The 144,179-nt window shown below is 42.2% G+C and overlaps 2 protein-coding genes, 1 long non-coding RNA gene and 1 pseudogene across 3 annotated transcripts; 2 read left to right on the top strand and 2 right to left on the bottom strand.

The window, feature by feature from the left end:
- Positions 1-18,816: 18,816 nt before the first annotated feature.
- On the bottom strand, positions 18,817-26,408 carry LOC112844220 (uncharacterized). The gene is made up of 2 exons (XM_025904089.1): positions 26,305-26,408; positions 18,817-26,023 (listed from the first exon to the last, which is right to left on the bottom strand). The coding sequence occupies exon 2, from the start codon at positions 24,117-24,119 to the stop codon at positions 19,341-19,343; it is 4,779 nt and encodes a 1,592-aa protein (XP_025759874.1). The 5' UTR covers positions 24,120-26,023; positions 26,305-26,408; the 3' UTR covers positions 18,817-19,340.
- A 9,764-nt stretch (positions 26,409-36,172) lies between these two features.
- On the bottom strand, positions 36,173-38,243 carry LOC106097428 (general transcription factor II-I repeat domain-containing protein 2-like; annotated as a pseudogene).
- A 16,344-nt stretch (positions 38,244-54,587) lies between these two features.
- On the top strand, positions 54,588-94,955 carry LOC106097450 (NLR family CARD domain-containing protein 3). The gene is made up of 11 exons (XM_025903928.1): positions 54,588-54,699; positions 59,345-59,448; positions 60,074-61,404; positions 63,688-63,861; positions 71,872-72,045; positions 72,883-73,050; positions 84,308-84,481; positions 90,890-90,991; positions 92,823-93,064; positions 93,166-93,183; positions 94,516-94,955. Exons 1-11 carry the CDS (start codon positions 54,588-54,590, stop codon positions 94,953-94,955), a joined length of 3,039 nt encoding a protein of 1,012 aa, XP_025759713.1.
- Positions 94,956-108,645: 13,690 nt separating this feature from the next.
- LOC112844152 (uncharacterized) lies at positions 108,646-116,523 on the top strand. The gene is made up of 3 exons (XR_003216791.1): positions 108,646-108,697; positions 114,929-115,102; positions 116,370-116,523. It is a non-coding gene; the product is annotated as an uncharacterized LOC112844152 (long non-coding RNA).
- The last annotated feature ends 27,656 nt before the right edge of the window (positions 116,524-144,179 follow it).

Below are 144,179 nucleotides of genomic sequence, written 5' to 3'. Positions count from 1 at the left end.
ATGCGGCAGTTTGCTGATTTCCGCCTGGTGACTTTCATGTTTATCAGCCTAGGAGTTTACATACTTTCTCCCTGCTGAAGACAATTAACAAGAGCTTATTCATGTGCTCTAATTCCCTTTTTTTTGTCTTTGTTTTTTTGTGTGTGTGTCTATTTTTGTCCTAGATGGCCTTGCGCAGCAGGTAGGGGCGAACTCTATGTCTGAGTTGGTCTTTGCTCAAGCAGTCCAGAAATGGCTCAGATATGCTCCAGATCGTACGGGTGGCGCGCAGGACGCACATCATCCATCCCCATCCCGGAGTAAATAATAAAAAGTGACGTGAAACATAGAAATGTAAATAGGAAACTTTGTCTTTTAATAAAGTATTTTGCAAATGATACATGTCTATTGACCTTTTTTGTTTTTTTCAATAAAAAGCAACTGTGCGAAAGAGGTGGAAAATCAACACCATAGCTCAACAGTGTTTCAATATCAGAATCTGACATTGTTTCAATGTCAACAGTGTTAGAAAATATAACGTCGAATCAATGTCAGGTTTCAACATTGATTCAACATCAAAACCTGACGTTGTTTCAACGTTAAAAATGGGTGCAAGAGTGACGTTGGGTCAACGTCACACTTCAACGTTGATTCAATGACGTCGCCTGATATTGACTCAACATTGTTTCAATGTTTCCTTGCTATCTTGGTATGGTTACCTGTCCTCTTGCCAGCATTTTTCTTGCTTTTGATGATCACCTGACGATAAGTGACCTCCTCAGGATCTGAAAATAGAGAGATTGATGGAGTGACTGCAGACAGTGTTCATTCATATCTGATATCTCCAGACTGACTCATACACATACACCAGGCTGCTCTGTGAGGATTTTCAGTCCTCATAATTTATTATTTAATTTTTTTTACGTTTTACACTTTCAGGTTTTTGGGGTTTTTTTAGAGTCTTGAATTCTTTGGTCGGGCAAAATTTCATCTTTGTAAGAAGAATAGAAGAAGGATCGATGAGTGCAAGAGGAACTGACCTGAAAGATAGGATCATGGCTAAAATTGAAACATAGATCTTCCGTAGCCAGTTACCAACACTACGTGAAGTACCCTCAGAAGATCTGCTAGATGATGTGAATGCAGCAGTACGGACGATACCTACCACCACCATTATCAAGACTAACAAGCTGATCTACACTACGGCAGCACTGATCAGTGAGATATTTGGCTACAAGTTGAACAGCCACAAGGGGCAGTGCCCTCCATGGCGAAGGAGACTACGCAGAGAGAGGTTAGCCAATTATCCGAGCTGCAGAAAGGTGCAATCTTGGAACCGATTGCGGCCTTGGAACCTGCCAAGCAAAGACTCGTGGCCTTGGCTAGCTGCTTGAAGAGATACACCAGAGAGATAGAAGGCAGGAGAACAAACCAGCTGTTCTCCACAGAACCAGCCAAGGTGTACTCTCAGTGGCAAGGGAACAATATGAGAACAGCACCACCAAGGCTGGAGACTGAGGAATACTGGAAGAGCATATGGGAGAAGGAAACAACCCATAACAGCAATGCTCAGTGGATCTAAGAGCAGACCACAGCAACCTCCCTGAACAGGTTCCAGTAACCATCACAGTGGCAGACATCCAAGAAACGATCTCTACCATCAAGTGCAGGATCCACCAAGGAGATGCTCTGTCCCCACTTCTTTGATTAAAACAAACAGTAATTGAAAGAAATAGAAATAGAAAGAAAATAAATAAATAAATAATAAATAATAAATAGAAAGAAAACTGTCTGGACTTCTTTAAGTTGCTTGAAGACGTTTTACCTCTTATCCGAGAAGCTAAGAGGTGAAGCTCCTTAGACTACGATGACCTTGATGACTGAGAACCTTCACAGACATTTCTAGGTCAATTTTAGAGTTTTTGCGCAGTGGCGTTAGCGACCGGAAAAATGCAGAAGGGCGAGAGTGGAACAAAGGCTAAAAGGCTGTCCAATTTCAAAGTCACTGACTTCCGGCCTACCCTGCCTTCGAAGGACCCGCCCTACGTGGACTGGGTAGGTCGGGTCCTTCAAAGCCACTGACTTCTGGCCTACCCTGCCTTCGAACGACCCGCCCTACCCCTACGTGGACCGGGTAGGTCGGGTCCTTCAAAGCATGCTACCGCTTAATTTGGACAAAGCCATAGAGAAAAGCTACAAACACCAGGGGATTTGACAGGCAAATGGGAACCATGAAGAGGCCGCTAGGCAAACTGCAACCACCAAGTACCTGCAGAAGGTCAGGTCAGCTGAACGGTAAGAACAAGATCCGGGCTTTAAACACCTACGCCCTGCCCGTGATCAGGTCCCCTGCTGGGATAATAAGCTGGCCAAAGGAGGAGCTAGAAGCCACTGACATCAAGACGAGGAAGCTCCTGACCATGCATGGAGGGTTTCACCCCAAATCCAGCACCCGGAGGTTGTATGCTAAGCAGAAGGAAGGAGGCCAGGGACTGGTGAGTATCAGTACCACAGTCCAGGAGGAGACAACGAACATCCATCAGGAAGATGGTCCCAACCCACCACCTACCCAGTGAATACCTCAGGCAGCAGAAACCCAAGAAAGAGGAGAGATCGTGTAAGGACAACCCCCTGCACATATGTACCCACTGGCAGATAGAGCAGGTGGCTGATATCCAGAAGTCCTACCGGTGGCTGGACAAAGCTGGACTGAAAGACAGCACAGAGGCACTAATCATGGCAGCACAGGAATAAGCTCTGAGTACAAGATCCATGGAGGCATGGGTCTACCACACCAGGCAAGACCCCAGGTGCAGGCTGTGTAAAGATGCCCCTGATGTCACGGCTGCGAGGCAAGCCATGTGGGAATTAGTAAAGGACCCGAGATGCAGGCACTGCTGATGTGAGACAGCTTTATTGAGGAGGATGACATACAACAAAAAGCGAGGGTGGAGAGAACAGAACTGACAAAACCTAAACTGGCAAAACTAAGAATAAAACAAACCTGAAACCTTGAGACACAAATGGACATGCAGGGAGACATAGACAGATGCAGGGGAACCATACAGACGAACCAGCAATGCACCCCAGAAAACAAGGCTTAAATACACACAGGGCAATCAGGGAATGGGAGAAAGGAGGCAGACACAGCTCGGGGAAATCAGAGCTGACGAGACTGAGGGAAGTAAAACAGAATACAATAACCTGAGACACTGACCTTCAAAATAAAACAGGAACTCACACATGCAAAAACAGACTAAGAAACACAGACTTAGGACACTAAACTAAGGAAGAACAGAACCAAAAAACCAAAGAGCTAGAAAACCAGAACCAAAATACATCACAATAATAGAAAACACAAAACGATGGGTCAAAAGACCCAGGACCATGACACCTGAGACAATAAACAGTGACAAAGCAGATCAGGAGGCCGGCAGTGAAGCTAGCGGCGGAAATGAAGCAGATCAGGAGATCAGCCACAAAGCCAGGGGCGGCGAAGACGCCCAGCCGATGGCAGCAGGTATGGAGGCCACTGGCTGAGACAAAGCACATGGCTAGTGCAGTTCTCCTGAACCACCAGCTGGCAAAACATGACGCTTGAGTGGTTCTCCTGAACCCCCAGCTGGTAAAACATGATGCTGGAGCGGTTCTCCTGAACCCCCAGGTGGCGAGACGGAAACAGAGCCAGCAGGTGTGGAGACCTCTGACTGGGATGAAGCAGACCGTAGCTGCACAGGACACACAGCTGGCTCAGAGTGCAGTGGCTGGGGTTACAGAGTGCAGACATCCTGTTCAGGCAGTGACACATATCCAAAGTTTGTAGTGGACTGGATGAGCTCAAGTGAGCTCTCAGTCGCTACTGGAGACTCTAGCACTGGCTCCATAGCTTCCACAGGTCCAGAGTCTGCTAAGGCCTGAAGCTCAGCACCTGGGGGAGCCCTGGAAAAGGTAACAGTCTCTGGAGAGACCAGATTAGCAGTAGCGCAAACGGTCTTTGAAAGAATAGTTCCTAAAATCTTAACCTCTGGTTTGGCTGACGCTGTTGTGACAGTTATTAATCTCTCCCGAGGTAGAAAACTCCGCCTCAGAAGAAACAAATGGTGAGAGATTAACTCCACACTCTGGAAGGGCCAAACGAAAAACAGTAATTCTTGTCAAAATCTCCAGGATTTGTGTCCCGGGAGGAAACAACCCTTGAGTTTTCAAAATCCGTACACATTCAGCTCTTTACCAATCAACGTGAGTTCATAACTAGTATTTTCGGTTTTTGGTCCATTGAACACAGAAACAATAAGCATAACATCTTCACTGGCTAACTCACATACTGTCACAGTCTACGGGCAGACCGAGTGGAGTGAGTGAGGTGGACCCAGGCACCGACACATGCGAGGAGATGGAAATAACTTTAAACAAGGGCAAGCCTTTTATTATGGCAGATAACAGGAAAACAAACCAAGGCAGTAAGGACAGTGGCGGACTTAAACTGGAACCTAAACCGGGAAAACTAAGAACTGTGAAGACTATGAAGACTGTGACAACACAGACGATACGACACTGACAGAGAAACACGGGGTCAAATACACTTGAGGGATAACGAGGGGAATGAGACACAGCTGGGAGTAATCTGACATGACAAGACTAAGGGGAAGCAAAACTCAATACACTGACATAGGTCACAGACTTTCAAAGTAAAACAGGAAACATAACCGATGCGGACTTGACTAGGGGAGACAGCAACCATTGAATACAGAAAAAGAAACCAAAAGACTAGAAAAGATAATGACAAAATCAAAGTTCAATAATGATACAAAACTAAAAACACTGAGTCACTGACCCAGGACCACAGTTTGAGTTCACTCTAGCCCCACCGAATCTAAAACAGGGTCTGTGTCATGCTCGTCTTTCATGTCAGAGTTAGAAACATGTCCCTCTGCATCTTTACAAGCTCTGAATAAGTACAGCGCTTCAGAGAGAGCCGTTTTAGTCACTCAAGAAGCATCTTCAACCAAATTGTCCATGACCATACTGTTCATAGGTTCACTACTTGGTTTTAAGTCCTGAAGAGACTTGTTCCGGGCAAGCTCAGAAGAATTTGCTTTGTCGTCATGTTATGGGAGGGTGTCTCCCTTAGGGTTTATGTTATAAGTACCTGAATTCACAGTCTCCACTTCAACGGCAAAGATTAGTTCAGAATCATGATTTTTAGTCTTTGAGTTGTTCACCTGAAGAAGTGTGAGCTTGGCCTCATTACTGGCCCCCCTGTGAGATAGTCTTTGAGTGGGCTGATTCTATCCCACCATCATCCTTATTCACATAACTGCTCATGGCAACATTGTGCACAAGTCCATAGTTTAATTTACAATCACAAGGAATTAACAGAATTGGTCATGGCTGGCTCAGCAACATGAGCTGGATTGTTATGCAATTCTGGGACAGTTTTGTCAGAGATATGGTTCACATGAATTGGATTTAAGTTACTTTCAAAAATTTCATCATAGGAAAACACTGTCTTGGGATTCTCAGAAATCTGCACACTACTGCCTGCCCTGTCGGCATGAGCTGGTTGTGACAAAACACACTCTGAGGGTGACAGAGGTCTCGCACAGCCTTCAGCAATGTTTAAAACAGGACAGACACTTCTAGTGAGTTCTGAAGCTGAATGCTCAGTCTATGATTTTTAAACATCTGTAAATCTACAGTTAGTGTGTTAGGGATTTCATACTGAGCAGGCTGAGAAACAAACAGCAACATTACGCACAGTGTTAGTGTGGTTTACTGGAAGAGAACAAAAGACCACTGTGGAGAAGTCCTCTAACCCAGTTTCTTTGAGGCTCACCTTAGCTTCAGAACAGACAAAATGAACTAGCACAGGGTCTATATGATCAGAGTTCACACTAACATCCTTGCACAACAAGAAATCAGTCTTTACCTCTACAAAATCTGAGTGCATTGTTGGAGTAAACATCTTGCTTGTCTTAGGAGGAGCATTAGGAAAATAGTCTTTCACAGTACAATTTCCAGAACAATCTTTAGCAAGATCCACATACTGGGAAGCCAAGTAAACACGGTCTGTGAAAGGCTTCACTTATGGCTCGATAATAGCCCTTGTGCAACTGGCAGTCTCACTTGCAGACATTTTATTCCTAGACACCGTGGCTCTCTGTCCACATGCAGAGAAAATAATTCACTGACCATGGAGAACGGTCATGCAAAGGCTGAACTCCCAGTAGTCTTCACAGGTGTGCGCTAAGTCTGACATAGTCACGTCATACTGTCACAGTGACCACGAAGGGCCCTTGCCACTTGGCGACTAGTTTAGAGCTGGGAGACAGGAGTAATACAAGTACTTTATCTCCCTGTGAAAATTGCCTGAGTCTAGCACCTCTGTCATACAGGCTTTGTTGACTAGCCACACTCCCAGGTTTCTGTAATAAGTTCCAGCCAGCGATCCCAATTGCGTTCATCCTCATGAGTGAACTTATGAATCATGAATTAAAAGTGTTATTCAGCCGCTCCACCAGCCCATCAGTCTGAGGTTGGTAGACAGGATAAAAACCACAAAGTGCTTCACAATAATATAAAACGTTCTTCTCCACATTCAACGACTGATTTAGTTTTGGTTCTTTGTAAGATGAATTCCAGAATTCCAGAATATCTTATTATCTTATTGAATTAACAGGAATGTTACGGATGTTTTCTTCTAGTCCATTATGTATAGCAAAGATTTTCCATTTATTAAGATTTAATGTGCATCCAGATGCCTTGGAGATTTTTTTTTTTTTAATGTTTCAATAGTTACTATAACTTGATATTTATCTTTCAGAAACAATGATGTGTTGGTAAATAGCTAGCATCTCAGTTGCCAATATGAAAAAATATTGAGAGATAAAGCAACCTTGAGGAATTCCTACATTAACTTTAAAGCTAAGGGTGGTATCATTCAGATTCAGTTTCAGATTCAGAATTCTTTATTTATCCCCGAGGGGCAATTTAGAGACTGACCTTGCCGACCGTACATACAATACACAAACATCACATTGGGGAGACAGGTCAGGCTAGGTAGCTGGCCGGTCAGCCGCATGAGCAGCGACCCGAAACCGAACAATTGAAAATACACAACACCAGAAAAGACAAGGAGAAAAAATAACTTCCCCCAGCAGGGTTCATACGCCTTTTTTAGGGTCAAATTCAAGCACTTTTTAAGCACTTTCAAGGTCCCTTTTCAAGCAATGTAGTTAGCAATGAAACAGTTTTATTGGGAATTAACTTAAATTCCCAATAAAACTGTTTTATTGCTAACTACATTGCTGTCTGTATTATTGCTGAAGTCCTAAATGATCACGTTTAAAGTGTTTGTGCTAATAACATCATGTACAGTCAGACAGGCATGGAGAACAGCACTGACTGGGAAAGGCTTTAAACAGATCGCATAGTTCAATTCAACATATAAGACTTTAAGAATGCACAAGCATCTACTTAAAATCTATTGAACTTATCATCCGTGATATTATTATGTACATCTCCAAAAGTTGATTCTGTTCATCTGGACGTAACGTTTTGTGGGAGAAACGTTTCGTCACTCATCCAGGTGACTTCTTCAGTCTCAGCTGACTGCAGGTTTCCCCAAACCTTATAAACAGTACATTTGCATAATGACTGAAACCAGCCCACTGAAGGAACAATGGGCTGTGAGGTCAGTTCATTAATCATAATTATGCAAATTCCCATGACCATTGATCAACAATCACTGACCAAAACCCACTGATCAAAGAACACTGATCAATGGCCATGAGTCCCATTCACAGAGAGTTGGGGAATGGCTGCAATCACAGCATTGTAAGATGGTGACAGATGTACCCTTAGGCCCCCTCCTCGATTCAGAGATGGTCTTTCCCTTTTCACGTAAATGGCCTCCTTGACTCCGCCCTCAAACCAGCGTTCTTCCCTGTCCAGCATCTTACAATGCTGTGATTGTATATTGTAGCATATTCCGTAATAGCGCTGCCATACTGCATCACACTCGGTGCATTTCAATCATTTCTCCAGCGAGTTTGACAGCTAGCAAAATAATAATCATAATTTTAAAAAATAGCATGTGTAACGTACGTACTGGAAAATTATTTACTAGCACTCACCTATCATGCGACTGGAGAGCCCAAACTCCGCCATTTGTTCCATCAACACTCATTAAAACAGCAACCTACAGGTATGTTAGCGCACTCATCCCCGACTGTCCAAGGGAGGGGCGGGGTCACACGTTGAAACAGACGCAAGGCAGCCCAGGCGGGAAATTTGCTTTTACATTTTGTGACTCATTTTATTTCTCTATCTGATAAGAAAACTATTCAATCAGATAGTTATTTATTGTGAATGAAATACAGTTACATTTTCAAGCACTTTTAAGCACCACATCTGAAATTCAAGCACTTTTCAAACCTTGAAAAGACAACATTAAAATTCAAGCATTTCCAAGGATTTCAAGGACCCGTACGAACCCTGCCCCAGACTGAGCTCCAACAGGGAGATCAATTTGAGAACAGAAAAAAACACCTCTGCACATAGCACATGAAAAACTTAATACACCACAGAAACACATGACAAGCAACAGGGATGGTAAAAGGTGAGAGGCAGCCAATGTAGACAGTACATCCGGGCCTGCAGCCTATGCGCTGGTCTCCATGATCCACCGTCAGCATCGGGACGGAATAAGCGTCGAAGGTGTTTGGAGGGAGAGGGGGGATGAGTGTATATCTGGATGTGTATATATATATATATGTCTATGTGTTTGTGTGTGTGTCCTGAGTTTAGGTGAGAGAGTGACCTTTGTCCTGCCAGACTAAGTAAACAGTCTTCCAGCCAACCCAGGTGGCCTTGCATAGAATGGGAAGAACAGTCTCAACACAGTCGTTATCAGGGTGTTGTTGTTAAGCTCCAGCCTTGAAACCGCAGTTGGCGCCGAAGTGGTAGCCGCATGAAATGATGGTGGTTTTTACTTTAGTGCGTACAACTCATGTGAATTTCAAAGCTGTTCTAACAGTCCGACACTGGTCTCTCAATCTCCCGTTGGAGAGCTGTGAGCTTCTCCATGACGTTATCAAACTTGCGAGCAGATTCTGAGAACTCGCGACCGCTGTGAGCTTCTCGAAGATGAGATCCAATTTTCGCTCAGCGCAATTTTCACGGCAGCCTCGAACTTCTGCAAGATCTTATCCGTGCTGCGTTCAATGAGCCCATTTTGAGAACTCACGACTCGTTCCATTGTGCCAATCACAGCGGGCAGCCTTGTGGGGATAGGGTAAGGGGTTCATTGGGTATAATGACACAACTGCAGATATTCTGATACACAGTGATGGGAATAACGGCGTTACTTTTTTCAGTAATGAGTAATCTAACTAATTACCATTTCCATCGTTACAACGCTGTTACTGTTACTAACAAGGAAACGCGGTCCGTTACTATTTTTCAACAAACAGATGGTTGAAGCTGTGTTCAGCTTACCGCATCTTATATCAGCTGCACAGAAGTAGCTGTAAGTAATCTGGACGCTACAGCTTTAAGCAGCTGCGCGCTCCTGCGGACGGTAATCATGAGCACTGTCTAGCACAACACCTGGAGCTCAGGGAGCAAAACAATCGCATGAGTGCTGCTGTTTGACTGAGGAAGAATAAAGTAGTCGTGATAAGCCAATCACATGACCACTTAAAGACAAAGCAACAAGGTGCCAGTTTTTAAATTGTGTCGATAGGCCACGTAAAACCAGAGTCATGATAAACAATATATACACAGCGTTTTTTCCTCAATAGTTTCGTCACGTTTACTGTCGAAGGACAGCGCTAGCAAGCACTCTCTGCTTATGAGCAAAAAACCCCAAACCAAAACAAAAAAAACAAACAGCCCGTTCGTGTTGGTGGAAAAATGCACCATGTCGACCAATCAAAAATGATATGGCAACATGACATTTGGTTGTTTAGGAAGAGGAGCAAGTTTTAGGAGTGACAGTGAGAGAGAGAGAAAGATAGACAGCAGAAAAAGAGAGAGAGTGAGTTTTGAGACGTGAGAGATTTGTGACGTTTAGCGTGTTTGGACTGTGCAGTTAATGTGTTGTCTTGTGTAGTTAGTAATATTGTGGATAGTGTGTCAGAAGAATGAGGTGACTGCTGTCTCCAGGTAGAAACAGGAGTGATACACCTGCTGCTGTCAGACCTGCAGGTATCAGGCTGTGATGTTCTCCTTTATGGTGGACAGAAATTATTGTTTAGGAGTGGCACAAATAATTTGTGTGGCATCTTATTGAAGAACAGCTGATTGTTCTGTAAATAGTTGGAAATGGTTATTTTAAAAAAAAGGGTAAAAGGTAAATGGATGCAAATAACTTTGTTGTTTGCAAAACTTGTGCATATGATTTTAAAATTGACAATTAATATTTGCATTTAAAGTTATGAAATATGATTCATTAAACATGTTTGTGGTTGTTACAGTAAGAAATGTAACTTTTTCTACTCTAATTTTATGTTTTTTGTCTGATTTTAGATCAATCATGTTAATCCAGTATGTCAGAATGAAAACATAACTGTAAATTCAGACACGTGAGGTTGTGCTGAAAAGAATGATACCAAACAAGGAAAATAAAGAGTTTTTAAAGGTGAAATGTAGAGGTCAAATCAAAAGTAGTTAAAAATGGCCAATTCTACCCTGGACCCCAGAGGGTTAAACGTTTTTTAAAGTAACGCAATAGTTACTTTTCAAGTAATTAATTACTTTTAGAATATTGTAACTCAGTTACTTTTCTGAAGAAGTAACTAGTAACTATAATTAATTACTTTTTCAAAGCAACTTTCCTAACACTGCTGATACCATGATGCCACCAATTAAGCTTCTGCATTTAACCCCAAAGAAACAATGTTCAAGTACCGAAAAGATAAATGAATGCTCCAGTGATTCAAAGGCTTTGTAAAAGTCTCCTGTGAGGCCATCCAGAGACAAGTCCAATCACTGCATCAAGTTCTGCCATTAATGTTTGATTGTCAAAAATATTTTTGAAATTCTCACCTACTTTGGGGATATGTTTGGCTATGTCATTTAAGAATAAATTGCAGTCTTGTTTAAAGAATCTAGATGTGTGTATATATATAAATGTGTGTGTGTGTGTGTGTGTGTGTGTGTGTGTGTGTGCTATAGAACTTAAAGATTTCTGAGGATATCAATTTGTCATCTGTAGTTTCTATATTGTCAACTATTGCGGATTTGATATTGTTTTTCCTGTTGTTTTCTTTTCTCAAGACTACAGAACCATGTTGAATTTTCCCCCCATCTTCTATCCATTAAGCTCTAGACCTAATGAAGGCTCATTGAGCTTTCTGAATAATATAATTAATCTAGTTTAAGTTGAAGGTTTGCCAGTTTTTGTTTGTCAGTATCAGTAAGGTAGGGAGTTATTTCAATATAGATTAAACTGCCTAATAATTAGAGATGGACCGATCCGATATTTCGTATCGGTATCGGTCCGATACTGACCTAAATTACTGGATCGGATATCGGAGAGGAATAAAAATGTAATCTGATCCGAAGTATCACAAAATCACCTCACAAAACGCAGTACTTGGCGTAACCCAGCTCGGCGCATCGGAGCAGTATGTGTCACGTGATAGAGTGGCTGTTGTCTGCAAGACCTGTCGGGGGTCTGTTGGAGCATTTGGAGCCTCGCTACATGCTTCCTAACCACGGCATTTCGTCTCGGCGAAAACTATCCCAGAGAAGTAAAGCAAGTGTGTAAGTTCATCCCTGAATGTTTGCATAGTATTTCCACGTTAAGCTTAACAACTGATATATGGAGCCACAGCTGGACTGGCCATTGGAGTTCCATATTGAGGTGAAAAGGAAGTGATTTGTCCCGTACTCCAGCTAGAATTAAAAAATAGACACAAAGCTGGAGTTATTCTGTCTTTGCTGTGCAGTTGCATCTACTTCTCTCATTCTCTCCCCCTTCATCTCCTGTTATTACTTCAAACATGAAACTGATCAATGATCAGCTGATCTGCTTTTCTGACGCGAGCCCCATCTCTCTTGTTTGTTTATCGCCCACTTTGCGCTAGAAAGAGGAAACCAGCGGATAAACAACAGCAGCACGTTTAAGCGTGATCAGCTGTTGTTAGAATGTATTTAATATTAACTTTCTAGTATCAGCTGAGGTTTGCTGGAGGCTGTAAAAGCTGCTGGTCATGATATCGGTTTGGATATGTGGTGAGAGGGAAACATGAAGATGAAATCAGGAGATGTCCTTACTGAATCATCAGAGCTGAACAGGTGATGGAGAAACAGGTTTACCTTTTAGGTGACATGGATGAGTTGAAGGGAAGTTATGAACTGTTTCTGAGAGACAAATAACACCAGCATCCTTTTCTATGTAGCTGACAGCTGGTAACTGTGCAGGGGCGGATCTAGCAAAGTTTTGTCGGGGGCCAGGTAGGGCATTAACAGGGAAAGGGGGGGACAAGGAAATATTTTTTCTTTGTTATGTCATTTAAAAACTTTTAATAAATAATTATCTGAATCATACAACAAAAGTGGTCATCTGATTAAATGTATAGAAATCCATTATTGTATATAGTAACTAATAAGTCCAATATACACCGTAGTAAACTGTAGTACTTTTTCCTTTGGGAAGGTACCATCTGTGCAGTCTGCAATTCTGTTGAAGAAAGATGTTGAATCTATTTAATTATTGTAGAAAAATAATTGATTTCTGTGCATTTGTTTTACACTTGCATTAAATTAAAGTTGATTACATCCATTAAGGCCGGGGGGTGGTTCCCTAATATTTTTGCTGGGAGTTGGCAACCCTATTAGTTAGGTTGCTCAATATTTCCACTAAGTACTCTTTAAAATACCAGAATAGGGAGGATGGTGTAGGTTTAAATTTATTAGATTGATCAGTGTTGCTGAACTATAAAATGTTTTGGGTGTAGTGTAGTTTTTTGCATACAGGTATAACAGAATAGCTTCAGTCTCTTGTTTTTTAAAACTTGAGTGTGAACGTATACAAAATGCAGCAAGACATTTACAAAAAAAAACTGTTTTATTGATTACAAAATACGCTATATCGGATTCATGCTGGTATCGGGAAATATCCAAATTTATGATATCGGAATCGGTATTGGACATTAAAAAGTGGTATCGTGCCATCTCTACTAATAGTATTAAGTTACTCTAATTAAAGATCTGGCGTATTTTATATTGGTTTGTATTATATTATATTTTATTATATTATATTTGTGAATTGGTGTGGCATATTTTATATTTTAAGATTTTTCCACTTCTTGAATGGTGTCGTTATTTCTTTAGGAGTTAATAATTTCATGAATTAGCGCCTGAAAGTAGTTTGTATTTTTTTATTAGACTGGAGTTAAATTTCCAATATTTGCTTCAAGGCACTTCTTTGTTTTTATATAGAGACTAATGATACTGATCAGTTTGTGGAGAATCAGAAATATCAGAGTTGATTTCATGGCTTAATAAGTGGTCTGCCATTAACCAATGGTCAATTCTAGATTTTAATCACTGATTTGGGCTAAACCACAATTTTTTGTTTGTTTTTTCATCCAGGTATATTGAAGTTTTTTTTATTGATGTTGTTGTTGCAACCATAGGACCTGCTCACCATGCAGACACTGAGTTGACCATGAACTACTCTGTATACCTGAGTCAAACGTAATGCTATCTGCATGATAGCTTTAGCATTAGTAGACAGAGGAGGAAAGTCTGAAACTCAGAGAAACCAAGACCTTTTTCCTGTAATTTATTTTTCCAGTCATTAGGCACTTTGAAAAAAATGTGGTTTTGGGGAAAGCCCTCAAGTTAAGTGAATGTATGCAAAACCTAATTTAATGATTTAGCTTATCTTCAGAAATTGTGTGAGATATTGGGTGAATTTTAAACACAGCCCCTGTCAACTGGTGTCAGTTATCTCATTATAGTTTAGCATATATCAAACTGTGCAAAGACTGCTATTGTGTTTTCAGTATATACTGCAGTTCTGCATAGTGAATTTGAGCTGAAGATAACTGTCATGGTATAAAAAAGTTTTTAAAAGTTACCTTTTTCTTTACTTTGGTAAGCATTTGTAACTGAAGCAGGAAATGTGCTCCATGTCCTGATTTACAAAGACATTTGTCTTTGTTTTGGTGGTTTAATCCTTGTGCTTACATAAGAGCCTTAAAAAGCTCATAAAATCATATCTTATGTATCAAATAAAAAAAGTAAAGTTTGGAAAGCAAAGAATCTGAAGAATAAAAAAAACCTCATGTGTCTTTGTGACCTTGTTTTCAGATTTCAAAGCATAAGAGATAACTAAAAAAAAAGAAGCAACAATCTAATCCATTCAAAAAGCTTCCTGTCTAATCACATTTCACTGGGAATTCTATTTTAATTCAGATGTTGAGAAATTATGATTGGTTCTTGAAAACCTCAGCACCACGTGTTACCAGCTACGCTCATGTTATCCGCTTCAAACTTTTCAGAAGACCACAGAGTATAAATAAACGCATTGTAAAATAACCAATTAACCAACAAATAAAGTATTTTGTAGTCATATGACTGTCTATAGCTCTTGAAATAAAAATCATAAAAGAAAAGACAGTTTGCATCATTTTGCTCAACACGAGGATAAGCAGAAGTGAAAAGTTTGTTCTATTCTAAAGCTTTAGTGCAAACAGATTGCTAATATCATACATTTTGTAAATTGTGTAAACTGAATTAGCATTGGCTGAGACAACATTGCTTCATCTGTTCATCTTCTGCTCCTAAAGGGAACACATAACACCCTGCAGAAAGTTGCCCAAGCACAGTTTTAGGCCCAGATTGCATTGAGAGATACCAGCAGGTGTGTCCGAGTTCTCTCAGAGACTTTTGGCTGGAATGTGAGCCCCTGAGGTAATGTTTAAGCTTTCTAGTTTTTCCCACAATATGCTTCATAGTGTTGTAAATTTATGACAAAGGCCTGCATTTCCATTTTATTCTCTTCAAATATCAAGACACAAGGTAAATTATTGCCATGTGACATGGTTCAGAGAGTCTCCTTGTGTGACACACTATATCTGATTGATGAGGGTCTATCAGCAGAATCGCTTGCTGTTGGTTGTTTATCTTGTATGTGTAACCCGTTCAAGTGTTACGCCTGCTGTCGTTGCGTTGTGTTCTGGCGTAAGAGTAAGAGGCAGGAGACAGTACTGGGTCTTTGGCTCTTTACTGCACATCTGCAACACAGAAATAAGTGTCTGATCTGTGTGTGTCACGCGCCTGCCAGTACACCTCTCCTCCGGCCATGCTGAAAGGAGCTGTGCCTGCAGCTTCATTAACACTACAATAATATAATAAATCAAATACAACAAATTGTTTTAAAACATTAACTTAAGCTCTGAAAAACAAAAAGCACAAAATAAATAATATGTCACTGAAAAATCATCAGAAACAACTTAAAAGAACAATAAACAAAATAATTCAAAAACAAATAAACAGTCAGATAAATACAATTCAATAACCAGGACCCAATATTCTAATGCTTATAATTCAAACATTACACTTCAGTACAATCATATTAATAACCGCCATCCAACAGGCAATACAACACTGTACCATAAAAACAATGAGTGAAAGACTGCATCTCTAAAACATAAGAACATCTCCATACCTGCAACACAGAAATAGTCTGATCTGTGTGTGTGTCATGTGTCTGCCAGTACACCTCTCCTGACGAAGGAAAAAAAAGAGTACACGCTGTTAAAAAAAACTGCAGCGAGTATGCTCACAAGCTGCTAGCGATCAGGCTAACTTAGCATGCTAGCATTTCAGCTGCGTTCTAGGCTAAAACTCATTAAAAAAGTATATTACCAAACTCCGCCCTCCACAAAACTTATGCCGAACGAGTCTCGTAACGGCAAACAAAAACGCGGCGGTTCGGCTATATTTACATTGCAGCTTGGGGTCTGAACAAACTTTAATTAGCAGAGAGCAACGTGGCAGTGACTTACCTCCGGCCATGCTGAAAGGAGCTGTGACCGGGGCACACATGCAGAGCTGGACTGGCCATCGGGCATACCGGGCATTTGCCCGGTGGGCCGCTGGCGATTTTTTGTTTTTATGGGCCGATGGACTTTTTTTTTTTTTTTTAGGAAGGGTATATATATAATGAAAGGTGTTGGATTGGCCAATTGGTCATGATCGACTCTGGGCTGGACCAATTACAGCCGAGGAGGCCGGATGCACCCTCCCCCTTGTTTAGCAATCTTATAGACCAGGGGTCGGCAACCCGCGGCTCCGGAGCTGCATGCGGCTCTTTAGTCCTTATAGTGCGGCTCCGCGTGGTTTGGGCAAATAAATTAGAAGTATTTAGCTGAAGTGTATTTTATTTATGTTAGTTCTTTTTAACTCGTAGTTCTAAATTGGAAGATTATTGTGATATTGAAATATAAAAATAAAATTATATTCTATTATTTTTTCATCGCTCAAAATAAGCGTCACACTCGCGGAAGCCGGTATACCCGCCGAAACGCCGTGCATTTATCGAGACTTTCAACCCCAGGAAGGCCAATTACGGATCTTCGAATCCACATTATGTCAGCAGCTGTTCTCCACCGTGAACTATGTTAAAGACAAACACCGTGAGTAAACTGACTTCGTATAGCCCTGATTTGCGGACTCTGTGCGCAGAGGTTCAGGAGCAGAAGTCCCATTGTAAACAAATCACGGCAGACCCGACGATGTTTCCATGAGCATGCTTTTGAGCATCTCTTTATTGAGCACTTTTCACACACGGTTGCTGTACGCATACAGCCGGCTGTAGCTTTTCAGCTCACAGCCCAACATACACCACCAACAACACAACAGCACAGATAGCGCAGACGTAAAGGCGGCGAGGCGTGATTGCGGGTGTCGCTCAGGTGCGTCCGCCTCCCCTGCAGCGGCGCTGCAAACCACGCCCCGCCGCACGCATTAACCAGGTAAAATACATATTTAGGCAGAATTTTGCAAATATCTATTTTTCATTTTTCAGCAGCATAGTGCTTTTTTCCCATTATTTTTTAAGAGTCAGGTCAAGGCTCCAACAGCCCGAAGGCGATATAAGGGTGGCGGCTCACAACAGTTTTTGTTTGCTACATGGATCATTTTAGTTCAGCTGGGCGTCTTTCCTTTTGTTATATTTCTTTAAGAGTTCAAAATGTGTTAATTACATAAATAAAATGTAATTTTCTCTGTAGCACTTCATGGATTTCATAAGCAACACACCTTAGTTGTTCACACAAAGCACAAAGGTAAAAAACAATATATACAGTGTTATCTTCATTTTAGATGTCAAAAAGTATTTGCGGCTCCCAGTGTTTTCTTTTGCGTGAAAACCGGGTCCAAGTGGCTCTTTGGGTGTAAAAGGTTGCAGACCCCTGTTATAGACGAACTAAAGAAAATGGAGAACAAAAAAAGGAAAGGAGGTGTTTATGAAAATATCACTAAATCTGTCATTTATTGATTTTAATATTAATTAATGATCATGTCTCACCTCTAGTGTTCTTGGTCTTAATTTAAGGTTTTTCCTATAGCGATTGACAGATCACGTGACTTTCGCGCATTGCATGCCGGGAACTCGAGGCAAAACAAGTACCGCATCAAATGCAAGCATTTGCAGCACCGCAAAAAGTTCATTCTCCGGTTCCAATACCTTCTTGATTTTCCTTTGCCGCACAAAAAAGGAATGTACAAAACTAAGGAGAACAATGCCGGTCCGTACAAAGACAGACTCAACGAAAAGGCAAAGAAAAGATACGAGGAAAAAATCAAAGGAGTGAAAGGGTCAGACCCTTACGAGCACACAGAGTGGACAAAAGACGTTAGCGTGCTGCCCAACTTTCACCACGCTCAGATTTATAATTATACGGTTCTTGGAGTGAGTGCAAACACTCATGAAGTTTTTAGTAACTTCAGGTCACTGCAACAAGCCCAGGTACAGTTTACCGACGGATGGGTCCAGGACCTTGAAATGCACCGTGTAGAACGAAAGACCATCGTACAAACAAAGGTAAGTTTACCAGTCTCACAAATCGTCGTCATAAATACACATTCGTTAACCGTTTATTAATATAACCTTTGAGCTCAACGGTAATTAATTAGTAGTGGAAATAATTTCTGGTACGCATTACAGAAATGTAGCAGTGACAATAATATTGTATGTTGTAATCGCACTGGACAATTAGTGATACAAAACAACTGTTTTATCCTGTGAATAAAAGTATATGTTTTTGTCAATGTACCGTGGTAATAACAGAAGCGAAACGCAATATTGTGTCAGGACAATTCACTATTTATGCACAATAAACAAAGGAGCATAGCGCGACAATTTCTGTTCAGCCCAGACTTGCTTGTAACCTATATCACCAATTATGTTAAGAAAAATGACGTATTAACTACTACAAAACACTTACCTTTGTGGGAATGCTTGGAGCAGACTAACATGTGAGCTGGAGTGTTCTGAGACGTTATATTTGGTATATCCAGACCATCCGTCGGCTCTTACTTCAGAAACATGGCTTAAACAATTTCTCTTCAACGACGTAATCCGATAAAAAAAAGATCTCTTTACCCGTCGGCTTCCCGTGGCTGTCATGTGACCGGCTATTGCAGTTAATAATACAACAGCTTCTTGCCATTTTTTGGGTTTCTTTTTATCACTGTGTAACTGAGTTCAATTGAAAGCCTGCGTGCGCTAGTACCTCTTGCCTCAAGTTCCCAGAATCCTTTGCGGTTTTACCCCTGAATGACGTCACATTTTCAATCTCTATCCTGGTGGGCCGGTCTCTAGTCAAAATGCCCGGGCCGATTTTTTGTCCCAGTCCAGCCCTGCACACATGCACGCGCCTACGTCACCAAGCAGCGCACACACACACGAACGCACACAGACTCAGATCACACAGGTAGGAGAGTGAGATGCAAAATGACATATTTAATCCAAAAGAAGGTGTTTTGGGTGAAATTCACAAGTATTTAACACATATGTTACATTCACCCCCCCTGAATTTCACCAAAATCACTACACATCTGAATGGTACTGCAATACCAAGAGGCACAACGATGCTGAACTACCATTACCTCCGGACCAGGCAACCCAAGGATCTTATCCCATAGTTCAGTTAAAAAACTATCCGTAAATGGATTAAAAGAAGTTGGATAGGTTGATCAGGCCTCCAACCCTTTCAGAACACAAAGGTGCAGCCTACACCTCATCAAACGTGGTCCCATTAGACACGCACAGTGAGTGCGTCATGATGCCTCAAGGAAATACACATTCATTATACGCAATGGGATGACCAAAAAACAGTCTATGTCAGAGGCCGAGCCTCCCGTGGCGGTAGCAGGCCCCATGTAATAGGCTTCTGGACCATGTTTTCTATCAGCCTGTTGACTGACTTTACCACCCGACCTGCTCTGGTAACCACTCTGCCTCGAACATTGGCACGGTCAGGGTCATGTCTTGGCAAGTTGGATGGCTGCCCAGGATACGGCCGACCAGAGGTCTGATTCATGTCTGAGCCAGAAACAGGAACAGTCTGCGGAACAGCAGCGTCCCCATGACAGGCACCTGGAGCAGAAACTGTGCCAGACTGTGTCACATCAGAAGTAGCGGAACAGTCAACTGGAGTAGGAAGAGCAAAGTGCTGGGTCTGACCAGAAGGGCTTGCTGAAGTGTGAGTTGTGCAAGTCTGAGAGTCAGGTAAGGCATTGTCCACATCCGCACCATCACATGAACCATGCTGACGATCCGTGGACCGTGAGGCCTGCTCTCCTACCACAGAATCCACATCCACCCCATGGCTCAAATCCGAAAGGACCCACAAGGAAGTCCTTGCTGCGGTAGACTCTGTCTCTAGACTGCCAGGGTCCTCCAGATCCCCACAAGCACTGAGATCCCCCTCACTGGAGAAAACGTCCAGGGACTGACTCCCCAATGCATCCTGAACAGGAAGGAAACTCACATCCAACAGAAGGTTTCTGTGTACAACCTTACTCTGGCCTGAAGAGTCACTGATCCTGTAAATGTGGGTCCTGGGATGCCTCTCCACAACAGTATAAACCCGAGGTTCCCACTTGTCTGCAAGCTTCTTCTTGCCCCGCTCGCCTTTATTGGCAAGCAGCACGCGATCCCCAACATTCAGAGACACACCCTTGAATTTCTTATTGTACTGACGAGCCTGATGCTCCTGCTCATTGCTGGTGTGCTCCTGGGCGATCTTGGCAGCCTCAGACAAGTATGAAAGAAGAAGCTGGGAGTAGCTGTTAAAGTCCACCACAATGGGATCATGCAAAACAGACTTGAACAGAACGTCGACCGGTAGTCGTGGGACACGGCCGAACATCAAGTAGAATGGGGCATATCCAGTAGTCTCGTGAACAGTTGCATTATAAGCAAAGGTCAATGTCTGAATCTGCTGCGGCCATTCCTGTTTGGCTCTGAGAGGGAGAGCTCGCAGCATATTGCCAAGTGTGCGGTTGAACCGCTCCGTGCCACCATTGCCCATAGGGTGATAAGCAGTAGTGTGAGACTTGGCAACGCCCGAAATCTGCAGAAGCTCAGAAAACAATTCACTCTCAAAGCTGGGACCTTGGTCTGAGTGAATACGCTCAGGAAAACCATATACACAAAAAACAAAGTCCCACAACTTTCTGGCAACCTGCTTGGCAGTCTGATTCTTGCACGGGAAAGCAAAGGCCATCTTCGTGAAGTGGTCAGTTGCCACAAGCACATCAACAGAGCGCTTCTTTCTGTCCTCTGCTGACCAAAAGTCAATGCAGATGAGCTCCATGGGAGCAGAGGTCTTAATGCTCTCTAATGGGGCTCGTGCTGCAGGCTCTGGAGTCTTGGCGAGTATGCACCTTCCACAGCACCGAACATGCTCCTTCACATCCCTCTCCATATTGGGCCAGAAAAAACGTTGCCTTGCTAGGTGGAGGGTCCGAACTTGACCCTGGTGCCCTGCCAAATCGTGGACACCTTTCAAGGCCTGTGCCCGTAAATTCGCTGGCAACACCAACTGGAGTCTCTTTGTTTTGCTCACAGGGTCTCTCGTCTCCCTGTAGAGAATGCCATCCCGAACCTTGAACCTCTCCCAGTGCTTCAATAAGGCCAGTGCCCTGGAATCCATATCATGTCTCTCACGCCTGGAAGGGCGCCTCCTGCGGGCTATGAGTGGCAGGACAGCGGAGATGACAGGATCTTGAAGTTGGTGGTCCTCCAGCTCATGCAAGGTAAGTGATGGCAGTACATCATTGCCAACTGGCTGCAACTGCTGAACAAGGTGGAGAAGGGAGACAGCTCTATTCTCCGCAGTGGTTTCCCAGTAATCATGGTGAACCAAGGTAGCCTTGACTTCCGACAAACTGTAGGAATCTTCTGAGGTCAGAGCTGGAGCAGGTTGTTGGGCAACCTGAAGATTTTGGACACCAAACCTGAAAGCGTCCTGCACCTCATGAGCTGCCGCACCGTCTGCATTCCGCACCAAGTGCTCGTAGGGCTCCTGAAGCAAGCGGCCACCAATAGAATAGGTGAAGGGGTCACGACTGAGTGCATCCGCTACAACATTCTTTCGACCTGGGATGTACCTCAAATCAAAGTTGTAGGATGACAGCTTGGCCACCCACCTTTGTTCATAAGCGTCCAGCTTGGGCTTGGTCAATATATGAACGAGCGGGTTGTTGTCAGTCCACACTGTGAACTCGTGCCCCTTCAACCAGTGGCTGAACTTTTCAGAGATGCTCCACTTCAGGGCCATGAACTCTAGGCGATGGGCTGGGTATCTCTGCTGTGACCTGCTTAACGCTTTGCTCGCGAAAGCAATAGGGCGTGCCTTATCCTCGTCGATAGGCAATTGTGATAAAACCGCTCCCAGTCCATCCAGAGAAGCATCCACAGACAAAATGAACGGTCGTGAAAAGTCAGGATGAGCCAACACGGCACAGTTAAGGAGGTCGTCCTTCAGTTTATGAAAGGCCTTGTCACACGCAGGGCTCCAATCTGCAGCAGTCAACTTCCTAAACATGCCAGCACCCCTCCCAGCCTGACTAGTCCGTCCCTTCCTCTTCTGGCCAGCCGTCAGAGCAAACAGAGGCTTGGCAATGGCTGAGCAACCAGGAATGAAGCACTGATAGAAAAAGACCATTCCTAAAAAGGACTTAATCCTTTTCACAGAAGGAGTGCAACCATCCTTCTCCATCAGAGCTTCCTTTGGCATCTTGGAAATCACTTCCACCTTAGCAGGGTCCACAGCGACTCCGGTCTGGTCGATGACATGACCAAGAAACTTGACTGACTTCCGCAGCAGATGACACTTCTTTGGACTCAGCTTGAGATTGTTGTCTCTCAACCTTTGAAAAACAGCTCTGAGCCGGCACAGGGCCTCCTCTTCAGTGGGAGCAAAGACCAGGAGGTCATCCAAGTAGCAGAGCAGACTGGTGAAGTTGAGGTCACCAAAGATGTTCAGCATCATGCGCATAAATGAAGCTGGGCAATTGCAGAGCCCTTGTGGCATCCGGTTGTATTCGTACAGGCCAACAGGCGTTGTGAAAGCGGTGTACTTCTTATCCTCCTTACACATTGGAATGTTGTAAAACCCGGAAGTTAAATCCATCGTGCTGAAGAAGGCATTGCCCCCAAGCGCGGCAAGGCAATCTGCTTGGTGAGGGAGTGGGTGCGCATCCTTAAGAGTTCGCGCATTCAACCACCTGAAGTCCGTACAAATCCGCAATCCACCGTCCTTCTTCCAGACCATGACGAGGGGGGATGCATACTCGCTGATGGACTTGCGAATAATCCCTTTCTCCTCCATGTCAGTGAGTACCTGCCTTAGTTGTTGGTAATGAGCAGGAGGCACTCTTCTGTAAGGCATGCGGAATGGGCGTTCATCAGTCAGGTGGATCCGATGTACAAAGCGTTTAGCTTCGCCACAGTCAAGCGGGTGTCTAGAGAAGATGTCCTCATACTGCTCAACTAGCTCAACAAGCTCTCTCTTTGAATGTAAGCTGGCATGGCATGAGTCAATGTCAAGGTCACCCAAACCGAGGGAACACAACCTGTCATTCAAGTCAGCCTCGGTAGCGGCTGGCCCACTGACTTGTGCCTGGGCCATACTCGCCACCTTGCAGGAGTCCTGCGGGAAATCAAGGTCCTCCACCGCAAGGCAAGATGAAACAACAGCAACCCTCGAGTTGCGTTTCAAGGTCACTGGTTTTGCGGAGAGATTGGTCATATTCAACGGCACCCACCGATCGCCCCACATGGACGTGATCACCCGGCCAACAAGAACGTCTCTCGGCCCAGACCCAGAGGTCCAAGGTTCCACAATGATCGTGCTGCCTGGAGAGACTGGCACATTGCTGGGCAGTCTGCCCAATACCAGATGCTCACACTGTGGGAGTAGTGTCACAGCACGAGGCAGTTTCACAGTGCCAATTTTGTCAGGAACCTCTTCACCCCTCCATCTGGTGGTGCACGACATCATGTCCAAGAAGTGCTCATAGTCAAGGAGCGAGTGCTTGCTCCCCACAGACACAAGCTTCCAATAGTCATCAGAATGTTTCATAACTCGCATCAGGTACTTGAGGACATTGGAGCCGATGATGAGCTCATCCCGCTGGCCCAACACCACCAAGACTGGCACCATGCACTTCACACCGTGGACAGTAAGTGCCAAGTCATAAACAGATTTTGGGTGGGTCTGCTTCCCACCACAGCCAACCAGCACAATACGTTCTGCTGACTGCGGTTCACTCACAAGAGCTCCAGCTTCTCTAAGCGACTTCTCGGCCTCCTCACTCATAGTGCAAGCCATGGACCCGGAATCCATCATGCCCCTCAAGTTAACCTTGTCGTTCACTGCAACTTGGGTGTAGAATAATTCACTGAATGTAGGCACTACTGCTGGTCCCTGAACCACGACACGGTATCCCTCTGGCGTTGTCGAACAGGTGTTGACATAAAGAAGTTCAAGATCCGATTCATCAGGATTGAGGGTATTAGGTTCATCCCCCACACTGCCCCTCTCCAAGTGTGGGTGATTCAGTTTTCCGAAGGCCAACTCCGCCTCGCGGCAGCTCCGGCCTCCCATCCCTCACGACGACTGTGACAGTCCTTTTTCCAATGACCAGGAGCAAAGCATGCAAGACAGAGATCCTCTCTCCTGCAGTGCATGTGAGTGGAATGACCAGTGTTGCCACAGACCTGACAACTCTTCTTAAGGAAGGGCCCGCGGTTAAAACGCTGAGAAGGTGCAGATGCCAGGGCTGCAGACTGCACATTCTGACATGCCATCACGCGATCCAAGAGGCTGATCAGAGCGCGCATGCCAGTCACATCAAAAGCTTGGGTGTTAGTCAAACCAAGCTTGCAACCAACTGACTGCTGACTAGACTGAGTGATCACAGGACATGTTGGGGACTGCTGGAACTGAGGAGTAGGTGTAGGCACCGGGCAAGAAGACACTGATGTCCCAGAGAGACAGGCTGTCGAGACATCAGTCAGAACAGGAGTGAAGCAAGCTGCTGTGGGCGAAAGCTGACAAGCAAGGTTTGAGGCTGGTGCTGTAGGCTGAGACTGCAAGGCGACACTGGCCTGCACAGGCTGTGATGCCATCACTTCTTGAGGCACAATAGAGCAGTTGTGGCTAACCTCTTGCCTCTGTGAGGTGTGGAAACTGCCCTGACTGCGTGCCCTGAGTTCACGCTGGAAGCTATCAATGCGTTCTTGAACCTCAGTGGTTGTCCACTCCTCAGCTGCTTTGATGCTGAGCCTGTTCAAGAGGATGGGGTCAGGGCAATACTTGATGAACATCATCGAGACCTCACGTCCCGGATCCTCAACATTACGCCCCTGCCTACGCAAGCACTCGTCAGCAACGTCAATAGCATTGTTTAGCCTTATCCAATATTCCATCACTCCCTCATGTTGTAATGGTTTAGTGTTATAGAAGTCAGCCATAGGCATAGAAGAGTAAGTCAATACACTAAAGTGCTGTTTCAGAATGTCAAAGATCAATTCAGGAACCTGGACATGGTCAAGTGAGGGGTTGTGACGTAGGGTGACCTTCACTACATCCTTAGCCTTCCCCATCAACCTAGCCAATATGTCACGTGATCGCTGATCTGTCGGTGTGTTGCGTCTTACAAAGTACATTTCCATCATTTCCACCCATTCATGAATGGAGAATTTATCACTGCCGTCACCCCTGAAAACTGGCGGCTCCTTGACGTCTGATTGCAAGACAAGTTTCACCCCAGACAAATTTAGCTCAGGGGGTCCCTGCTCAGCCTTAGAGGCTTCAGTAGGCATACTGGTCCCTTTATCACCTTGCAGCTGGGCAACAATGGACTGACCAATCTGATTGGCCAAATCTGAGATGAGTGTACTCAACTCAGCATTGGCAGACGTCTGTTGGGTCTGAATGTCACAGGGGGGAACCTGGAGACGAGTGGAACAAAACTTGGGAGCAAACGACACACCAACTTTAGGTGTCTGAAACCCATCCCCAAGAAACCACCCTCGCCCCAAACTAACATTAGAGGAAACCTCCCCATCAGGAACACCAGTTGCCTCTGAACCAGATGCTGACTCCATAATGATGAATAAAGCACAATCACAAAAAACACAAGATTCAAAATAGTGTAACTGTACAAAAGCAAAAACTTAATGTTAATCAGGACCAGAATTGAGCAGATTAAATGTCCAGGCTCATTCAAAAAGTCCCACACAAGTTAGGAAAAGCAACCAACTTGGAACAAGGGCAATTGCGAAGAGCTCCCCACGGCGATCGAGATGACGTCGATGCTTGATGAATCCAAAGGGTCACGGCACCAATGTAACCCGTTCAAGTGTTACGCCTGTTGTCGTTGCGTTGTGTTCTGGCGTAAGAGTAAGAGGCAGGAGACAGTACTGGGTCTTTGGCTCTTTACTGCACATCTGCAACACAGAAATAGTCTGATCTGTGTGTGTCATGCGTCTGCCAGTACACCTCTCCTGACGAAGGAAAAAAAAGAGTACACGCTGTTAAAAAAAACTGCAGCGAGTATGCTCACAAGCCGCTAGCGATCAGGCTAACTTAGCATGCTAGCATTTCAGCTGCGTTCTAGGCTAAAACTCATTAAAAAAGTATATTACCAAACTCCGCCCTCCACAAAACTTATCCCGAACGAGTCTCGTAACGGCAAACAAAAACGCGGCGGTTCGGCTATATTTACATTGCAGCTTGGGGTCTGAACAAACTTTAATTAGCAGAGAGCAACGTGGCAGTGACTTACCTCCGGCCATGCTGAAAGGAGCTGTGACCGGGGCACACATGCACGCGCCTACGTCACCAAGCAGCGCACACACACACGAACGCACACAGACTCAGATCACACAGGTAGGAGAGCGAGATGCAAAATGACATATTTAATCCAAAAGAAGGTGTTTTGGGTGAAATTCACAAGTATTTAACACATATGTTACATTTGCAAGAGGTCTACCTTATATTTAGGCCTGTGGTGGCCTGGCCTATAAACTCTGGAGACATACATTGCTGCTCAGCAAATTGGAGCAGTGGGGGTATAATTAACTGGCAACCGTCCCATTAGGGATAAAAGGGAAACAGATCCGAAGTTCCCACCACAGGAGGAGAGAGTCAAGAACACATCAAACAACAATAACTCAACTTTAACAAAAAATGCAGTAAACGTGAGCATCTCAGATGTCTCATTTACTGAAATATGCGGCTTTATGTTGCATGACTACAGGGAGTGCAGAATTATTAGGCAAATGAGTATTTTGTCCACATCATCCTCTTCATGCATGTTGTCTTACTCCAAGCTGTATAGGCTGGAAAGCCTACTACCAATTAAGCATATTAGGTGATGTGCATCTCTGTAATGAGAAGGGGTGTGGTCTAATGACATCAACACCCTATATCAGGTGTGCATAATTATTAGGCAACTTCCTTTCCTTTGGCAAAATGGGTCAAAAGAAGGACTTGACAGGCTCAGAAAAGTCAAAAATAGTGAGATATCTTGCAGAGGGATGCAACAGTCTTAAAATTGCAAAGCTTCTGAAGCGTGATCATCGAACAATCAAGCGTTTCATTCAAAATAGTCAACAGGGTCGCAAGAAGCGTGTGGAAAAACCAAGGCACAAAATAACTGCCCATGAACTGAGAAAAGTCAAGCGTGCAGCTGCCAAGATGCCACTTGCCACCAGTTTGGCCATATTTCAGAGCTGCAACATCACTGGAGTGCCCAAAAGCACAAGGTGTGCAATACTCAGAGACATGGCCAAGGTAAGAAAGGCTGAAAGACGACCACCACTGAACAAGACACACAAGCTGAAACGTCAAGACTGGGCCAAGAAATATCTCAAGACTGATTTTTCTAAGGTTTTATGGACTGATGAAATGAGAGTGAGTCTTGATGGGCCAGATGGATGGGCCCGTGGCTGGATTGGTAAAAGGCAGAGAGCTCCAGTCCCACTCAGACGCCAGCAAGGTGGAGGTGGAGTACTGGTTTGGGCTGGTATCATCAAAGATGAGCTTGTGGGGCCTTTTCGGGTTGAGGATGGAGTCAAGCTCAACTCCCAGTCCTACTGCCAGTTTCTGGAAGACACCTTCTTCAAGCAGTGGTACAGGAAGAAGTCTGCATCCTTCAAGAAAAACATGATTTTCATGCAGGACAATGCTCCATCACACGCGTCCAAGTACTCCACAGCGTGTCTGGCAAGAAAGGGTATAAAAGAAGAAAAACTAATGACATGGCCTCCTTGTTCACCTGATCTGAACCCCATTGAGAACCTGTGGTCCATTATCAAATGTGAGATTTACAAGGAGGGAAAACAGTACACCTCTCTGAACAGTGTCTGGGAGGCTGTGGTTGCTGCTGCACGCAATGTTGATGGTGAACAGATCAAAACACTGACAGAATCCATGGATGGCAGGCTTTTGAGTGTCCTTGCAAAGAAAGGTGGCTATATTGGTCGCTGATTTGTTTTTGTTTTGTTTTTGAATGTCAGAAATGTATATTTGTGAATGTGGAGATGTTATATTGGTTTCACTGGTAAAAATAAATAATTGAAATGGGTATATAAAATATATATATATATATATACAGTTAAGCCCATAATTATTCATACCCCTGCCAAATATTGACTTAAAGTTACTTTTGTTCAATATGCAAGTTCTTTTTTGAGCAGAAATGACACAGGTGTCTCCCCAAAGATAATAAGATGATGTACAAGAGGCATCATTGTGGAAAAAAATATTTCTCAGGTTTTATTTATATTTTAGCAAAAAGTATCATGTCCAGAATTATTCATACCCTTCTCAATAATCAATAGAAAAAAGCCTTTATTGGCTATTACAGCAATCAAACGCTTCCTATAATTGCAGACCAGCTTTCTGCATGTCTCCACAGGCATTTTTGCCCATTCATCTTTAGCAATGAGCTCCAAATCTTTCAGGTTGGAGGGTCTTCTTGCCATCACCCTGATCTTTAGCTCCCTCCACAGATTCTCAATTGGATTCAAGTCAGGACTCTGGCTAGGCCACTGCAAAACGTTACTGGTGTTGTCTGCTAACCATTTCTTCACCACTTTTGCTGTATGTTTTGGGTTATTGTCGTGCTAAAATGTCCACTGGTTCCCAAGGCCAAGTTTTTCTGCAGACTGCCTGATGTTGTTGTTGAGAATCTTCATGTATTGCTCTTTTTTCATGGTGCTGTTTACTGTGATTAGGTTCCCTGGTCCATTGGCTAAAAAACACCCCCAAAGCATTAGGTTCCCACCACCATGTTTGACAGTGGGGATGGTGTTCTTTGGGTTGAAGGCTTCTCCATTTTTATGCCAAATGATCACAATGATGCCAACATCATTGTGACCAAATAATTCAATTTTTGTTTCATCTGACCATAACACTGAAGACCAGAAACCTTCTTCTTTGTCCAGATGAGCATTTGCAAAGGCCAAATGAGCTTTTGCATGCCTTAGAAGTGCCTGGAGAAGTGGCGTTTTCCTTGGTCTGCATCCGTGGAACCCAACAGTGTCCGTTGGACTGTCTGGCTTGAGACATTGCCACCAGCAGAGCCCAGATTCACCAGAATGGCCTTGGTGGTGATCCTTGGATTCTTTTTCACCTCTCTCACTATTCTGGCCAGCACAGGTGTCACTTTTGGCTTCCGACAACGTCCTCTGAGATTTTCCACAGTGCGGAACATCTTGTATTTTTTAATAATACTTTGCACTGTAGCCACTGGAACTTGAAAACATTTGGATATGGCCTTGTAGCCCATTCCTCACTTGTGAGCAGCCACAATGCACAGCTGCAGGTCCTCACTGAGTTCCTTTGTCTTAGCCATGACTGTCCACAGACCACCTGCAGAGAGCTGCTGTTTTTCACCTGTTGAGTTGATCAAAACAGCTATTTCCAATTAATCAGGGTAATTAGGATGCTTTAGAACAGCTTTGACTATTTGGAATGGTATGGAACTTTGGATTTTCCCAGAGACTGTGACAGTTTGTAAAGGGTATGAATAATTCTGGACATGATACTTTTTGCTCAAATGTAAATAAAAGCTGAGAAATATTTTTTTTCCACCATGATGCGTCTTGTACATCATCTTATTATCTTTTGTGAGACGCCTGTGTCATTTCCAGTCAAAAAATAACTTGCTAGTTGAATAAAAGTAACTTTAAGTCAAAATTTGCCAGGGGTATGAATAATTTTGGGCTTAACTGTATATAAAAAAAAATAAAAAAAATAAATAAAATAAAAAAAAAAAAAAATAAAAAAAAAATAAATAAAAAAGAAAAAAAAAGAAAAAAAGAAATGGGTATATATTTGTTTTTTGTTAAGTTGCCTAATAATTATGCACAGTAATAGTCACCTGCACACACAGATATCCCCCTAAAATAGCTAAAACTAAAAACAAACTAAAAACTACTTCCAAAAACATTCAGCTTTGATATTAATGAGTTTTTTGGGTTCATTGAGAACATGGTTGTTGTTCAGTAATAAAATTATTCCTCAAAAATACAACTTGCCTAATAATTCTGCACTCCCTGTGAAGTATCAGTATCGGATCAGTATCGTCGATACCACCCTGAATATTACTTGGTATCGGATCGGAAATGAAATCAGTGGTATCGAACATCACTACTAGACAGTGATCGTGATTACCGTCCGCAGGAGCGCGCAGCTGCTTAAAGCTGTAGCGTCCAGATTACTTACAGGTACTTCCTGCAGCTGATATAAGATGCGGTAAACTGAACACAGCTTCAACCGTCTGTTTGTTGAAAAATAGTAATGGACCGCATTTCCTTGTTAGTAACTGTAACGGCGTTGTAACGATAGGAATAGTAATTAGTTATATTACTCGTTACTGAAAAAGTAAGGCCGTTACTTGTAACGCCGTTATTCCCATCACTGGTCCTCACTCTGGACAGTTGCAGTTGTCACACATGGAAACCAAATGTGTGATAAGCTGCAGGATTCAAACACAAGTGTAACTTATAAATACATGTTCATACTTTTATTCCACAATCAGAGAGAAAGAAACAGAGAGAGAGTGCAGGACAGACAGACAGGTGACAGTCTCAGGTGTACACACTGCTACAAAACAGCACAAGAGAAGGAGGATTTAGTGTTTGTGTTATTACGAGTGCTAAACAAGAAGAGTTCCAGATGGTCCAGTGGACACATGTGTGACTCCTGTGATTAAAGCATCTTTCTTTCAGCTTAACGAGTGAACCGTCAGCTCGTTCAAACACACGTTAAAGTCCGTTTGGCTCGACACCACCGAACAGAGGCAGCAATATAACATAGCTAACATTAACAGTGCAGTGAATCCTGCTTGTGCCGTCATATTCAGGACTGCAAACCGAGCAGCATCACTGACTTTCAGCTTGTTGTGTTTGTGGATATATGACTGACTTTAATTATCCATAAAATCATCACATTCTCTGTAAGATTAAGGTCGACTTAAAGATGGCGCCGGTGTGTGTGGCTTGCCATCTGTCTCTGTCAATTTTGTTTTTGTTTGTTTTGTTTTTTACAATTTGTGCCACCCAAATCAACTCGCGACTGGTATATGAACGCCAAAAACTTTTTGATCTTCAATATTTTCTGACTAATCAGCGAGGATAGACAACAGGGTATCCACCATCCCTGGCTGATGTTCCTGTTTACCTGCTACGCGGAGCACTTCCTCCTGCTCCGACGCATCGTCACAGACACCGCGTGCCGGTCGGCTAGTGAAGCTTAAAGCTTGCCTTGCTTTTTCTCTAGTGGCTGCTCCAGTGGATTGTTCCATCGCATCCCAAGGCGTCTCCTGGATCATGTTGCCCCTTGTCTGGTTCCTGTCGTAGGCTCGGGTGGACGTGAGCCTGCTCGCCAATGTTTTTCACGTCTTGGGCATCTTGGAATAAACTTTGTGAATTTGCGCCCATTAACTTGGGCTTCACAGACAACTTCTGCCCAGACTCCAGCTCCAACGAGGATGGCTTTAATAAATGCCCGGTCCATAGCATGTAAAACGTTTGTCATAAACGATTTCTTTTCTTCAAATGGATTGAATCTCCTTTTTGTGACTGAGACATGGATGAAAATTGGTGAGTCTAGCTTCATTTCTGAACTATTGCCCTCCGACTGCTCATTTTTAAATGCTCCAAGGATATCGGGTAGAGGAGGAGGAGGTGATTGCATCAAATTGTCATAATCCCCGCGGACCATCAGTTCTATTTTAAATGTGCCCCAGTCTGCCACCCAGGAAGGCTCTGCTAATAGATGTAATCAGTTTCTTTCTTTTTTTGTAAACAAGGTTGAGTCCATCAGGTCAGCAATAGTACCTCCTACATATGACCCATCCACGTTTAGTCCCTGTTCAGCTGCCTTATACCAGTTTGAACCCATCTCAATTACACTTCTTAACGAGATGGTTAGACAAAGTAAACCCTCTGGTTCTCCCGTGGATGTGATCCCTGCATGGCTCTTTAAAGAGGTTTTCCCTTCAATTGGAACCTCAGTCCTTGCTATTATAAATAGCAGTATTACTTCCAGTGTGGTTCCTGATGGGTTTAAACATGCAATTGTTAGCCCTTTATTAAAAAAAACCTGGCCTTGACCCTTTAGTTTGCTCAAATTTTAGACCTATTTCAAGGCTCCCATTCCTTTCAAAGTTATTGGAAAAAATAGTTTTTACCCAATTGAATGCGTTTTTGGATGCTAATGGCATCATGGAACTTTTTCAGTCTGGTTTTAAACATCTACACTCCACTGAAACAGCACTTTTACATGTTTTTAACGATATCTTTTTAGCTACTGATTGTGGAAGTTCCGTGATCCTTGTGCTTTTAGATCTTACTGCAGCGTTTGACACTGTTGACCACAATATTCTTATCTCTCGTTTGGAACACCTGGTTGGCATTAAAGGTGCAGAACTGGATTGGGTTCGCTCATATTTGAGTTGCAGAATGTTTAGTGTTAAAGTTGAAAATTTTGAGTCCACCTCAGCCCCCCTTTCTTGTGGGGTGCCCCAGGGCTCAATCCTTGGCCCTCTTCTTTTTTCATTATACCTGCTCCCTTTGGGGTCTATTTATAGAAAACATGAAATATCCTGTCACTGTTACGCAGACAAATGCCAAATTTATTTGCCTTTAGCACCAAATGGCCCAGGCTCCATCCAAATCCTTTTAAACTGCCTTGAAGATGTCAAAGCTTGGATGGCTCTGAACTTTTTGAGTTTCAATGAGAGTAAAACGGAGGTGATTGTATTTAGACCTAATAATATTTCATGCAACCCGCTCGTAAATTGTGGTTGGCTAGGGTCTTATATCAAGCAGCATGTGACAAACTTGGGAGTCATTATGGACTCAGATTTTAAATTAAACAAACATATTAATTCAGTGTTGCAAAAAAGCTTTTTTCAGCTGAGGCAAATAGAAAAGCTGAAGCCAGTTTTGTCAAGACATGACATGGAGAAGGTAATACATGCCTTTATTTCAACACGGCTTGACTATTGCAATGCACTTTATGTTGGAGTCAGCCAAGGGTCTCTTGCTCGTCTTCAGCTCGTTCAAAATGCTGCTGCCTGCCTCTTGACTCGTACCCACAGGCATGAACATGTAACACCTATCCTGTCTTCTCTTCACTGGCTTCCTGTTCATCAGTCCTAACACTGGTTTATAAATGCCTTAATGGTCTTGCTCCCCCATACCTTTCCGAGTTACTTCAGCCTTATATTCCTTCACGGACCCTCAGATCAGCTGACCAGCTGCTGTTGGTTGTCCCAAAATCAAGGCTCAAATGCAGAGGAGAACGAGCCTTTTCAATTATGGCCCCAAAACTTTGGAATACGCTGCCTTTAAATATTAGACAGGCATCTTAGTTTCCTGTTTTTAAAATGGTTTTGAAAACACACCTTTTTTTGATAGCCTTCAGACTGGCTTGAGTTGATATTTGTATGTGTTGTGTTGATATTGATTATGCTGGCATTAGGTATTTTCTGTTCTGCAGCAGTTTGCCCTCTAGTGGTTGTTTTTGTGTATTTTTTACTCTGCAAGATCTAGCCAGAGGCAGTTTCAGCTCTGTTAATCTGTTGCCATCCATGCCTTCACAAGTTGATAAACGGCATCATCTGTAAGTAATATTGTTTGTTATCACTGAGACGACTTGTGTGCATTATTATTTGTTGTGAAGGCGTGATATAGTTTGTAGTTTGAATTTAATTTGAATGCATGTATAACCCAAGCTAGTAAGGTTAAGCTAGCTCATATGCCATGTGCTTGCTTTAACATTTTGATCATGAGCGTGATTTCCTTTGATGTTTTATTCGGGCACTCACTAAGCAGATAAATATAGTGTTCTTATATTTTTGAATATGTGTACATACAGTTTCACACTTTTTCCTTATTAAATCATCCAACTCAACACATCGGCCTGTTCCTTGGATTTTGATTGGGAGAGTGTTTAGCTGTCTGTATAGCTGCATCTATGTTCACGAGGACAACACTTAGTGAGGACAGAACATTGATAGTTTATGTGTTTTATTATGTTTTATGTAAGTGTCAGTGGTTTTATCTTGTGTTTTACACTTTGGGCAAACCTTTTGTTTTTAAATGTGCTATATAAATAAATTGGATTTGGAATTGGATATGTTTAGAAGTAGAGGCTTTAAAACCAAGTTAACGCTGAAAGTACAAACATCACTAATGTCACACAACTTTGCCGACATGTGGCCAACAATAATGTTTTAATGTTGTTCATTATTAAACATTCACACATAAATAAGTGACATCATATTCAGTACTTGCTTTTGACAGTTCACTCTTCGGCTGCTCCATTCTGCCATATTTTGTGGCAAAATTATCCACACCCACCGCCGCGCTATGTATTGTGGGATATATGCGACCACGAAGCGTGCACCGGACCACGCTTGATATTTGGGGAAATCGACGGCGCATTTGGAGTACGCATTTGAAGTACACTTTGGATTAGGACAGCTGTCGTCGCTTGGCGGTGACTAAAAGTGGCGTAAAAGGCACCCCATTAGAGTGGTTCAGGTCATACCTGTCTGACAGGACCTTCTCTGTGAGCTTTGGCGATTTTATCTCTTCCTCAGCTCCCCTTACTTGTGGTGTTCCCCAGGGATCTATACTGGGGCCAATATTGTTCTCCATTTATATGCTGCCTCTAGGTCTAATTTTTAGAAAATATAACATTTGTTTTCATTCATATGCCGATGACACTCAGATCTATCTTCATCTGAAGGGAAACAGTCCTGCCTCACTAGAACCCTTACTTCAGTGTCTCGGTGAAGTTAAATCCTGGATGGCCTCTAATTTCCTTAACTTCAATGAGAACAAAACCGAAGTGATAATTTTTGGACCATGCGGCAATCCCAGCACCTCTAATTTTAACCTGCACAGTCTTGAGCCTTTTGTCGAATCGCATGCCAAAAATTTGGGGGTTATATTTGACAGCAATTTCACCTTTGAAAAACAAATTAGCTCAGTCGTACAGCGGTCTTTCTTCAAACTGAGGCTTTTATCTAAGGTGAGATCATTTTTATCTTTTAAAAACTTTGAACGGGCGATTCATGCTTTCATTATAGCCCACCTGGACTACTGTAACTCCTTATATGCTGGAGTCAGCCAGACCTGCCTGGCAAGGCTGCAGTTGGTCCAAAATGCTGCAGCTCGTCTTCTGACACGTACTAAAAGATGTGAACATATTTTCCCGGTGCTTGCCTCCCTTCATTGGCTCCCTGTCCGCTTCAGAATTAATTTTAAAATTTTATTGTTGACTTACAAAGCCCTGAATGGACAGGCTCCCGGGTATTTGTCTGACCTCTTGCAGACTTATACCCCCCTTAGATCTCTTAGATCAAATGATCTTTTGCTTTTAGCTGTACCAAGGTCGAGGCTGGTTCATAGAGGTGATTCGTAGTCGTAGCGCCTAAGCTGTGGAATAATTTACCCTTACACATCAGACAGGCTCCTACTGTCAATCTTTTTAAATCTTATCTTAAAACGCATTTTTATTTACTGGCTTTTAATACAGCATGAGAGTTATTTGTTAATTCATATTTGGTGTTTGCTTTTAATACTCTTAAGTTATTTTATTAGTTATTTTATTATGTATGTTGTATTCTTGTACAGCACTTTGGTCAACGCTCCTGTTGTAATTAAATGTGCTATATAAATAATTAAACTATTAATCGCACTCAAAATGCGTACTTCAAGCGTGCGGTCTCTTAATTGGGACACAGACAAAGCAATGCATCAAACGCAAGCATTTGCAGCACCGCAAAACATTCATTCTCTGGTTCTCGTAAGGGTCTAACCCAGGGGTGGGCAAACTTTTTGATTCGTGGGCCACATTGAGTTCTAACATTTGACAAAGGGGCCGGAACAGGAGCAGACAGATGGCATGCTTTGAAAACATCACCTCATTGGGGGAAAAATACAAATCTTGGGATATGGAGAAAACATGTGCTTTAATTTCCAATGAAAATGAAGAAAAGCATTACAATAAAATCTCTGACATCGAAATGAGTCTTTAAACACTGAAAATCAAATAAATGAACATTTTATTTTAAAGCACTGAACGTTCTGTTATCCTTCAGGATATCACCATCACTCTCCTCCTGACTCTTTTTTTTCAAAAACGGTAGGAGATGCAGATGTACTTGTCCTCTTCCTTTTATTCAATTTGTTTCCCCGGTGCCAAAAGTCAACAACGACCAGTGCAAGAACGAAACAGTTGCAGCAAGTCAGTCTGTAAAGCGTTATATTTGATCTGCGCGCACTGTTTATTTTAGCAACGTGCGTATCACGGAGACACACACATTTTAATGGGAGCAGTGTTGTTGGTCTCCTTTTTTAGCCAGCGCATCAAAGTCTGGAGTTAGTTTTGTTATGGCGATTCTCAGGATGGATCTGAGGTGTAGGTCTGTTAACTTGGATCTGTGGCTGGCTTTGTTGATGTTCATGACACTGAATGTCTGTTCACACACGAAGGTAGAGCCGAACAAAGCCAACATCATTTGCGCTTTTCGCCGTAGATTTGGAAACGCGGCATCATTGAGTGAAGCATAGAAGTCATTTAGTTTCAGAGAGCTGAACTTCTCTTTTAAGGCAGGGTCCGACTGAAGGTCGATGAGCTCGAGCTGAAGCTCCTCTGGAGCTGTTTCGGGGTCTTGTGACAGAGGAAAGGCCACCAATTGAAGTGACTTGTCAATTTTATCGAAATCCAAAAACCGACCACAGAATTCTCCGTGCAGTGCATCCAGTGACTCACTGTATTTCTTTACTTTTGCTCCAGCCTCTTTTAGCGTGGCTAGTGTAGGAAAATGAGTGAATGACTTGTTCAAAATCTGCCTGGAGAATAAAGCCAGCTTGGATTTGAAGGCTTTCACATTTGTGTGCATGTCATGCACAAACTGCTCCTTCCCCTGCAGTTTCACGTTGAGCTCATTCAAGTGTGAAAATAATGTCCGTAGCAAACGCAAAGTCACACATCCAGCTCTTGTTGCTCAGCTCAGGAAATTCATCAGTCTTCCCCTGCCGCTCCAAAAACACGCCAATCTCCTCTTTGAGCTCCCACACTCGTTGAAACACTTTGCCCAAACTCAACCAGCGGACACGGGAGTGATAAAGCAGGTCCTGGTGATCCGCATCAGTTTCCTCCAGGAACGCAATGAACTGACGGTGCTGAAGTCCCCGTGCGCGTATGAAGTTGACGAGTTTCACCACAGGATTCACAACATGATTCAGCTGTAACACCGATTTACATAGAGATTCCTGGTGGATGATGCAGTGGAGGAAAATGACATCCTGGTCAGGGTTTTCATCTTTCACTTTATTCTGGATTCTCCTCAGCAGGCCAACGTTTTTTCCCGTTAAATTCGGAGATCCATCTGTGGTGACGTTAACAAGCTTACTCCAGGGAAGCTTCATGTTTTCGATGGCAGCAGACACCCGTTCAAACAAGTCCTCTCCCTGTGTTTGTCCTTTCAGAGACTCCATTGTCAAAAACTCCTCCGTTATTTCAAACGTTTCGTTGATTCCTCGGATAAAAATGAGGAGCTGAGCAGTGTCTTTGACATCATTGCTTTCATCCAGTGCTAAAGAATAAAAAGTGAATGACTTCGCCTTTTTGTTTAATATGCTGGTGATATCTTCATCTATTAGTTCTACACGGCGAGTCACTGTCCGCCGTGATAAACTGATTTTCTCAAATTTGTCTTTCGTCTCCGGGCACAAAATACCTGCTGTCTCTACCATACATTCTTTTAAAAACTCGCCCTCAGACAGCGGTTTGCTGGCCTTTGCTATTTTGAATGAAAGCATAAAACTGGCCTTGGTACTTGACTCTTGAATGGCAGTTTGACGGTGAAAAAAACTTTGCTGAGCCTTCAAATTAGCTGCCAACTTCTCAGCAGCAGCTTCCCGTTCTTTTGTTGAGAGCTTGCTAGCATAATTAGCGTGCTTTGTGGCAAAGTGACGGCTAATATTATACTCTTTAAAAACCGCCACAGTTTCTTGGCATATCAGGCAAACAGCAGATGATCGGTGTTCAGTGAAAAAATATTTAGTTGTCCACTCTTTTTTGAACACTCAACATTCTCTGTCCACTTTCCCTTTCTTGGGACCGCTCATCTTCATAGAGGGGTGGTGGGTCACAGGGTAAAGTGCAAACGTGGAGTAATAGGCCTACGCTTCGCCTCAACAAAGCCAATATAGCTAGAGTGCGCCATCTAGCGAGGAAACATCAGAATTGCAGGGGAAATAAAACATTAACAAGGTTAATTTATTAAATTTTTTTCAAGTTTGGCGGGCCGGATCAAAACGTTTAACGGGCCGCATGTGGCCCCCGGGCTGTAGTTTGCCCATGCCTGGTCTAACCCTTTCACTCCTTTGATTTTTTTCCTCGTCTCTTTTCTTTGACTTTTCATCAAGTCTGTCTTTGTACGGACCGGCATTGTTCTCCTTTGTTTGGCACATACTTTTTTGGGGGACAAAGAAAAAGCAAGAAGGTATTGGAACCGGAGAATGAACGTTTTGCGGTGCTGCAAATGCTTGTGTTTGATGCATTGCTCTTATTGTTTTGCCACGAGTACCCGGCATGCAATGCGCGAAAGTCACGTGGTCTGTCAATCTCTATTACACTCACAAGGACCTTTGAAGTTGGCTATCGCCAGCTTAACTCTAAATTCTTAAAGGGCCCCAACGAGTACTTTTATTTTGTTTGAGTGTGCACACTGTTTATTTTAGTTTATACCTTATCTGTACAAATTGGACAAATATCTGTTAGACCTTGTAACAATACAAGAGTGGCTACTGAAAGTTAACATTGTGTGCAGGTCATTATTGCTGCTCAATACTTTGGCTCCATACGAATTTGTCTGAAACCGTCTTTTATTTTTTAAATATTATTTTAACCTTTGTGTGACTGTACAGCATACAGCTCACACAAAGTTAACGAGTGTCTAGAGCTGGGCGATATAAGATTTTTTCACATCACGATATGTTTTTTTCATTTCAGGCGATAACGATATATATCACGATATAAGCCAAATAACTATATTTGTAAGATTTAAATGTGCCGTTGCTCACAAGTAAAATGTGAAATAATCAGCAGCTTGTTTTGATTAAAATATTTATTTCCCATAATAAGTTCAACAGGGTAGATGTACTTAAGGAACATGAGACTTCAGTTTCAGATAAATAAAGGCAAATATTGCAAACTACACAAAAGGCAGCCGCTAAAGCGTTTAAGTTTCAAAATAAAACAAACAAAACAGACTAAATTGTCAATTCCACTTAGAAACAAAATATTAATTGTAAAAATAAATCTTAGTTTGTTTTACAGAAGAACAGACAAAATTGACTAACTTTTGTCAATATCAAATAAACTGAGAACTAAAAGGAAATTTTCAATCTCTCCTTGTTGTATAGCTTTCTGAACTTTCTGAATCCTTTATCATCCACAACTGAAAATAGTTGTGGATGATTACTATACCTTTCTAATGTGACGTTGTTGTCCCTGGCTCTCTCTCTCTCTCTCTCCCTCCCGCTCTGTTCCTGTGCTACTGTGAGTGTAACTACCGCCCCTCCCCCCTCTTCCCAGTACAAAGCACAAGGCTCGCGTGCGGAGTGAAGCGGGGGAAAAAAAGTGCGAGAGAGAGGGTGAGAGAAGGAAAGAAAAAAAACCCATGGCTCGCGTCGTTCACGTCAAAAATCCGGCTGTAAGAGCCATTTCATTCGCGACCGACACATCACTGCGAAATACCTTCGCACTACGGAACTTCTGTGGCCCTTCCGTTCGACAATCTCTCCGGCATTGGAACCATCATCTCTTTTCTCTTCGGTAACCTGGTCACCCACGCTCTCGGTTGATTTTTCTCTAGTCGGCACACTCATTTCCTCCATTACCGGGGCGGCACGGCGGCTGGCTGCTTCCCAAACAACTACACATGTGCGGCTTGGCACTTGTGCTGTACGTAACAAGTCATGTGACGTGACGCTGCGGCTGTGATTGGTTCGGCTCTGCACTACTTAATTTGGTTTGGCTGTTCTTTTTTTTTTTTTTTAAGAGAGCAAGGTCTATCGCAATAGTTTATTTTTTCTATCGAGAAAAAGTTATTTCGCAATACATATGGTTATCGTTCTATTGCCCAGCTCTACAAGTGGCTTTCTCATGTAAACAGTGCTCCACGTAATACTTGGCTATATGGCAGTAGGGTGACTCCCCAATCACAGCCTTTGGCCAGTCCAGTGTTTCTGTTTCAGTCATTTAAACATTGATGTCCAGATAAGTGAAATACCCTCCACAGAACAGCAGCATGACTACATGATCTCCCTAATCCGGCGATACAGGAACAGCCGACTGTCTCCACTCTTAGCCATGCTAAGTGTTTAGCTTGATTAGCGCTCTGGCTCAGCTCTACAGCTGCTTTAAGAAAAATAAAGTCTTCTTGTTTGTTGAGCAGTACTTTGTTGCTGTGCAGGTAATTATACGCCTCAGTGCTCTTGTAATTATGTAAATCCTCGCCATCAACGCCTTCGGAAAATACAAGTTAGTTAATGTGAATGTCATTGAGAAGTGACGGGTGAGGCGCTGCTACTGAACTGTCCTCACCGATTTTTAAAACATCTCTACTGTCTATAAACCTTCAATGTGTTGACATTTACACCAGGTAAAAGAAACTGCACTGAGAGAAACTTTTATCCACAGTGAAGGTGTAACCTGCCACTGCCAACAACAGCACAAGTGGAAGTAAAATAATGTCTTCCGCTATGAATCAGGGGTAATGGAGCAAACTCAGAAATACTGTGGAGAACTTTAAATATCTGAACACATTTTAAATTGTTTCTCTCTGTATTTGAACCATTAATGTGCATTTTTGAACATTTAAACTCATCATGAACTCTGATGAATTATTCAGTCATCAAAACAAATGAGTGACTTTAGCGAGGGCTACATGTGGATAGTTCAGCAGCAACGAGTCAAAGCTGTCAAACCAATGAAACGCCCCACTGTGAAGCAGCGATAGTGCTCAAAGGTTCCAACGTGCGCACGGCGGCGGCATTTTGAATGGGCGCACTTCAGGACGAGCGACGCCAGTTTCAAAGCTTCTGTATCGTTTGGTCGTCTCTGTTGTTTGGCTCAATCCAGCCTGTGGCTCCAAGCTAGCTGCTTCAAAGCTTCTCCACACATGACTGGAACTCCCAGCCTGAGGATCCCAGAAGATTTGAAAGCTCTCAACTTCCATTTGTTTGTGCTGATGCCTTTGTTCTGTTTGAAGATTGTTTGTGTGCTGGATTCTGGATTCATACTGTGTACAAATGTACAAACTGTCTGTCCTGTGATTGGCTGGAGCACACAGTTGGGGGAGGGGCTAATGCCCTCTTTAAAGCTGCAGTATGAGTACAGGTGGAGGCTCTAACAGCACCTTCTTCCTCTCTCCTGGGACTCGATGTCGGCCGATGCTTTCTGGACACATTTGTCACTTTGAGCTTTTGGACCTGAAGGGTCTGTGCAGCCTGGATCTGCTCCAGCATCTGCTCGGAGAATGAAAGTCACGATCCGATTGGCTGTGAGCAGCATGTGGGAGCAAAGCTGGAACACCTGAGGACAGGTTTGAAGAAGCAGGGAGTCAGTGCAGACAGAAAGCCTCAGAGCTTTGAAGGAGAGGCTGCAGGAGCCCAGAGCATAGACTGGATATCAAAGATGGCCTGTTTGGAGTGAGTGTATTTGGAGTGGATGGTGGAGCGCTCAGTTTCTCAGTGGAGTCATGTTTCAGTCCTGGACGCTGATGCTTGTTTGTTTGAAAGGACACAGATGGACCTTGTTTCCTTCTTTCCTTCCTTTTTGTGTCCTCTGTGCTTCATCTGCTGCTCTTCACTCTGTTACTTTGGACTGATTTCACTCACACTTTGTTTCCATGGTTTCTTTGCATCACGCTGACAGCACGTGAACAACACAGCACGTTTGATCTCAGGCTCAAAGGAGCAGCATCCTCTCTCCAACCTGTTTCTCCATCTTCTACAACACCTGATTCATTCCAGTTTCTCTGCTTTGATTCATGTCAACATGAAGCCTGAACGTCTGTGATGAACACACTATCAGCATCACTCACATATTTCATCATTTAAAAACACTTCCTGTCACTGTGGTGGTTACAGTGACATCATGCAGTTTGTGTTTTGACCTCCAGAGGGCGACAAACAGCACAGACAGAGAGCTCCATTCAAACTTTGCTGCCATCAGTAGTAATTCTTCAAATATAATCATCAGTGTTTGAGCAGTTATGATATCAGGGACAATCTAGACATGTGTGACAATACTGAACATGTCACATGACACACCTTAAACATCATGTGATCCACTCTCAGTCTGCACTTTCATTCATGACTTCTTGAATTTATGAAATATTCAAACACTGCAGGATGAAGAACAACAAAGTGATGACACATGTTTGTGTCTCAAACAGGAAAACCAGCAGAAATAAATCATCTCTGGACAACATGACAGAGATTAGTGAGTTTCCAAGTTGCACTTGAATGCAGCACAGACAGCTTCTGATGTCCGTGGTTGTAAACGTGTCCTCAAACGCCTCTCTGACTCCTTCCTTCCTGCTCAAAGTTCCTCTTTTCTGACCTTGGTGTTTGTGACTGATGCTGATCGTCTCCGTGTGAAGCTCCGTGTGAAGGTAACGTTAGCAGTGTGTAATGTTTCCTGGCTAACATCAGCTGTGTGCAGCTCAGTTCCAGCACAAATCTGCCGCTCCATAGTTCACGGTAACGGACTCATGAGGCCGACCGTTAAACGCTCTCCCGCCATTTTGTCTGTGTGCGTGGATGTGTAAGTTTTTGTTATCACTGTCATCTCATCAATAGCTTATTTGTAAAAGATCTCTGTTCATAGTTTAGTTGGATTTTAAATCTCTGTAGTTGGACAGTTTTATTTTGGGACTGATGCTAAAATTCTTGCTGATTGTTTCTGTCGAGGTTTTGTACTCGACATCCGCCATTTTGGACGTGATAAGCTGTAGAGAGCACGTTCAGAAAGAGAAACAGAAAGAGAACCTGTTTTATTAAGAACCTCTTTCAGATAGAAGAATATGAAAAAAAACAACAACAAATAGGATAAACACTTTAAATGACTTGAATTTTTAAAATCACCAGCATCTGTTGACACAATATTTCATCATTTCAAATTTTTGTTTTCATTTTCTCTTCGTAGTTACTTCTTTCTCCTTCTCTTCAGTCTCCTTGTCACCTTACGTCTCACTCCTTACCTGAAGTTATAGTCCTAACATAAGAAATCCCACAAACATCCTTTATTTAATCTCTGTTGTCACAGTTAGTTATTATCATCAGATCAGACATGAGACCCAGACAACAACATAAGTTTACAAGCTAACATCATGTCAGCTAACATTAGACGATAGCATCATGAAACTTTAAATTACTTTGCCTCTGATCAACAGTTTGATCACATTCTCACATCACAAGTTTATTTGCTAAGTGTGAGTCTGCCCACATTAGATCCACTTTTCAGCAGGTGGAATAATTTATAGTACTGCTGTGTTTAGCAGCATGTTTTGCAAATTACTGCATTTTGTTTGACTTCCTTGTGAAATCCAAAAACGCCAATAAAATGACATAAGGTATAAATAAAAGCCAAATAAAAGAAAGAAAAAATAAATCTTGGTACCTCCAGGAGCAGCTGGTCAGCTGACCTGAGACACCAACACGGTGTGTGGAGATGAAGAAGCTCAGAGAGCTACAGCGGGGCAAGACTGTGAAAGCATTTAAAGACAAACGGCACGAATTTTAAAATGAACTCTAAAAGACACAGGCAGCCAGTGCAGGGAGGCCAGCACAGGGGTTATATGCTCTCTTTTACAAGTTCCTGTTAGGAGTCGTGCAGCAGCATTTTGAACCAGCTGCAGACGTGAGAGCAACGACTGACTGACCCCCACATAAAGTACGTTACAGTCGTCCAGGTGGGAAGAAATGAAAGCATGGATCACTGTTTCAAGCTGCTGCTTTGAAAGAAAAGATTTGCCAGTCACCTTAAATGACAAAAACTGGACTTCACCACTGCTCTGATTTGGTTCTCCAAATCATAGATCCCACTTGATACAGCAACAAGTCATGGATGATGCCAAATGAACTTGCTTGGCAGAACAATTTAAAGCCCCACTCATCTGGTTTGTTGGCAGTATACTGGTGGAGAGTGCCAGCCCTGTTAGCTTCATATGAAACCATGACCTCAAACACACTGTGGTTGAAGATGGATGGTATCATGAGTATCATGCCACAGGACCGTGTGATTTTTAGCCATATAATTTTTTAGCGTCCATGTACGACTTGTTCAACATGAAATTATAATTTTGACAATTTACTAATTTTAACTCAGAAAGTTACAAAAATGACTTACTGAGAAAATTATTTCAGCATTTTCTCGCTGTGCTAACACTTAATTTGATTTATCAATAGCAATGGATAAACAATGATTTTATGGCAAATAATCAGTATTAATAACATTTAGGTTATGTTAGCAGTAGCACCATGAAGGGACAAATTAACCATTTGGTTGACCACTTTTAAAAAAAAAATTATTAAATATTTAATCCAGGCCATCCGTCGGCTCTTTGTTACTTCGGAAACATGGGTTAAACAATTTCTCTTCCACGACATAATCCGATAACAAACAATCTCTTTACCCGTCGGCTGTAATGCAACTATTGCAGTTAATAATACAACAGCTTCTTGCCATTTTTTGTGTGTCTTTTTATCTCTGTGTGACTGTTTTCATGTGAAAGCCTGCTTGCACTAGTACCGCTTGCCACTCGTTCCCAGAATCCTTTGCGCTTTTACCCTGGACTGACGTCACATTTTCAGTCTCTATCCGGTCATTAAGTGATGACGTGACGAATCCTACTTCCGGGCCTAAAGCAGTCTGCATTTAATATGGCTTTTGTGTTGTTAACATGTTTAATGTTTTGTATTTTCTTCTATTTAATCTCAAAAAGCTCCTAAAACATTCAGTGATCACTGTTGACCTCCCTCGGCTTTTATTACCGCTAATCATTTATTTAAGCTCAGTTTTTAAAACCTTACGATGTAACTACAGCACAGCCCATGCAGCAGTATATGAATGACTAACCTCGTATTGTGGATGGATTATCTCACTTGTCCTCCTGGCTGAAGTTTAGTCCTTTTACAGCATCCTGCCATGCGATTACATTTGTTCCTGACCATCGAGAATCCTCACGTTAACTTTTATCGAGTGGGAAAAAAGTTAGCTTGTTTATATTATGCTAACATAGCTGTGTCGCTAGCGGTCACACAGGACATCATTATATACCAGCTAGTAGGGCTGCACGATTTTGCATAAAATGAGAATCAGGATTTTTTTGCTTAGAATTGAGATCACGATTCTCTCACGATTTTCTTTTCCAATATAAATATTTATTGCACTTATTAACTGCACATCAGCTTCGTAACAGTTGAAACTGAACATAAAAACAATAAATAAACATAAAAACAATAAATGTCTCACATTTTGTGGTTGCCGCAAAATGTTGTACTGCTTGAAATTCTGTCTCCACCGTTGCTCGACACTGCGTGTATAGAGCAGGTAGTGCAACAATAGAAAAATAGTTGTGGGACGGCACTGTGTAGCGTTTGTCTAGCCCAGGGGTCGGCAACCTGCATGCGGCTCTTTAGTCCTTATACTGCGGCTCCGCGTGGTTTGGGCAAATAAATTAGAAGTATTTAGCTGAAGTGTATTTTATTTATGTTAGTTCTTTTTAACTCGTAGTTCTAAATTGGAAGATTATTGTGATATTGAAATATAAAAATAAAATTATATTCTATTATTTTTTCATCGCTCAAAATAAGAGTCACACTCGTGGAAGCCGGTATACCCGCCTAAACGCCGTGCATTTATCGAGACTTTCAACCCCAGGTAGGACAATTATGGATCTTCGGATCCACATTATGTCAGCAGCTGTTCTCCACCGTGAACTATGTTAAAGACAAACACCGTGAGTAAACTGACTTCGTATAGCCCTGATTTGCGGACTCTGTGCGCAGAGGTTCAGGAGCAGAAATCTCATTGTAAACAAATCACGGCAGACCCGACGATGTTTCCATGAACATGCTTTTGAGCATCTCTTTATTGAGCACTTTTCACACACGGTTGCTGTACGCATACAGCCGGCTGTAGCTTTGCAGCTCACAGCCCGACATCACCACCAACAGCACAACAGCACAGATAGCGCAGACGTAAAGGCAGCGAGGCGTGATTGCGGGTGTCGCAGGTGCGTCCGCCTCCCCTGCAGCGGCGCTGCAAACCACGCCCCGCCGCACGCATTAACCAGGTAAAATACATATTTAGGCAGAATTTTGCAAATATCTATTTTTCATTTTTCAGCAGCATAGAGCTTTTTTCCAATTATTTTTTAAGAGTCAGGTCAAGGCTCCAACAGCCCAAAGGCGATATAAGGGTGGCGGCTCACAACAGTTTTTGTTTGCTACATGGATCATTTTAGTTCAGCTGGGTGTCTTTCCTTTTGTTATATTTCTTTAAGAGTTCAAAATGTGTTGATTACATAAATATAATTTAATTTTCTCTGTAGCACTTCATGGATTTCATAAGCAGCACACCTTAGTTGTTCACACAAAGCATAAAGATAAAAAACAATATATACAATGTTATCTTCATTTTAGATGTCAAAAAGTATTTGCGGCTCCCAGTGTTTTCTTTTGCATGGAAACCGGGTCCAAATGGCTCTTTGGGTGTAAAAGGTTGCAGACCCCTGGTCTAGGGTGTTGATCATTTTCCTAAATCCCTCGTTTTGCACAGTGTTGATGGAGCCATATCTTTGGTCAGGTGATAAGTGATAGCCTCCGTAATTTCTTTGTGCCTGCGGGAGTTCGACGTGTATAGGGAAGCGCTGTATAAGGTTCCCGTTGTTGATGTTTGGGTGGTTGACCGGGACGGATTTTCTCCCGTCACTTTCTCAACATCCCTGACGTGCTCTCCGTTGTTTTTTCCTGCCAATTTAAGCATCACGGCACAGCTTCTGTATCAGAATCAGAATCAGAATCGTGTTTATTGGCCAAGTATATGTGCAGACAAATACAAGGAATTTGGTTCCGGTAGATGGTGGCTCTCAAGCACAGCAATGTAAAACACACACACACACACACACACACACACACACACACGTCTATATATACATTACACATGCATACACACGTCTATATATACATTACACATGCATACACATACATACACAAAGCTGTGTAAACCAACTATAAATAACTAAACTTATGTACATAAAATACAGAAATGAAATGAGGTGGAATGAATACTACAAAATGTACATCAGGTGCAGTTGCAGTCTGGCAGTGGGAGCAGTGTGACAGGTCAACTGTTTAGAAGGGAGATGGCGAGGGGAAAGAAACTGTTCCTGTGTCGGGTGGTCCTGGTCTGCAGGCTTCTGTACCGTCTGCCAGAGGGCAGCAGGTCAAAAAGTCTGTGTCCAGGGTGTGAGGGGTCTGTGATGATTTTCCCTGCCCGTTTCCTGGTTCTTGAGAGGTACAGATCCTGGATGGAAGGCAGGGGGGCGCCGATGATCCTTTCTGCTGCCCGTACAGTCCGCTGCAGTCTGCTCCTGTCCTGTTTAGTGGCTGCACCATACCAGACTGTGATGGAGGAGCACAGGACAGACTCAATGACTGCAGTGTAGAACTGGGTCAGCAGCTCCTGTGGAAGACTGTACTTCCCCAGTTGTCTCAGGAAGTGCATCCTCTGCTGGGTCTTTTTGAGGATGGAGTTGATGTTGGTCTCCCACTTCAGGTCCTGGGAGATGGTGGTACCCAGGAACTTGAAGATCTTCACAGTCGACACAGGGCTGTCTGACATGATGAGGGGGGGCAGAGTTGGGGGATGTCTCCTGAAGTCCACTGTCATCTCTACAGTTTTAAGCATGTTCAGCTCCAGATTGTGCTGACTGCACCAGAGTACCAGCCGCTCAACTTCCTGCCGGTATGCAGACTCATCACCATCCTGAATGAGGCCAATGACGGTGGTGTCATCTGCAAACTTTAGGAGTTTAACAGCCGAGTTCTTGGAGGTGCAGTCATTAGTGTAGAGGGAGAACAGTAGTGGTGAGAGGACACATCCTTGAGGGGCACCAATACTGAGGGTCCGAGTTTCAGAGGTGATCTCCCCCAGCCTCACTTGTTGCTTTCTGTCTGTCAGGAAGCTGGTGATCCACTGACAGGTAGCTGGTGACATGCTGAGCTGGGAGAGTTTGGAGGAGAGAAGTTCAGGCACGATGGTGTTAAAAGCCGAACTAAAGTCCACAAACAGGACCCTGGCATAAGTTCCCGAGCAGTCGAGGTGTTGCAGGATGTAGTGCAGCCCCATATTCACTGCATCATCCACTGACCTGTTTGCCCGGTAGGCAAACTGCAGAGGGTCCAGCTGGTGGCCTGTAATGTCCTTCAGATGGGCTAACACCAGTCGTTCGAAGGATTTCATGACCACAGACGTCAAGGCGACAGGTCTGTAGTCGTTCAGTCCTGTGATGGTGGGTTTCTTGGGAACAGGGATGATGGTGGAGCGTTTGAAGCAGGAGGGAACTTCACACAGCTCCAGGGATCTGTTGAAGATGCGAGTAAAGATGGGAGCCAGCTGTTCAGCACAGGTCTTGAGGCAGGAGGGTGAGACGCCGTCTGGTCCGGGGGCTTTAATGGGCTTCTGTTTCTGAAATAGTCGGCTCACATCCTCAGTGTGTATTCTGAGTTTCAGGGACGAGGAAAGGGGGGTGAGAGGTGTGATGGTGGTCATTGAGTCTGGATTGGGGAGGGTGGTGGTGGTCGTTGAGTCTGAAATGGGAAGGGTGGTGGTGGTCGTTGAGTCTGGATTGGGGAGGGTGGGGGTGGTCGTTGAGACTGGATTGGAGAGGGTGAGGGTGAAGGGGGAGAGGTGGAAGGTGTGTTGGGGGTCAGTGTCTGAAGCGGTGTCTCTGGGGAGGGGAGGGTGAGGCGTGAGGGTATCACGTGGTATAAGGCTCCGCCCTTGTCATTTGTTGAGCAGGAAGAGTGAGCGCTTGTTTTCATGCAGATTACGTCCCGGATCAAAATGCGGTACAATCGTCGTCGTCTTTTTTTTTTTTTAATCGTTGTCATTTGGAAATGAGATCGCACATAAGTATGAATCGAGATCGCGATTTTCTAACGATTAATCGTGCAGCCCTACCAGCTAGCCAAACTTCAGTAACCCTACAAACGTCACTGCTGTTTAGTTTTCTGTCTTCATTTATGTTGGAAGTGATAGCAGAGCTGTACCTTTTAATTTGTTTCCAAAACCCCGCAGTCAGGACATGCTATATTGTATTTAGATAGAAGCTAGTGAGCTAACTTCCTGCTAACTTCTAACTCCATTAAATGTCATAAATTCCATTTTCATGGATGCCTGGATGTTAAACTCAATTGTTACACCTGGTAGAGCAGAACACTGATCATTTTATTAAAGATGAAAGACTTCAGACAGTTTTTCAACTCTCAGTAATGCCACAGTGATCGTTTGATATATGGACCTGCAGCGGAGTTTAGGCCCAGACACGGCCAGTGACGTCAGACTTTACGACCGGATAATGGCGGTTGTTGATGGATGTGGCTCTGATGCAGCCGTGGTAGCTGCTGATAATCACGATGCTATCAGGTACTGGCAAAAAGGAGGACATCTGTCTTACCACATTTGCGCCGCTGTGTGTTTTTGTGGTCTTCTTTTGCAACTATTTCAGTGAGTTTGAGTCAGAGTGTGGTGAAACTTGGTGTTTGGAATCGGTGATAGCTCTGGAAGCTAACTAGCCTTTTTTTAGCCGGTTACATGCAGCATGATACTGACAAAAGAAAGTAAATTTTGTCTGTTCTTCTGTAAAACAAACTAAGATTTATTTTTAGAATTAATATTTTGTTTCTAAGTGGAATTGACAATTTAGTCTGTTTTGTTTGTTCTATTTTGAAACTTAAACGCTTTAGCGGCTGCCTTTTGTGTAGTTTGCAATATTTGCCTTTATTTATCTGAAAAAGTCTCATGTTCCTTAAGTACATCTGCCCTGTTGAACTTATTATGGGAAATAAATATTTAAATCAAAACAAGCTGCTGATTATTTCACATTTTCCTTGTGAGCAACAGCACATTTAAATCTTACAAATATAGTTATTTGGCTTATATCGTGATATATGTCGTTATCGCCTGAAATGAAAAAAAAAAAAAAACATATCGTGATATGAAAAAATCTTATATCGCCCAGCTCTAGATACCACACATGTCAGGACTTATATTTCTGACGTGTTATAACCGATTAAACATGCTCTCCTCCCTTTTGCCCCCGGTACGGGAGCGCGGGGCTTATTAAAGTAAATTTGTAAGAATCAGGAATTTATTTAAGTTTTTCTCTCTTTTTCATTTTCTTTTGCTAACTGTTTAACAGGAACGTGGTCATTGAACGCATCACAGTCGGTGCTGCTGTTTCCTGTGTCTGTACAGAGTTTGATCTTCATCACATGATGTTCGTCTGTCTCTGCATCTGTTTCTCTGACTGCAGCTGTGTTTGGAACATCCAATCCTCCAACACCTCAACTCTGCTGATCCTCTTTGAATCCTGGATCAGGAAGTTGAATATTTGGTCTTTAAGTTTCTGTCTTTAACTCAGTCTTACTTGGAGCTTCATGAGTGCAGCTCCTGTTCAGACAGGTGTTCACAGAGACAGGTATTAATGACCTTCCTGTTCCACATGTGTAAATGTGCACACTGCTGTTTGTGCCACGTGATGCTGCAGGATCTGTTAACATGATGGTAACATCTGTTCTAACAGCAGCTGTCACAGTTTGTCAAACGCCTCTCTGGCTGTTTCCTTCCTGTTCAGAGTTTACTTTCACTTCCTGAACTTGGTGTCTCTGACTGATGCTGATCGTCTCCGTGTGAAGCTCCGTGTTGAGGTAATGTTAACAGTCTGTAATATTTTCCTGGCTAACATCAGCTGTGTGCAGCTTCCAGCACAAACAGCACAAACCTGCCGCTCCATAGCTCACGGTCACGGACTCACAGCTGGACCAACGAGGCCGAGTGTGTCCGCCGTGACCTGTTAGTCTGTGATCAGAGTCTGAATGAGAGCAGCAGCAGAGTTAGCTGATGGTCAGCAGCTGAACTCAGTCGTTGTTACTTCCTGATGACTGAAGGCAGTTTTTCCTGCCTCCATCAGTCTGTGGAGGAGGTGGAGAGGAGCCGCTGCTCTCCCCTCACTGACTCTCTGAATGTGTCCTGAGCTGGAGTGGAGAGACTCTGAGCTCTGAGTCTTTATACTCACAGACTCACAGAGAGTCACAGCTGGTTTGATAGATTATTATTTAGCACAGGTGGAGTTTAGACGCAGATTAAACACGTAAACGTCTGATTTTATAAAAAGTGCGTCACAAAGAGTTGGCTCCGCTCCAACAGGAAGTGATGTTTCCACCACAGAGAGTCATGTGACTGTTTCCTCCAGCAGACGGTTAACCAGTGTAGAAACCCAGAGAGCTGTAACGTCACAGTAAGAGGACCGTTTGGTTTATGAGGACAGCAGCTGCTCACAGAGGAGACTCATCAGAGCTGCTGTAACACAACGATATTAAACATCTGTCTGTGCATCACTCTGATACTTACACATTATATTTCAGTAGAAGTCACTTTATTATCCTTTAAGTCTTATTGAGATTTAAGGCTCATTTCAAACTCAGACCATCTGCTGTCATGGCAACGAAAACTGGTTTAAAACAGTTTATTTCTCGATCAGAGTTTTCATATTTCTAAATACTAACATAAATTTTGTCCTCACGGTCCTATAATATATTTACGTATAAAAAGTAGAATAGATGTATTTGACCAATAAGAAGAAAGTAGATACAAATCAGACCTGAGTAATGATCTCAGCTCAGCCTGAGTCTGTGTAGTTAATCAGAGTTTAACATCAGGATGAAGTTAAACTCTGATTAACTGTCTGCTCTGTTTGATATAATCTATTCATGCTGCAGTTATGTTAAACTAACAGCTGACATTTAACTAGAAAAGTTCTTTATTAATCACATATTAGGATAAGATGAAAATAAACTGCACAGTGATGATCTGTAGAAAAATAACAGTGGAGACTTTCAGCTCTGAGTACAGGGTGGAGTTTGTGGTGCAGCATGTAGGACAGTGTGCAGATGGAGGCAGGTGGACACTTTATTCTTGGACTGATGGAAAGATTCTTGTTTCTGTTGTTACCTGTTGTTGTTGTCGCCCGTGTGTCTGCTGCTGCTGAAGTATTTGTAGTTGTTTCAGCACAGAGAGCAGCGCACAGATTTATGGAGTGTTTGTGCTACGATTATTCAGCATCTCCATATCAGTGACTTTGACTCATGCAGTGTAAATCAATGTTTGGCTTGTGTTTGTGGGACTGAGGATAAACCAGTGGCTGTGGGTCCTTTTCCACAGCAATGGTTAGTTTGTACATTTCCTCTTTTCAGCTCCTGGTACGTCCAGCTCAGTATAGTAGTTTGATTTCATGTAGGACACTGTTACAGCTGATAGGCAGAGCCACACTTGTCTTTTACTGTGTCTCAGGCTGCAGGTTACTTATAATTCAGTTTCATAAATATAATTAATGAAGTTATCTGAATATGTTATCTGCATCTGTAGTGCATGTTTGAACCTGTGCAGCCTTTGAGTTTAAACACTATCTTTACAGTCCACTTACACTCAGACAAACAGCAGCTTCACTGCATTTATGTTTGTCTGCTTAGACACAATCACTGCTGTGTTTTAGTGCCTCTGCTAAACTGCAGCTTGCAGATGAAAGCTGTGTCTCAGATGGATGTTAGTCCAACACATCAGACACGAACTCTGCAGCTCTCAGCTGATGTGCACATGAATGATTTGTGTTTCCTCTGCAGGTGAAGGTAGAAAGTGTGTGTGAGCTGAATTGAGCAGCATGGATCAGTGTGAGGACAGAGAGGAGGGAGTCCCTCCCTCTAAAAGCACTCTGCGTGGGGAACATGAGAGCCAGACCAAAGCTCAGAGGTGAGATGACCATCTCTAACCGTCCATGACTCTTCTCCATGTCACAGCTCAGCACTCACATCACTGCTCCATCATTATTCACAGGAACCAACCAGGAACTAAACACAAACATGAACCTGAACCCAGCTGTGTGTCCCTAAGGAGTAACACATCGAATGGTCACATCGCTAATTTTAAATCCCAGCCTGTGTCTGCTGCAGAGAGGTGAGCTGTTAGTAACATGAACTCTTTGATCTCAGTTTGGTTTCTGATTTAAATGAACTGTTTGATGTTTCCTGGTTTCTAAACTTCATCTCAAAGGAAGTAACCGAGTGAGAAATTCTTTTATTCTATAAAACATTTAAAACTCTTGCTGCTCACAATGGGCCCATCATCCCATTGTGGACTTCAGGAAGCACACAGCCCCACTCCCCCCCATCATCCTGACTGACACCCTCATCACCTCTGTGGACTCATTCTGCTTCCTGGGTACCACCATCACCCAGGACCTGAAGTGGGAGCCCACCATCACCTCCGTCATAAAGAAAGCCCAGCAGAGGATGTACTTCCTGAGGCAGCTGAAGAAATTCAACCTGCCAACATGGACGATGATGCAATTCTACACTGCAGTCATCGAGTCCATCCTCACCTCCTCCATCACCGTGTGGTACGCTGGAGCCGCTATCAGGGACAAACAGAGACTGCAGCGTGTTGTGCGCTCTGCTGAGAAGGTGATTGGCTGCAGACTCCCATCTCTGCAGGACCTGTACACCTCCAGGACACTGGGGCGTGCAGCTCGGATCACAGCTGACCCTTCTCACCCTGGACACAGTCTGTTTGACCTGCTCCCCTCAGGCAGGAGGCTCCGGTCCATTCGCACCAGAACCTCTCGCCATAAGAACAGTTTCTTCCCCTCTGCTGTTGGACTCATGAACAATAACCATATACTGTTCCCACCACTAACACGTGACCCTACACTGTGTTCACTGCATCATTCCATGTCTGGCACTGATCACCACCTGCACTCATGTATATATCTATCTACTTAGCACTTTTAATTTTAATTTTTATGTTTATTTAAGCGTTATCTGACAATATGTTTGCACTAAGTACCGCAGCAATTTCCTAATGTTGTAAACCTGCTCAACATTTGGCAATAAAACCCCTTCTGATTCTGATTCTGATCAACAACACAGACTCACCTCAGATGCATTTAATGTAAGGATACAGATATTTGTTTAAAATGTGGGACCATCAATAGTCCTGCACAGTGTAAATGACTGTGTTTACCTCTGGGTGGCGCTCTGTTCTTACACTGCTAACACTAGTTCAGATTTTCCTTCAGCTCATTCTCAGCCAAAGTTTCTCTTTGGGGTGATGAAGGTATTCTAAGTTTCCATCAGCTTCTGTGGCTGCAAATGAAAAACACATTTTTCTTCTCTGACAGGCTCCATGAGAGATCTGCTGGACCTGAACCTGGACCCAGCTGTGTGTCCTTACAGAGTGACATGTCGAATGGTCACATCATTAATTTTAAAGTCCAGCCTGTGTCTGCTGCAGAGAGGTGAGCTGTTAGTAACATGAACTCTTTGATCTCAGTTTGGTTTCTTCCACCTGTCCTCGTCCTCCTGCTCCACACCTCCACATTAGTGGCCCTGGGTGGTTGTCACAGAGGGACTCAGAGCTGTTTCTGAATGATGGTGTTTCAGCAGACTGCTTAGCCTCAGCACCAGGCTCCAGAGTACAGAGCTCCTAACACTTTTAATCTGTTTGTGAAATCATTCCTTTTTTCCCTAAACCCACAGAGTCCATCCCAGCTGCTTAGGAAGCCAAATCCCATCAGCTTTCATTCAGTCTTGTCTCAGACACTATGATGCAAACATATCAGTGTCTCTGAAAATAAGTGTATTTAATGTCCAAAACGACCTCTGAGCAATAAACCGAGCCGCTTTTTGAGACCATCAAAGTGCTTTACAATTCCACTATTCATTCACACACTGGTGGAGGCAGCTACAGTTGTAGCCACAGCTGCCCTGGGGCAGACTGACAGAATCAAGGCTGCCATATCGCACCATCGGCCCCTCTGGCCATCATACTGTCAGCAATGTTTCACATACTTTAATCTTATAGATGAATAAAAGTGCAATGAATGGTTAAGTTAAATGTTTCTGTCTCCTTTCTTTGCTTTATTTTTATTTTTTAATTTTTACTTTTGCAAATCACAATAAACCGTCAATTTGTTCTTCGAGAACAAGTTTCCTCAAATAGTAATTAGCAGTCTTTAGTTCTAATCTTGTATTTTGATCAGCAGAGCTCTGATAAGTTCAGACCCCCCCCGACATCCCCCTGGATCTAAGACTTCCTCACCAACCAGCTTCAATCAGTCTGACCCAACACCCACATCTCCCCCCACTGTGGCTGAGGACTGCATGTCCACAGGGCTCGTTCTCAGCCCCCTGCTGTATGACCTGTACAACCTATGACTGCACACCAGCCACCCGACCAATGTCACCGTCATGTATGCTGATGACACCACCGTGTTTGGGTCATCTCTGATGGAGATAAGACAGCGTGCAGGGACGAGGTAGAGAATGTGCGATATGACCAAAATCTCATATCCCGATATGAGACATCTATCATCCCGACAACGACATAAATCACAAACATTTTCTGTAAACTCTGTGAATCTCAGGCAAATTGACTTGTGTGAAGTGTTTCTAGCTCGGTGTCGTGTACCTGCAGTCGAGTGTTTTGACCGATGCATGAAACAGTATATTTTTACACATAAGGAACGGCCGCCGTTTTCTTTGTATTTATTACATGGCGTGCTGCGGGGAAAAGCCTGCTCTAAGGTTTGAGTCTGAGGTGTATTTGGAGCACCTGACGGCTCTTCTTTGCTTCTCATCCATAAACTCTCTCCACACTGTGCCACGTGATTCTTATGTAGGTGGTAGCAGAGGTTTGTTGTGTTTGAGTCTGTGGTTAGAGGATCGGTTTGTGCCATAATTTGCAGAGTACAGTTTTCTGGTCCATGTCAGACTTTTCTTAACCAAACCACGTCCGTGCTACAGAGCTAGCCCCTCGTTTAGGAATAAGGTCCTCTAATTGTTTGGACTGGTCCTTCTGTTTGTCATCATTTCAGTTTATTTTGAAAAATCTCAACAGGATCTTGAGCTTTATTGTGAAACGTTTATATAGAAAATAAACAAACGGGTGGATTTACCATGATTGTTGCTAACGACAACGCGTAAAAACAGTCACCTTCCTTTGTGTCCTGAGGAAGAATAACCTGGACCAGGAGCTGCTGCTGGCCTTCTGCCCTCCTCATTGGAGAGCGTGCTCTCCTCCTGCTGCCTGGTGTTTAGACTCAGGGGCCACGACTGAGAACACGAAGGCTGCACAGAGGGTCATTAACACCCCCCAAATCATCACTGGCTTCCCTCTGTCAGCCCTGGAGGCCATCATCAGATCCTCCTGTCTCAGGAAAACCAGGGCCATCACAGCTGACCCTTCGCATACCACCCACCACCTGTTTCACCCGCTGCCCTCTGGATAGCAACTTAGGTCAGTCACTCACACTAGGGCTGCCACAAACCATTATTTTGGTAGTCGACTAGACACATCATCATCCACTGGACGTAAAACGTACAGCTTATTGCACCAGCAGCATCTGCTCTTATATAACTATCATTAGCTTACAGCTTTAAGTGTTTAAGGTGCTAACTGAAAATAAAGACAAGATGATAGTTTATTAAACTTTTAATGACATTTGCAGATTGTTTCGGTGGAGTTTAATAAACTCAGCCGTCTGCTCCTTGCTATCTAAAATATAACAGGACACCGGAGTAAATTCTCGAGCATCTCACACTTCTGATAATCAGTCGTCTGCTTGACGTTTATTCAGCTGTGTAAAAACTATAACTTTAATCTCAGCCAAACCGATTTACTCAGGAACAAAGAAAATACTGAAAAAAGACAAACAATAACATTTTAGGTTATCTAAGTGACTAATATATCATGTTTCACCTGAGTAGCGAAAGACCGGAGAGTTCTGAAAACGATTTGCCGGGAGTCCGGTGTTCTCGGCTCTAGTGAGCCTTGCCCCCGGCTAGCTATGGAGCTGGTGGATAACAGACGTCTCTGAAAACGTCGGAGCGCTTTTACAAATATGTGATGTCTTGATAAACCGAGCAGATATTTGAGGTTTACACAGTTACATTCTCACCTGAAAAATGTTAAACGTTTATTTTGTGACCCAGAAAGAATAATAAGAGTAATATTAAAACTAAGTAGCTGCCGCCATTGTTGGAAACTGGAATTGACTGGGCCGCGCTATGAATTCTGGGATATGGTGGGCCACGAAGGTTTTACACCCGTCCCATCCTTCTGGGGATGGGACGGGTGTAAATCTGGGGAAAAGAAGGACGCATTTGTTGGCCGCACTTGGAGGAGTCTTCGAATTTGGACAGCCTTTGTTGTGTTGCTATGACGTAATCGGTCTACAAATGCGTCCGCTGAAGGATGCAGGCCCTCATTCTTCCTGAAGCCCAATTGTGAGTTCAGACACTGATGTTGGACGAGAACTTTATATTTAAGTACTGTTGTCCAGGCAACCACCAACCAAACTCACTCTATCAGCCTATCAGATTGCTGGATGGAGACGTGTGATTGGTCACTCCAGAGAACACGTCTCCATGCTATAGGGTCCAATGGCATCAGATGCTTTCATTGAGCTTAATGATTCAAAGCTTGGATGCAGCTCGGTTGCCATGGAAACACATTTCATGAAGCTATCTGAACGCCATGTGAAGTTTGGTCATCTGTAGTGATTTACAGACAGTCGGCGACCTCTGTGTCCCTCAGCATCCACTGACCCCACTCTGTGATTGTAACTCTTCATCGCTGAGCTCTGTTCCACTAACAGCTGACAGTGGAATATGTAGCAGTGAGGAAAGTTCACACCTGGACTTGTTGCACTGGTAGCATCCTATCACAGTCATACACTGTAGTTCACTGAGCTCCTGAGTCATCCTTTCACAGATGTTTGTAGCAGCAGTCTGCATGCCCAGGTTTTATACACCTGTGGCTGTGGAAGTGACTGGAACACCTGAAGTCTGTGGTTCAGTGGAGACTGAATACCTTTGGCAGTTTAGTGTCTGTGAGCTGAGTCTCAGGAGAAAGTCAAACGGTGACACAAAGCAAACAAGTCGTTCTTATAAGGGACGTCAGAGAAAAATAAACTGTTTTACAAGCAGCAACTAACTCAAACTGATGTGAACGATCAGCAGTTACACAAATGTTTAGAGTTGCTGCACAAAGACGTCACAGCAGGTAGTGTCAGTAATGCTTCACATACTTTTATCTTATAGGTGGAGAAGACTGCAGTGAATGATCACCTGAAATAGTTTTGTCTGATTGGTTTGATTTTCTTTTAATCCACTTCCTGCATATGACTCATTACAAACATGTAAAAGTAACAAAAAGAAGCTTTGACAGAAAAGTAAATAATGTGTCATGTTGTCCTGTGAGAGTAAGTTTCATAAAATAACATTTAGAAGTGTGTAGCTCTAATCTAAGAGTTGTAGTTTGATCAGCAGAGAGCAGAGCTGTGAACATGACTGTGGTGAAGCTTCACTCCTGAAAGTATGAAATACTGTGAAACATTTAGTCTCTATGCAGACGTCCTGAAGCTTCATCTCACAGCTGCTGCACACAGAGAAAAGATTAGTTTAACTCAGAGGAAAACTTGTCCTCATCAACATGAGCTTGTAGTGCATCGTCCCCTTTACTGGGATTGGTGTCAGAATCATGTTTTATGAGTTTTACATTATGGAATTAAATTAATGTGTGAATATTTCTCCAACTTTACAAAGTCTGGCACAGATCTTTTTGTACATTGTAGAGTAAAGAGAATAATCCCCCAGAATACGGGTTCAGCTCAGAGTGGGTCTGGTGGGTTGATTGTAATAACTTCTCCTCTCCCTGTGCCGGCCTCATGTTGTGTTGTTCAATAACAAAGAAGCAGCAAAGACAAAGATGTTTGGACCTGTGTGTGTTTGATCCTGCAGCTGCAGCAGCTGTCAGAAACCACATCTGTAATGTGGCACCGAGTACAGTCTGACTGAAAACACGGACACTTTTGTTTTAGCTGCTTAGAGTTTATGCTGCAGGAGAAGCTGCTCACCTCTGATATGTTTCTGGTTCTGCAGACGGTGCATCTGCTCATACTGGGACCAGTCTGCTTCATCAGGAGACTCGTCCTGTCCCCAGTGTGGAGAAAGATCCAGAAGCAGAGCTGGACTGCAGACAGCCAGTCAGAGCAGCTGTGTACAAAGTAAGACTGAACATCTGTCTGCTGATGGACTCATTTCTGAAAACTGGACTTCTTGTTGTTGTTCAGACATTGAAGAGTTTTCTTTCTCTTTCTTTCAGCAGATGTTGGTCTGCAGGAGGTTTTAGATGAACATAAGATCAGTCTGAGGAGGAGATGTGAACGTGTGACTGAAGGAAGTGATGAAACAGGAAGTAGAACCCTCCTCAACAGGATCTACACTGAGCTCTACATCACAGAGGGACAGAGTGAAGAGGTTCATACCCAACATGAGGTGAGGCAGCTGGAGACAGCTTCCAAGATGGACGCCCTCCATGACGCTCCAATCAGGTGCCAGGACATCTTTAAAGCCTTCCCTGACCAACAGAGACCCATCAGAGTGGTTCTGACCAACGGCGTGGCTGGTGTTGGAAAAACCTTCTCAGTGCAGAAGTTCACTCTGGACTGGGCAGAGGGCTTGGAGAACCAACATGTCAGTGTGGTGGTTCTGCTTTCATTCAGGGAGCTGAACCTGATCAGAGATGAGCAGTACAGTCTTCTGGAGCTGCTCCATGTTTTCCATCCAACATTACAGAAGGTCACAGCAGAGAAGCTGGCTGTCTCTCAGCTTTTGTTCATCTTTGACGGCCTGGATGAAAGCAGACTTTCATTGGATTTCACCAACAGGAAGCTGCTGTCTGATGTCACACAGAAGTCATCAGTCAGCCAGCTGCTGACAAACCTCATCCAGGGGAATCTGCTTCCCTCGGCTCTCGTCTGGATAACTTCCCGACCTGCAGCAGCCAGTCAGATCCCTCCTACATGTGTCGACAGGCTAACAGAAGTACGAGGCTTCACTGACGCCCAGAAGGAGGAGTACTTCAGGAGGAGATTCAGTGATGAAGAGCTGTCCAGCAGAATCATCTCCCACATGAAGACATCCAGGAGCCTCCACATCATGTGTAGTATCCCAGTCTTCTGCTGGATCACTGCTACAGTTCTGGAGCACATGTTGACTACAGAGCAGAGAGGAGAGCTGCCCAAGACCCTGACTGACATGTACTCACACTTCCTGCTGGTTCAGACAAAGAGGAAGAAGAACAAGTACCACAAGGGACATGAGACGAGTCCACAGGAGCTGACGGAGGCTGACAGGGAAGTTCTTCTGAAGCTGGGGAGGCTGGCGTTTGAACATCTGGAGAAAGGAAACATCATGTTCTACCAAGAAGACCTGGAGCAGTGTGGTCTGGATGTGACAGAGGCCTCGGTGTACTCAGGAGTTTGTACAGAGATCTTCAAAAGAGAGTGTGTGATCTTCCAGAAACCAGTCTACTGCTTTGTTCATCTGAGCATTCAGGAGTTTCTGGCTGCAGTCTACATGTTCCACTGTTTCACCAACAGGAAGACTGAGGGGCTGGAGGACTTCCTGGGGATAGACCTGTATGAAGACAGTGATGATGATGATGATGATGATGATGATGATGCAGGCAACTCTTTTCTGGATGATTTCCTTGAGAGAGCCATGTATAAATCCCTCCAGAGTAAAAATGGCCACCTGGACCTGTTTGTTCGCTTCCTTCATGGCCTCTGTCTGGAGTCCAACCAGAGACTCTTAGTAGGTCTGCTGGGTCAGACAGAGATCAGTCCAGGAATCATCCAGAGAGTCATCAACAACCTGAAGGAGATGAACAGTGATGAAATCTCTCCTGACAGAAGCATCAACATCTTCCACTGTCTGATGGAGATGAACGACCTCTCAATACATCAGGAGATCCAAGAGTTCCTGAAGTCAGAGAACAGATCAGCGAAGGAACTCTCTGAGATCCAGTGCTCAGCTCTGGCCTTCATGCTGCAGATGTCAGAGGAGGTTCTGGATGAGTTGGACCTGCAGGAGTACGACACATCAGAGTGGGGACGACACAGACTGATTCCAGCTGTGAGGAACTGCAGAAAGGCTCGGTGAGTCCAGATGTGATCATTAACATCACTGATCAGTGTAGATTAGTAGTTTAGTTCTTCAGATACACACAGAACTAAACGACTCTCATTAGTTGAGTTTCTCAGATAAAATTATATTTTGTGTTGATCAGTAAATGTGTGTGTGCACTCAGCATGATCCTGCACTGACAGTCGTACGCTGTGTGTTGTAGACTCACATCTACATGTAGTACCTGTGTGGTGTCATTAGGGGGCAGTAGTTTAAACCTGCTGCTGTTGTTGGTCATTCAGACGCTGCTGTTAGACAGAAATAATAATCTATGAAGAGCTTCTTTGTAGTGAAGTGAACTCTGATGTTACAAACAGTGACAAATATCCAGAGCAGTCACCGTCTGAGCTTCTCCTCTGACTACAGACAGAACTACAGACACAGAGTTTAGTTTCATAGACATGGTGAGTGAGGATGAAGGTGCTGAGGAAGACTCTGGTTTAGTGTGATTAAAGTGTGATGTCCTGATGAGTGACAGAGCTGTGGGTCAGAGTGAGGCTCAGAGGTGAACCAGCTGTGCTCTCTTACTGCCCACACTGCTGACATCTGGACTGAACATGTGTCCAATCTGTGAGCTGATGTCACAGCAGCTCATGGATTCACTCTCATTCCTGCTGCTGCTCCTAATGTCTGACTTCATGTCCTCATTAATCACAGAGCTGATTGTTCAGTGTTTAGTTGTTGCTGCTGACATGTCGTCCCTGTTTTCTGCTGATGGAATTCACTGCTGTGTTTCTGGCTGCTGTTTACATCCACGAGCTAACCTCCTGGCAAACGTCATGATGTCATCAGTGCTTTATAGACGGTGGGAGGTTCATGTTGTAACCACACAGTGTTTGTGTCCGTACGCTGCAACCTTCCACACCATCCTTTATTGTACAGACTCAGCAGCAGCTCCATGGATCCCAAATCCAAGAGTGGAGAACAGATTTGAAGTGTGTCACATCCATGCAGTCACAGCTGTTTCCACCATGTTTCCACTGATATTAATCCTGTTCAATGACACGTTTCATATCAGTGAATATGTTCTTTAGAACGTCCACTGACATGTTTAAGTGTCCTGCTGGAAATCACTCAAATCATCCATGAAATCCATGAAAAATCCTTTTAGTGTTTCTAACTTCACCCTCTGTCCTCTCTCTCTCTCCATCCTCCTCACTGCTTCTTTCACTGATAATCACACAAACATCGTATTCAGCTACAAAATAACACAATAATATCATCTGATGATCATTATTATAAGAGCAGGATCCATATTTGATATCAGAGTAACACACTGCTTGGTTATGTGCAGTCATCATCAGTGACTGTGGGTCAAACAGAAGCTCTCTGATTGGTTGCTGACCTTGGTCACCTGTCCACTCTCACCTGTTTGTGTTGCTCTCTCTTTGCTGTCTCCATCCTCTCTCTCCTTTCTCTCCCTCTCTGTCTTTGTACCGTCACTCAGGTCCAATGGAAACAGTGACATTTACAAACCAATCAAAGACAAACTGATCCATGTCAGGTTAGAACAATATTCAAAGTGAATACAGGCTGCTGCTGGACACAGACAGGTAACATCATTTTGACTTGCTGTCACCTGGATCTGGACTCATAAACACTGAAGCCCTGAACAGGAACACAAATCATTTTCTGCCAACTAGTGACACACCAGCAGATAATGGCTCAGAAAGCTAAAATGAGCCAATCATTTCTGTGTTTAGTTCCCCTGAAATCAGATCTGATATCAGCAGCTCTGAGTTCATTCATCATTATTGTCCAGTGATGAGATTTCTGCTCCGTTTGGTAACAGTCAGCAGGTTTTTCCTGCGTGTGGACGTGAACAGTCGTACCTGACAGCAGCAGGTAGCAAACAGAGATCATCTTTCCAGCTGGAACTCTTCACTGAGCTGAACTCATTCAAAATGTTCTGGAGTCAAAACAGGAAACAGTCCAAATGTGTGTCTTCACTCTGACTCTGGATCAGATCTCAGTGACAGACTGTGGACATTATGGAAGCCTAAATGTGACACCATCTTCCTCCTTCATCTGCAGATTAAAGCCAAACAAAGATTCTCATTAAAAGTCTGCAGGTCTGAGAGAGACTCAATCGTTGTGTCAAACACAGTAAGAGGAGCTGAAGCACAGATGTGAAGAGCAGATGTTCATCAGATTATGACCTCACTCTATTTTGTCTTCATATACATTCAGTCTGTGTTTATAATGCAGATTTTCTGCTTTTATAATAACACATTTTATATTTTCTATCATCACAGACTGACTCAGTGTGAACTCTCAGAGTCTCACTGTGAAGTTGTGGCCTCAGCTCTGAAGTCCAACCCCTCCCATCTGACAGAGCTGGACATGAGTAACAACAACCTGCAGGATTCAGCAGTGAAGCTTCTGTGTGCTGGACTGGAGAGTCCAAACTGTCGACTGGAGACTCTGAGGTGAGTTCACTGACTGCAGCTGTTGTTGTTTTTCTATATTTCAGGTCTTTGATGTTTGAAACTTTCTTTAGTTCCTAAATGTTCAGGATGTGTCTGAAGACAGATGTGAAGAAGTTTGAGTGCTTTCAGAAATGTTGTGTCTTTCCCAACAACTGAACAGTGTTGGGAAGGTTACTTTTAAAATGTCCAGTACAGATTACAGATTACATGCCCCAAAATGTGTTTTGTAATGTATTTTGTTAAGTTACTCAATGAGAGTAGCACATTCTGAATACTGTATTACTTAATACATTATCATGCTTTTTACAACTACATGAACATACTGTTGCTGTGTGATTTATTACTATTACTGAAGGTTACTCACCATACCAACACCAACTAGGTTTTTAAATCTTAATATAAAATGAGTGAGATCTCGTACTTTTCAACTCTCCTTTCTCTCCCTCCCTCATGCTCACAGACACGTAACGGTATGGCAGTCCATTCTCCCTGCATTATGGACTACACCACCCATGAGCCTACATTCCTTAGGGCTATGCCTGTAACACTCTGCGTACTGCCTATAATAATAATTTTTGAAAATATTTCTTTACGTCACTATGCGGGCCACAGGTGACATGGGCCGTGAGATTGAGACACGGGCATTAGAGCCTCTGTGTGTTTTGTTTGGGTTTCCACCGACGTGGAATTACCAAAAATAGAGACGACATAGCCGAACATATGAAACAGGAAAAGACCGCCTTTTAACAAAGTAACTGTATTCTGAATATCACCCTTTTAAACGGTGACTCTAACGGAATAAAGTTACTCATATTTTCTATTTAAAATACGTGACGGTACATATACTCCATTCCTCCCCAACACTGTGACTGAACAACAGTTTTTCCTTTTGGCTCCAAACAGAAGTGACAGACTTGAGCAGGGTTCATTTACAGGCTGACAGAAGTGGAGCGGTGACGGGGAGATGTTTGACAGGACAGTGTTTCAGCCTCCACAGGTTCATGTTGTGCTCCATCAGTCAGTGAAGATGAAGTCAGTGCTGATGAGGCTGTAGAGTGTGTGAGGGATGTGGATGAGGATGATGAAGATCTGATGATAGCAGATAAAAACTGGCTGCAGAGACTTTGAGCTTGTGTGGAAACAGAGAGAAAAGAAAGACATGAATGTCAAAGCTAATAAAGGTGAAGTTAGGAGCTGTGATGATGTTCATGTATCAGAAGCTGATATGAGACGACCCACACAGCTGCTGTGGTGAGGTGTGTGTTACAGCAGAGGAACACAGAGCAGCCTAACACAGGCCCAAACATGACAACAAAGCAGGATTCAGGCTCTGTGAGAGGATTTCAAACAGAAGCTGGAGAAGAGAAAGGACTCTGTTGGACTACGGAAAGCAGGCAGCTGAGACCAGAACAAGTGTTTCCATGGAGCCCAGTCAGAGAAAGGACTGAACATCAGGTTATCCTGCTGATCAAAGTCAAACACTGAGTTTGTAAAAACATGTTTGTCAATCATTTTGTTTGGTTTATGAGGAAAATGATTCATTAACTTGCTGCTAATACACAACATTTCATCATATTTCCTCATAACCCTCTTTTGTCTGACCATTTGATCCCATTTGAATTTGCAATAAAGGATCCACAGAGTTTGGTGACAATAATGACAGTAGATGTTTGTGTGAAAGTGCTGGAAGCAAATGAGTGTGTGATGTTCTTTCAGTGTTGCACTTTGTAGACGCTCCCTGAGCACTGGTCTCACAGCCAGCTGCACATAGAGACCAGTGTTGTTAGTCCAGGTCAGATTAATCCAGTCACACAGGATGAGAATAATGCGATGAGAGTGACGCAGGTAAAGATAAGGTTAACAGCTGTTCCTCCTTTAATGTGTAGAGTCGACAAAAAAAAAGACTGGAGAAATGCTAAAGGGCTAACCTGAAGCTAACCTGAGAAACAGTACTGATGATTCCTACACAGTGTGTGTGTTTAGTATGAGTTGAGTTTGGTAGTACTGTGTGTGCACAGATGGACAAGCCACCCTCAGTAGTGCTGACATGTAAGAAATGTGTCGTTATGACTAAAACTAACCTAAATCTAAGTGAATAGTTCTGCTGTCTGAACCCGAACAAACTGGAAATGAAAAATATGAAAATAAAAAATCAAATAACTTCTGTGAGCATTTCTGCTCTAAAGTGTTTCTGCCAGAAAGAGCTGAAGGCCAACTTCTCCTACTGCTTCCTTTGGCAAGACCATGACATCAGAGCTAGGTGATTGGTCAGTTTCATGATGGTCCTGAAACAACATTAATGATGATGTTAATTAATTATGATTAATTCTGATGTATTAATCTGCAGGGCTCGCAAAATTTCAAAATCTCTGGTAGCCCTTCGGGCAGGGACTCTTCAGTTTTTGGTAGCCCCAAATAAATTTAAGTAGCCCGAATAAAAAAATAGAGCAATTTTTTGATTGATGTTTTGTTTCCGTTACAATATTATACATTAAAGTATAATATTGTAACGGAAATAAAACATTAATCAAAAAATTGTTGAAACACAAATTACAACATTGTATAAAAATTACAATCATCAACTCAAATACTTGGTTCTAATTGAACAGAAATTTCTATGAACTTGTAAGAACTGTGAACATGAATCAGTCTGTGTCAGATCCTGAATCTGAAATTTCCACTAAAGTCACAGGTAAGAAGCAAGTGGAACCAAGATCGAGGCCATTTTTTTGAAGTTTGCAAAGACTGCTAAATTGTGCCAATGGTAGTTCACTCTTTGCAACATAGTACGCTGTTCTAAACAGATTTGTCAGGTTGATTTTCAGTATGTTATTTGCAATTGGTGTTTGTTCTGGGAAAGATTCTTGCATTTCTCATGGGTTCTAATGGGGGTCTTTCTTAAAATGACTGGTCCCAGTAACAAAGGCGCTTGTCCACTCAGAAATCGAGGGAAAACCAACAACACACCCGGCAGAACATTATGTTATTTACAGGGGTGCACATACGTGGTACGCATGTGCGCATTCGCTGTCACAATAAAAGACGCGCACCAGATAAGAAGTTGCAACGCGCGTTTGCGTCCATATAAAAGGCACTGTTTTTGTCTGCTAGAGTGGGATTTTCACGGCACATTCTGCACCACATCTCTGTGCGTTCATCATTTGTTTGAAGCCAGCTCACCTCCTGCAACCACTTTTCCGAGAATACGCTTCTTTTGTGGTTCTCCTTCTGACATTTCTTTGGAGGTGGAGGAACACCAAAGTAATTGCTTAAAGGAGCTTCTTCGACATCTTTAAGAGTTCTAAACAAATGTCCGTCCTCCTCCAGAAAATCTTATGTACTCAAACGCGCGTTGCAACTTCTTATCTTGTGCGCGTTTTTTATTTTGACAGCGAATGCGCACCTGTGGACCACTTATGTGCACCCCTGGTTATTTAGCTTGTCATATTCCAGCCACAGAAATTCTTTTGTCCATGAAACCATAAAGCTGAGCTTTCTTTTTGCCTCATAGTCTGATTTGTCATAACTTTTCCGTTTTGTGGTAGGCTTTTCTTTGGCTGTCACTTCTTCACCCTGACCGGTCTTATTTGGCTCAGCAGAACTAAAATATATATCCTGCTGCCTTTAAACACGCACTCACATAACGCTCAGCGATTCTCTGCGCGATCAACCTCTCACATGTTTAAGCTTGCTGCGGGAGATTTCACTTGTCATGTTTGCATAGTAAGCTAATGAGTGATAAGATGATATCAGAGGAATTGGTGCGCAAATGATCGTCACTCACCAATCAGTGCTGCCGCTCTCTATACACCGCGATCGCAAAGTGAAAGCAAAAAACAAGCGCAAATTCAAACGCGATTTCAGTATGTCACATATTGGCAGTGGCTCATCGATGCCAATGACATAATTACTCAGCTACATTTCCGAAAGAAAGCAAAAGCATTGACATATATTTTCCCTTCCTATGATAGCCCGACGGGCAGGGCTGAGATAGATTTTGGTAGCCCGACTGGAAAAATCGGTAGCCCCGGGACGTCGGGCTAGCGATTTTGCGAGCCCTGATCTGTACTCAGCAGCACAGTAAGTCTGCATGTATTTCAGTGAGGGAAACATTTCAGAGAATATCTCTGAAGCAGAAGCTAAACATAATTGAACAAAACCAAAAAAATGTTATTCATGTATACGACCAGATTAACTGAAAACACCTTCAGCTCACTTATGAACTAATAGGAACATTTTAGATGTTATTAACTGGGAGTCAATGAAGTGATGAATGAATGAAGTAATACTGGGGTGATGTGGTCACATTTCCATGTACATATGAGGACTCTGGCCTCTGCAAACTGAATGAATTAAAATTGTTCTGCTTATAATTTGAACAATCGTGCAAGTAGCTCTTTACAGTACTCTTACCTGCTCAGTGTAAACGCATAGACTCATTTTCCAAGAATTTAACAACTTTTCATATATTTTCCATGGCAGAAAGCAGTCCTGGTAACCATTTCAATATGATTATTAAAAATTTGTTTGAGAGACAGGGATGATATGAACAAAGTTTCTGTCTAACTTTTTGGACAGACAACAAGTTTTTTGTTTCCAGAGATCCATCAGCTAATGTTATCAGTGCACCTTATTATTTCCTAAAAAGGAGTTAGATGTTAGAGGAACGTCAGAAGTATCACTGTTGTAGTGGCAATTCTTTTACTTTTGACAAACCAAACATCCCACAATTTAAAGTCCACAAGCCACTGCTGCACTTTTCTCAGTTTCTCCTCTTGAGCTTCGATAGAATGTTTTTTCTTTAATGCAGCGAGATGAGCTCCATGAGCGCTGCCTTGTCAGCCGCAGCTTTAACGCGAGCGGAAGATGTTGATGAAATTCAACTTTGCTGTGACAATGTTTTTGAAGGTGGCTTTACACTTGAGATATTAGAGACACTGTCTTCAGGATTTATTTCATCCAAACTTTCAACAGCTTGATCACTAAGAGCAGTATTGCTTTGTTCAGTATACAGCTCGCCTGCTTCCTGCAACCAAACCTTTACTTTGTCCATAAAAACAGAGAATGCCGTCACCTTAGACTGAAATTGTGCGGTTTGCCTTTTCACTTCATCTTCTGGCAGTGGCAAACTTAAAAAGGATTCTTGCAAAGCGTTTGCATCTTGATAGCATTTAATAAACTTCCCAAATTCAGAAGACACTTCCTTAACGTTCTCATGTGAGGTCATTAAAGCAGAAATTTTCCCCATGTACTTAGATGCTTGCTTACAGATTGAACTCCGCTTTTCTTGGCATGTCTTTATATACAAATCCAAACCTTTTGGTGTAAATCTGATGCTTCTTTTCTCTGCTTGCATCTCAGTGTCATCCTCTTGTTTACTCTTAATTACTCTTAGAAGTTCAACAGTAACTGACCAAAAAACCTTGAGGAACCTCTCATTGTATTTTTCATTTCTGCACATCTAAAACTACCAGTTTAAACTTAGAAATGTCTCCCCTTTGGGTATACAGGGAGTGCAGAATTATTAGGCAAGTTGTATTTTTGAGGAATAATTTTATTATTGAACAACAACCATGTTCTCAATGAACCCAAAAAACTCATTAATATCAAAGCTGAATGTTTTCGGAAGTAGTTTGTAGTTTGTTTTTAGTTTGAGCTATTTTAGGGGGATATCTGTGTGTGCAGGTGACTATTACTGTGCATAATTATTAGGCAACTTAACAAAAAACAAATATATACCCATTTCAATGATTTATTTTTACCAGTGAAACCAATATAACATCTCCACATTCACAAATATACATTTCTGACATTCAAAAACAAAACAAAAACAAATCAGCGACCAATATAGCCACCTTTCTTTGCAAGGACACTCAAAAGCCTGCCATCCATGGATTCTGTCAGTGTTTTGATCTGTTCACCATCAACATTGCGTGCAGCAGCAACCACAGCCTCCCAGACACTGTTCAGAGAGGTGTACTGTTGTCCCTCCTTGTAAATCTCACATTTGATGATGGACCACAGGTTCTCAATGGGGTTCAGATCAGGTGAACAAGGAGGCCATGTCATTAGTTTTTCTTCTTTTATACCCTTTCTTGCCAGCCACGCTGTGGAGTACTTGGACGCGTGTGATGGAGCATTGTCCTGCATGAAAATCATGTTTTTCTTGAAGGATGCAGACTTCTTCCTGTACCACTGCTTGAAGAAGGTGTCTTCCAGAAACTGGCAGTAGGACTGGGAGTTGAGCTTGACTCCATCCTCAACCCGAAAAGGCCCCACAAGCTCATCTTTGATGATACCAGCCCAAACCAGTACTCCACCTCCACCTTGCTGGCGTCTGAGTGGGACTGGAGCTCTCTGCCCTTTACCAATCCAGCCACGGGCCCATCCATCTGGCCCATCAAGACTCACTCTCATTTCATCAGTCCATAAAACCTTAGAAAAATCAGTCTTGAGATATTTCTTGGCCCAGTCTTGACGTTTCAGCTTGTGTGTCTTGTTCAGTGGTGGTCGTCTTTCAGCCTTTCTGACCTTGGCCATGTCTCTGAGTATTGCACACCTTGTGCTTTTGGGCACTCCAGTGATGTTGCAGCTCTGAAATATGGCCAAACTGGTGGCAAGTGGCATCTTGGCAGCTGCACGCTTGACTTTTCTCAGTTCATGGGCAGTTATTTTGCGCCCTGTTGACTATTTTGAATGAAACGCTTGATTGTTCGATGATCACGCTTCAGAAGCTTTGCAATTTTAAGACTGCTGCATCCCTCTGCAAGATATCTCACTATTTTGGACTTTTCTGAGCCTGTCAAGTCCTTCTTTTGACCCATTTTGCCAAAGGAAAGGAAGTTGCCTAATAATTATGCACACCTGATATAGGGTGTTGATGTCATTAGACCACACCCCTTCTCATTACAGAGATGCACATCACCTAATATGCTTAATTGGTAGTAGGCTTTCGAGCCTATACAGCTTGGAGTAAGACAACATGCATGAAGAGGATGATGTGGACAAAATACTCATTTGCCTAATAATTCTGCACTCCCTGTAATGGAAACCAGTCTACAACCTTATCTGTTAAACTAACTGAATCATGAAGTCTTTGACTTAAGATGTTGAGATCTACCGAGTTAAAGGTAGCAGTGAGATTAAGCAGGACTCTTTGATGTATTCACAAATCTCTGAATTTCTTTTAAACAGAGATTAAAGAAAAACATTTTGATTAGTTTTTGTTTTTTTTATTTTGATCAGTGGGTTTTGGTCAGTGGTTGTTGATCAATGGTCATGAGAATTTGCATAATTATGATTAAGGAACTGACCTCACAGCCCATTGTTCCTTCAGTGGGCTGGTTTCAGTCATTATGCAAATGTACTGTTTATAAGGTTTGGGGAAACCTGCAGTCAGCTGAGACTGAAGAAGTCACTTGGATGAGTGACAAAACGTTTCTCCCACAAAACGCTACGTCCAGATGAACAGATTCAACTTTTGGAGATTTACTTTCCTGGATGATTGAGAATGCATCAAGACATTTTGATTAGATTTTTATTGAGACTATATTTTCTTTATTCAGACTGAGTCAAACCTTTTTGTTCTTTAAATGGAAGACAGAAACACATTGTGATAACTCTAATATTCAGTGTTCAGCTGTTTGGAGTATGTTCAGTGTCTGAGCTGCCTGCTGTTTGTATCTGAACTTTGATTTGACTTGATGTCAGTAGAAGACTGATGTGATGATGAACAAATAGATTTAAGTTCTCAATCGTCCCGACTGCTACTAACTTTTTCAGTTCTTGTGTGTGATTCTGTGTTCTTGGCTGTTTGTGTTGTGTGGAGGTGACTTGCTGCTGGCTGCAAGGCAAACTGCCCCCTGGGAATAATAAAGTTTATCTTGACTTTGACCTTGTTTTACAACAACACAATGATGAGTGTGTCTGATCATGTTTGAGAGAATCTCCCTGATGAGAACAGATGTGAATGAATTAGGAATTTATCTTCATGTTTTCTTCTTTATTCAGATTGTGTGGATGCAGTTTGTCAGAAACCAGCTGTGGTGATCTGGTTGCGGCTCTGAAGACCAACCCCTCCCACCTGACACATCTGGACCTGGGTGAAAACAACCTGGGTGGTTTGCATATGAAGCAGCTCAATCTTTTCCTAGAGAGTCCAGACTGTAGATTGAAAGTACTGAGGTCAGTATAGAGTAACAGCGGCACCTTCTCATAATTACCATTTAACAATATAAGCCTGAGGCTACAGTCCCACACACCAACATAAATCCTATACTAATGAGGACACACATGATCTTTCTCTTACTATTTAGGTGTGAACACTAACCTGACAATAGAAAGCAAAGCTCGTAGGCTCAGGTGTCAGGAGGTAGAGCAGCTACTAATCAGAGGGGTGGTGGTTCGATCCCCGTCTGCTCCAGTTTGCATACCTAATATTGGGCAAGATGCATCCATCGGAGTATGAATGTGTGTGAATGTTAGATAAAAAGCACTTATGTAGGAAAAGCATAGAAAAAAGTGCTTTGATGAGTCAGTGAATGAGGCAAGTGGAATAAATGTGCTTTGAGTGCTCAGCTGGAGTATAAAAAGCACTATATAAAAACAAGTCCATTTACCAAAGATGAAAACCAGCACAAAGACTTTAAAACAATCGAAAGCTGCCTAGCTGGGGTCCCTTAAACCACTTAATAAACATTCAAGTGCATGCAGAGCTGTACCATGGGTCCTTTACGTCACAATCTGAAAAAGGTGTTGGAGATAACATTTTGTATCACTTGATCACAAGTTAGTTAAGATATGATAGTTTCTTTACAACTTTCCTCAAAATTTTACACCCCTGACCAATCCCCTAGATGTTTTTTTTTTTGTTGTTCAGTGGCCCTAAAACACTATCGTATTACCATTAATGAGAATGTCTACATTCTGAACCTTCTTCAGCTCTGAACAGATTATGAAACACTGAATGATTTCAAGCTCACACTTTGTCTAATAAACTTACATCTTTCATTCTTTTTTCAGACTGGCAAATTGCAGTCTGTCAGAGATCAGCGCTTTTGTCTCAGCACTGAGCTCCAACCCCTCCCATCTGAGACAGCTGCACCTGAGTGGAAACAACCTGCAGGATTCAGGAGTGAAGCCACTGTGGGATTTTCTGAAGAGTCCAGAATGTCGACTTCAAATTCTGGGGTCAGTCACCACGTTTTAGTTGTGCTAACAATAAAAAGCAAGCTAATAATTTGTATGTGAAAAAGTGCTTTGGCTCAGCAGGGATCAGCTTACAGGTAGAATACAGCTGCTGGATGGTTGATTGTTGATCAATGGTCATGAGAATTTGCATAATTATGATTAAGGAACTGACCTCACAGCCCATTGTTCCTTCAGTGGGCTGGTTTCAGTCATTATGCAAATGTACTGTTTATAAGGTTTGGGGAAACCTGCAGTCAGCTGAGACTGAAGAAGTCACTTGGATGAGTGACGAAACGTTTCTCCCACAAAACGCTACGTCCAGATGAACAGATTCAACTTTTGGAGATTTATTTATATAGCACATTTAAAAACCCGAAGGCACGTCAAAGTGCTTCACAGTAATATGGAGAGTCAACATAAGTCAATAACAGGGTACAAATCGGGCACCAGCACAGACAGGATAGAGGCACTAACAGACCAGAAGAGTTAGATCAGGGGTCTGCAACCTTTTACACCCAAAGAGCCACTTGGACCTGGTTTCCACGCAAAAGAAAACACTGGGAGCCCCAAATACTTTTTGAAATCTAAAATGAAGATAACACTGTATATATTGTTTTTTACCTTTATGCTTTGTGTGGACAACTAAAGTAAGTAAGTAAAGTTTATTTATTAAGTGCTTTTCACAGACAGGCAGTCACAAAGCGCTGTACACAAATATTAAAATAAACAATAATAGACATTATACACAATGTAAAAGATCAAATGTAAATAATGTAAAGAATATAAAATGCGTAGATCAACAAAAGGCTTGTTTGAACAGAAAGGTTTTTAACTGCTTTTTAAAAGAATCCACAGAGCAACTAAGGTGTGTTGCTTATGTAATCCGTGAAGTGCTACAGAGAAAATTACATTTTATTTATGTAATTAACACATTTTGAACTCTTAAAGAAATATAACAAAAGGAAAGACACCCAGCTGAACTAAAATGATCCATGTAGCAAACAAAAACCGTTGTGAGCCGCCACCTTTTTAAAAAGTAATTGGAAAAAAAGCTCTATGCCGCTAAAAAAATAGATATTTGCAAAATTCTGCCTAAATATGTATTTTACCTTGTTAATGTGTGTGGCGGGGCGTGGTCTGAAGTGCGCTGCAGGGGAGTCGGACGCACCTGAGCGGCACCCACATCGCGCCTCGCCGCCTTAAAGTCTGTGCTCTCTCTGCTGTTGTGTTGTCGGGCTGTGAGCTGAAAAGCTACAGCCGGCTGTATGTGTACAGCAACCGTGTGTGAAAAGTGGTCAATAAAGAGATGCTGAAAAGCGTGTTCATGCAAACATCGTCGGGTCTGCCGTGATTTGTTTACAATGAGACTTCTGCCCTGAACCTCTGCGCACAGCGTCTGCAAATCGGGGCTTTCATCTTACGCAGGACTGTAAGCTGTCATCTGTGAGGCGTGACGGGTTTGTTTAACATAGTTCACGGTGGAGAGCAGCTGCACATAATGTGGATCCAGATCCATAATTGGCCTATCTGGGTTGAAAGTCTTGATAAATGCACGGCGTTTCGCGGGTACACCGGCTTCCCGAGTGTAACGCTTATGTTGAGCGATGAAAAAATAATAACATATAATTTTATTTTTATATTTCAGAATCACAATAATCTTCCAATTTAGAACTACGAGTTAAAAAAAAGAACTAAACACAAATAAATGCACTTCAGCTAAATACTTCTAATTTATTTCCCAAACCACCGGAGCCACAAATAAGGACTAAAGAGGAGGCCGCCGGGTTGCCGACCCCTGACTTAGATAAATACAAAATCCGCTAAGAAGACAAAAACAGCAGTAAAATTAATAGTAAAATAATAAATTTAATAAAATTTAATAAAGGATTTAAAATATTTGAAATGTAAAAGATTTAAAAGGGTATTAACTGGTCAGGAAAGCCAAGTCAAATAGATATGCTTTCAATCTTGATTTAAAGGATGGGATAGAGTCCGAGGCTCGAATAGAAGCAGGGAGGCTGTTCCAAAGGTTGGTGCAGCTGAAGCAAAGGCACGATCGCCTCTGGCCTTCAGTCTAAACTTAGGTTGGGCCAGGAGTAACTGACCTGATGATCTTAATGCACGACAAGGAGTGTACAGATTGAGGAGGTCAGTGAGGTAGCTGGATCCAGCTAACCACAGCTGAAAAGATATTTAGATTAAATTTACCGTTTCTTCAGGTCACACGAGCTGAGTTGTTTCACGCTGAAAAGTTGGTTTGTTTTGGCTCTCCCTGAAGACACCGACACTGCAGACACAGCTGTTCTTTGTGCTGCTTTGAAGCAAAACATCTTTGTATGTGAGGAAAATGCCGTCCATCCTCTTCAGCTCTAGCGTAGACTCTGCCATCATATTTCTTCTTTCCGTGTGTTGCTACTTTGAAACGCTTGGGCCGCTCTGCCCGCCACGTTTCAAACTGGTCATGTGACTGCATGGCCACGTCTCATTGGTAAAAAATTTACCGGAAACCCCACTGGCGCATGTTAAACTAATTATTTTTAAAAGTAACGAGTTGAATTTTGCAAATGTAGCAGAGTAAAAGTACAGTTTTTCTTCATAAATGTACTCAAGTAAAAGGAAAAAGTATCGTGCAAAAAAGGTACTTTTTTAAAAAAAAACTTAAGTAAATGTAACTCGTTACTAGTCACCTCTGCACTTAACCTTTCTTTCCATATGCTGGGAACTTCCTGTTGTTCCAAGGAGGACTGGAAAATGTGTGAAATCTTTGAACAAGTTTCTGTGCCTCGATCTGTTTCTTCTCTCCCTCATAACAAGACAGCTTCTTCTGCCTGAGAACATGTTGGAGTGATTTACTAATCCAGGGCTGCTTATTGGGGAAAATAGTTCCTGTTTCAAAGTAATCCCCATTTTCCCAGAAAGAAATGTCAGTAGAAATAAATGTCTAAGTGGAACATGAGCCTTTAAAAAGTCCCAGTGGGTGCAGTCAAAGCAGTCCTCAGTCCCAGTATAGAGTCTTTGGTCCAGACTGGAACCACTGTGTCCCAGTTTGAGCTCTCTCAGTGCTGTGACCTGACTTTTAGAGACATAAATTAGGATTTTTTAACAAATATGTTCCCATGTGTTGACGTAATCTTGTTTTCCAATTTACCATTAAAGACTGCCCCTTGTTGGTTTTATTATTATTTTTTGACCTGTGTGTATATTTATAGTATCCTTCTTATGCTATTCATGCATGTATTATTTTCAGACATATGGAGGTTATGTCACCCCCCTCTCCTCCTCATCATTAATGTTCTAGTCCAACATCTACTTGGGCGTGACCTAACCAATTAACCAATACCTACTTATGATATGTCAGCTGACCTATCCGTGAAGTTTTGACTGGTTAATTTGAATTTTTTCTGTTTCCTGTCTTGTATTTAAGCTATTTTTTTACAATGTTTACTATGACCCTGATGAAGGCCGCAAGCCGAAACGCGTTGGTCAATTATTAAAGCTGTTCTTCTTTCCTCAAGTGTTGCTGGAGTTCCTGCTTTTCTTTCATCTTCTCCATGCACCTTGGAAGCAGGTGAAGTTGTGCCAGGATTTTTTGCTGTGACCTGACAGACCCAGAGGGGCCATCACATCACATGTAGAAGCTCCCCTAATGGAGCCACAACACATGTCCAACACTTGTTGGACCAACTGGAAGAAATGATTCAAGGACTTAGTCACAGAACAGAGATTCAAATCTCCAAAATCCAACTGGCTGCATCAGGACATATAGTCTGAAACTCTGCACAGTTTCCTGTTTGAAGCTGCTTCCTGTTGGCTTCAGCTGTTTGGAGTTTCCATTTTCTAAACTTCTACATTCTGAACCTTCTTCAGCTCTGAACAGATGATGAAACACTGAATGATTTCAAGCACTTTGTCTAATAAACTTACATCTTTTATTCTTTATACAGATTTTGGGGCTGTGGTTTTACAGAGATCAGCTGTGATTATCTGGCAGCAGCACTGAAGTCCAACCCCTCCCATCTGAGAGACCTGCACTTGGACTCTAATGACCTGAAAGATTCAGGAGTGAAGCATCTGTGTGGTTTCTGGAGAGTCCACGATGCCAACTAGAGCTCCTGTCGTAAGTCATTATTTAGTTGTGCTGAGATGAATATGATGTGCTTTAAAGACAGCAGTACAACACAAAACATACAAGCCCACACACACACACACACACACACAGTCAGCGTTGCTGTTTTAATCGACGGTTACTGAATTATCAGGTGTTACTGAAGTGCAGCTTTTTTTTTAAAAAATTTGGTGTTACAGATGTGACAGACTGAAAACATGGTGCCGTTTGCACATATTTAACAATCAGCTGTGCACAGGAGCTGAAGCCTGTTGCTCTTGACTGAGCAGCCCGGTGCTTTTCTCTTGATTTCTTTAGTCACGGTAAATTTATTCACCTGCACGGATTAGCTAAACAAACTTTAGAAAATGAGTTTCCCTGGCAGCTGAGTGTTTATCTCAGCTAGCTAGGTCCTGAGACCTAGCTAAGGATGGTAGTTACGGATTAGCTTACAAACACGTTTAACTTACCGAAAAAGTGCAGCGGGGCCTCGGGTCCTTCTGTCGGGTAGTCCAGTTTACTTAAGAACACCTCAGGCTGTCAGGAGGATGACCCAAGCAACCTCAAATTTGTCCAGGAAATCCTTAACGAGTTGGTCTTGGATTGTATTCAAAACTGAGTTTTCGGAAAAGAGCGTGACCCCAGCATCATGGCGAACATTGATGTCTCGCCATGAAGAACGAAATTGCTCAAAGAAATCCAAACTTAGAGACATGATGACAGGCGCACCCTAAACAGATTGATATACCCATTGGTACCATTAGTCAAAGCACGACCTAGTGGGAACTAGGTGGGAAATCTGGCACACACCTCCAATGTGAGGAAGGCTCTCTTGTTGTAGCTCATTTTCATGGAATATTGACACATGGCTAGGGATGGGTATCGTTTAGGTTTTATCTGATACCAGTGCCAAACCGGTACTTTTGAAACAGTGCCGGTGCTTAAAGAATGGAGAACACAAAATTGGTCCAAAAACCTCTCGTTTTTATTTTTAGCAGTCTCTTTTTTTCTGCAAAATGATAACCAAGTCAGCCTTTTCTGTTGATACAACACACCTCCTTTGGTTGGAACCGGTGCTTAAACAATGGAAACACAAACTTTGTCCAAAACCTCTCATGTTTAGCTGTTTTTTTGTAAAATAAATAACAATGTTAGCCTTTTCTGCAGGTATAGGGCATATATGGTACCACTCTATCAAACAAGAAGACAGCCGCATGTAACTACGACGGTGTTTGCTAGTTCACCTTACATGCATTAATGTAATAACGTGGTTAGCGTACTCACCCACAGTAGATGTGCTCGGTCTTGCAGCAAGCTATCAATACGGTGCATTTCTTGGCTTTTAAAAAAAATGCAATGCGTCACCAGGTATTTCGTCAGATTCGAGGTGTTACCTCCTTTGCACAGTATCACCTTAAAGCACTTGCTGCAGGCTGCTGAGTTTGCATCTTTTGGTACAGCCAGACTTTTGACCGCTTCGCCTTGGGCATTTTTAATTTGTAGCTCTGCTCTAAAAGAACGTACGTACCTGGGCCCGCCTACTATCCTTCCAAAGGTAAAATGATTGGCTATAATCCAAAGTGTATGACATCTCAAGAAAAAAAAAAGCACTGAAATGTGCGCTGCTTTTCGCGCTGGTTACTACAGTTTATGTCAGAACCAGTGCCATAATGGCACCGGATACCGGTGCCCATCCCTACACATGGCTCCACAGCGTCCCCTACTATATTTCAAAAGACCAGCCCCTGCCCTATGTTTCATCTATGAGTCTGAAATCTGGCAGGCTTATGTAAGATTTCAACATGAACAAAAATGTCTTCTGGAGCAATATCCCAAACCCAACAGGAAGTCAGACATTTTCAATTGAACATGTAATTTCATTTTTCCCTGTTTTCAGGCCTCATACATTAACGAACTCCTCCTAGGGATTCGTTAATGTTCGTTAATGATTCATCAGATTGGCGTGATCTCTGGTGCATGGAATCTTAAGACCTTTGTGATATTAAATTGTGAAGCATTTAATGTTTTGTGAAACTGGGTGGTCATTGTGACACATGGAGTTTCAATCACTCACCAAAAAGTAGTAAACTGCTGTCACTTAAAAACACAACGTCCAGTCTCTCTCAAAACTTCACAGGCATGATGAGAGTCGAGCTCGGAAAAGTTTGATATGCCATTTGTCAGCAATGGTTAGAGCGCCACCTAGTTGGAAGAGGAAATGCAAGTATATAATCATCATTGAACAGGTACGTGTTGCACATTGAGAATTCGTTAAACCTGATCATAGGTTGGTCTTAATGTTCTTGAGATGTGAGAAAGACTGCTCACATTCATACGTAGAGCCAAACATTGTCATTACAGCAATACTCACACGCTGCAGTGTGTGATGGGAAACATGTTCCAAGTTTTGACAATCAGCTGGTTGAAGTTTTTTCATTTCTCCCCACTTGTGTTTGCTCGCCGACTCTGTGGGCCCAGCACCCGTATACAGGAAGCCTGGTTCAGCTCTCTGTTAAAGTCCTGATCTCTGGTAAGGCAGAGTTCACATGGAGCTGATGTGGGTGGGGGAGTTATAATAATTACAATATAAATTTTAAAAATAAACAATGTGTTTTATATGTGCAAGCTTGCCAGGACTTCATTCCTTTCTGAGCCTTGCTAGCCACAATGTAAATAGCTACAGTTGGATTCCACCTCAGAGTCCTGCCAACATTAGCTAGCACCAGTGATGCCATGTGCCTTTTCTTCTGGCTCCTCTGGATGTCTTCAATTCAGCCAGAAAATAGCTGAGCTGGAAAGCTGGATTTCCAAATCCGGGAGACTGAAGTCCTGCTGGACTCTTTGGCTGCTGAGGCCTCCTGCAATCCCAACAACAGCACACTTCCATAGCTTGGACCCACAGCTAACTCGAACCTGGAGCCAGCCATGGTTGCCTTCATCCACCACAAGGACCCTTGGCCCATACTCGTAGTTAAGCACAAAGTTTGAACCTGCTCCTCGCCGGTTTCTTCCGAATCCTTGATTGTTGTTCCAAGGGGAGAAGAGATGTGGAATAAAATCTTCCTGCACTCCACCATTGGGATCCATCGTCTTGTCTAACTGGTTTAAAGTGCTGAGGAGGATTGAATACAAACTGTCGCCTGTCAGTCCCCAACCCACAGCCAACCCTGTGCCGGAGCTGACTGCCTATAGAGCCAGCCAAGGTCCTGGGACAGGGCCACATCCAGCAACCAGTGAGAGTCCCCGGTACTCCACCTCAAGGTCAGCTTATCTCAGAGTCCACAAGACCTCACAAATGTCAAATGGCAACCTTCATTATTCATGACTTAATAGTTGGACATGTTAAAACAAGGAGCCACTGTCCGAGACAGAGCATAAAGCTACGGAAACTCTAAGTGTCCAGACATCACAAATGTCACAATCAGAGCTACTGAAAAGATACTCTGAACACTTAACTGTTCACTAAACAGTCATGTGGATCACATTTCTGTGCCCAGTCACATCCCCACCTTTGGCTGTGGTGTTGGGCATTTCAGCACGTTATTGTCACTACATACCTGGCTCTCATCAGCCTGCGCTACCCAAAACGTCTCCTCCATCGACAATTTCAATCTGTTCTGGGAACGCAATCAGTATTCAGATTTGACAGCATGCATCCAACCAAATTCAACACAACATTTCTCTCCTCAAACATCTGCTATGGCATCTCCACTCTGTTACTCCCATCACAGCAGGTGAAATCAATTCATCACGGTCCATTCGATCTGGCCAGTCCTGCTACTACTGATGCCATCTGGGTCCTTATTCCAACTCTAATGGACCCCCATCTACATAACTGCCTCTCATGTGGAGATTGGACCCTGTATGAACTCCTCATATTGGGAGCTCATCACCTTATAACTCTTCGTTGTTGACAGTTTTTTTCCCTCTTTTGCCATCAGAATTATTGTCTAAAGGCGAAGAAAGATGCCCAACAGATTTACTTTACCAAATGGACCATCCCAGCCTTGCCGTAGTGGTCCATCTGATTCATCTTTTATTGTTTATTTTATTTTTTATTTTCACTTGCTAGATACGGGACAGACTTGAATGAGGAAAAGAAAGGGGAGAAAGAAAGAGGGTTAAAAACAGCAGAGAAGAGGGACGGGGAGAAAGGGCAAAAAACAAAAACCAACAAAATAAGCAGAGAAAAACTACATATATCAATCACCTGGACCACCTGTTGAAAGAAAAAAGAAAACAAGCAGAAGAAAACGAGAGTAATAGAATAAACAACATCACGATGATCTATGGGAATATAACAACTGCACCCAGACCCAGGTGGTGTTACCCTTTTTCCCTGCGGTGGGGAGAAGCAGACCGCCCCGACTCTGCAGCAGCAGGGAGGCCCCACATTCCAGACCCCAGTCGGACGGCCGACTCCTCCTCCCAGCCCCCCCGCTCCAGCAGGCCGCAGAGAACGGGGGTGTGTGAAGACTCCAAACCTCCCTCCACCCGCTCATATGTAGTGTTGATGTATGTGTGTTCTAAGGTGCATTTAAAACCCAGGAGGGCATGGAGCTACCTGCCAGAGCAGCAGGTAAGCGCATAGCCCCTCCTGATGGCCCTCAATGTCTACGTGTATTTAAAATTGAGAGGTGGGCAACGACGCCAGGGGTGAGGTGTACACCCTGATGGTAATTTGGATTCTGTGTGGCGTGCCCACCCCCAAGATCCTATATCTATGTGTAATGAGAGTGTGAGTAATGTGAATGTCTAAGTTGTGGGATAAAATTGAGGCAGAGGCAGCCAGAAGGGACAGAGGGGGGGATGTCTCCTCTGCACCCTGGTGACACACCCCTACCCCAAGGCCCTGCATGTGTGGGTGATTGTGGTGGAGCGGGAAGAGGGAGGCAGCTGGAGATGGGTAGGGAAGGAAGGGAGGGGCAAGTGACCCCTCCCTGGGGCCAGCTCCCCGCTGACCCCACTAGGCACCCCCATACTCTGCAGGGTTCATACGGGTGCTTGAAATCCTTGAACATGCTTGAATTTTAATGTTGTCTTTTCAAGGTTTGAAAAGTGCTTGAATTTCAGATGTGGTGCTTAAAAGTGCTTGAAAGTGTAACTGTATTTCATTCACCACAAACAGCTATCTGATTGAATAGTTTTCTTATCAGATAGAGAAATAAAATAAGTCACAAAATGTAAAAGCAAAGTTTCCCGCCTGGGCTGCCTTGCGTCTGTTTCAATATGTGACCCCGCCCCTCCCTCGGACAGTCGGGGATGAGTGCGCTAACATACCTGTAGGTTGCTGTTTAAATGAGTGTTTGATGGAAAACAACAATGGCGGAGTTTGCGTTCTCCAGTCACATGATAGGTGAGTCCTAGTAAATAATTTTCCAGTACGTGTACGTTACACATGCTAATTTTTTAAATTATGGTTATTATTTTGCTAGCTATCAAACTCGCTGGAGAAATGATTGAAATGCACTGAGTGTGATGCAGTATGGCAGCGCTATTACGGGATATGCTGTGAACTTAGCTAACATTACTTAGCAGTAATATGAGTTAATTTACTGAAGTGAAAGCTTTAAACATTAGCCCGATACATAACTAGCCAACTTAAGGCTTTCTGATTAACCCTCTGGGGTCGACCCAGAGTCTCCATTTCAACTTGGGTCTAACGTGCGGACTTCAAACTATATACCAGTTTTTAAATTGTGTTGATAGGTCACGTAAAACCGATGTTTTTGGGGGGTTTTCTGAATAAAACAGGGGCGTTTAGTTCAGGAAGAAACGGTAAAAACTGCGTTTTTTTTTTATGGAGAGCGCTAGCAAACACGCTTTGCTTGTGAGTGAAAAAAGAAAAGGAAAAAACACTTCTTCCCTATTGGTGGAAAAATGTACCATGTCGACCAATCAAAAAATATGATACGGCAACATGCGGTATTACTGTTTGGGAAGAGGCGGAAGTTTTAGGAGTGACCGGCGAGAGAGAGCGAGTGAGCGAAAGAGAGACAGAGAGTTTTGATACGTGAGAGATGTGTGACGTTTAACGTGTTTGGAGTCTCAAGTTAGTGTGTTATCTTGTGTAGTTAGTGTGTAGTGTAGTCGTTTTGTTTTGTGTGTCAGTTCTACTAGTTGCTGCCTTAAAACCAGCAAAGGCAGGTTGCAGTGTAAACGCTGAGTGACACACCTGCTGTCAGACCTGCAGGTTTATCCCTGTGCTGTTCTCCTCTGTGTTATAGTGACACAAACTATTTTTTTGAGTTGCATAAATAATTTGTGGGCCTTCTTCTTTGATGCAGAACACCTGATTGTTCTGTAAATAGTTTTAAATGAATAACGTCTGAGCCTTGGCTGCATTCTTAGGTAAATAGTACCATATAACTTTGTTGTTTGCGAAACTTGTTCATATTTTTAAAAAATGTCCAATTTCTATTTGCATTTCAAGTTATGAAAAAGATTCGTTAAACATGCTTGTGGGTTTTACAGTCAAAAATATCACTTTCTACTCGTATTTTAAATTTTGTCTGAATTTAGATAAATTGTACTGACACATTATGTCAAAATGACAAAATAACAGATTGGCAAGATAAAGGAGTTTGCAAAGAAAAGCGTCTGGACTTCTTTAAGTTGCTTGAAGACGTTTCACCTCTCATCCGAGAAGCTTCTTCAGTTCAAAGGTCAAATGGCCGAGAGTCCCAGATTTAAACCCAGTGGGAGTATCCCCCCAAGGAGGGACAAAGGACCCCCTGGTGATCCTCTAATCACATGAGCCAAGGTGTGAAAGCGGGTGTGGGTCCCAATCAGACAGGGTTTCAGCTCATTGTGAAACCTGGCCCCACTCAGACCCATAGTCAGTATAACATTGCGAAACACCTTGTTTCCAACACTTAGTCTGTCTTGTTGGACCAACTGGAAGAAATGATTCAAGGACTTAGTCACAGAACAGAGATTCAAATCTCCAAAATCCAACTGACTGCATCAGGACATATAGTCTGAAACTCAGCTTCCTGTTTGAAGCTGCTTCCTGTTGGCTTCAGCTGTTTGGAGTTTCCATTTTCTAAACTTCTACATTCTGAACCTTCTTCAGCTCTGAACAGATGATGAAACACTGAATGAGTTCAAGCACTTTGTCTAATAAACTTACATCTTTCATTCTTTATACAGATTGTGGAGCTGTGGTTTGTCAGAGATCAGCTGTGATTATCTGGCAGCAGCTCTGAAGTCCAACCCCTCCCATCTGAGAGAGCTGAACCTGTGGGGAAACAACCTGAAGGATCCAGATGTGAAGCAGCTGTCTGATCTTCAGCAGAATCCAGACTACAGACTGGAGACTCTGAGGTCAGTAGAGTGATGGAGTGAGTGGGTGGTGCTGTCAGCAGTATTGTACTAAACACAGTCAGTATGAAACAAAGATCCAGTGTTTCCAGTGAAGCTGTGAGAGGAGAATGGTGACAGGCTTGGACACAACCACAGGCAACCAATCAGATGAGTTAGAAGCTGATTGCAATCATGTGTTTGAGCTGATGTGATGATGTCTGTCACGTTCGTGTCTACAGGAAATAAAGCTGGATTATTTCTGACAGTGTTACAAGATGTATAGATCCTAATGCATCAACTGTGGAAACATTAAATCAAGCTGATCTCTTTTATTCACTCATCTAAACAGCTGATCAGTCTCATCGTTGTCACAGCACTGAGATCAGCCTGACTGAAGCATTCAAAGCAGTGGCTGTCATTTACAGGGTTTGTATGGGTGCTTGAAATCCTTGTAAAAGTGCTTGAATTTCAGATGTAGTGCTTAAAACTGCTTGAAACTTTAACTGTATTTTATTCACTACAAATAACTATCTGATTGAATAGTTTTCTTATTAGATAGAGAAAGAAAATGATGAGTTACACCGATGAGTGTTTGCTGGAAATTTTCAAATACAAATCACTGATAAGACAAGGACCAAATCCACCTGAAAAGTCTGCAAAACATATTTGCACCTCTTGACAATGGGGGAGTTTACATAAGACCTAGTAAATAATTTGAGTATGTGTAAGTAACACATTCTCATTTTTAAAAATATAAATTTTTTGCTAGCTCTCAAACTCGTGGGATAAATGGTTGAAATGCACTGAGTCTGATGCAGTACAGCAGCGCTAGTACGGCAGCATGGAATAAGCTGTGAACTTAGCTAACATTACTTAGCAGTAGCAGTAATGAGTTACTTCCCTCGAGTGAAGCCTTAACCGTTAGCCCCATACATAACTAGCCAACTTAAGGCTTTCTGATTAAAAGCTAAAAGTGAAGTTGTCGCCGAGTAAACAGAATATTTTATATTTTTGTGTCTTTTTAAGTATTAACTTGGTGGCTTTGGCAACACCTTTGGGGGAAATAATGATAACATGACTGATCCATATGGGCACAAAGAATAGACACTTTTTTGTTCTATTGAAGTTCCCCGGCTTTCATTCAAAATGTGTTTATCGTGAGCACCGACACATTAAACCACTTAAACATTACATTCAACATTATAAATGTCTTTAAGCTCACACCGAGGCCTGTGGGACACCATCAGCCACTGAGACAGTAGACAAATATGTGTTTTTGTATATGAATATTTCATACTTTCAGCCTGCCTGTTTAAGGGACATGAACTAAATACATTAGAATCAATATCATAGATGATACATTAAATGGATTTTAGGTAGATGCTTGTGCATTCTTAAAGTCTTATATGTTGACCTGAGTCTGTCTGTTCAAGCCTCTCAGTGCTGTTCTCTGTCTGTCTGTACATGATGTTATTATGTTATTAGCACAAACACTTTAAAGCTGATCATTTAGGACTTCAGCAGTAATACAAACAGCAATGTAGTCAAACATCTTACAGTTAGTTTTGAATGAAATAAGTTAAAAAGAACAGACAAACATCTGTTTCCTATTTTGTTCGTCATACAGGAAAGAAGCATCAATATATGATAAAAAGACTTATTAATTTGGCCTCACTGTGTGTTGTTTTGTGCTGTTTGCAGTAGTTTTCTTGTTTTGTGGGGTTGGTGTTTTTCAACAGAAGATGAATATCTCGGACAAGTTGATTTGTTTACATTTGCACATCTTAATTTTTGAGTGAAATGTGTGTTTTGTGTTTATACACTACATGTATGTAAGGCATTTTCCTTTTGCAGTATTTTGTGTGGTGTGTTTTTCTATGTTTTAACAAAAGGGGAACAAAAGACATTTAAATCAACATAGAATGATTTGTTTTCATTTTCACATGGTCTTACTGAGGTGATGCAAAGTACAACATGCGTTCTTTTTGTTGGGTCGAACACTTAAACCCCGCTGACTCAGAGACCAATCACTTGTGTACGAGGCGAGACCACAGTGCTCTTTGTCTTTTACTTTCTGCAAGGGGAGCCCGGTCAGTAGGGAACGCCAGGACTGCCATAATGAATTAATTAAATACACCATTAAATAATTAGTTAAATGTGTCATTAATTAATTAAATATGTCAATAATTAATTAAAATCAGAAATAATTAATTACAGAAATATTTACAACACATGTAATTAATTAATTATTGACACATTTAATTAATTATTTAATGATTTATTTATTTAATTCATTTTGGCACTTTTGTCCCCTTCATCTCTCTCTTTGAAATAATTTTATCTGTCAGCCTCACCCATCAAACTAAGTGGGCGGGGTTAATGCTGCCATGCAGCTTCTCTAACATTTGATTGGTTGCCGTGCAAAGTAAGTCAAAACAGGTCGATCCTAGATAATCGATTGCTTGTGTAGACTTGGGGCAGCCAGGTATCCCAGAATGCATTTCAAATCACAGGCAGCAATGGTGGTGGTGTAGTTTTAAAATACCCCGTTTTTCTGTCACCAACTACACTTTCAACAGTGTTTCAGCCGCGAATGTCGCGCCGTAATCTTCACATGTCTGGTCAGGTTGTCAGTAACAGTCAGCATGCAGAGTGCACCGAGGGGGTTACGTTAACCGGCGGTTTGTTTACATATTCCACTCTCCGTGTTCCACATGTTGCATTCGCAGATTCTCATTTTCACCGAACGATCGTCTCTTTCCGCCTGGTCTTGTGTCTCTGTGCTTCTGTAACATAAAGAACGAGCTGACATGTTTCTCAGGACACCAGCGATCAGCTCAACAGACCCTCAGTTTACCTGCACATCCTCCTCACCTGTCAGCTGTTTAACACCTGCTGCTAATTCAAGAAACACGCCCACGTTACCTGGTGATAGTCACAGTTTAACTGGGCAGCCGGTGCTCGATATAACGCAATGTCAGCACATTTTTCTGCACAAGATAAGTAAATATAGTATTTTTCCCAAGCACAGAGCTGCTGGAGCTTGTTTCCTTACAGAGCACTTTATAGGCGAACCAGCTTCATCAGCGGCTGATGTCCAATCATCGCACACAGCTTTGAAACCTCACCTGAGTTTTAGCTCTCAGTGGTTAAACACTGGACTTAATTCACTCAGGTTCTGTCTGTCGGGTCACGTTTACTTCACTGTTTTATTTACAACTTTCATTCCACTTTGATCTGCGACAAACTGACGGTTCATCTCTGTTACAGTGTTGCGTTGCTATATTTTTGTGTTCTTTATGCTGTAGATTTCCACGTCTCTGGAATAGTTGGCAGTAATAAGGATGATTTTCTGTAAAATCATATTGATATGACCCGTGACATATTCATAGATGACAGTTAGATAATCAGCTGTGAAACTCTGTGTTAACTCAGAGATCTGAAGATATCGTGGAGACGCTGACCTCGCTCCGTGGTGCACAGGGCCGTTTACCCCATGATTAAAATGTTAGCCGAACATCATGAAGTCTGTATGTGTTTCATAGTGTCGAACAACCGTTGTACAGTTAAAGCCAGCAGTTACTACATGACGGAAACACCAACGTTTTCTCTTTTATGCTTTTATACGCAGGTCAGCTGATTACTGAACAAAAACCCAAAGATCAGCTGTTAATCGGATTTATTTGCTCTCTCTCCTCCTTAAACATGTTTTTAATGTTAGTTATAATTCAGAATTGGCGACTGAAACACGTAGGACACATAAGAACATCAGGAAATAAAACCCCGATAAATATAACCTCAGTAAAAGAAGTCCGTGTCAGCGGGGGTTATTACAGCTGTGTACCGGGGCCTGCGCTTTGTCGGTGGTAATAACAGCTGATTGCTTGCGAGGCGAGCGGGTCTGTCCCACGCTTTAGAGTGTGTTGAGAAGCAGGAACGAGGACTTTAAAGGACAGATGGAGGAAAACTGGTGGATTGGGATGTCCAGAGGAGTAAGAAGGATGACATACCTGCTGAAGCATGGAGCTGTCTTAGAGAGAGGGCAGTGGACTTCAGACTGTTTAACACTGTGGACTCTGATGTTTGCAGACGACACTGTGGTCTGTAGTGAGAGTAGGGAGCAGGTGGAGCATAGCCTGCAAAGGTGGAGGTATGCTCTGGCAATAAGAGAAATGAACATCACTAGAACTAAGACCGAACACACGTGTGTGAATGAGAGTTTGACCCCAGGTAAACTCATCCACCTTCACTACCTCTGCTCCTTGCAGCTTCACTGTTACACATTGAAAGCAACAGACAGTGCACAAGAGAGGTGGAGATGCCAGCAGGGTGGAGCGGGTGGAGACGAGTGTCAATGGTGTTTTCCCACAGAACAATAACAGCGAGAGTGAGACCTGCTATGGTCTGTGGTTTGGAGACGCTGGCACTGACAAAAAGAAGGCCGAGCTGAAGACCTGCAGACTTTTACTGGGAGTGACCAGGATGGACACAATTACAGTTCAGGTTTTACTGGTTTGAAAAACTGGTATGAAACACATACAGACTTCATGATGTTCGGCTAATATTTTAATCATGGGGTAAACGGCCCTGTACACCACGGAGCGAGGTCAGCATGTCCACGATATCTTCAGCTCTCTGAGTTAACCCAGAGTTTCACAGCTGACTATCTAACTGTCATCTACGAATAATTCACGGGTCATATCAATATGATTTTACAGAAAAGCATCCTTAATACTGCCAACTATTCCAGAGACGTGGAAATCTACAGCATAAATAACACAAAAATATAGCAACGCAACACTGTAACAGAGATGAACCGTCAGTTTGTCGCAGATCAAAGTGGAATGAAAGTGATTGGTTGAACAGGTGTTCATGATCTGTGTTTTCTGCATTTTCATCAGCGTCAGAGACTCAGCAGCAGATTAGACTAACAGTTATACATTTAATAAATCACCAAATGAATCCACGATCGAACCTGTTCCGACAGTTTGAGTTTGTATTCCCTCAGCTGCAGACTCGCTGCTGTTAACCTACTAACATGTTTAGTTTTAAAGGACACCTTCCTGCCTTTAGTCTCATTCATGAGCAGTATTAGTTTTCTTCTAACATCCAGAAGTCTGCACCATGTGTTTCATAGTTTGTAACAAACCTTTGACAGTTAAATATAACATGACCGAAACAAAAATAACAAAATAATCCCACAAATTATATGTTAAGCTCATTTATTTTTAGTGAAGTAAACTCTAAAAATTCTAACAGACAGCTGGTGCTTAGAATACAGTTGAATAACTATTAAAAACAGATGATATAATATTTCTGTCCAGGTTGCAGTCTTCATGATGAACATGCTGTTACAAACTCTGCTCCTCTCGGTGGAAATGCACCTTCTCTTTCCTCTTTGTATAAAACATTTTAAAAGTCAGTTTAATCTCAAAATTCACTGTTAAATCCAAAACACACCAGATAAAGAAAAGCGAATAGTTCAGTCTAACACATGTGCCAGTGAACCATTAAACGTCTGTAAAACTCTGCAGTTATGAAACGTAACTTTAGCCTCAGCCAAACCGATTTGCTCAGTTGTAAATAAAACAGCGAAGTAAACGTGACCCAACAAAACCTGAGTGAATTAAGTCCAGTGTTTAATGTCCACTCACAGTTAAAGACTGTGACATCATCAGGTAGGAACACACCAGGTGGGCGTGTTCCTGAATCAGCAGCAGGTGTTAAACAGCTGACAGGTGAGCAGGATATCTGCAGGTAAACTGAGGCTCGGTCGAGCTCATGGCTGGTGTCGTGAGGAAAATGTCAGCTCGTGCACGATATACGGTTAATTCTGAGCAGATATTTACTTTCTGTTACACCTTAACTGTCCAGCAAACCAACAAATGACATTAGGACAGTCTTCCTTGGGCTCCGCCTCCATATAGTCCACAGTCAGTTAACTGCTGCTCAGAGAGCTGCTCACAGTGTGAAGCTGCAGCACATTGTTTGTGTGCAGAATAATAATGACAACAAAAACCATTTAGCAAACAGTTTAATGTTGGTGAAATTCTGAACAGGCATCAGCACAGCCACCTGCATCATTCTTCAGTGTTGTACCATTACCAGGTTAAACTGGCATAATGGTTTCTATCAAAACTAACATGTCAGTTATTCTCTAATTCCAGAAAAAGTTCACTCTAACATTAAGACATGAGTAACAGAAATAATTCTGCACTGACATTATAATCAGTGTTGATTCTGGTTGATTTTCTGACTGTGTTTGTGAGCTGAGAGGAAATGAAAATGAATTTGTAACAAAAATCAGTTTTGTCCAGTTTTCCTGTAAAAAGCTGAACTCTAATCTAAGAGGATGTTACTGACAGGAAACAGCTGCATTATCTGCAGTCTGTGTGATCACAGCTGCTTCAATCATGTTTGTGTCTGCAGAGGTCAGAGGTCACAGTCTGCAGGGTCCAGCTGTCCGTCTGTGAGGAGTGACTGGTCCAAAGATCCACCTCCAGCCTTCAGTGGTGAACCTGGACCAATGAGGTCAGAGAGCTGTGATGACTCCTTTACATGTTTGTGTTTCCTGGATAAATCTGACCTGAAACATCCTCAGATTGTTACAAAGATTCATTAAAAAGAAAACAATGAAAGAGAAAAGATCCAAATGTTAGACTTGGTCATTTGCTGTTTGAGGACAGTGATGCTCATATCTGTGGGGAAAGTGTGACCTGAGTGGGTTCATGTTTGTCTTTAAAGAGCTGCTCTGATTCTCTTTGTGTCTGATCTGTGAAACAGTCTGAGAGGTCACACAGAGACCCAGCAGCTAAAGCCTGGATCATACTGGCTGCTGTTACTCCATCAGGACAACACTGAACCACAGTGCTGTTCATGGCAGCGCTGCAAGCATAAAGTGCTGAACTCCAAAAACACTGCCTTTAGCTAAATGTCATATAGATAAGTCAAAGTACTTTGAGTGCTGAGTAGCAAAGCACGATATAAGAACTAGTCTATTTACCAAATGATAAGAGCTGAGTCTTAAAGAAGAAAGTGTTTTGGTATCTGTGAAACACAGTGGTGGTAGAACTTCAGCCTGTCTCCATCATTAGTGGAGCAATGACTCCTCAGTTATTGCATGTGGACTGAGTCTGAGGAGAAGGTGAGGCAGTGAAGAAGGGAGAAGCACCAAACTAAATCAAACTTCATCTCCTTTAAGAGTTATAGTTTGATCAGCAAAGACCAGAGCTGTGAAAATGATCATGGTGAAGCTTCACTCCTGAGACTGGACTTAGGAAATATTGTGAAATATTTAGTCTCTATGTAGACGTCCTGGAGCCTTCATCTCACAGCTGCTGCACACAGAAAAGTCTGATTAGTTTAACTCAGAGGGAAAAGCCTGCAAAATATTGGTCCAGCTCAGAGCAGGTCTGCATAAATAAAGATAAACATGACACACAGTTATATAACTCTCTCTCTCTCTATATATATTAGTTTGTGTTATTAAAGAGGTGGGGATCAGGGGAGGGTCCATGTTTATACAGGCAGGGAGAGGAAGTCTGCAACTACAGATGGATAAAATATAAATGAATAAATATATAAAGAGTAGCTACTGGAGCCAGTGTGGACACAAAGGCTCGTCTCCAGGAGAACCCACAGACTGTTCAGTGGGTTCCTCTCAGACTGAGGTGGAGTGGGTTGGCCCACTGCATGACCCCCTGACTCTGACCGCGTCAGTGGTGGGTTGATTGTAATAACTTCTCCTCTCCCTGTGCCGGCCTCATGTTGTGTAGTTCAATAATAAAGAAGCAGCAAAGACAAAGATGTTTGGACCTGTGTGTGTTTGATCCTGCAGCTGGAGCAGCTGTCAGAAACCACATCTGTAATGTGGCACCGAGTACAGTCTGACTGACAGCTGGGACACTTTTTACATTCATTCATGTTTTAGCTGCTTAGAGTTGATGCTGGAGGGGAACCTGCTCACCTTGGATGTGTTTCTGTAACTAATCAGTTACTTCTGTAAAGTAATCAAAATGTACTAAACCAAGCTAATCTGCACACTGACTGGAAAACCTGAAGGATGTAAGCAGCGCCCTCTGATGGAAGGCTTTTATTGTGAAGTCTTTTCAGGAAGTATATATTCATAGCAAACTGCAGGCAGATCACTGAGTGTTTAATAAGACAGGCAGACAGGAAAAGCAGCTGATTAGTGTTGATGAAATCAGTGAAGCATCACTTTGTTTCCAGACTGAACGCTGCCTTCAAACAGAAAAGTATCTCCTGTCTTACTGTTCTCTGTGACCATCACAACTTCTGCACCATCTTTTACCATTGAATAGTTTTTACCAAAAGTTTTAGTGATGATGAAATGTGTTCACAGAGGGAGGAAGAGGAAGAGGAGCGGTGTTTGTGAGGAGGAGCAGCTGTCCTGCTGTGCTTTGTGTCAGGACGTCCTGAAGGATCCAGTCTCTACCAGCTGTGGACACTGGTTCTGCAGACAGTGCATCTGCTCATACTGGGACCAGTCTGCTTCATCAGGAGACTCCTCCTGTCCCCAGTGTGGAGAAAGATCCAGAACCAGAGCTGGACTGCAGATAGCCAGTCAGAGCAGCTGTGTACAAAGTAAGACTGAACATCTGTCTGCTGATGGACTCGTTTCTGAAAACTGGACTTCTTGTTGTTGTTCAGACATTGAAGAGTTTTCTTTCTCTTTCTTTCAGCAGATGTTGGTCTGCAGGAGGTTTTAGATGAACATAAGATCAGTCTGAGGAGGAGATGTGAACGTGTGACTGAAGGAAGTGATGAAACAGGAAGTAGAACCCTCCTCAACACCATCTACACTGAGCTCTACATCACAGAGGGACAGAGTGAAGAGGTTCATACCCAACATGAGGTGAGGCAGCTGGAGACAGCTTCCAAGATGGACGCCCTCCATGACGCTCCAATCAGGTGCCAGGACATCTTTAAAGCCTTACCTGACCAACAGAGACCCATCAGAGTGGTTCTGACCAACGGCGTGGCTGGTGTTGGAAAAACCTTCTCAGTGCAGAAGTTCACTCTGGACTGGGCAGAGGGCTTGGAGAACCAACATGTCAGTGTGGTGGTTCTGCTTTCATTCAGGGAGCTGAACCTGATCAGAGATGAGCAGTACAGTCTTCTGGAGCTGCTCCATGTTTTCCATCCAACATTACAGAAGGTCACAGCAGAGAAGCTGGCTGTCTCTCAGCTTTTGTTCATCTTTGACGGCCTGGATGAAAGCAGACTTTCATTGGATTTCACCAACAGGAAGCTGCTGTCTGATGTCACACAGAAGTCATCAGTCAGCCAGCTGCTGACAAACCTCATCCAGGGGAATCTGCTTCCCTCGGCTCTCGTCTGGATAACTTCCCGACCCGCAGCAGCCAATCAGATCCCTCCTACATGTGTCGACAGGCTAACAGAAGTACGAGGCTTCACTGACGCCCAGAAGGAGGAGTACTTCAGGAGGAGATTCAGTGATGAAGAGCTGTCCAGCAGAATCATCTCCCACATGAAGACATCCAGGAGCCTCCACATCATGTGTAGTATCCCAGTCTTCTGCTGGATCACTGCTACAGTTCTGGAGCACATGTTGACTACAGAGCAGAGAGGAGAGCTGCCCAAGACCCTGACTGACATGTACTCACACTTCCTGCTGGTTCAGACAAAGAGGAAGAAGAACAAGTACCATGAGGGACATGAGACGAGTCCACAGGAGCTGACGGAGGCTGACAGGGAAGTTCTTCTGAAGCTGGGGAGGCTGGCGTTTGAACATCTGGAGAAAGGAAACATCATGTTCTACCAAGAAGACCTGGAGCAGTGTGGTCTGGATGTCACAGAGGCCTCGGTGTACTCAGGAGTTTGTACAGAGATCTTCAAAAGAGAGTGTGTGATCTTCCAGAAACCAGTCTACTGCTTTGTTCATCTGAGCATTCAGGAGTTTCTGGCTGCTGTCTACATGTTCCACTGTTTCACCAGCAGGAAGACTGAGGTGCTGAAGGACTTCCTGGGACAAAAGTACAGTGGGTCATCTCTGGATGATTTCCTTAAACGAGCCATGGAGAAATCCCTCCAGAGTAAAAATGGCCACCTGGACCTGTTTGTTCGCTTCCTTCATGGCCTCTGTCTGGAGTCCAACCAGAGACTCTTAGGAGGTCTGCTGGGTCAGACAGAGAACGGTCCAGGAATCATCCAGAAAGTCACCAAGAACCTGAAAAATAACAAGACATTTAAATCTTCTCCTGACAGAAGCATCAACATCTTCCACTGTCTGATGGAGATGAACGACCTCTCAGTACATCAGGAGATCCAAGCGTTCCTGAAGTCAGAGAAAAGGTCAAAGGACCTCACTATGATCCACTGCTCAGCTCTGGCCTTCATGCTGCAGATGTCAGAGGAGGTTCTGGATGAGTTGGACCTGCACAAGTACAAAGCTTCAAAGGAGGGACGACTGAGACTGATTCCAGCTGTGAGGAACTGCAGAAAGGCTCGGTGAGTCCAGATGTGCTTATTGACATCATTGATCAGTGCAGGTTAATAGTTTAATCTTTAAATTAAAAACACAGTCCTTGGTTATAAAGTGCTTTCCAAACACCAACATTCTCCTGTTTCCGTGCAGCCAAACAACAAAGAGCCACTTGCTGCTACAGACAGAGTGAAAGTGGACGGTTTATCCTCCATTCTTAATGTAAAACACATGCAATGAATTGTAATGCACCATCTGTGTTTACCTTCATGCAGTTTTCTCTTTATGGTAGACTTGGATATTTAAATGTTTACCTCCTGGAGAGTCTTGTTCACTTGATTGGCTGTTGTGAAGGGGATTCTCCTCACCCTGTCTCTAAGGGAGACACCAGCTACCCTTCTGAGTAAATTTATTTGCCCCCCTTGTAACCACGATCTGGTTCTTCCAGTCACTGCCCACAGCTCGTGACCATAGGTGTGGGCAGGGACGTAAATCGACCGGTAAATTTAGAGCTTCGCTGTCACGCTCAGCTCTCTCTCTCTTCACCACGACGGACCGGTACAGCGTCCACCTCACTGTTACCGCAGCAACAGTCTGTCTGTTGATTCCTGCTCCCCTCCCCCTTCTTTACACCACCCTGAGATACTCAGACTTCTCCACTTGGGGCGTGAACTTGTCTCTGACCCAGAGTGGGCTCCACCCTTTCCCAGCTGAGGACCATGGCCTCAGATGCTGATCCTCATTCACACGGCTTCACACTCAGCTGAGAACAGCTCCACTGTGAGCTGGAGGCCATCACCTGATGAAGCCAACAGAACCACATCCTCTGTAAAAACAGAGACGAGACTCTGACACCACCCAAGTGGAACATAAGGTCAGAGGTCAGCTAATACCTAATATGGTAATCCTGAGCTAACAGGAAAGGGAAATGCAGTGAAGAAATGGATTTTCAAATGAGGAGTGGAATCACCATTTTAAATGTACAAAGTAATCTTTGACTTTATTTTTTAAAAGATTTTAAAATCTTTTTAAAAATTGGAATTCAAAAATGTTTTTTAAAATGAAATAAATTTACTCATGTTTTATTGCACAATTTATTATTGAAGCATAAACTGTATTTTGACTCTTCTGATCCCCCATAATATTGAGATTGTATAGAAGTTTTCAACATTTGCCAGATTTATGATTATACTACACACTATTATTAGTATAGTATACTATTATACTATACAGTATTATTAGTATAGCATACTATTATACTATACAGTATTAGTATAGTCTACTATTATACTATACAGTATTAGTATAGTCTACTATTATACTACACAGTATTATTAGTATAGCATACTATTATACTATACAGTATTATTAGTATAGCATACTATTATACTATACAGTATTAGTATAGTCTACTATTATACTATACAGTATTAGTATAGTCTACTATTATACTATACAGTATTAGTATAGTCTACTATTATACTACACAGTATTATTAGTATAGCATACTATTATACTATACAGTATTATTAGTATAGCATACTATTATACTATACAGTATTAGTATAGTCTACTATTATACTATACAGTATTAGTATAGTCTACTATTATACTACACAGTATTATTAGTATAGCATACTATTATACTATACAGTATTATTAGTATAGCATACTATTATACTATACAGTATTAGTATAGTCTACTATTATACTATACAGTATTAGTATAGTCTACTATTATACTACACAGTATTATTAGTATAGCATACTATTATACTATACACTATTATTAGTATAGCATACTATTATACTATACACTATTATTAGTATAGCATACTATTATACTACACAGTATTATTAGTATAGTCTACTATTATACTATACAGTATTATTAGTATAGTCATACTACACACTATTATTAGTATAGTATACTATTATACTATACAGTATTATTAGTATAGTCTACTATTATACTATACAGTATTATTAGTATAGCATACTATTATACTACACAGTATTATTAGTATAGCATACTATTATACTACACAGTATTATAGTATAGTCTACTATTATACTATACACTATTATTAGTATAGTATACTATTATACTACACAGTATTATTAGTATAGTCTACTATTATACTACACAGTATTATTAGTATAGTCTACTATTATACTACACAGTATTATTAGTATAGTCTACTATTATACTATACACTATTATTAGTATAGTCTACTATTATACTACACAGTATTATTAGTATAGTCTACTATTATACTACACAGTATTATTAGTATAGTCTACTATTATACTATACACTATTATTAGTATAGTCTACTATTATACTACACAGTATTATTAGTATAGTCTACTATTATACTATACACTATTATTAGTATAGTCTACTATTATACTACACAGTATTATTAGTATAGTCTACTATTATACTACACAGTATTATTAGTATAGTCTACTATTATACTATACACTATTATTAGTATAGTCTACTATTATACTACACAGTATTATTAGTATAGTATACTATTATACTACACAGTATTATTAGTATAGTCTACTATTATACTACACAGTATTATTAGTATAGTCTACTATTATACTACACAGTATTATTAGTATAGTCTACTATTATACTATACACTATTATTAGTATAGTCTACTATTATACTACACAGTATTATTAGTATAGCACACTATTATACTACACAGTATTATTAGTATAGCATACTATTATACTACACAGTATTATTAGTATAGCATACTATTATACTATACAGTATTATTAGTATAGTCTACTATTATACTACACAGTATTATTAGTATAGCATACTATTATACTATACAGTATTATTAGTATAGCATACTATTATACTAAACAGTATTATTAGTATAGCATACTATTATACTACACAGTATTATTAGTATAGCATACTATTATACTACACACTATTATTAGTATAGTCTACTATTATACTATACACTATTATTAGTATAGCATACTATTATACTATACAGTATTATTAGTATAGCATACTGTTATACTAAACAGTATTATTAGTATAGCATACTATTATACTAAACAGTATTATTAGTATAGCATACTATTATACTAAACAGTATTATTAGTATAGCATACTATTATACTATACACTATTATTAGTATAGCATACTATTATACTACACAGTATTATTAGTATAGCATACTATTATACTATACAGTATTATTAGTATAGTCTACTATTATACTACACAGTATTATTAGTATAGCATACTATTATACTATACAGTATTATTAGTATAGCATACTATTATACTAAACAGTATTATTAGTATAGCATACTATTATACTACACACTATTATTAGTATAGCATACTATTATACTACACACTATTATTAGTATAGTCTACTATTATACTATACACTATTATTAGTATAGCATACTATTATACTATACAGTATTATTAGTATAGCATACTATTATACTATACAGTATTATTAGTATAGCATACTGTTATACTAAACAGTATTATTAGTATAGCATACTATTATACTAAACAGTATTATTAGTATAGCATACTATTATACTACACACTATTATTAGTATAGTCTACTATTATACTATACACTATTATTAGTATAGCATACTGTTATACTATACAGTATTATTAGTATAGCATACTATTATACTATACAGTATTATTAGTAAACAGTATTATTAGTTTAGTATACTATTATACTACACAGTATTATTAGTATAGCATACTATTATACTACACACTATTATTAGTATAGTCTACTATTATACTATACACTATTATTAGTATAGTATACTATTATACTTTACACATCTGTTTTTAACAGGAAATCTTGATCATGTTACATGAGTTCTGAGTTCTGTTGAGCTTCTTGAATTGAACCTTAAGTTCCTTTCATTTTTTCTTCCAGTGTCTTTGGTTTAAATGTATTTACCCCTGTGAACTGCATATGAAACAGTTCACCTCTTGTCACTCGCTATTATCTGTTTGCCATAAAAGTGTTGGTGATGTGGTGGGAGAATCATTATTTTCAGTCTCTTCTTACAAACATAGTGAGGCAAAGATGTGGGTCGTGGTCCCTGATAATCAGATGTGTCTGTGTTCTGTTACATGTGACGTTAGAGAGGTTTTAGTGGAGATAAAAACAGGACCAACATCACTCGTGACTGCTTTCCTGTCTTCACAGTGTGTTTACTGTTGGAGCTCGTCCTCCTGTTGCATCAGTCACAGCTGTTACGCTCCTCTGTGACTCCTCCTCTATCTGCTGTGACACTGCAGGAGTTTTTGGTCATGGCGTGTGAATAACTGCCGAGGTCGGCTAGGACGACGACACCACTCATTGTCAGACCCTGTCACGCTGTCTGGTGTCATCTTTAGCCGAGGTTATTAAGTACTTCAAAATGAAACCAGTCTCTGTTTTCAGTCTCCACCCTCTTTTGCAGCTTTGAGCCAGGTTGTAACACAGAGTTAAAGTCACCACCTGTTGTGACCGGGGAGTGAGATGAGTGTGAGGAAGATGAAACCAACGTCTCATTCTGACTAGTTACTGGGAACTGATGTGTGATGATGCAATAACAAAGATTACTTTTTCTATGATTTTCTGTTTTATTAATTATTTTATTGATAATAAGGACAGGCAGAGGAGATTGGATGGGTGGATTTACTTTGTTTCATTATTTTGCACTGAAATGGAGTCCAGTGTACAGTTGTTGACGTTGCACATTTTAATATGTTTTAGCTGAGACTGTAGTGGGCACTCTTTAAATGTCGGCTCAGTTTGTCACGTTAGAGCCTATTTGTGGCTGTTAGTGCTCCGATGGCTTTAGACCGAGCTGACTGAGGGGTCTAAGCTCATGATGCCACCAGCAACACCCGGGTCATGCCGCAGAGTTTTTAAACCACTGACACTCGACATAATTTACTCAGGTTGTATCAGGTGCTCTAAGAAAGGCCGCTTAGAAAGAAAAGCGAGTGCACTGCTTTAAGGTTCTTGAAGATGTTTAATCCGAACATTCAGCTTCTTCACTTCTAAAACCAAATAGTGGAGAGTCCCAGATTTTAATCCTAGTGGGAGTGTCCCTTAAGAGGGTCGTTGACCAACTATTGATCATGTGGCTCATCACATGAGCCAAGGTGTGAAAAAGGGTGTGGGTGATTATCAGCTGAGGTTTCGAGAGATGAAACATCTTCAAGAAAGTTAAAAAAGTCACTTTTCTTTCCAGGCTCCTTAGATTACCATGACTGTATGATGAGAACCTACACAGACACATCAGGTGAAGTTTTCAGTGTTTTGGTTCAGTTTAATGTAAAAATGGAGATGAAACACACATAAAGGCTCGTTTACACCACTGAGCCCTGCTCTAACACACTGACACAGATCTGTGTGTGAAGCTGGCTTTAACAAATAAGAGCTCAAAGTTTTAAAAACATGTTTAGCGCCAAACTGTCCACTTTACTGTCTGTAGCAGGAAGTGGCTGTTTGGCACTGAAACAGGAGAATCCAGCTGTTAGCCTGATGTTGTTTGTAAAGCTCTTCATAAACAAGGACTGTGGAGGAGGAGAGCCTGTGTGAGTCAGGTGGTTCACCGGCCGAGTGTGTCAGCGGCAGAAACAGCTGATGTGATCAGCGCCGTTTTATGCAGTAAAATAATCTTTCTGTTCCCAAACACATCCACACAGTTTACAACATAACAGCCCACTACATGCACATCACACCACAAACATGCATAAACTTAAACATAAAATATGTCCTGTACTAGGGCTGGGTATCGTCACTGATTTCTAGAATCGATTCGATTCAATTCGATTTGAATCTGGGAAATTTTGACAGTCAGAAATATTATAATTCAGATCAGTACATTTACATATTTTTGTAAATGTACTGATTTACAAAAAAAGGAAGCTGACACACGCAAGACTTTATCAAAGGTGTGAGCGTCACAGCAGATGCCTTTGTGTCAAAGTAGCTGAAGATAAAACAGAAAAACATGAAGGTGGTTTTCCTGGCCTGGGATTTTATAACAATATTTATAAAATATTTATATAAAATATTTTATAAAAATAAATAAAAAAATATTCTGCAGTACATCAAAAACGAAAGAAAACCATTAATCAACATATGAACGTTACCTCTGACGTTACAGCGGTTTTATTAGAGACACTAAGCGTTTTGCATTTTGCATAATTTTAAAAAGTTTAAATTTGTTCAGTATTGAACAGCAGAAATTAGGTTTTCTTTTCAGAAGTATGTAAGTGAAAAAACCAGCGGCGACAGCGCTGTAAACAACGGTAGACTTGTGCGTAACAAGCAAGCGAATAATGCAGAAAACAGTACAGAGAGAGAGAGAGAGAGAGAGAGAGCTGTGCATGAAGTGTGATTTTATCGTGCTGGAAGCAAAACAGTAAAAGTCAGAGTGATTTCATGACAATGTTTATGTGAAGCGTAGTTTGGATCTTCTTTTGCTGCTGGTTCGGTCAATATTGTTTGGAGAGAGATCAAACTAACAGCTTTAGAATCAGCGCAAAAAGGGCGTGAACACAAAGCGCGGACCCGCCGAAACATCAGAATCAGCGAGCTGTCGCTTTCAGCCCCGACTGTGAGAAAGGCGACATCTCACTGATTCTGATCCGCGGGTCCGCGCTGTGTGTTTACGTCCTTGTGCAGAATCCGTGTTCCTGCTCTCATTTACTGTCTTAGCTGTTTGGTGGTTGTTGAAATTGTGTGAGGTTTCACCTGAGATTCTGGCATTTCGGGCAAAATAAATTTATATTAAAAAGTCGATTCAGGATTTTAATGAATCGATTTCACGTTATCCAAGCCAGAATCTATTTTAATCAATGAATCGATTATTAAAACCCACCCCTATCCTGTACCTGTGTGATCTCTTTAAATAACTCACAGAATATCAACACTAACACCACAAGTTTGTTGGTATTTTAACCATTGATTTTGAATTAAAACCAACAGTTAAAATATTTTCACACCAGAGGAAAGAGCAGCAGAAATATTAAGAAACAGACAAATAAATCATTCTGCCTGTCTTCAGTCTCCATGAACAGCATCAACATCCTCTGGTGAAATTTCTCTTTCCTCCTTAAAATATATTAAATGTCAGTTTAATTCCAAATTAATGGTTAAAACATGTATGTCACATATGAACATCAGGAAATAAAGAAAAGTGACTGATTCAGTTCCATATATGGAGGCGTTAAGGTTCATTAAAATTGTTCAGTTTTAAACTTTAATCTGAGCCGAGCTGATGTCCTCAGGAACAAATAAACACCGAGATAAACTTCACCTTACAGATATAATCTAAATGAATCATATCCAATCTCAGAGAGTTGACAGTCAGCTGTGTGCTGGGAGACATGTTTGTCTGCAGTGTACGAGCTCTGACCGCTCTCCAACAATGTCAGAGTGAATACTCCAGCTTAATAAATCGATATTTTAAACTTACACTTCTACATTCTCGCCTAAAGACAATATTAAAAGTGTAGCTGGTGAGAAACAGAGGATTTAAAAACTTTAAGTATAGGTCAGGTCCACACATGTCCAAACACCTGTGCGTAGGCCTGCTTGTTACTGAGAAACGCCCACTAATAAAATGGCCATAAGGCCAAAGCAATGGTTTTGACTGGTGTTGACCCCGCCCCACCCTGAGTGTGGATGCTGAGAGAAGGGACAGCTGTGAATATGAGGCTGTGGGAGCAGATGGAGAGAGAGTATGTCGGGGTATCCCAGTTAGAGCAGGGCGATATGACCAAAAATATTTATCACGATATACATTTCAAAATTTTTATATGCCTTCATTCCCATGTGAAGCACTTTGTAACAGCTTCTTGTCTTAAAAAGTGCTATATAAATAAATTTTACTTACTTACTTACAATACAAGCTTTACTGGGGTCAGAAATTAGACAGACTCCAGTTCCTTTGTTTGATTGATCTAGTTTGATGTTAGGAAAGAGATTCATGAGATGGAAAAACCTCCCAGTCTACTGAGATTCAGAAATGATTTCTACACGTGGAAACTCCCTGAGTGGGAACAAAGAGCTGTCAGGAAGAGCGTTTGGAATATGGATGTTGAGGATGTGACGGTGCCTGAAATCCTGCTGCTGTTCTGAACCATAGTTTCTGATCTAAAGGTCAAACAGAGTCATGATGGTTGTTTCTATTTGTTCCTTTTTAGTTTAGTTCCCCTGAAATCAGATCTGATATCAGCAGCTCTGAGTTCATTCATCATTATTGTCCAGTGATGAGATTTCTGCTCCGTTTGGTAACAGTCAGCAGGTTTTTCCTGCGTGTGGACGTGAACAGTCGTACCTGACAGCAGGTAGCAAACAGAGATCATCTTTCCAGCTGGAACTCTTCACTGAGCTGAACTCATTCAAAATGTTCTGGAGTCAAAACAGGAAACAGTCCAAATGTGTGTCTTCACTCTGACTCTGGATCAGATCTCAGTGACAGACTGTGGACATTATGGAAGCCTAAATGTGACACCATCTTCCTCCTTCATCTGCAGATTAAAGCCAAACAAAGATTCTCATTAAAAGTCTGCAGGTCTGAGAGAGACTCAATCGTTGTGTCAAACACAGTAAGAGGAGCTGAAGCACAGATGTGAAGAGCAGATTCATCAGATTATGACCTCACTCTGTTTTGTCTTCATATACATTCAGTCTGTGTTTATAATGCAGATTTTCTGCTTTTATAATAACACATTTTATATTTTCTATCATCACAGACTGACTCAGTGTCGACTCTCAGAGTCTCACTGTGAAGTTGTGGCCTCAGCTCTGAAGTCCAACCCCTCCCATCTGACAGAGCTGGACATGTGTAACAACAAGCTGCAGGATTCAGCAGTGAAGCTTCTGTGTGCTGGACTGGAGAGTCCAAACTGTCGACTGGAGACTCTGAGGTGAGTTCACTGACTGCAGCTGTTGTTGTTTTTCTGTATTTCAGGTCTTTGATTGATGTTTGAAACTTTCTTTAGTTCCTAAATGTTCAGGATGTGTCTGAAGACAAATGTTCAGAAGTTTGAGTGCTTTCAGAAATGTTGTGTCTTTCCAAACGACTGAACAACAGTTTTTCCTTTTGGCTCCAAACAGAAGTGACAGACTTGAGCAGGGTTCATTTAAAGGCTGACAGAAGTGGAGTGGTGACGGGGAGATGTTTGACATATAGTATAATACAACTATAATTCATGTGCAGTTGTTGAAGTTGTAGAATCAGAAATGGCAGTTTGGGGTATTCCCTGCTTTCATTGTCCTGCTTGTGCTGATGAAAATGTTCATTGATGTGTGAATTCATTCTTCAACACTCGATTCTGCCTGAACAACAGGAAAACTTTGCTTATTTTTGTGTAACACAATTTCAAAGCACTGAAGCATCGACTTGTTTCATTATCCAACAATGAAAACAGGAAACAGAGACAGCAGGTCTTCAAAGTAAAAGCTGCTCCTTTTGAAACATGTTGTAATGTAAGAAGAGCTGAAGCACATAAATGATCTATGTGCCAAAATATTAAGGACAGGTGATATATTTCTGTGAGTTTTGGGATTCAGGTGTAGATGTAATAATGTTAATATTGTACAGTTTCCTGTTCCAGATCAGCTGATCAGAGTAAGGTCAATCAGCGCTGAGCATGCTCAGTCTGAGTTATAGAGCCTCGATACTGCGATTCACAATGGCAACGGCATGAGCAGAGGCTCTGTGTGAATCCAGAGGAGCAGGAACATGAACGATGACAGTAGATGTTTGTGTGTGATGTTCTTTCAGTGTTGCACTTTGTAGACGCTCCCTGAGCACTGGTCTCACAGCCAGCTGCACATAGAGACCAGTGTTGTTAGTCCAGGTCAGAAGATGACTTGTTGGAATGAAAATGAGCTTGTAGTTTGTCTGCTTTAATCATGTGACTGGAAAAAGGTGTTGGACTTCAAATATGTCCGTTTCTTTCACACTTCACCTTTAAAAGTGAAGCCATGTGGTTCCTGGAAGGAAAAACACGACTTTTTCAAGTCTTTGTCCTGTTTTTATGATAAATGTACGACTTTAATGTGAAACATTCAGAGTTTTTTCTCTTGTTGTGTTTGTTTGAAGCTGCTTCCTGTTGGCTTCAGCTGTTTGGAGTTTCCATTTTCTAAACTTCTACATTCTGAACCTTCTTCAGCTCTGAACAGATGATGAAACACTGAATGATTTCAAGCACTTTGTCTAATAAACTTACATCTTTCATTCTTTATACAGATTGAAGGACTGTAATTTTTCAGAGATCATCTGTGATTATCTGGCAGCAGCGCTGAAGTCCAACCCCTCCCATCTGAGAGAGCTGGACCTGAGTCACAACAACAACCTGCAGGATCCAGGAGTGAAGCATCTGTGTGGTTTCCTGGAGAGTCCAGGATGTGGACTTGAAACTCTGAGGTCAGTCAGCATGTTTTAGTTGTGCTGAGATGAATATGATGTGAAAGTTGTGCTGACACTAAACTGCAGACATCAGGCTGATATTATACTGATCCACACTGAGGATCTTCATGATAAAGTCTGTTTTCTTCTTCTCTGGTTTAGTCCATTGACAGAACAATGTTCACATTTCAAACAGTGATACTCAACGTATGGCCCGTGGCCCACACGCGGCCTGCCCACCTTTCCTGATTCAGAGAGAGGGGACCCTGATTAACTGTGTAGCTTCTTCCTCTCAGTTCTGAGTATCAGACACAACAATGAATAATCCACAGCTGACTGTCTTTAGCAGGTCAAAGGTCACGGCACACAGCAGACAGTCAGAAATCTTCTAACTCTGATCATTTATCAGTTGTGACACTGTGAGACTTGATCAGAGGTGTGATCATCACAGCAGAGGCCTTTGTGTCAAAGTCACTGAGGATCAAACAGAAACACATGAAGCAGATTTTCCTCTTCTGGCTTTTTATAGCAGATAAGCTTCAAAATCTTCTGCAGTGGATCAAAAACTGAAGCAAACCATGAATCAACATGTGAACATGAGCTGATGCTGCTGAAGTGAAGCAAAGTTACAGAGGTTTGATTACAGACACAGCTGAGAGTTTGTAATCTGTCAGCATTTTAAAAAGTTTCCATGGAGCAGCAGAAACGAGGCTTTGCTGTCAGAGGCCGACAGCACTGAACACAACAGCAGACTGGTGGCTAAGAAACAGTGAATGATGCAGAAACAGATGTTTGAAGCTGTTCTTGGAGGACACTGAGAGAGAGAGAGCTGTGCAGGCAGGAACAGCCAAAGTCAGAGAGAATTCATGACCATGTTCATCAAACGTGAAGCAGAGTTTGATCTTCTTTTGCTGCTGGTTCACTCAGTTTTGGTTGGAGACAGATGAAACCTGCAGCTTCAGGATCTGTGAGCTGTCCACTTTCAGCCCCGACGGCGTGTCCGTGTCCGTGCCGTCGAGTGAACGATCCACGCTCTGTGTTTCCATCTTTGTGTGTTTAGCTGCTCTCATTTACTGTTTTAGCTGTTTGCTGCTGGTTGAAATAGTTTGTGAGCTTTAAGCTGAGATTCTGACAAAATCCATTTATATTAAACATCGATTCAGGATTGAATGAATCAACATCGTTTTCTTCCAATTCAAACCATTTAAATGGGAACATGAATGTTTTACAGCCGCCTCTAATGCTGGGTAATGTCAGCTGGTCCATGTGCAGCTGGCTGTGAGGCTCAGGGAGCGTCTACAAAGTGCAACACTGAAAGAACATCATCCATAAATATTGAGGAATAACTGGACTCTCATACAGCGAGACTCAAATGCCTTTAAACATCAGGTTATCCTGCTGATCCAAGTCCAACACTGAGTTTGTAAAATGATGTTTGTCAATCATTTTGTTTGGTTTGTGAGGAAAATGATTCAATAACTTGCTGCTAATACACAACATTTCATCATATTTCCTCATAACCCTCTTTTGTCTGACCATTTGATCCCATTTGAATTTGCAATAAAGGATCCACAGAGTTTGGTGACAATAATGACAGTAGATGTTTGTGTGATGGAAGCAAATGAGTGTGTGATGTTCTTTCAGTGTTGCACTTTGTAGACGCTCCCTGAGCACTGGTCTCACAGCCAGCTGCACATAGAGACCAGTGTTGTTAGTCCAGGTCAGAAGATGACTTGTTGGAACGAAAATGAGCTTGTAGTTTGTCTGCTTTAATCATGTGACTGGAAAAAGGTGTTGGACTTCAAATATGTCCGTTTCTTTCACACTTCACCTTTAAAAGTGAAGCCTTGTGGTTCCTGGAAGGAAAAACACGACTTTTTCAAGTCTTTGTCCTGTTTTTATGATAAATGTACGACTTTAATGTGAAAGATTCAGAGTTTTTTCTCTTGTTGTGTTTGTTTGAAGCTGCTTCCTGTTGGCTTCAGCTGTTTGGAGTTTCCATTTTCTAAACTTCTACATTCTGAACCTTCTTCAGCTCTGAACAGATGATGAAACACTGAATGATTTCAAGCACTTTGTCTAATAAACTTACATCTTTCATTCTTTATACAGATTGAGGCTCTGTGGTTTGTCAGAGATCAGCTGTGATTATCTGGCAGCAGCACTGAAGTCCAACCCCTCCCATCTGAGAGAGCTGGACCTGAGTAGTGACTCCTGGTCGTCGAGTAAGAACAACCTGCAGGATTCAGGAGTGAAGCATCTGTGTGGTTTCCTGGAGAGTCCAGGATGTGGACTTGAAACTCTGAGGTCAGTCAGCATGTTTTAGTTGTGCTGAGATGAATATGATGTGAAAGTTGTGCTGACACTAAACTGCAGACATCAGGCTGATATTATACTGATCCACACTGAGGATCTTCATGATAAAGTCTGTTTTCTTCTTCTGTGGTTTAGTCCATTGACAGAACAATGTTCACATTTCAAACCTTCAAAGAAGAAGAAAAATCCTCCACTGGATAATTCACTGTGAAACTCTAAAACTCTTCATTCCACCTTAAAGTCTGTCTGACACTGAAATCCAAAGCAAAATGTGCGTTTGCTTTACAGACAGCAGTCCAACACAAACATACACACATCATCCAAAACACAGTCCAACATCCAAATCTCCTCCACTGCCAGCATGAATGATGGGAAAGAGAAGGAGGAAGACTCTGACATTCAGGGTTAGAATGAGTTTCATGCAGCAGACTGTGAAGATCAAAGCTGCATTAGAAGCTTACATGAATGAATGAGTGGACAGAAGTGGACACAGATCATCTGAAGCACTTCAAAGGCTTTAAATCAGCACATTTCTCTTTATTCTTTATCAACTCTGTTAGTTTCTCTCAGGTTTCTGTGGAATGAAGCTAACAGCAGGCTAATAAGATGCTGACCAACAGGTTTCTATTAAAGGTTGTAATTTGTATCTGAAAAAGTGCTTTAGGCTCAGCAGGGATCAGCTTACAGGTAGAATACAGCTGCTGGATGGGATTAGCATGTCATAGCTATCTACCAAACTTCAGCTCTGAACAGATGATGCAACACTGAATGATTTCAAGCTCACATTTTGTCTAATAAACTTACATCTTTCATTCTTTATACAGATTGGAGCGCTGTGGTTTGTCAGAGATCAGCTGTGATTATCTGGCAGCAGCGCTGAAGTCCAACCCCTCCCATCTGAGAGAGCTGGACCTGAGTCACAACACCAACCTGCAGGATTCAGGAGTGAAGCATCTGTGTGGTTTCCTGGAGAGTCCAGGATGTAAACTTGAAACTCTGAGGTCAGTCACATGTTTTAATTGTGCTGAGATGAATATGATGTGAAACTTGTGCTGACACTAAACTGCAGACATCAGGCTGATATTATACTTATAGCACTTATACTTTAGTGCTGCAGGCAGGCAAAGTGTTCAAATAGCGCACAACTTCAGTTTTTTTTTTCCTATATGATGAACTCTGCATTATTAAGTGATAAGAACAAGTAATCTGAATTCCTGTAATCATTATGATGCTATAATTTGAGATACAATAAATAAAACAAGTTTTTGTACAAAGTATCGGTATCGGATCAGTATCGTCGATACCACCCTGAATATTACTTGGTATTGGATCGGAAAGAAAATCAGTGGTATCGCACATCACTATTATAAATTTGGCCAACGATAGAGATTTTGACTATACCGCTCTATCGCGATAGCGCATGTTGATGATGTCATCAAGCTGCGCCTGTTTTCGTCGAAAGCATCGCAGCGGCTAAAACCATTATCAACTGCAAATTATGCCGGGAGACAGTCACAGCAAAGAAATGAAGCACTTTTGAAATATGTGGAAAGCCAAAAACTGCTATGCGATTGCATTTGTCCCTGACCACCAGAATCCCTCACGTTAACTTTTATGGAGTGGAAAAAAAAGTTGGCGTTCATCCTCCAGCTTCACTGTGCTAATGTTATGCTAACATAGCTGTGTTGCTAGTGATCATGTAGCACAACATTATATACCAGCTAGTCCAACTTCAGTAAACCTACTAACATCACTGCTGTTTAGTTTTCTGTTTTCATTTATGTTGGAAGTGATAGCAGAGCTGTACATTTTACTTAGTTTCACAAATCTCTCAGTCAGAACATGGTATGTCATGTTTAGGTGGAAGCTAGCGAGCTAACTTCCTGTTAACTTCTAACTCCGTTAAATTTAATAAATTCTGTTTTCATGGATGTTAAACTTAATTGTTACACCTGGTAAAGCAGCAACGCTGATGATTTTATTAAAGATGAAAGAATTTAGACGGTTTTTAACTCTCAGTGTTCGTTTGACTTTGGGACCTGAAGCGGACGGAGTTTTGGACCCAGATTACTCTGTGAAGCTCCTCCCTACGGCAGCCGTAATGCTCCGAAAATCCATCAAAACATTTTTTTAACAGATTTCTGCACGCAAAAATTGGTTCGAGGTCAGTAAGCACAACCAGAATTCATACATAAGGCACACTCTCGATTTTTGAGAAAATTGAAGGATTTTAAGTGTGCCTTATAGTGTGGAAAATACGTTATACAGAAGAAAAGAATGTATCGCAATATATATCGTTACCGCACGTGCTTCAAATTATATCGCGATATGGATTTTAGGCCATATCACCCAGCCCTACACTAATGGTTCCTGGAAGGAAAAACACAATTTTTTCAAGTCTTTGTCCTGTTTTTATGATAAATATACGACTTTAATGTGAAACGTTCAGAGTTTTTTCTCTTGTTGTGTTTGTTTGAAACTGCTTCCTGTTGGCTTCAGCTGTTTTGAGTTTCCATTTTCTAAACTTCTACATTCTGAACCTTCTTCAGCTCTGAACAGATGATGAAACACTGAATGATTTCAAGCTCACACTTTGTCTAATAAACTTACATCTTTCATTTTCATTCTTTCGTTGTATTTTTACTCTGTTGTATATAGCATTTGTATTCTATTTTTATCTTATTGTATATTTTATTCTATTTTATTCTACTGTATATAGTATTTTATTTTATTCTATTCTGTACAGTTGTGTACTGTATTTATTCTTATTTTATTTTATTCTAATTTTTGCTTCATAACTTTTGCACTGTCTACTTCCTGCTGTGACAAAACAAATTTCCCACATGTGGGACTAATAAAGGTTATCTTATCTTATCTTATCTTATCTTTATACAGATTGATGAGCTGTGGTTTGTCAGAGATCAGCTGTGATTATCTGGCAGCAGCACTGAAGTCCAACCCCTCCCATCTGAGAGAGCTGGACCTGAGTAACAACAACCAGCTGCAGGATTCAGGAGTGAAGCATCTGTGTGGTTTCCTGGAGAGTCCAGGATGTAAACTTGAAACTCTGTTGTAAGTCAGCATGTTTTAGTTGTGCTGAGATGAATATGATGTGAAACTTGTGCTGACACTAAACTGCAGACATCAGGCTGATATTATACTTATAGCACTTATACTTTAGTGCTGCAGGCAGGCAAAGTGTTCAAATAGCGCACAACTTCAGTTTTTTTTTTCCTATATGATGAACTCTGCATTATTAAGTGATAAGAACAAGTAATCTGAATTCCTGTAATCATTATGATGCTATAATTTGAGATACAATAAATAAAACAAGTTTTTGTACAAAGTATCGGTATCGGATCAGTATCGTCGATACCACCCTGAATATTACTTGGTATTGGATCGGAAAGAAAATCAGTGGTATCGCACATCACTATTATAAATTTGGCCAACGATAGAGATTTTGACTATACCGCTCTATCGCGATAGCGCATGTTGATGATGTCATCAAGCTGCGCCTGTTTTCGTCGAAAGCATCGCAGCGGCTAAAACCATTATCAACTGCAAATTATGCCGGGAGACAGTCACAGCAAAGAAATGAAGCACTTTTGAAATATGTGGAAAGCCAAAAACTGCTATGCGATTGCATTTGTCCCTGACCACCAGAATCCCTCACGTTAACTTTTATGGAGTGGAAAAAAAAGTTGGCGTTCATCCTCCAGCTTCACTGTGCTAATGTTATGCTAACATAGCTGTGTTGCTAGTGATCATGTAGCACAACATTATATACCAGCTAGTCCAACTTCAGTAAACCTACTAACATCACTGCTGTTTAGTTTTCTGTTTTCATTTATGTTGGAAGTGATAGCAGAGCTGTACATTTTACTTAGTTTCACAAATCTCTCAGTCAGAACATGGTATGTCATGTTTAGGTGGAAGCTAGCGAGCTAACTTCCTGTTAACTTCTAACTCCGTTAAATTTAATAAATTCTGTTTTCATGGATGTTAAACTTAATTGTTACACCTGGTAAAGCAGCAACGCTGATGATTTTATTAAAGATGAAAGAATTTAGACGGTTTTTAACTCTCAGTGTTCGTTTGACTTTGGGACCTGAAGCGGACGGAGTTTTGGACCCAGATTACTCTGTGAAGCTCCTCCCTACGGCAGCCGTAATGCTCCGAAAATCCATCAAAACATTTTTTAACAGATTTCTGCACGCAAAAATTGGTTCGAGGTCAGTAAGCACAACCAGAATTCATACATAAGGCACACTCTCGATTTTTGAGAAAATTGAAGGATTTTAAGTGTGCCTTATAGTGTGGAAAATACGTTATACAGAAGAAAAGAATGTATCGCAATATATATCGTTACCGCACGTGCTTCAAATTATATCGCGATATGGATTTTAGGCCATATCACCCAGCCCTACACTAATGGTTCCTGGAAGGAAAAACACAATTTTTTCAAGTCTTTGTCCTGTTTTTATGATAAATGTACGACTTTAATGTGAAACGTTCAGAGTTTTTTCTCTTGTTGTGTTTGTTTGAAGCTGCTTCCTGTTGGCTTCAGCTCTTTGGAGTTTCCATTTTCTAAACTTCTACATTCTGAACCTTCTTCAGCTCTGAACAGATGATGAAACACTGAATGATTTCAAGCTCACACTTTGTCTAATAAACTTACATCTTTCATTCTTTATACAGTTTGAAGGGCTGTGGTTTGTCAGAGATCAGCTGTGATTATCTGGCAGCAGCACTGAAGTCCAACCCCTCCCATCTGAGACTGCTGGACGTGGGCTACAACAAGAACCTGCAGGATTCAGGAGTGAAGCATCTGTGTGGTTTCCTGGAGAGTCCAGGATGTGGACTTGAAACTCTGAGGTCAGTCAGCATGTTTTAGTTGTGCTGAGATGAATATGATGTGAAAGTTGTGCTGACACTAAACTGCAGACATCAGGCTGATATTATACTGATCCACACTGAGGATCTTCATGGTAAAGTCTGTTTTCTTCTTCTGTGGTTTAGTCCATTGACAGAACAATGTTCACATTTCAAACCTTCAAAGAAGAAGAAAAATCCTCCACTGGATAATTCACTGTGAAACTCTCCAACTCTTCATTCCACCTTAAAGTCTGTCTGACACTGAAATCCAAAGCAAAATGTGCGTTTGCTTTACAAACAGCAGTCCAACACAAACATACACACATCATCCAAAACACAGTCCAACATCCAAATCTCCTCCACTGCCAGCATGAATGATGGGAAAGAGAAGGAGGAAGACTCTGACATTCAGGGTTAGAATGAGTTTCATGCAGCAGACTGTGAAGATCAAAGCTGCATTAGAAGCTTACATGAATGAATGAGTGGACAGAAGTGGACACAGATCATCTGAAGCACTTCAAAGGCTTTAAATCAGCACATTTCTCTTTATTCTTTATCAACTCTGTTAGTTTCTCTCAGTTTTCTGTGGAATGAAGCTAACAGCAGGCTAATAAGATGCTGACCAACAGGTTTCTATTAAAGGTTGTAATTTGTATATGAAAAAGTGCTTTAGGCTCAGCAGGGATCAGCTTACAGGTAGAATACAGCTGCTGGATGGGATTAGCATGTCATAGCTATCTACCAAACTGCTAACTGGGGAATTTCAGGCCATCTATGGATCATTTTTGCTAACTGTTTATTCAGCTTAGGCTCACAGGGCTGCAGCCTGTGCCCTAGCTGTCACAGGGCAAGAGGCGTGGTCCACCTGCACAGGTGAGCAGTCCATCACAGGGCCAACAGAGAGAGACAGAGAAGCACTCTCTCACATCCACTCCTACAGCCAATTTAGAAGCACCAATGAACCTAAGCAGCATTTCATTGGACGGTGGGAGAACATCCAACCTCCACAGAAAGGCCAACAAGCTTCAACCTACAACCTTCTTGCTTTAAGGCACTAGTGCAAACCACTTTTCCCCATTTCAGCCCAAATCCTGCATCTTCCTGTTTCTGACTCCAGGCCAGCTCCACTAACACTTTCTCCTCAGACACTGCCACCTAGTGGAGGAAGTCTTAGTTCCATTTGAAGCTTCAGATTACAGTTAGTTCCTTTACAAAGAGGTGGAGGTGGTGGGGCCACAGCACCATCATCACTGAGTGCCATAGGACACTTAACCTTTGTTTCCATATGCTGGGAACTTCCTGTTGTTCCAAGGAGGACTGGAAAATGTGAGAAAATCTCCCAGTCAGTTCCTCACAGCACACTTCAATCATTTCCCTCCCACAGCATCAGGACCAGGGCTTTTTCTCTCTTTGGTCCCACTAAGAGATTTCCACACAGACACCTCATCAGTGGGACTCTCAGAGCTACCAGCCCTTTGCTACAATCACAAAGCTCTTCATTGAAATCAATGATATCAAAGCTGGAATCCAATGAGTCCAAGTCTTCTGCTGATTCAGCATCACATTCATCTTTGCTCCTTGTTCTGCATCCCCACCATGGACTTCATTCCTTTCCAAGCCAGCCTTGAGTGTCCTTTATTCAGCTCATCCTCTGCTTGACTTTTACACCTGATTTTAGCTGCTTTATCTCTCTTTCAACAAGTTTCTGTGCCTCAATCTTTTTCTTCTCTCCCTCATAACAAGACAGCTTCTTCTGCCTGAGAACATGTTGGAGTGATTTACTAATCCAGGGCTGCTTATTGGGGAAAATACTTCCTGTTTTCAAAGTAATCCCCATTTTTCCCAGAAAGAAATGTCAGTAGAAATCGATGATCTAAGTGAGAACATGAGCCTTTAAAACGTCCCAGTGGGTGCAGTCAAAGCAGTCCCTCAGTCCCAGTATAGAGTCTTTGGTCCAGACTGGAACACCTGTGTGCCCAGTTTGAGCTCTCTTCAGTGCTGTGACCTGACAGACCCAGAGGGGCCATCACATCACATGTAGAAGCTCCCCTAATGGAGCCACAACACATGTCCAATACTTAGTCTGTCTTGTTGGACCAACTGGAAGGAATGATTCAAGGACTTAGTCACAGAACAGAGATTCAAATCTCCAAAATCAAACCGGCTGCATGAGGACATATAGTCTGAAACTCAGCTTCCTGTTTGAAGCTGCTTCCTGTTGGCTTCAGCTGTTTGGAGTTTCCATTTTCTAAACTTCTACATTCTGAACCTTCTTCAGCTCTGAACAGATGATGAAACACTGGATGATTCAAGCACTTTGTCTAATAAACTTACATCTTTCATTCTTTATACAGATTGAAGTACTCTCGTTTGTCAAAGATCAGCTGTGATTATCTGGCAGCAGCACTGAAGTCCAACCCCTCCCATCTGAGAGATGTGGACCTGTGGGACAACAACCTGACGTATCCAGATGTGAAGCAGCTGTCTGATCTTCAGCAGAGTCCAGACTACAGACTGGAGACTCTGGGGTCAGTAGAGTGATGGAGTGAGTGGGTGGTGCTGTCAGCAGTATTGTACTAAACACAGTCAGTATGAAACAAAGATCCAGTGTGATAGGTTTGTAGCATAAACCTATTCGCTGGAACGTTCAAAACAATTTGCTACACAGCAAGAACAAGACGCAAGTAGGCAACGTTCTTAAGGTTACTCATGCATGAGGAGACCTGCCTGGAGCCAAGCGTCGTTCCACCCACTTGACCTCTGTCAGACTCTCAGCCAGGTTCCCCATAGCACTCCTTTTATTGTGGTTACATGAATATGCATAGGTTCATTAACATATAACATCTTACATAGGTATACATGTGGACAAAGAATACTGTGTGTGTGTGTTTGTGTTTGTGTGTGTGTGGGGGGGGGTCAGAGTGTGACCCCATAAAGACTTCCCTAAACCTGCTGGTCTGGAAGTCCAGCAGTTCACATAAACAAAAGGCACTTAGACTAAAACAGATATAGCTACGTTTATCCTACCATAAAACAATACAACAAGGTACGACCTCTCCCATGCTCCCAGGATGTGGGTGTGAATGCCAGAGCCTTTGCAGCCTGCTAAAGATCACACATCCTATCACTACACAATTGATTATACACCTCTAAGCATATATGGTTAAATATTTCTAAGCATAAATGACAATCCACTATATAACCCTAACACAGTGTTTCCTGTAAAGCTGCAGCTTCTCAGTGAAGCTGTGAGAGGAGAATGGTGACAGGCTTCAGGATTGGACACAAACACTTCCTGTTTCTCACCTGTATGGTCACCATAGTAACGGCTTACAGGCTCTGATCAAACAGCCAATCAGCTCTCTGAACAAAGCAGCACGCAGACCAATGACTGCATTCATTTCCAAGTTTAAAGCAGTGAAGAACACAGTCTGTAGGTGAGGAAGAATTTAGTGAGAGCAGATGTTTGGATGGAATTCCTCCAGTTAACAGCTGGAACCATCTGGATTGTTGGGCTTGTTGTTGGGGTTCCTACAGAGCTCAGAGTGGACACACCAAGCTTCTTCTAATGAATGAAAGTCCAAACTCAAACTAGGAGGGAAAAACATTTTCATCAACTTCAATAAAAATCCAAAGATTAGAGAAAGTGAAGCAACAATGAGTCCTAGTACAGTCCCAGCACTGAAGTCCCTGCTGCTCTTTATACTGGATGTGCTGCATCACTGACTGACAGCTGATGAAGAGTCTCTGGAAACACTCGTTTATCTCCTCTGCTCTTCCTCCTTCTCTCTGCAGGTGGGGATGATGATGGTAAAGAGGACGGTGTGTGTGCTGAGAGAGGATGAGCTGTGTCCTGATGATCCAGAGAGGTTGAAGCAGCAGCAGCTTGTGTGTAGAGACGCTCTGACTGGGCCATGTTACTGGGAGGTGGAGAGGAGAGCTTCATCCAGCAGTGACTGACAGAGGAATGAAGTGCAGATGACTGTCAGTGCTGCAGAGTGAACTGCTCTGAGAACAGCTCCACTGTCAGACACAATGTAGAGTCCAGCATCATCCCTGTGTGTCCCTCTGGATCTGACAGAGGAGCATCAGTGTATCTGGACTGCTCTGCTGCTGCTCTGTCCTTCTACAGTCTCTGCACAGTCTCTGTCTCACTCTGGAAACATTTGACAACTTGTGTAATTACAGAACATTAATATAATATTCAAACATGTGATCTTCTCTTTATTTCTGAATCTTTACCAAATAAAGAAAAACTAACAAACAGAACCTGTCGTGTCCTTTTTCTCCACATCTGTGAATCTTTTCTGTGTTTTCCTCTTTTCCTCCTTCCTGCAGCTCCATCTTCATCATTCTGTGTCCAGTATATGTGAACATGTCCAAAGCATCTGAGCCTCATGTTACCCGTTTGTGTGAGTTGCGCCTGTCGTTGTGTTGTGGTGTAGAAATCAGGGGCAGGAGACGGCGCTGGATCTCTGAGTTCTTTACTGTCAACATCTGCAACATCTGCAACATCTAGAAATGCAAACCTGTGAGCTGTGTGTGTCGTGCATCTGCTCGGCCACCTCTCCTCCGGCCGTGCTGGAAGCAGCTGCGTTTGACAGTTTTATCGACTCTGCAATAATCTAACAAATTAAATGTTCAAAAAACTTAAGCACTTCAAAGTCAACAAAAAGCTTAAAACAATTAAATAATATTTCACTGAAAAAACAACAGCTGATAAGAACGATACACAAATTCTAATTTGTTGTTGTTGTACAGTTATTTCATTTTTTAACTTAATTTTTATATTTTATCTTATTCCTTCCTAGTCAAATGTACCCTTTTAATTTTAATTTTCATATTCATTTCCTATCCTATTCATAGTCTTTCTTTTTTCTTCTTTAGGTCACGAGCAGTAGTGTAAGCATTTCACTGCATATTGTACTGTGTATGACTGTGTATGTGACAAATAAAAATTTGAATTAATACAGAAACAAACAAATACAACTTATTAACCAGGATCCATGTTTTTGTCACAAACACTGAATCAGCTGATTCACTCTTTATGTTTGTTTGTTTTGTGATCATAGTTCTGGTTTCTGTGTCTTCACTGTGTCCCACGTCTCCTTACTTTGGACTCTGTGTCATATTTCCTGTTTTACTTTGACAGTCCTGTGTTACTGTTTCCTGTCTGGTGTGTGTAATTGGTCCCAGCCGTGTTTCCCTCCTGTCTCCCGTTCCCTGATTACTAAACTGCGTCCACGCCTCCACAGCTGGATTCCAGGATTTCAGAGCATCCAGCTGTGGTGAGTGATGGAGACACTTTCTCTGCTCAGTGATCAGGACAGTTTATTGAACATCAGAGAACATAAAGGCTGTTTTCCACCTGACCGTTCTGAAGCTGGACATTAAAGACTGCTGGCTTCATGGACATGAGTCAGAAATGAGAAAGACAGACTGCTAACCTCTCCCTGCAGGAAATAAGCTCCGCCTCTTCCTTTCCTGTATATGAGTGATTTGATTCTGACATGAGTCACAATGAGTTTTCTGTTTATTGGGACTTAAAGCGAGCAGCAAAGACACTAAACTGTGTGTTTCCAGCTGAAGCTGCTTGTTGTGTTGCTCCCACAATACTGTCTAAAACAGTCAGTGAGGAAAACTCAGTTTATGCTTCCAAGCTCATTGTGACAGGACACATTGTGTTCCTGCAAGTGCTGATTTTGTCTGCATCCCTGAGTTCAGTGAGCTGCCTCCAAGGACTTGTGAACCCCAGTGTGTTAAGGCTGCATCTCCCAGATGTTTCCACCTTTCCAGCACAGACGATAAATGTTCCCACAAAGGCTCAGCCAACCACTGCTTTACTTTCTGAGCGTTGGCCTCAAGAGATTGCTCAGTGAGCACCTGAGTGTTTCTGGGACATCGGACACTAACTGGAACTTCAAGTCTGGTTCTGAAGCTGCACATGCAAAGACTGTTTCTGGTTGTAGAGACCTGGCTGTTCCAGGGATTGTAACCCCCCAGGGCCTCCCCAGAGGCTGAGCTGCTGACCTCAGCTGACTCTGGAGCCTTGAAGGTAACTAAGTTTGCACCACTCGGGTGAGTCAGCTGCAACAGCCTCCACAGAGAGCTCACGCAAGCTTACCCAGGCTACTGAGGATTTTATGCTGCAGCCCAAAAGGCATCCTCAGCTGGCTGACAGCCACCCACAGCTTCAGCTGCCCCACCCAGGGATCTCCACACCTGCTGGCCCTGCATCTGCTCCGACTGGGGGCTCCGGAGGGCCGCACCAGCCATCCATCTCTGTTGGGGCTCCTGTTTGAGAATGTAGGAGTGTAAACTTCAAATATCTGCTCGGTTTGTCAAGATATCACATATTTGCAAAAGCGCTTCGACGTTTTTGGAGACGTCTGTTACCCACCAGCTCGATAGCTGACCAGGAGGTCCAGGGTCACTAGAGCTGGCTAGAACAGTAAACTCTCAGCACATCGATTTAAACCCCCGATTTATTTGTTCCTGAGCAAATCAGTTTGGCTGAGGTTAAAGTTTTCACACAGCTGAATAAACATCAAACTGATTAAACAGAAGTGTGAGACGGTCAAGAGTTTACTCCAGTGTCCTGTTATATTTTAGATAGCAAGCAGCAGACGGCTGAGTTTATTAAACTCCACCGAGACAGCGGTGACACAAATCTGAGGCCAGACCATCACAGCCGCTCACTTCCGGCCTACCTGACCTTTGGAGGAGCTGGCCCACGTAGACCTTGAAGGCTGGGTCCTCAGGAGGATGCAGCCTGTGAATTTGGACACACCATGACACATGATGTGTTTAAAGGAGCTTGTTACGGGTTCGAAATTGAGGATGAGAGTAAAACAATGATAGTCCAGAAAAGGCCGTTCAAACAATTGATTTTAATGAATGCACGCAGCGTGGAGAGGTGCAAACTGCAAAGCAGTTGTACATCTCTACCCAAAATACACTCTAGATTGCTTTTATAACATCAGGGTATTGTAACGCCCCTTCTTGCGTTTACAAGCACATAATTTGCATGTACAGAACATTCATGTATTTTAAGAATTAACTGCAACATAGAGGTTCCTCCTTGTGGCATACTCTTCCGAATATGGTGATGACCTAAGGCCTTTTGAGGTCACCATGGACTGGACATCCTTCCGTCACCTGTAACTAAGCAAACTCAAATACCACAAGAAGCTGAATACATTCAGGCCTTTGCTCAGCTACTATTTTACTGTACCCATATACTCAGCATATGAGTTATGATACATATATATTTAACTCAATCATTTTAAAGTAGTTATAACTGCACCTGTAATAAACATGTTAATATTTAATTATGATAACCCCTATAATATAAATTATAACATAATGCCAGCAGCTTCAATAAACACTTTGATGAAATGATTATTAATGCAATGATAAGATGATGGTTATGTAAAATAATCCCTGTAATTCCACAATTCCCTCTCTTGACGTCTTCCAAAGACGTCACTACACCATTCCCAGGTCCACTACCTTCGCTCTGACCCTCTCTCGCGGCCCCCTGACTCAGCAAATCAGACAACAACCTCATGTCCTCTAGGTGGTCCAGCAATAAAACACCAGCTCCCACTTGAAAACACTTCATGCTTAAGTGGTCTCTGCTCCTTTTCTGGGTCCCTCTCTAGTGGAAATCTTCTCCTGTAAGGGATAGAAAACAAACAACCTTTCTCTGCTACACCTTACTAACTTACTGTGTTCATCTCAGGTTCCTGTCATTATTCAAAATTGGTTCCCAATATCATATCAGGCAAAATGATAAACCCTACTGCCACGTCTGCTTTGTTAAGCTCCTCAGCTAGACTCTGTACCGGTTTGCCAATCTGTGTGTACATGCCTCTACACTTTTAATGTCTAAATGCACATCTGGATGTATGTGCACTTGTATGTCTGTCTGCATCTATGAGTCAGTGGTTTTTCAGAAAAAAAAAGGCGTTAAAGTGAAGAATGTTTCCTGACTATCAACTCCTGATACTGGAGGGACTTTCCGGGTTGCCCAACCTCTTAGGTTTGGCCTTTTACACTTTTACTAAAAAAATTTTAACCGAGCCCAAAGAGATTTTTATTTTACTCCTGTGCTTGACAGGTTAAGCGAAGTTGTTTTTTGTTTTGTTTTGAAATTTTTCTCTTCTGTGTGTGTGTGTACATAAGTAAGAATATGATAATCAACATAAGATCCCTGGTTTGCAAATGATTTTCTGCCCCCGCTGCAGGGCAACATCATGTGGTGGTGAGTCTATGTTGGCTAGTTTAATGCAAATATGTAACAGTTGCTTCATTACATTGCCCACTCAGAGTTGCGCAGTTTCAAAGTATGTGGAGAATTCAATACACATTTCTTGGCTAATTATTTTCCCAATAAAAGTGAAATCAAACATTACATTTGATTTTACTTATGTATTATCCTGTTCTGGGCTCTATCCATTATATTAACTTTATTTAATCTCAATACTCTTTATGTGTGTGAGCAACGCTTTTAGTCTTATTAAACACAACCCAAGTAAAATGCACACCATCCCCATGTCAGCCTAAATCTCCGCTAAAAAGCACACTTCAAAATTTTCTATCTGGATTTACGCCTCTTTTGGCCTCAAGCATATACATAACATGCCAAGGTTACTGTTAATGCCCGTTAGACAAGTTTCCATTATCTACAACATTTTGTTTCACCCGGCTCACCCTCACACATTTCCTGTTCACTTATTGCATATTTATCTTTAACACCATTTACCTCAGTAGTTGCTAAGCAGAAACAAAGCAACCTGTGGTCCACCTTTACCCTGTAAAGTAAACCCCTGTTATGATTGTGTCTGTAAGCATGTTTTGCATTCATTCATTACACTCCACGCCATTCCTACAAGTTAGGAGCTGTAAAGTTGAAAGCTACATCAAGTCCAGGCCTTTGGCCTGGCCTATATATAAATCATGTGTGTTTGTAAGCGTGCGTGCAATTCACCTGCTATGTTCTCATCATCCCTCAACATGTATCACCTGGACACTCTCACCAGTGAAGCTTAAAACCCTCTTGGATAGAACATCAACTCTAAACAAGCACAGTTATGCATTGTGTATAAAATTAACTCAACCTCATGCTAACCTACATAAGTACCTGTCTTAAGAGAGACCTCTGCACAGCTCAGACGCCAGTTGCAAGAGCTCTCTAACATTAGAATCATCAGCTGTGACTTATATAGTGTTATTTCGGTACTTTATACTTCACACATTTTTGAACGTTATTTATATGGGGAGTTCCTCTTTTTGTGTCTATGTTTATTAATATGCCTTGTGCACTAAAGCTTCCTGTTTTTCAGTCTGGCTGAGCACTCGTTTGTGAGTATAAACTGGCCTCTACAAGCCTTCATTAGCAGATACACATTACAAATACTTCATATATACAGAGAAAAAACCCAATAATCCACATTTCACTATTTTGTTCTTTGGTTCAGATTTGGATTCTGTATTGTTCTTCATTTGTTATTATTTATGTTCAGATTGTTTATTGCTAATCTTGGTTTGTTGTTGTCTGTTTGGGAGCTGACATAGTCTCTATAAATGAACTTCTTTTGGTGGAGTAGCATCAGGAGAGAAGCTCCGGAGAGGCATCTTCCATGTTAAACACTAAAATATAACATAAGAAATCTTCTCAACGTGTTGTATATTTTTAATATTTCCTTATTATTTTGTCATAAAATAAATCAACCAAATAACTTAAGCTGTGTGACAGCACCTTGCGTTTACGCCAGGCTGTGAACTGCCCTGATGCTACACCCCCTTTTACCCCATTTACTTCTGATCATCTCAAGTACGTCCTGTACCAAATTTGCTTCCTCTTTTTAAGCCCCACATTTAATTACAAGCTCAAACATATTTGCCCTATATTGCTGTCTCGACGTGTTTCCTGTCCACTTAACAGAGTTATTCTCAGAACTCAGAAAGGTCACGTAGACATTTGCTTAGTAACCCTAAAAGAGCACCTTTCATGTAGCTAATCGCATATATTAACACCCCCCTTTTTGTGACACATCTCATGTGTTACAAACTCAAAATCCTTCACTCAAGCTTAGGAAATTAAAAGAAAAAGGTTAGTCCTATCATATTAGATATTCATGCTCCGGCCCTTCAAACCTGTGTTTAAGGAATGAAATCAAATTAATCATTATGTCCAATCTTTTCTTGGCTCCATCTACAGCCTGCATCCTTGAAACGTCCTAGAAACAAAAACCTGTGTGTTAACCAGAACATCACCTTTTATACTCAGTTTATCCACTTATGATCCAACCTGTGTTATAAAACAAAAGTTAAAACAGAACAATTATCAGTCATGTGTCCAACCTTAGTCCAGTCTTTTGTCAGTGTCCAGTCGGTCCAACCTATGGTCTGCCTGGTCCGTCCATTCACCATCCATTTACACACATTCACTCACACGCATTACCATCAGGTATTGCTGACAGTGGAGACTATCTCGCAAATATTCAGTCTTCACTCTCAGCAACATCAGCTCATTTATTTGTTTTACTTTGTTTTTAAGAAAATAGTTCTTTCTGCTTTTAGACTGGATTGGCTCGCGGCAATCCTTTTACTTTGTCAGCGCTGTTATCCACTCTTTTGCAGGCCTGCTTAGAACAAAAATGAGAAAAAGAGAGCTGATTATTAGCTCATCAAAACACAAAACAAAATCACCTGACAGGTTTTTTCTAAGTGCACTGTTATAAAAACTATGGGCCCTTTTAGACATGTCCATGTTTATCAAAACTCCCTCTATTAAAAATAAAACAACAACCTCAAAAATCTTCAACAATCTGAAATTTCACCCGTTCGACACACTGAAAACCTCGCCAAAAGCTGCACCGTTTCGTACACAACAATATCCCCCTTTAGGCACTTTACCATACTCAGATTCAGCCTAAGATCTTACAACAATGTGTCAACACTAATTTATACACCTCCTAATCAAATTTGCACCTCTGAACAATCTACCCCTCCTTTAAGGCCTCAATCACACCCACACAGCAAGCTCCTCTGTCCACATTCACACGAGCTCTCAAACTTTTCCCATACTCAGCCATATCTCAACAATTTAACTTGGCAAAAGAAATACATGTTTAAACTTTATCACATTATTGAATTATTTTCATTTTCTTTCTATACTAATCACTTGTTTTGATCAATCAGTGCAAGAGCACTCCTGAGTCACTCTTATAGACACTTTTCTTTTGTTTTTCCATCTATTTTATGAACCATTCACACCATTCTCTCACTCATACAAGCAGCAAGCAGATCTTCATTGCATATGCTTATGTTCTTAGCCAGGTTTTTAATCAATATCTGTTCATTAAGCTTCAGGAGCTTGTCTTTATAAGGTTAATGCATTTTCTGTTTGTGTGTGTATGGGTATATGTTATTTTGCATCTATGACTTCACAGTCTCCCAGACTTCTTCCCAACTCTCCAGTTAAGCAGTCAGTTTTCTTTTTCCCCGAGTTACTAACCCACATTTTGATTTCCCACCTTAAATTACCGCCCTCCTGGTCTTCAGCCAGGAGCTGGGGCTTGCTTTTCAGGTTCCTGGACACATCATGCTGTGAACAATTCAACCAGAAACTTGCCTTAACTTATCCATAGATGTTAACCTCTAACTTTCTTCCGACTGCTGGATCTGGAGAGCCGGTCCAAGTCTGCTTTACTCCTGAAAATAACAAACTAAAACATTTTCATTATTATCACGGACGTCTAAACGACCCACTTCTCTTTTTCTAGTCAAAGATACCAATTATGCCATGTATGTAAGCGTGTTCTTCCTTGCGTTTTATGTTAATTGAGTGTAAACTGCTTCTTCATTAAATTAATTCATTGAGTTCTTCGTTGCCTTGCGATGTATTCATGTTAATGTACACTACGTGTAAGCTGTTTCTTCATTGCATCCTATATATTCATATTTAATTTATGCATTTCACCACTGAGCTTTAGATTCAAACTATCTCACTTCTGATTCATTTCAAAAATAATCTCACATGTAACAATTTGTATGTGTGTTTTCTATTCATTAAGGTAATAACAATTATTTCTTTCATTATTCTTACCTTTTCTAATGTTTACCTCTTTGTTATGCTATGGTGGACATCCCTAAACAATTCATGAGTTCAGGTTTCAATTTTCAATCCAATTATATCCTATATTCTCGCAGTCAAACTCGTCCAGCTTCATCTCTCACTGGTCCTCTCTGCACAATGTCCTGTTCGGGCTTCAAAGCTCCAGCAAACACAGTCTCAACTCGGCTGCTGTCTTCTTCTCTGTTCCTTTACAGTCTTTCTTTCAGATTAAGTCCCAGCATGGCAAAATATCACTCAATGTCCAGTGCTCTTCCACAATTCTTTATCCCACTGTTCAACTGCCCAGCCTGTATTTTCACAGTACATGTTACATTGCACTTACATGCTGCTGCTGGTCGTCAGTCGTCATCAGTGTTAATGGATCAGTGGCACTGCCGTTTGCCTGCTGTATTCAAGTCCACGATGTTCTATCGGTCTTCATCAGGCGATTAACTGTCCTTTGAACTTCTTCTCCGCTTCAGGGACAAAGTGAGAGATCCAGCCGCACAATTTCGAGCCAAAAACTGGCTTATTCTCCCAATTCTTTTAATCTACTTTTCTGCTGCTGAACTCAAGGTTGCAAAGTTGAAAGACGCCCACCTGTATTGACACACTAAACCATATAATTAGTATTATATTCATTTTTTCTTAAAGGCTTCATTTGCTTCATGTGCCTAGAGTTAAATCTCTCTCTCTGTGTTCTTTCCAGAGAGAGACCAAACCAAATACTGACAGCATTCACACAGTTAAAATCACACAAAATACGCTTTCATACGAGTATCCTGGACATGCCTTCCATGATCAGAAAGAGCAAGTCAAAAGAAAAAAGAAAAAGAAAACTGAAACCTCTCATAACATCACTGAAGGTCAAATATCTTCATAGACCCAAAAGTAAGCATATTATTTCCCTAGTCAAAAGTCAAACCGTTACTCACAGTAATTTTAATCTCACAGCCTTTGTGTTTTGAAACTAAAAAGAGGAAGGAACAGCGCCCAATTTAAACTGCGCATGTTGTCACTCAACAACACACACACAGAAAATGTAACTGTATATATTATCTCAAACTGAAACAAAACCCATCTAAAAATCCTAAAACATCTTACTTCGACACCCCAAAACACACATCGCTTACAGACATCTTTATTAATTAAATTATCTCAAATTCAATTTCAGTTCTCAGAACCCAGGTAACGGTCTTAAGTATCAACAGTTTATGTATCCTATCTCAAAACCCCACAAAAAGTCATACAGTCCTGGCAAGAAATAAAACTTTACTTACCTATTGTAATAAACAAAACCAGCGTCTTAAGTACGTGCATCAGCAATGTCTAGCAGTCTCTATAAACTTCCTATCAGTCTTACACAGTTTTACCTAGTACAGACACGTGTCAAGCAAACCCCATACTCATATTCTACAGTTATCATGAAATACTTATCATAATCAACAACAGTCACACAAATATAATAAACATAAACTGCATTTCTTCCCTTAAAACACAGATTGAAGTCGTCCTTAACCCTGGCTCTGCAGTCAGTCATTAGCCACTCATTAGTAAACAGGAAATGTCACTCTAAATAAGTCGCAGGCATCTAATTTACATAAACACAGACACACTCTCAAAATAACCAGCCGGCTGCAGTGCCTGTGACAGGCAAAGCCTATACACAAACAAAGAAATTATAACACAGAGACGTCTGATAAATTAAATAATATTTACAAGGCCTTAAATTGCACAACCTACATAATTTAGACAAAATTTGAATTAACCCTCCAAGGGACAAACTCCAAGTTTTTGATAATCAATGACCCAGTATCAGGTCCAACCTGTGTCTGGTCTAATTGCTAAAGTTCCTAAGTCAATTTAAAAGCGTCCAACGCCCAAGGTCCAACCTTTACTACCCAAAAAAGCGCAAATACCGTTCCAAACGGTCAAGTGGTCCAACCACTAGTTATTTTAGAGATTCCCAAGTCCTCTCCGGTCACCAACCGTACTAACCCTATTCATGATAGGTCAAGGATAACCGTCGTCATCCAGGAGGGAGCGTTAACTCCGAGAAAATGCGCTTCTTAGCAGTCCAACTGCCGTTCTACATAAATTTAATTATGTTTTTAAAGACATCCTATGAAACCACCAAACCAACTTTATTGATGTCCAAGCCCAGCTTTATATTCAATTATGACTGTATTACCATATACAGATTTCAAATGACCTATATCCTAAATTCAGTAGTCCAACTACTTTAAATTCTCTTTCCTTAGCAGTCCAACTGCATTTAAATCCTCGTAGCAGTCCAACTGCTTTTCCTTTAATCAGTACTGTCACTTAACCTTACATTATCATTACTCCAACTTCAATTCTCATGAGATTTTCACCAAAATCAAAACAGACTTTTACCAGTAATTTTCAGTGAGTAGACTTTCAATTTTGTCAGAACCAATTCAGCACTGTTTGGAAATAATTCAACAGGTAGTGCCTTACCTTTGAATAAGCCGGCTTATGTCCACTCACTTCGACCACTGACTCGTGTCTGCCTGTTTGAGCACCTTGGACCCTCTCAGTCTCAACCTCCAACTTTTCTCCCTCAACCGGCCAATGCACCAAATGTTACGGGTTCGAAATTGAGGATGAGAGTAAAACAATGATAGTCCAGAAAAGGCCGTTCAAACAATTGATTTTAATGAATGCACGCAGCGTGGAGAGGTGCAAACTGCAAAGCAGTTGTACATCTCTACCCAAAATACACTCTAGATTGCTTTTATAACATCAGGGTATTGTAACGCCCCTTCTTGCGTTTACAAGCACATAATTTGCATGTACAGAACATTCATGTATTTTAAGAATTAACTGCAACATAGAGGTTCCTCCTTGTGGCATACTCTTCCGAATATGGTGATGACCTAAGGCCTTTTGAGGTCACCATGGACTGGACATCCTTCCGTCACCTGTAACTAAGCAAACTCAAATACCACAAGAAGCTGATTACATTCAGGCCTTTGCTCAGCTACTATTTTACTGTACCCATATACTCAGCATATGAGTTATGATACATATATATTTAACTCAATCATTTTAAAGTAGTTATAACTGCACCTGTAATAAACATGTTAATATTTAATTATGATAACCCCTATAATATAAATTATAACATAATGCCAGCAGCTTCAATAAACACTTTGATGAAATGATTATTAATGCAATGATAAGATGATGGTTATGTAAAATAATCCCTGTAATTCCACAAGCTCTACAGGTGAAGAGACTTATTAACGTTAACAGCATAATAAACTGTCCTGTGACTGAAGGTGTCTGCCCAACAAGGACGTGGTGCTGAATGCATCCAGACCCCTGCTGACTGTCTTTGCAGCTTCGGTCACAGGTACAGTGTCCATGTGACCCTGAGAGCAGGATACAGCCAGAGGTGAGTCAGCAGTTACAAACTAAATGCTGCTGACATGAATCAAACTGCTGGATAACCCACTGGTCATGAAAACGGCACCTTTCTGTTGGTTTTTAGCAAACACAATTTCACTCTATTGGCCCAAATTATCATTCAACATTTCAAGTTTTCCTGACTACAAATCCAGAGATTGTGACTCTGATGCTCAAAGACCAAGAGGGGACAGAAACCTGGAAATCATCTGTTTACCTGCAGGTAAGGTTGCTGCCAGATGCCAGAGCAGAAATGACCCTGCAAACATCTGGTTATTTCATAAAAGTTCAGCTGAAATCATACTTGAGTCTCTTTTCATCTGCAGGTCAGCGTCCTGTTACATGTCTGTTATCTTTGTTCCTTCAGCACCAAGAACAGAAACCTTAATGAGGAGTGTCCCAGCTGAGGCCCGAGTCCCAGCAGCTGAGAGGCTGCTCACAGTTCGCTCACAGTTTATTGAAAGAGTGTCTGAACCTGTTTTAAACCAACGTCTGGATAAACTCCTGCAGCAGCGTGTTATCAATGATCAGGAGATGGAATCAGTCAGATCACAGCAGAGCAGATGAAGCACGAGACGTGATGGACACGAGGAAGTGAAGCCAGCTGATCGCTGCTCTGTGAGGAGGATCGATGCCTTTCCACAGAGCTGAACCTGGATGAAGACAGACTTGGAAAGAGTCTGTGGAGCTGTGACCATCAATCTCAAAGAGCACTGACAGTGTCACTGTGATCTTCAAGTGACGTGTTTTTAAACTGCACTTTAGTTCTGAAAGTGCCTCTGGTTAAAACCTGGACTCTGATTAGATGCTGGGCAGGACATTGGATGGACTGAAGCAGAGTCTGGGACCTCAGTAATTATTAGTGCACAAACCAGCAAATATGTGAAGCTCCATTAATGCTGAACCACATCTACAGGTTGAAGAGCAACGCCTCAGGTTATCTGGGACCAGCGTCAGTTTCCACCAATATAACTGGAGCTGTTTCTACCTGTAATGCTGGAATAACCTATTGAATCACATGATCAGTGTTTACTGAGGTTGAAACTCCTCTGTGCTTCTGCTTTGAACAGCTCGTTGTGCTTCTGCCTGTTTAAATAAAGTTTTGCTGCTTTCTTATGCTGCAGTTTGAATTCAGAGATCAGGAACTATAAATGAATGAACCCACAGAGGAGGCAGCTTTGGTGTGTGTTTGGTTACAGAGTCACTAAGAAACACACACAATCCCCCAGCCTGGGTTACCATGGAGACAGTCAAACCTTCATTCACTTCCTGTTTCCACTGTTAGTCTGACTTCACTGGTTGGTCCCAGAGTGTCAGAGACTCGTCCTCAGACAGACGCACACAGGTGAGTCAGCACAGGTATTATAACCCTGCTGGTTTCTGATCTGATGAAGCATCATCTCATTATTATTACTGAGTCTTGGTTTTATTTGGGAGCTTTATTAACACCAGATTTATCTTCATCTGTGGTCTTATGATAGATGATGGCAGCACAGTTTCACAGAAAGATGATACCATCAGTCAAATGTAAGAAAAAAGGAAATGATTGAAATGAAATGTTTATATTAAACATTAAAAAAGAGAAAAAGCTTTTTGTAAAATCTCTTCTTCTTTAAAAACTAGCAGCTTTCATTGGCAGCAGGTGAGAAACACGTGGCTGTGTGAATAAAGGAGTTCAGCACATGTGCATCAGAGCACACAGCAGGGGTAACCTGGACATCTGTGAAGGTTATTAATGCACAACTATAGCTGCAGGTTTAAGAGCAGCGCATGCTGCAGTCAGAACTGTTACCAATGAAAAGATCTGCAGCTTTATGAAGCAGCTAAAAGATCAAACAGTCCAACATTTACAAAGTGCTGTTAGAGGTCCAGCTGAAGCAGTACAGATGTGCTGCTGTCCCACATTCAGTCACAATGAACGAGCTGCAGATTTTCAAAATGAGATTACTGAGAATATTTGAATTGTGACTCAGATGGCAGATCCAGGCTCTCAGCCTCCAGCTGAAACTTCCAGTCCTCCCCCAGCCAGAAGCTCTGACGCTGGGCTGAGAGACTTTGATCCTTCCCTGGATCCAGAAGTCCAGGAGGGAGAAGGAGAACAGGACCTCCTTCCTGATCTGGAGAGGCCTGAGAGAAAGAAAGATGGAGCAGACAGAGCTTTGAACAAACCTCCTGAGCTTCACCTCCACAAAGGTGCAGACACTGATGCACAGATTCACATGTGACACCTGCAGCGTCCAGCTTGTGCCGCTGACATTATCTCCACTCTGATACAAGCCTCATTCACTCGCTCACACACGTTCATACAATCACCTTTTCCTCACAGTCACACACATGAATGTAATGAGGGGAACTCGGGTTCACTGTCATTCCTCAGGATGCTTTGATATGCAGCCTGGAGGCTCTGTGGATGAAACCAGCGACTGTCTGAAGCACTCTGAAGTCTTCATGATGGACTTCATCCTGATTAGCACTACAATACTTGTTACAGGCCTTTTATATGGAAGAATATTCTTTTCCATTAAAGCTCTGAACATTCTCACTCTTTCTGGACCAGGTGTGACAGGTGAAGGACACCGGCGAATAGGAGGACAGAACCTGAGAGCCATTAGTCACATGACTCCAGCTGCTGCCGCCTCACCAACCACTGGCCCCTCGGTGAGTCTAGAGTTCCAGCAGTGACCACAGGAAGTGCACACGTGTGATCTAAAGCTACATGTGGGCCTGTGACCATCAGTCTTCTCACTGTGGTAGACGGGTTTGTGAGTCCCTGTGATGCTGGGTGATAGGTTTGTAGCTTGAACCTATTCGCTGGAACGTTGAAGACAATGTAATTACACAGCAAGCAAGACACGAGTAGGCAAGTTCTTTATGTTTCCGTGCACCGGAGAGAACTGGACAAACGCCGTTCCTTCGCTTGACCCCAGTTGCTCTCGTCCGCTCTCCCGTAACACTGCTCTTTTATTGTGGTTACATGAATATGCATAGGTTCATTAACATATGACATCTTACATAGGTATGCATGTGAACAAAGAATACCCTGTGTGTGTGTGTGTGTGTGTGTGTGTGTGTGTGTGTGTGTGTGTGGGGTCAGAGTGTGACCCCATAAAGACTTCCCTAAACCTGCTGGTCTGGAAGTCCAGCAGTTCACATAAACAAAGGGCACTTAGACTAAAACAGATATAGCTACGTTTATCCTACCATAAAACAATAAGACAAGGCACGGCCTCTCCCATGCTCCCAAGATGTGGGTGTGCATTCCAGAAGACTCTGGAATGCACCTCTAAGCATATATGGTTAGATATTTTTAAGCATAAATGACAATCCACTATATAAACCTAACACTGGGAGTGTCCGCTGTCTGCTAGAGAAAAAGCCTTTGTGCACAACTTTCTTAAAGGCAAACGGCACCATGTTCACTGCAGCTGCAGCAAATGCAGCACAGAGTGAAAGTTGGACTGAGAATGTTGTGACTGTTTCATGAGAAAGAGCAGGAAACAACCATCACACAGCCAGACACAGTGCTGGCATTAGACTTTAGAGCCAAATGTAGGACAAAAGCTTTAATATGAAAGAGGAAAAGCCAACAACAGCCAGAGCATGAAGCTCAAAACTGTAGCAATCACCAAGAAAGCTGACAGGCCTGTGACACGTCAGAGACGCCGTTCAAATCATAAAGAAGTTGGTTTATTGACAACATGTAAAAACCTAAATAATCAAGTCACCCTTCAGTTTAGAGCAAGTAGACCAACCAGGCACAGCAGCAGCTCTAGAATAAGCAACAGTTTTATGTATTACAAACAAGCTTTCATATCCACACATACATGTGGCTCACATGCTGTTTAAAAAGGGCTCAAAGACCCAACAGATACACAAAGTATAAAAATACTTTCATTCAGACAACAGTCAGCTGTGCGTGAGACAGAGAGCCGACTACAGTCAGTAACATGGACTCAGTTTGTTTCAGACACGACACAAAGTAACACAAAGACACAAAGAGCAGGAGCATCAAAAAGGAGGCAGAGCAGCAGCAACTCTCCATGAGCTGTGAGGCTAACAGCCACCCACACTTCCTGTGATGCATAATGAAAACAACATTAACCTGAAGGATGATAACAACAGAAAGCTAACGTCACACAGCGCTGACTGTACAGGCCTCACCTGCCTGCATCCACAACACCTGATTCTACTGGACACAAACCAGTTAATGATATCTGAGCAATCCAGGGAAGCCTTCCAGGAAGGTGAGGATCCACAGACAGCTCTACAACAGCATCAGTCAGCAACAATGTTACTAATCACTCACTCTTTCATCCTTTATACTCAAGAAAAAAGTGCTGTGTTCACATTTGTTTCTGCTGAAATCCAGAGACTGAAAATGCGTCTTTTTAAAGTTTGAAGAAACTGACTGAACTTCTCACGAGTCCAACCGTGAGGAACACTTCCCCCCATGACACATCACAGGAGAACATCTCAGTGGAGGGGGGACAGTAGCTCAGTTTAGGCAGTCGCACTCAGAATCGATGCCTCCAGTCAGGGTCAAACGTGGTCCTCAGAAAGCTGCAGATGTTTGGCTCTCACTGGTCTCTGCGTCTGTAGACTGAGCTGATGTTTCTCCAGGTGTCTGGTAAAAGGACGATGCTGCTGTCCAATGAGGCGAGGAGAGAAGTAGCCAAACAGGCGAGAGCCGTGAAGGAGGAACGGCGGGCAGCTCTGGATGCCCGACATAAATACCTGATGAGCAGGCTGGCAGACGCCGGCAGCCTGGAGGAGGCAGCGGTGGAAGACGCCATGGTCTCTGATGACAGAGTAAGTTCAGAGACGTGATCCTTCCTCAGAGTTGAACCTTTGAGTCATTCATGTCTGATTCTTCCAGTTCAGTCTGATCCATGAATTCTTTGCTGCAAACGGATCCAAGAAGCTGATTTTCTTCTATCAGGATGTCAAACAGGTAACTTTGATCACATTTCAATGACACATGAAGGTCTAACCGCTCTTCATCATCTGCTGTTTGTTGCAGCGTACTTTGTATTCATATCTTTGAATATCTGCCTTTCTCCCAGAGTCTGTCCTCCCGTCAGTCTTCCTCTGTGGACGCATCAAACTCAGCTGTGGCTCAGAGGAAACTCTTCCTCACTACGGGGAACTCTGAGGTTGGCTTCAGCTTTTTATGCTTAGTTAATGTGAGAATCACAGAAAAATGTTGATATGAGTGGAAGGTTCTGCTGATAAAATAGCAACGAGCAGATTAATGAACAGCGAGGCAGACAGTTGGTTTCAGTAATGCCAGTTTATTAGAAACGAGGACTGTGGGGCTGCTGGAAGTCAGGACGGCCGTTCTCTGGATGAACCTGACAGCTGAGGTGGAGAGCAGGATTTATCCACAGACGCCTTCTTCCAAGCAAATGTCCTGAACACACCTGAGCTGAGTGTTACACAGAAACTGTCTTAAAGCTGAGCCTGGATCAGACTGGAGGACTCAGAGCTCAGGTGTGTGACGTCACATTGATCCACCTCTCGGGGTTTTTGTGTTCTGATGTATCTGATTTCTCTTTAAGCTCCAAACAATCCCGAGCCTACGATTCATCATTGTCCTGTTCAGAGATGATGAGCCTGAGCGTGTTTGTGTTTCCATGGATCAAACTGTGCTGCTTTGTTTGGTTAACCAGGTGATTAAAGTCTCTGAGCAAACACTGGATGACTGACAGCTGCAGGCTGAACATCAGGAGGTCGAGAGGCCGAAGTCTGAGGAGCTCAAAGCTCCACAAACACTTATTCACAGAGAAAAGGACTACAAACATGGAGGAGCACAACTCCGAACATGAGCTAAAGGCTACATGCTAATAGCATTTCCCCATGATGTGGTTTTAACAGGATCATGAATGATGAAGTATTTAAAGTCAGTTCCAGCCTGAGTCAGTGCCGTGTTGGCAGCTCTGATATGCAGAAACTTTCAAACATGGGACAGGAATAAAAACACGCCTGTGACGTCAGAGTTTATGAATGATGACAAACTGTTTCTTGTTTTTAGAAACTTTGTTGATGCTTAAAATGATCAGGAAATAAAAGCTGAATAGATCCATCTCCAAAAGTTGATTCTGTTCATCTGGACGTAGCGTTTTGTGGGAGAAATGTTTCGTCACTTATCCAAGTGACTTCTTCAGTCTCAGCTGACTGCAGGTTTTCCTCATATCTTATAAACAGGCCCTGAGTAAATGTGGTTATCCCAACTGGACTTTTGTCAAAGCTGGAAAGACACCTAAAGAAAGCTCCAGCTGATCCAGGAGAGAAAGACAACCGCTGCTCAAGCGAAAACCTGTAGTGATCCCATATGTGTCGCATCGGAGCAGTTGAGATGCATTTTTTCTAAACACCAGGTTTCCATGGCTTTTAAACCCCAAAACACGCTGCGCCAAAAATTGGTCCACCCCAAGGATCGGGTCCCCCGACACAGAGTAACATTGGTCGTGTCCAAATTCATGGGCTGCATCCTCCTGAGGACCCGACCTTCGCGGTCTACGTGGGCCGGGTCCTCAGGAGGAGGGGTAGAAGTAAACGGCCATGGAATTGGACGGTCTAGCCTTCTGATTTGCGTCACCGCTGTCTCGGTGGAGTTTAATAAACTCGGCCGTCTGCTCCTTGCTATCTAAAATATAACAGGACACTGGAGTAAATTCTCGACCATCTCACACTTCTGTTTAATCAGTTTGATGTTTGATGTTTATTCAGCTGTGTGAAAACCACCCGGGGGATTAATAAAGTTTTATTTTATCTAATCTAATCTAATAACTTTAATCTCAGCCGAACCGATTTACTCACGAACAAATAAAACACTGAAAAAAGCCAAACAGTAAAATTTTTAGGTTGCCTAAGTGACTTATATATTACGTTTAACCTGAGTAGCGAAAGTCCGCGGTGATCTGAACATGTTGTGCCGGGAGTTGTGCCGTTCTCGGCAGCTTCAGTGACCCTCGAGCTCTCGGCTAGCTATCGAGCTGGTGGGTAACAGACGTCTCCGAAGCACTTTTGCAAATATGCGATATCTTGATAAACCGAGCAGATATTTGAAGTTTACACAGCTACATTCTCGCCTGAAAATATGTTAAAAGTTTATTTTGTGACCCAGAAAGATTAGTATGAGTAATTTTAAAACTTAGTAGCGGCCGCCATTGTTGGAAACTGGAGTTTGGCTGGGCCGCACTATGAATTCTGGGATATGGTGGGCCACGAAGGACACACCTGACCCACCCTTCAAATTCGGGGAAAAGGAGGACGCATTTGTCGGCTGCATTCGGAGGAGTCTACGAATTTGGACAGCCTTCGTCGCGTCGCTGTGACATAATCGGTCTACAAATGCGGCCTCAGGAGGATGCAGCCCATGAATTTGGACACGACAACAGTGTACGCTGTTAAGTGCCAGGAGGATTGCCAGGATTTATACATCGGGGAAACCAAACAACCTCTAGCGAAGCGGATGGCACAACACAGAAGAGCAACCTCATCAGGCCAGGACTCTGCAGTCTATTTACACCTACAGGCCAGTGGACACTCTTTCAACGATGAGGATGTACACATCCTGGACAGGGAAGAACGCTGGTTTGAGCGCGGAGTCAAGGAGGCCATTTACGTGAAAAGGGAAAGACCATCTCTGAATCGAGGAGGGGGCCTAAGGGTACATCTTTCACCATCTTACAATGCTGTGATTGCAGCCATTCCCCAACTCTCTGTGAATGGGACTCATGGCCATTGATCAGTGTTCTTTGATCAGTGGGTTTTGGTCAGTGATTGTTGATCAATGGTCATGGGAATTTGCATAATTATGATTAAGGAACTGACCTCACAGCCCATTGTTCCTTCAGTGGGCTGGTTTCAGTCATTATGCAAATGTACTGTTTATAAGGTTTGGGGAAACCTGCAGTCAGCTGAGACTGAAGAAGTCACTTGGATGAGTGACGAAACGTTTCTCCCACAAAACGCTACGTCCAGATGAACAGATTCAACTTTTGGAGATCACACTGAGTCACAAAGAAATAGTTTTGGAGTATTTATGGTTCAGCTGATGAACTTGTTCAAATAAACCAGTAATTTACACAGAAACAGCACAAGTGAAACTTTTTCGGGGGACTTTCCACTAAGCCTGTCCTGGTACACCTGTAGACCCCAGCTTCTATGGACCGTGTGCTTAAGTTCTGTGCTGCTATGATTAGTGCCCGTGCTGTCTTTCAGTTCAGCTTTGTCGAGCCTCTGGTAGGATTTTTGAACGTCAGACACCTTTTTTTACTTGACCTGTGTAAAAACAAATCAGTAAACACATTAAGCTGAAGTAAGATGCAGAATTTGAAAAAATGGGACACAAAAAATGTTGCTGCTTTCTGGGAAGTGCTTCTAAGAAGACCCAATGGAGAAAGTGAAGAGAAAAATCAAAGATTAAGAAGAAGAAAGTGGCAGAGGCAGTTTCTCTTGGACTGCCTGCAGATGGGGCAAGACTCTAGAAGCAGGATGATTGGAGCAAATGTAAAGAGGCCATATGATAAACCAGGAGATGAATACTCTGGTATTCTGGGGATAGTGGGAAGGAGAGGGAGAGATGCCAGTAAATTGTTTCAAGGATAAATTTCAGAGAATCAGAGCTAAGAAACCAAAGCAAGTGGGGAACTAAAAACATGTGGGCAGACTCATAATTAGGCCATAGACACATTAAAGGAATTATTACAGGTTTAGAAACAGGGTTGGATATGAAGGAGCTTAGCATGAATTTGCATTGAGGAAAAAATAGCAACGAGCATCAGAGGTGAGGAAACAGAAAACTAAAAGGATGTACTGGCAGGAATACTGCAGTACTTTAGGAGAACTACACCAATTCATAATGTGAGGAGTACAGTTAAGAACATGAACGCAGACAGGAAACAACAGCAGTGTTTGTAAAGTAAATTCAAACTCCTTCATTAAATGCAGCTGGTTGATTGGAAACAATGGAGAATGATTCTGTTAAGTTGTTTATTCTCTATAGAAATGGATCAGAAGGAGCACATGCAGAGTTGGACGTGGGCTGTATATACATGCGTGTGTCTGTGTTTACTGTGAGCAGAGAAAACAAAGAGCTTTGATTCTCCCACAATGAGAGAAATATAAATGTAGTTTACATAATACCTGTTACACAGTTACAATAAATAATGATACTGTTAAATTCAACAACAACTCCTCTCGACACACATTAACAGGCCGTGCAATAAACTAATAACCACAAAGGTCCTGACAGGTAATAAACCTGTTATTACTTACTTTGTCTTCATAAACGCACTGATGGAAATGTCCAGTGTATCATAAGCCAACCAGTCCTGTTACTGCAATTAACTTCTTCACCAGAAAGTGTCACCATCAGGCTTCAACAGCAGTTCACAGCATTAATAGTATTAATGAGCTACAGGTAGTGTGGATGGGAAAATGTAGAGATGCTGGGCAAACAATGTGATCAAATCCACTGTGGGAATAATTGAAGTGATGACGGCAGAGAGAACAAAACTGAATCATATTGAAATGTTAAATCAGGAAAATCCTGGAGAGGAGGATAGTTCTAATGTTCAGTTTGTAATGTTTGAATTCAAAGCAGCTCTTAAATGCATAAAAATGACTTCAGCTGGGGAGGATCAGGTGTGTTACATCATGATGAAGCAGTTAGAGGATGCTCTGCTGCTCTTCTATAATAGAATATATCAGGAAGCTGGAAAGAACTGTGAAAGCAGGGTAAGACCCCACTAAGACCACAGGTTATACATGAGATGTTAGAGCAGGGGTGTCAAACTCATTTTAGTTCAGGGGCCACATGGAGAAAAGTCTATTCTCAAGTGGGCCGGACTGGTAAAATCATTGTATATATAACTTAAAAACAACAACTTCAGATTGTTTTCTTTGTTTTAATACGATCCATGTAAAAATAAAGCTAGAGCCTGTGGACAGTATGTTCAAAATAATACAGGCACAACATAGCTATTAATCATAAAACACAAGTTATTTGAAAATTCTGAGGACAAAGAACACACAAGCACACAGTGCCTCAGTGATTCACAGGTCACAGAACTACATCAGGGTGTCTCATGCAGCACTTTCAGTGGGGTTGCATAGTTTGACTCCTGATACCTGGCATCTTTTAGCATTCACCAGCTCATCAATATCAGGCGTCACATCCTGAGCGGCAGCTAACTTCAGGATGTGATTCAAGTGCCTGTGCGTGAGCCTTGAGCGCAGTTTTGTTTTATTTATGCTCATTACAGAGAAAACTTGCTCACAAAGATACGTGGTTCCGAACATGCACAACAGTTTTGCAGCAAGGGCTGTCAAGTTGGGGTAACCCGGCAAGAGATTCTGATAAAGTGTGTTCAAGCCAGCTGCGGCAAATTTGCCCATCAAATCCGTCACACTGCAAGTCTATTATTTCAAGTTGGATCCTGACGGGCAGATCAGAGGGGTTCACGGTGAACGGCGAGCAAAAAACTTTGAAGTCTTTCTCCAGTTCACCAAAAATCTGAAATCGTTGCTCAAACTCTAGTAACAGTCCCGTTATTTTATCTTTGAACCGCTTCATATCTGCCACACTTTGGATCGTGCACACATTTTCAGACAGGGGAAGTGAGCTGCATCACCGCCAGCGAGCTGCGTCTCCCACAATAACAGCTTCAACGTGAAAGAACGTATGCTGTCATAATACTGCGTGACAACTTTGTTGCGTCCTTGCAGCTGTTTGTTCAAGTTATTCAGGTGCTCTGTAACATCCACCATAAATGCAAGGTCCTGCATCCACTCTGCGGAATGAAATTCTAACACTGGTTGCCCTTTTCTTCCATAAACTGTTCAATTTCTTCTCGTAAATCAAAGAAACGCCTCAGCACAGCACCTCGGCTCAACCATCTTACCTCAGTGTGGTATGGCAGGCCGTAGATGTGGTCTTTCTCTCTGAGGAGGCTGTCAAACTGACGGTGATTGAGGCTTCTGGATCGGATGAAATTAACAGCTTGGATGACCACCTTCATGACGTTATCCATTTTCAGTGACTTGCAACACAAAGCCTCCTGGTGCAAAATACAGTGAAAAGTCCAAAAATCACGTCCTCCATTTGCAGATTGCACTTTATCTCTGAACTTTTTTACAACGCCTGCTTTCTTCCCGATCATTGAGGGCGCACCATCTGTAGCCAGGCTGACAGCGCGGGACCGGTCCACTCCGACCCTGTCCAGCGCGCCGACGAGTGCGGTGAAAATATCAGCTGCGGTCGTTGTATCTGTCATCGGCACCAACTCCACGAACTCCTCGGTGACGGTCAATGTGTCATCAACTCCGCGGATGAAAATTGCCAGTTGTGCAACATCTGTAATGTCCGTGCCTTCATCAATTGCAACTGAAAACGCAATAAATAACTTTACTTTTTGCTTCCTGGCTGTCCAAATCCGCTGAAAGATCAGAGATCCTGTCGGCAACTGTGTTTCTTGTCAGGCTGATATTTGCAAAGGCCTGGCGCTTTTCAGGGCACACAGTCTCCGATGCCTTCATCATACATGTTTTTACAAATTCACCCTCACTAAATGGTTTTGAAGCTAGTGCAATTTCGTTAGCATGAGGTAGCTAGCTTTCACTGCAGCATCACTGATGTCTCGGCTGTGAGTAAACACAGACTGCTGTTTCTTCAGACCTGCCAATGGTTTCTTTTTTTCATTTCTATTCTTTCAGCACTGCAACATGCTGGGAACCCACCAAACATACAGCTTTCCCATTCACTTCCGTGAATAAATAGGAGGATGACCATTTTTCTTGGAACACTCTGCATCCACTTTTCTCTTTTTTGACAGAGACATATTGGGGCAATGAGGGTGCCAAAGCACATCAGGTTTCAATTTCGCAGGCAAAGTAGCTCACAATTGCTATTGCGCCATCCAATGGACACAATTGGAACAGCAGCTTCTTTATTGAAAAAATGCAGCTCATTTTTATACTTTACAAAATCATCTCACGGGCCGGATTAAACCCATATGCGGGCCTGATCTGGCCCGCGGGCCGTACGTTTGACACCCCTGTGTTAGAGCCTACAGCTCTAACATCTCATGTAGGGAAAGTCATGAAAAGAATGACAGTGGACAGACTCATGTATGTGACTAAAGAAGGCAGCTGTTTGCACCTTCTCAGCAGGGGGAGGAACACCATGGACCCAGCAGTCAGTTAGAGTCAGAGATGAGGAAAGCTCAATGCATCAGGAGATGAGGTGTGGTTTGTATCAGCCAACTGAAATGATGGAAATGAATGAGTTGTTCCTGGTTAATATTCTGTGTTTGCTAACAGTATCACAGACCCAGGCCTAATCTGTCATCTGTTAACACGTCCAACATCTCCTCATTATTGGTGGATAATCCACTAACATGTTTTAATGCACAAGTTCATGTTCTGTGTGCTGATAACATCCAGTCTGTTCTGTGTGGAAATAAAATAATGAAACCAGACGAGGTCATTTCTGGAGAAGTTGTGGTGGGATTGTTGCTCCTGCTGGACTCGTCTGTGTCGCTGCTGCTGATACAAAGTTGGAGGTAAACAGGTCGGCTAAAAAAGCTGAAGGGAGATGGCTCATAAACAAGTGACTGCCACTTTATTAGGTCACAGATGTACTGTACCTGAGACAGTGGCCACTGTGTACCTAATAAAGTGTCAGCCATGTTAAATGTGTTTCCAAGAGGAGAAAACCAGCTGGCAGCAAAGGCAGGAGGTGTCCTTTCCACCTAAACAGAAGAGGAATATAAAGATAATGAAGGTCACAGTTTGAATCAGTCATATTTCATTCAACACAGTGGTGTACTGATCTAGGATCAGTCCGATCATCAGCAGTTTGATCCACGGATGGATTGAAGTGTATCTGTGAAAATGTTGGACTGTTCCTTTATCAGTGTGTAACAGTGTGTGTGTGAGAGCCATGTAATGTCCATGTGTGCATGCTGACTGCTCTGACCCCTCCTCCTCCTTTCAGGGTGGAGCCTGCTGGAGTCCGATGGTTGAGACCAGGTCTGAGGAAGTGTAAGTGTGTTTTTAATGGGATTCATGGAAACAAAGCAGCACACATTCAACCATCTTCATCATGTCAGGAGTCATCATCAAAGTGTCAATCAATGAACAGATGATGGATCAATAACTGCAGCTGGATTGTGTTTGTTCTCTCCATCAGATTCCTGTCAACTCACAATCGACACAAACACAGTGAACACAGAGCTCCAACTGTCTGACAACAACAGGAAGGTGACACGTGTGGAGGAGGTTCAGTCATATCCTGATCATCCAGACAGATTTGATGTTCAACAGCTGCTGTGTAGAAATGGTCTGACTGGTCGCTGTTACTGGGAGGTCGAGTGGAGAGGAACGTTTATATATCAGTGAGTTACAGAAGCATCAGAAGGAAAGAGACAGTGACTGTGTGTTTGGGCGCAATGATCAGTCCTGGAGTCTGATCTGCTCTGATGATGGTCCTGATTCTGTCTGGCACAATAACATAAAAACATTCATCTCCTCCATCTCCTCCTCCTCCTCCTCCTCCTCCTCCTCTGTCTCTAACAGAGCAGCAGTGTATGTGGACTGTCCTGCTGGCACTCTGTCCTTCTACAGAGTCTCCTCTGACACTCTGATCCACCTCCACACCTTCAACACCACATTCACTCAAACTCTTTATCCTGGGTTTATGTTCTGGTCTCCTGGTTCCTCAGTGTCCCTGTGCTGAGTGTAAAGAGTGTCTCCTGTTAGAGAAACACTCTGACTGTTGAACAGACAGTTCAGTCTGTACATGTCTGTCTCTTTCACTCACAAACACGTTTTCACATTCATGGATTCAATCAGTTGATGTTTGAAACTCTTCTAAATGATTCCTTGTAAACTTCTTCCTCTTCATCACAAACAAACAGGAAGTGATGTCACATGTGTTCCTGTCCACACAGCAGAATGAGTCTATTGCTGACAGTGATGTACAAACAGAGTGAGCATTTCTGAGGCCCAAAATAAACTGAGTAGTTCACTGAATGAACACTGTGAGCTCAGTTCCTTCATCATTAGTATGGATTATATATGTATGTGTATTATATTAGTATCATATATATCAGCTGCTGCTGGTTTCAGTCATTGTGCAAATGTGCTGTTTGTAAGGTTGTAAAGCTGCAGTCAGCTGAGACTGAAGAAGTCACCTGATCAGTGAGCAAACGTTTCTGAAAACGTCCAGATGAACAGAATCAACCTTTTGGGATCAGCCAGCAATGCAGCATCATTGTTGTTCAGGTTCAGAGGTTTGCAGGAATGAACTGATGACCAGAAACAGCTGCAGAGTCCAATCAAATACCAGCTGGAGTTCAGCTGCATTTGAAGAAGTCAAAGAAAAGTAAGGATGGCAAAGGGCGACGTTTTCTTCCAAAGAACTGAAAACATGGTCGACGCCTCATTAGAAGAATCATCTGGACATTTGTGAGGAACTCTAACCAAGAAAGCAACACAAGAAAGCAACGTCACACAGATCCAACAGACAGTTTCCATGACTGCAAGTGTTCAGTGTAAAAATGCTACATTGCATTATTGCATCCTCTCACCACAGGAGGCGCTGTTGGCACCACTGATTGCTGATCAGCTGTTCTCTGATGATCTGATTGATCCTGTGAATAACGGGACTCACTGAACTCTGTGACACAGTGAAGATTACAGAGTTTAACATCTGACTGACGTCACACAGACAGAAGGATGAACCAGTGAGGCACAGAACACAGTTACTGGAGATACTGGATCAGCTCCATGTGAACCTCTGATGGAGAAGCTGCTGACCCAGAGAAACATCAGGACATGACAGGCAGCTGCACTGATCTAACAACATGTAGCAGAGCTGATCTATGTTAGAGGATCTATCACAGCAGCTGAAAGTCCAACACTGGATACCAGCTGAGCCTGTGCTGAGTGTTACAGGAAAAGAAACACTGACACTGGTAGACACAGTGATGCTGACTGGGGCACAGAGCTGAATGATGCAGCATCAGGACACTGTTTCAGTCTGACTGACAGAGAAACCTGTAGCTGCATCTACATGTGAGGCAGAGGCCACACAAGCAGGTTTCTATGTTTCACAGTGACTGAGATCTTCAGTGGGGGTGGACATGCTCCTGTACAGACCTCTGAGGAGAACCAAGGTGCAGTCAAAGAGTCCAGTCTGTCCTCACAGATGTCAACATGTGGTTTCATCAGGTCTGCTGTCAGCTAGCAGGCTCACATCAGAATCACTGTTCCTGAAAAACACAGTCTGTGTGACATCATCAGTCAGCTGATCGTCCCAGATCTGAATGGTTTCTGTCTCTACTGAGGAAGTCAGAGAATCTCACTGAGGTGTGGATCAGGTCTGAGTGACCTGTGGAGGGACAGCTTTAAACAGTCCACAGGTCTCACGTCCTGCTCAGTCTGGTAGCAGATACCTCGTATTGTTCCAGATGTGCTGACATCACCAGCAGCAGCAGCAGCACAGCTGTGTGATATGATGAATCTCAGTTATTGATCCAACACACAGGAAATACAAAGATCAGGATTTATGAGAGTAATCATTATGAGTCTGAACACATGATCACTGAATGTTAGTCTCCACAATAATAAGCTAACACAAGCAAACACAGCTTTCAGCTCTTATTTTGAAACTTCTTTAGAGAGCTGTGATGTGAGCGTGCCTGGCTCTGAGGCACTTGGGTCAGCCTCTGTTGTTTAGAAGTGTTACAGACTGTGAATGACACAGACCTGTCAGTTTCATGTTTGTCTGTAACACAGCTCAGGGGCTCCATGCTGAACGCATCCATCCAGTGTTATTGATCCAGGACTAATACCAGCATTGGGATCAATACTACACAATCACATGTGTCCACGTGATGGATTTGACCAGCTTTATTCATTAATGATCAATCAACTTATTTACTGCATCTGAGTCCAGCTTCATTTAAATGATCCAACCATGAAAATGACATCAGTCCTACAGAAGCACTTAATGCTAACAGGAAGTCATTGATTAAGGT

Source organism: Oreochromis niloticus, linkage group LG16, assembly GCF_001858045.2.
Source record: "Oreochromis niloticus isolate F11D_XX linkage group LG16, O_niloticus_UMD_NMBU, whole genome shotgun sequence".
Classification (NCBI taxonomy): domain Eukaryota; kingdom Metazoa; phylum Chordata; class Actinopteri; order Cichliformes; family Cichlidae; genus Oreochromis; species Oreochromis niloticus.
The sequence above is the reverse complement of the archived record's forward strand: the minus strand, read 5'-3'. Positions and strand labels throughout refer to the sequence as shown.

Excerpts from the sequence above, each read along its gene's own strand:
- LOC112844220 (XM_025904089.1), bottom strand. The coding sequence starts at position 24,119 with ATGGGAGGCCGGAGCTGCCGCGAGGCGGAGTTGGCCTTCGGAAAACTG.
- LOC106097450 (XM_025903928.1), top strand. The coding sequence starts at position 54,588 with ATGAGAGATCTGCTGGACCTGAACCTGGACCCAGCTGTGTGTCCTTAC. Across the intron at positions 61,405-63,687 it reads AGGAACTGCAGAAAGGCTCG|ACTGACTCAGTGTGAACTCT; the intron begins GTGAGTCCAGAT and ends CTATCATCACAG. Across the intron at positions 90,992-92,822 it reads GGTGAACCTGGACCAATGAG|AGGGAGGAAGAGGAAGAGGA; the intron begins GTCAGAGAGCTG and ends ATGTGTTCACAG.